Source organism: Phyllobates terribilis, unplaced genomic scaffold (genome assembly GCF_046119375.1).
Source record: "Phyllobates terribilis strain yellow unplaced genomic scaffold, ASM4611937v1 Scaffold_75__1_contigs__length_6962009, whole genome shotgun sequence".
In the NCBI taxonomy this organism is placed as follows: Eukaryota; Metazoa; Chordata; class Amphibia; order Anura; family Dendrobatidae; genus Phyllobates; species Phyllobates terribilis.
In genome coordinates this window covers 5,351,360-5,495,538 of record NW_027362835.1, presented here as the reverse complement: position 1 = coordinate 5,495,538, position 144,179 = coordinate 5,351,360, and positions in this window count along the sequence as shown.

Below are 144,179 nucleotides of genomic sequence, written 5' to 3'. Positions count from 1 at the left end.
ATGACGTCGCCATGACGACCATTATGGCATCACCGTTGCCATGACGACCATTATGGCATCACCGTTGCCATGACGACCATTATGGCATCACCGTTGCCATGACGACCATTATGGCATCACCGTTGCCATGACGACCATTATGGCATCACCGTTGCCATGATGACCATTATGGCATCACCGTTGCCATGACGACCATTATGGCATCACCGTTGCCATGACAACCATTATGACATCATTGTTGCCATGACAACCATTATGACATCACCGTTGCCATGACGACCATTATGACGTTGCCATGACGTCCATTATGACATCATTGTTGCCATGACGACCATTATGGCATCACCGTTGCCATGACGACCATTATGACATCACCGTTGCCATGACTACCATTATGACGTCGCCATGACGACCATTATGGCATCATTGTTGCCATGACGACCATTATGACATCACCGTTGCCATGACGACCATTATGACGTCGCCATGACGACCATTTTGGCATCATCGTTGCCATGACGACCATTATGACATCATTGTTGCCTTGACGACCAATATGACATCACCGTTGCCATGACGACCATTATGACATCACCGTTGCCATGACGACCATTATGGCATCACCGTTGCCATGACGACCATTATGGCATCACCGTTGCCATGACGACCATTATGGCATCACCGTTGCCATGACGACCATTATGGCATCACCGTTGCCATGACGACCATTATGGCATCACCGTTGACATGACGACCATTATGGCATCACCGTTGCCATGACGACCATTATGGCATCACCGTTGCCATGACGACCATTATGGCATCACCGTTGCCATGACGACCATTATGGCATCACCGTTGCCATGACGACCATTATGGCATCACCGTTGCCATGACGACCATTATGGCATCACCGTTGCCATGACGACCATTATGGCATCACCGTTGCCATGACGACCATTATGGCATCACCGTTGCCATGACGACCATTATGACATCACCGTTGCCATGACGACCATTATGACGTCGCCATGACGACCATTATGGCATCATTGTTGCCATGACGACCATTATGACATCACCGTTGCCATGACGACCATTATGACGTCGCCATGACGACCATTATGGCATCACCGTTGCCATGACGACCATTATGGCATCACCGTTGCCATGACGACCATTATGGCATCACCGTTGCCATGACGACCATTATGGCATCACCGTTGCCATGACGACCATTATGGCATCACCGTTGCCATGACGACCATTATGGCATCACCGTTGCCATGACGACCATTATGGCATCACCGTTGCCATGACGACCATTATGGCATCACCGTTGCCATGACGACCATTATGGCATCACCGTTGCCATGACGACCATTATGGCATCACCGTTGCCATGACGACCATTATGGCATCACCGTTGCCATGACAACCATTATGACATCATTGTTGCCATGACAACCATTATGACATCATCGTTGCCATGACGTCCATTATGACGTTGCCATGACGTCCATTATGACATCATTGTTGCCATGACGACCATTATGACATCACCGTTGCCATGACGACCATTATGACGTCGCCATGACGACCATTATGACATCAACATTGCCATGACAACCAATATGACATCACCGTTGCCATGACGACCATTATGACGTTGCCATGACGTCCATTATGACATCATTGTTGCCATGACGACCATTATGACATCACCGTTGCCATGACGACCATTATGACGTCGCCATGACGACCATTATGACATCACCATTGCCATGACGACCAATATGACATCACCGTTGCCATGACGACCATTATGACGTCGCCATGACGACCATTATGGCATCATTGTTGCCATGACGACCATTATGACATCACCGTTGCCATGACGTCCATTATGACATCACCGTTGCCATGACGACCATTATAACATCACCGTTGCCATGACGACCATTATGACATCACCGTTGCCATGACGACCATTATGGCATCATTGTTGCCATGACGACCATTATGACATCACCGTTGACATGACGACCATTATGACATCGCCGTTGCCATGACGACCATTATGACATCACCATTGCCATGACGACCAATATGACATCACCGTTGCCATGACGACCATTATGACGTCGCCATGACGACCATTATGACATCACCATTGCCATGACGACCAATATGACATCACCGTTGCCATGACATCACCGTTGCCATGACGACCATTATGACATCACCGTTGCCATGACGACCATTATGACATCACCGTTGCCATGACGACCATTATGACGTTGCCATGACGACCATTATGGCATCACCGTTGCCATGACGACCATTATGACATCACCGTTGCCATGACGACCATTATGACGTCGCCATGACGACCATTATGGCATCATTGTTGCCATGACGACCATTATGACATCACCGTTGCCATGACGACCATTATGACGTCGCCATGACGACCATTATGGCATCATCGTTGCCATGACGACCATTATGACATCATTGTTGCCTTGACGACCAATATGACATCACCGTTGCCATGACGACCATTATGACATCACCGTTGCCATGACGACCATTATGGCATCACCGTTGCCATGACGACCATTATGGCATCACCGTTGCCATGACGACCATTATGGCATCACCGTTGCCATGACGACCATTATGGCATCACCGTTGCCATGACGACCATTATGGCATCACCGTTGCCATGACGACCATTATGGCATCACCGTTGCCATGACGACCATTATGGCATCACCGTTGCCATGACGACCATTATGGCATCACCGTTGCCATGACGACCATTATGGCATCACCGTTGCCATGACGACCATTATGGCATCACCGTTGCCATGACGACCATTATGGCATCACCGTTGCCATGACGACCATTATGGCATCACCGTTGCCATGACGAACATTATGGCATCACCGTTGCCATGACGACCATTATGGCATCACAGTTGCCATGACGACCATTATGGCATCACAGTTGCCATGACAACCATTATGACATCATTGTTGCCATGACAACCATTATGACATCACCGTTGCCATGACGACCATTATGACGTTGCCATGACGTCCATTATGACATCATTGTTGCCATGACGACCATTATGGCATCACCGTTGCCATGACGACCATTATGACATCACCGTTGCCATGACGACCATTATGACGTCGCCATGACGACCATTATGGCATCATTGTTGCCATGACGACCATTATGACATCACCGTTGCCATGACGACCATTATGACGTCGCCATGACGACCATTATGGCATCACCGTTGCCATGACGACCATTATGGCATCACCGTTGCTATGACGACCATTATGGCATCACCGTTGCCATGACGACCATTATGGCATCACCGTTGCCATGACGACCATTATGGCATCACCGTTGCCATGACGACCATTATGGCATCACCGTTGCCATGACGACCATTATGGCATCACCGTTGCCATGACAACCATTATGACATCATTGTTGCCATGACGACCATTATGACATCACCGTTGCCATGACGTCCATTATGACATCACCGTTGCCATGACGACCATTATGACGTCGCCATGACGACCATTATGGCATCATTGTTGCCATGACGACCATTATGACATCACCGTTGCCATGACGTCCATTATGACATCACCGTTGCCATGACGACCATTATAACATCACCGTTGCCATGACGACCATTATGACATCACCGTTGCCATGACGACCATTATGGCATCATTGTTGCCATGACGACCATTATGACATCGCCGTTGCCATGACGACCATTATGACGTCGCCGTTGCCATGACGACCATTATGACGTCGCCGTTGCCATGACGACCATTATGACGTCGCCGTTGCCATGACGACCATTATGACGTCGCCGTTGCCATGACGACCATTATAACGTCGCCGTTGCCATGACGACCATTATGGCGTAGCCGTTGCCATGACGACCATTATGGCGTCGCCATGACGACCATTATGGCATCACCGTTGCCATGACGACCATTATGGCATCACCGTTGCCATGACGACCATTATGGCATCACCGTTGCCATGACGACCATTATGGCATCACCGTTGCCATGACGACCATTATGGCATCACCGTTGCCATGACGACCATTATGGCATCACCGTTGCCATGACAACCATTATGACATCATTGTTGCCATGACAACCATTATGACATCATCGTTGCCATGACGTCCATTATGACGTTGCCATGACGTCCATTATGACATCATTGTTGCCATGACGACCATTATGACATCACCGTTGCCATGACGACCATTATGACGTCGCCATGACGACCATTATGACATCACCATTGCCATGACAACCAATATGACATCACCGTTGCCATGACGACCATTATGACGTTGCCATGACGTCCATTATGACATCATTGTTGCCATGACGACCATTATGGCATCACCATTGCCATGACGACCATTATGGCATCACCGTTGCCATGACGACCATTATGGCATCACCGTTGCCATGACGACCATTATGGCATCACCGTTGCCATGACGACCATTATGGCATCACCGTTGCCATGACGACCATTATGGCATCACCGTTGCCATGACGACCATTATGGCATCACAGTTGCCATGACGACCATTATGGCATCACAGTTGCCATGACAACCATTATGACATCATTGTTGCCATGACAACCATTATGACATCACCGTTGCCATGACGACCATTATGACGTTGCCATGACGTCCATTATGACATCATTGTTGCCATGACGACCATTATGGCATCACCGTTGCCATGACGACCATTATGACATCACCGTTGCCATGACGACCATTATGACGTCGCCATGACGACCATTATGGCATCATTGTTGCCATGACGACCATTATGACATCACCGTTGCCATGACGACCATTATGACGTCGCCATGACGACCATTATGGCATCACCGTTGCCATGACGACCATTATGGCATCACCGTTGCTATGACGACCATTATGGCATCACCGTTGCCATGACGACCATTATGGCATCACCGTTGCCATGACGACCATTATGGCATCACCGTTGCCATGACGACCATTATGGCATCACCGTTGCCATGACGACCATTATGGCATCACCGTTGCCATGACAACCATTATGACATCATTGTTGCCATGACAACCATTATGACATCACCGTTGCCATGACGACCATTATGACGTTGCCATGACGTCCATTATGACATCATTGTTGCCATGACGACCATTATGACATCACCGTTGCCATGACGTCCATTATGACATCACCGTTGCCATGACGACCATTATGACGTCGCCATGACGACCATTATGGCATCATTGTTGCCATGACGACCATTATGACATCACCGTTGCCATGACGTCCATTATGACATCACCGTTGCCATGACGACCATTATAACATCACCGTTGCCATGACGACCATTATGACATCACCGTTGCCATGACGACCATTATGGCATCATTGTTGCCATGACGACCATTATGACATCACCGTTGACATGACGACCATTATGACATCGCCGTTGCCATGACGACCATTATGATGTCGCCGTTGCCATGACGACCATTATGACGTCGCCGTTGCCATGACGACCATTATGACGTCGCCGTTGCCATGACGACCATTATGACGTCGCCGTTGCCATGACGACCATTATAACGTCGCCGTTGCCATGACGACCATTATGGCGTAGCCGTTGCCATGACGACCATTATGGCGTCGCCATGACGACCATTATGGCATCACCGTTGCCATGACGACCATTATGGCATCACCGTTGCCATGACGACCATTATGGCATCACCGTTGCCATGACGACCATTATGGCATCACCGTTGCCATGACGACCATTATGGCATCACCGTTGCCATGACGACCATTATGGCATCACCGTTGCCATGACGACCATTATGGCATCACCGTTGCCATGACAACCATTATGACATCATTGTTGCCATGACAACCATTATGACATCATCGTTGCCATGACGTCCATTATGACGTTGCCATGACGTCCATTATGACATCATTGTTGCCATGACGACCATTATGACATCACCGTTGCCATGACGACCATTATGACGTCGCCATGACGACCATTATGACATCACCATTGCCATGACAACCAATATGACATCACCGTTGCCATGACGACCATTATGACGTTGCCATGACGTCCATTATGACATCATTGTTGCCATGACGACCATTATGACATCACCGTTGCCATGACGACCATTATGACGTCGCCATGACGACCATTATGACATCACCATTGCCATGACGACCAATATGACATCACCGTTGCCATGACGACCATTATGACGTCGCCATGACGACCATTATGGCATCATTGTTGCCATGACGACCATTATGACATCACCGTTGCCATGACGTCCATTATGACATCACCGTTGCCATGACGACCATTATAACATCACCGTTGCCATGACGACCATTATGACATCACCGTTGCCATGACGACCATTATGGCATCATTGTTGCCATGACGACCATTATGACATCACCGTTGACATGACGACCATTATGACATCACCGTTGACATGACGACCATTATGACATCGCCGTTGCCATGACGACCATTATGACATCACCATTGCCATGACGACCAATATGACATCACCGTTGCCATGACGACCATTATGACGTCGCCATGACGACCATTATGACATCACCATTGCCATGACGACCAATATGACATCACCGTTGCCATGACATCACCGTTGCCATGACGACCATTATGACATCATTGTTCCCATGACGACCATTATGACATCACCGTTGCCATGACGACCATTATGACGTCGCCATGACGACCATTATGGCATCATCGTTGCCATGACGACCATTATGACATCATTGTTGCCTTGACGACCAATATGACATCACCGTTGCCATGACGACCATTATGACATCACCGTTGCCATGACGACCATTATGGCATCACCGTTGCCATGACGACCATTATGGCATCAGCGTTGCCATGACGACCATTATGGCATCACCGTTGCCATGACGACCATTATGGCATCACCGTTGCCATGACGACCATTATGGCATCACCGTTGCCATGACGACTATTATGGCATCACCATTGCCATGACGACCATTATGGCATCACCGTTGCCATGACGACCATTATGGCATCACCGTTGCCATGACGACCATTATGGCATCACCGTTGCCATGACGACCATTATGGCATCACCGTTGCCATGACGACCATTATGGCATCACCGTTGCCATGACGACCATTATGGCATCACCGTTGCCATGACGACCATTATGGCATCACCGTTGCCATGACGACCATTATGGCATCACCGTTGCCATGACGACCATTATGGTATCACCGTTGCCATGACGACCATTATGGCATCACCGTTGCCATGACAACCATTATGACATCATTGTTGCCATGACAACCATTATGACATCACCGTTGCCATGACGACCATTATGACGTTGCCATGACGTCCATTATGACATCATTGTTGCCATGACGACCATTATGACATCACCGTTGCCATGACGACCATTATGACGTCGCCATGACGACCATTATGACATCACCATTGCCATGACAACCAATATGACATCACCGTTGCCATGACGACCATTATGACGTTGCCATGACGTCCATTATGACATCATTGTTGCCATGACGACCATTATGACATCACCGTTGCCATGACGACCATTATGACGTCGCCATGACGAACATTATGACATCACCATTGCCATGACGACCAATATGACATCACCGTTGCCATGACGACCATTATGACGTCGCCATGACGACCATTATGGCATCATTGTTGCCATGACGACCATTATGACATCACCGTTGCCATGACGTCCATTATGACATCACCGTTGCCATGACGACCATTATAACATCACCGTTGCCATGACGACCATTATGACATCACCGTTGCCATGACGACCATTATGGCATCATTGTTGCCATGACGACCATTATGACATCACCATTGACATGACGACCATTATGACATCGCCGTTGCCATGACGACCATTATGACGTCGCCGTTGCCATGACGACCATTATGACGTCGCCGTTGCCATGACGACCATTATGACGTCGCCGTTGCCATGACGACCATTATAACGTCGCCGTTGCCATGACGACCATTATGGCGTAGCCGTTGCCATGACGACCATTATGGCGTCGCCATGACGACCATTATGGCATCACCGTTGCCATGACGACCATTATGGCATCACCGTTGCCATGACGACCATTATGGCATCACCGTTGCCATGACGACCATTATGGCATCACCGTTGCCATGACGACCATTATGGCATCACCGTTGCCATGACGACCATTATGGCATCACCGTTGCCATGACGACCATTATGGCATCACCGTTGCCATGACGACCATTATGGCATCACCGTTGCCATGACGACCATTATGGCATCACCGTTGCCATGACAACCATTATGACATCATTGTTGCCATGACAACCATTATGACATCATCGTTGCCATGACGTCCATTATGACGTTGCCATGACGTCCATTATGACATCATTGTTGCCATGACGACCATTATGACATCACCGTTGCCATGACGACCATTATGACGTCGCCATGACGACCATTATGACATCAACATTGCCATGACAACCAATATGACATCACCGTTGCCATGACGACCATTATGACGTTGCCATGACGTCCATTATGACATCATTGTTGCCATGACGACCATTATGACATCACCGTTGCCATGACGACCATTATGACGTCGCCATGACGACCATTATGACATCACCATTGCCATGACGACCAATATGACATCACCGTTGCCATGACGACCATTATGACGTCGCCATGACGACCATTATGGCATCATTGTTGCCATGACGACCATTATGACATCACCGTTGCCATGACGTCCATTATGACATCACCGTTGCCATGACGACCATTATAACATCACCGTTGCCATGACGACCATTATGACATCACCGTTGCCATGACGACCATTATGGCATCATTGTTGCCATGATGACCATTATGGCATCATTGTTGCCATGACGACCATTATGACATCACCGTTGACATGACGACCATTATGACATCACCGTTGACATGACGACCATTATGACATCGCCGTTGCCATGACGACCATTATGACATCACCATTGCCATGACGACCAATATGACATCACCGTTGCCATGACGACCATTATGACGTCGCCATGACGACCATTATGACATCACCATTGCCATGACGACCAATATGACATCACCGTTGCCATGACATCACCGTTGCCATGACGACCATTATGACATCATTGTTGCCATGACGACCATTATGACATCACCGTTGCCATGACGACCATTATGACGTCGCCATGACGACCATTATGGCATCATCGTTGCCATGACGACCATTATGACATCATTGTTGCCTTGACGACCAATATGACATCACCGTTGCCATGACGACCATTATGACATCACCGTTGCCATGACGACCATTATGGCATCACCGTTGCCATGACGACCATTATGGCATCACCGTTGCCATGACGACCATTATGGCATCACCGTTGCCATGACGACCATTATGGCATCACCGTTGCCATGACGACCATTATGGCATCACCGTTGCCATGACGACCATTATGGCATCACCGTTGCCATGACGACCATTATGGCATCACCGTTGCCATGACGACCATTATGGCATCACCGTTGCCATGACGACCATTATGGCATCACCGTTGCCATGACGACCATTATGGCATCACCGTTGCCATGACGACCATTATGGCATCACCGTTGCCATGACGACCATTATGGCATCACCGTTGCCATGACGACCATTATGGCATCACCGTTGCCATGACGACCATTATGGTATCACCGTTGCCATGACGACCATTATGGCATCACCGTTGCCATGACAACCATTATGACATCATTGTTGCCATGACAACCATTATGACATCACCGTTGCCATGACGACCATTATGACGTTGCCATGACGTCCATTATGACATCATTGTTGCCATGACGACCATTATGACATCACCGTTGCCATGACGACCATTATGACGTCGCCATGACGACCATTATGACATCACCATTGCCATGACAACCAATATGACATCACCGTTGCCATGACGACCATTATGACGTTGCCATGACGTCCATTATGACATCATTGTTGCCATGACGACCATTATGACATCACCGTTGCCATGACGACCATTATGACGTCGCCATGACGAACATTATGACATCACCATTGCCATGACGACCAATATGACATCACCGTTGCCATGACGACCATTATGACGTCGCCATGACGACCATTATGGCATCATTGTTGCCATGACGACCATTATGACATCACCGTTGCCATGACGTCCATTATGACATCACCGTTGCCATGACGACCATTATAACATCACCGTTGCCATGACGACCATTATGACATCACCGTTGCCATGACGACCATTATGGCATCATTGTTGCCATGACGACCATTATGACATCACCGTTGACATGACGACCAGTATGACATCGCCGTTGCCATGACGACCATTATGACGTCGCCGTTGCCATGACGACCATTATGACGTCGCCGTTGCCATGACGACCATTATGACGTCGCCGTTGCCATGACGACCATTATAACGTCGCCGTTGCCATGACGACCATTATGGCGTAGCCGTTGCCATGACGACCATTATGGCGTCGCCATGACGACCATTATGGCATCACCGTTGCCATGACGACCATTATGGCATCACCGTTGCCATGACGACCATTATGGCATCACCGTTGCCATGTCGACCATTATGGCATCACCGTTGCCATGACGACCATTATGGCATCACCGTTGCCATGACGACCATTATGGCATCACCGTTGCCATGACGACCATTATGGCATCACCGTTGCCATGACGACCATTATGGCATCACCGTTGCCATGACGACCATTATGGCATCACCGTTGCCATGACAACCATTATGACATCATTGTTGCCATGACAACCATTATGACATCATCGTTGCCATGACGTCCATTATGACATCATTGTTGCCATGACGACCATTATGACATCACCGTTGCCATGACGACCATTATGACGTCGCCATGACGACCATTATGACATCAACATTGCCTTGACAACCAATATGACATCACCGTTGCCATGACGACCATTATGACGTTGCCATGACGTCCATTATGACATCATTGTTGCCATGACGACCATTATGACATCACCGTTGCCATGACGACCATTATGACGTCGCCATGACGACCATTATGACATCACCATTGCCATGACGACCAATATGACATCACCGTTGCCATGACGACCATTATGACGTCGCCATGACGACCATTATGGCATCATTGTTGCCATGACGACCATTATGACATCACCGTTGCCATGACGTCCATTATGACATCACCGTTGCCATGACGACCATTATAACATCACCGTTGCCATGACGACCATTATGACATCACCGTTGCCATGACGACCATTATGGCATCATTGTTGCCATGACGACCATTATGACATCACCGTTGACATGACGACCATTATGACATCACCGTTGACATGACGACCATTATGACATCGCCGTTGCCATGACGACCATTATGACATCACCATTGCCATGACGACCAATATGACATCACCGTTGCCATGACGACCATTATGACGTCGCCATGACGACCATTATGACATCACCATTGCCATGACGACCAATATGACATCACCGTTGCCATGACATCACCGTTGCCATGACGACCATTATGACATCACCGTTGCCATGACGACCATTATGACATCACCGTTGCCATGACGACCATTATGACGTTGCCATGACGACCATTATGGCATCACCGTTGCCATGACGACCATTATGACATCACCGTTGCCATGACGACCATTATGACGTCGCCATGACGACCATTATGGCATCATTGTTGCCATGACGACCATTATGACATCACCGTTGCCATGACGACCAATATGACGTCGCCATGACGACCATTATGGCATCATCGTTGCCATGACGACCATTATGACATCATTGTTGCCTTGACGACCAATATGACATCACCGTTGCCATGACGACCATTATGGCATCACCGTTGCCATGACGACCATTATGGCATCACCGTTGCCATGACGACCATTATGGCATCACCGTTGCCATGACGACCATTATGGCATCACCGTTGCCATGACGACCATTATGGCATCACCGTTGCCATGACGACCATTATGGCATCACCATTGCCATGACGACCATTATGGCATCACCGTTGCCATGACGACCATTATGGCATCACCGTTGCCATGACGACCATTATGGCATCACCGTTGCCATGACGACCATTATGGCATCACCGTTGCCATGACGACCATTATGGCATCACCGTTGCCATGACGACCATTATGGCATCACCGTTGCCATGACGACCATTATGGCATCACCGTTGCCATGACGACCATTATGGCATCACCGTTGCCATGACGACCATTATGGCATCACCGTTGCCATGACGACCATTATGGCATCACCGTTGCCATGACAACCATTATGACATCATTGTTGCCATGACAACCATTATGACATCACCGTTGCCATGACGACCATTATGACGTTGCCATGACGTCCATTATGACATCATTGTTGCCATGACGACCATTATGGCATCACCGTTGCCATGACGACCATTATGACATCACCGTTGCCATGACGACCATTATGACGTCGCCATGACGACCATTATGGCATCATTGTTGCCATGACGACCATTATGACATCACCGTTGCCATGACGACCATTATGACGTCGCCATGACGACCATTATGGCATCACCGTTGCCATGACGACCATTATGGCATCACCGTTGCCATGACGACCATTATGGCATCACCGTTGCCATGACGACCATTATGGCATCACCGTTGCCATGACGACCATTATGGCATCACCGTTGCCATGACGACCATTATGGCATCACCATTGCCATGACGACCATTATGGCATCACCGTTGCCATGACAACCATTATGACATCATTGTTGCCATGACAACCATTATGACATCACCGTTGCCATGACGACCATTATGACGTTGCCATGACGTCCATTATGACATCATTGTTGCCATGACGACCATTATGGCATCACCGTTGCCATGACGACCATTATGACATCACCGTTGCCATGACGACCATTATGACGTCGCCATGACGACCATTATGGCATCATTGTTGCCATGACGACCATTATGACATCACCGTTGCCATGACGACCATTATGACGTCGCCATGACGACCATTATGGCATCATCGTTGCCATGACGACCATTATGACATCATTGTTGCCTTGACGACCAATATGACATCACCGTTGCCATGACGACCATTATGACATCACCGTTGCCATGACGACCATTATGGCATCACCGTTGCCATGACGACCATTATGGCATCACCGTTGCCATGACGACCATTATGGCATCACCGTTGCCATGACGACCATTATGGCATCACCGTTGCCATGACGACCATTATGGCATCACCGTTGCCATGACGACCATTATGGCATCACCATTGCCATGACGACCATTATGGCATCACCGTTGCCATGACGACCATTATGGCATCACCGTTGCCATGACGACCATTATGGCATCACCGTTGCCATGACGACCATTATGGCATCACCGTTGCCATGACGACCATTATGGCATCACCGTTGCCATGACAACCATTATGACATCATTGTTGCCATGACAACCATTATGACATCACCGTTGCCATGACGACCATTATGACGTTGCCATGACGTCCATTATGACATCATTGTTGCCATGACGACCATTATGGCATCACCGTTGCCATGACGACCATTATGACATCACCGTTGCCATGACGACCATTATGACGTCGCCATGACGACCATTATGGCATCATTGTTGCCATGACGACCATTATGACATCACCGTTGCCATGACGACCATTATGACGTCGCCATGACGACCATTATGGCATCACCGTTGCCATGACGACCATTATGGCATCACCGTTGCCATGACGACCATTATGGCATCACCGTTGCCATGACGACCATTATGGCATCACCGTTGCCATGACGACCATTATGGCATCACCGTTGCCATGACGACCATTATGGCATCACCGTTGCCATGACGACCATTATGGCATCACCGTTGCCATGACAACCATTATGACATCATTGTTGCCATGACAACCATTATGACATCACCGTTGCCATGACGACCATTATGACGTTGCCATGACGTCCATTATGACATCATTGTTGCCATGACGACCATTATGGCATCACCGTTGCCATGACGACCATTATGACATCACCGTTGCCATGACGACCATTATGACGTCGCCATGACGACCATTATGGCATCATTGTTGCCATGACGACCATTATGACATCACCGTTGCCATGACGACCATTATGACGTCGCCATGACGACCATTATGGCATCATCGTTGCCATGACGACCATTATGACATCATTGTTGCCTTGACGACCAATATGACATCACCGTTGCCATGACGACCATTATGACATCACCGTTGCCATGACGACCATTATGGCATCACCGTTGCCATGACGACCATTATGGCATCACCGTTGCCATGACGACCATTATGGCATCACCGTTGCCATGACGACCATTATGGCATCACCGTTGCCATGACGACCATTATGGCATCACCGTTGCCATGACGACCATTATGGCATCACCATTGCCATGACGACCATTATGGCATCACCGTTGCCATGACGACCATTATGGCATCACCGTTGCCATGACGACCATTATGGCATCACCGTTGCCATGACGACCATTATGGCATCACCGTTGCCATGACGACCATTATGGCATCACCGTTGCCATGACGACCATTATGGCATCACCGTTGCCATGACGACCATTATGGCATCACCGTTGCCATGACGACCATTATGGCATCACCGTTGCCATGACGACCATTATGACATCACCGTTGCCATGACGACCATTATGACGTCGCCATGACGACCATTATGGCATCATTGTTGCCATGACGACCATTATGACATCACCGTTGCCATGACGACCATTATGGCGTCGCCATGACGACCATTATGGCATCACCGTTGCCATGACGACCATTATGGCATCACCGTTGCCATGACGACCATTATGGCATCACCGTTGCCATGACGACCATTATGGCATCACCGTTGCCATGACGACCATTATGGCATCACCGTTGCCATGACGACCATTATGGCATCACCGTTGCCATGACGACCATTATGGCATCACCGTTGCCATGACGACCATTATGGCATCACCGTTGCCATGACGACCATTATGGCATCACCGTTGCCATGACGACCATTATGGCATCACCGTTGCCATGACAACCATTATGACATCATTGTTGCCATGACAACCATTATGACATCACCGTTGCCATGACGACCATTATGACGTTGCCATGACGTCCATTATGACATCATTGTTGCCATGACGACCATTATGGCATCACCGTTGCCATGACGACCATTATGACATCACCGTTGCCATGACGACCATTATGACGTCGCCATGACGACCATTATGGCATCATTGTTGCCATGACGACCATTATGACATCACCGTTGCCATGACGACCATTATGACGTCGCCATGACGACCATTATGGCATCACCGTTGCCATGACGACCATTATGGCATCACCGTTGCCATGACGACCATTATGGCATCACCGTTGCCATGACGACCATTATGGCATCACCGTTGCCATGACGACCATTATGGCATCACCGTTGCCATGACGACCATTATGGCATCACCGTTGCCATGACGACCATTATGGCATCACCGTTGCCATGACAACCATTATGACATCATTGTTGCCATGACAACCATTATGACATCACCGTTGCCATGACGACCATTATGACGTTGCCATGACGTCCATTATGACATCATTGTTGCCATGACGACCATTATGGCATCACCGTTGCCATGACGACCATTATGACATCACCGTTGCCATGACGACCATTATGACGTCGCCATGACGACCATTATGGCATCATTGTTGCCATGACGACCATTATGACATCACCGTTGCCATGACGACCATTATGACGTCGCCATGACGACCATTATGGCATCATCGTTGCCATGACGACCATTATGACATCATTGTTGCCTTGACGACCAATATGACATCACCGTTGCCATGACGACCATTATGACATCACCGTTGCCATGACGACCATTATGGCATCACCGTTGCCATGACGACCATTATGGCATCACCGTTGCCATGACGACCATTATGGCATCACCGTTGCCATGACGACCATTATGGCATCACCGTTGCCATGACGACCATTATGGCATCACCGTTGCCATGACGACCATTATGGCATCACCGTTGCCATGACGACCATTATGGCATCACCGTTGCCATGACGACCATTATGGCATCACCGTTGCCATGACGACCATTATGGCATCACCGTTGCCATGACGACCATTATGGCATCACCGTTGCCATGACGACCATTATGGCATCACCGTTGCCATGACAACCATTATGACATCATTGTTGCCATGACAACCATTATGACATCACCGTTGCCATGACGACCATTATGACGTTGCCATGACGTCCATTATGACATCATTGTTGCCATGACGACCATTATGGCATCACCGTTGCCATGACGACCATTATGACATCACCGTTGCCATGACGACCATTATGACGTCGCCATGACGACCATTATGGCATCATTGTTGCCATGACGACCATTATGACATCACCGTTGCCATGACGACCATTATGACGTCGCCATGACGACCATTATGGCATCACCGTTGCCATGACGACCATTATGGCATCACCGTTGCCATGACGACCATTATGGCATCACCGTTGCCATGACGACCATTATGGCATCACCGTTGCCATGACGACCATTATGGCATCACCGTTGCCATGACGACCATTATGGCATCACCGTTGCCATGACGACCATTATGGCATCACCGTTGCCATGACAACCATTATGACATCATTGTTGCCATGACAACCATTATGACATCACCGTTGCCATGACGACCATTATGACGTTGCCATGACGTCCATTATGACATCATTGTTGCCATGACGACCATTATGGCATCACCGTTGCCATGACGACCATTATGACATCACCGTTGCCATGACGACCATTATGACGTCGCCATGACGACCATTATGGCATCATTGTTGCCATGACGACCATTATGACATCACCGTTGCCATGACGACCATTATGACGTCGCCATGACGACCATTATGGCATCATCGTTGCCATGACGACCATTATGACATCATTGTTGCCTTGACGACCAATATGACATCACCGTTGCCATGACGACCATTATGACATCACCGTTGCCATGACGACCATTATGGCATCACCGTTGCCATGACGACCATTATGGCATCACCGTTGCCATGACGACCATTATGGCGTCACCGTTGCCATGACGACCATTATGGCATCACCGTTGCCATGACGACCATTATGGCATCACCGTTGCCATGACGACCATTATGGCATCACCGTTGCCATGACGACCATTATGGCATCACCGTTGCCATGACGACCATTATGGCATCACCGTTGCCATGACGACCATTATGGCATCACCGTTGCCATGACGACCATTATGGCATCACCGTTGCCATGACGACCATTATGGCATCACCGTTGCCATGACGACCATTATGGCATCACCGTTGCCATGACGACCATTATGGCATCACCGTTGCCATGACGACCATTATGACATCACCGTTGCCATGACGACCATTATGACGTCGCCATGACGACCATTATGGCATCATTGTTGCCATGACGACCATTATGACATCACCGTTGCCATGACGACCATTATGGCGTCGCCATGACGACCATTATGGCATCACCGTTGCCATGACGACCATTATGGCATCACCGTTGCCATGACGACCATTATGGCATCACCGTTGCCATGACGACCATTATGGCATCACCGTTGCCATGACGACCATTATGGCATCACCGTTGCCATGACGACCATTATGGCATCACCGTTGCCATGACGACCATTATGGCATCACCGTTGCCATGACGACCATTATGGCATCACCGTTGCCATGACGACCATTATGGCATCACCGTTGCCATGACGACCATTATGGCATCACCGTTGCCATGACGACCATTATGGCATCACCGTTGCCATGACGACCATTATGGCATCACCGTTGCCATGACAACCATTATGACATCATTGTTGCCATGACAACCATTATGACATCATCGTTGCCATGACGTCCATTATGACGTTGCCATGACGTCCATTATGACATCATTGTTGCCATGACGACCATTATGACATCACCGTTGCCATGACGACCATTATGACGTCGCCATGACGACCATTATGACATCAACATTGCCATGACAACCAATATGACATCACCGTTGCCATGACGACCATTATGACGTTGCCATGACGTCCATTATGACATCATTGTTGCCATGACGACCATTATGACATCACCGTTGCCATGACGACCATTATGACGTCGCCATGACGACCATTATGACATCACCATTGCCATGACGACCAATATGACATCACCGTTGCCATGACGACCATTATGACGTCGCCATGACGACCATTATGGCATCATTGTTGCCATGACGACCATTATGGCATCACCGTTGCCATGACGTCCATTATGACATCACCGTTGCCATGACGACCATTATAACATCACCGTTGCAATGACGACCATTATGACATCACCGTTGCCATGACGACCATTATGGCATCATTGTTGCCATGACGACCATTATGACATCACCGTTGACATGACGACCATTATGACATCGCCGTTGCCATGACGACCATTATGACATCACCATTGCCATGACGACCAATATGACATCACCGTTGCCATGACGACCATTATGACGTCGCCATGACGACCATTATGACATCACCATTGCCATGACGACCAATATGACATCACCGTTGCCATGACATCACCGTTGCCATGACGACCATTATGACATCACCGTTGCCATGACGACCATTATGACATCACCGTTGCCATGACGACAATTATGACGTTGCCATGACGACCATTATGGCATCACCGTTGCCATGACGACCATTATGACATCACCGTTGCCATGACGACCATTATGACGTCGCCATGACGACCATTATGGCATCATTGTTGCCATGACGACCATTATGACATCACCGTTGCCATGACGACCATTATGACGTCGCCATGACGACCATTATGGCATCATCGTTGCCATGACGACCATTATGACATCATTGTTGCCTTGACGACCAATATGACATCACCGTTGCCATGACGACCATTATGACATCACCGTTGCCATGACGACCATTATGGCATCACCGTTGCCATGACGACCATTATGGCATCACCGTTGCCATGACGACCATTATGGCATCACCGTTGCCATGACGACCATTATGGCATCACCGTTGCCATGACGACCATTATGGCATCACCGTTGCCATGACGACCATTATGGCATCACCATTGCCATGACGACCATTATGGCATCACCGTTGCCATGACGACCATTATGGCATCACCGTTGCCATGACGAACATTATGGCATCACCGTTGCCATGACGACCATTATGGCATCACAGTTGCCATGACGACCATTATGGCATCACCGTTGCCATGACAACCATTATGACATCATTGTTGCCATGACAACCATTATGACATCACCGTTGCCATGACGACCATTATGACGTTGCCATGACGTCCATTATGACATCATTGTTGCCATGACGACCATTATGGCATCACCGTTGCCATGACGACCATTATGACATCACCGTTGCCATGACGACCATTATGACGTCGCCATGACGACCATTATGGCATCATTGTTGCCATGACGACCATTATGACATCACCGTTGCCATGACGACCATTATGACGTCGCCATGACGACCATTATGGCATCACCGTTGCCATGACGACCATTATGGCATCACCGTTGCCATGACGACCATTATGGCATCACCGTTGCCATGACGACCATTATGGCATCACCGTTGCCATGACGACCATTATGGCATCACCGTTGCCATGACGACCATTATGGCATCACCGTTGCCATGACGACCATTATGGCATCACCGTTGCCATGACAACCATTATGACATCATTGTTGCCATGACAACCATTATGACATCACCGTTGCCATGACGACCATTATGACGTTGCCATGACGTCCATTATGACATCATTGTTGCCATGACGACCATTATGGCATCACCGTTGCCATGACGACCATTATGACATCACCGTTGCCATGACGACCATTATGACGTCGCCATGACGACCATTATGGCATCATTGTTGCCATGACGACCATTATGACATCACCGTTGCCATGACGACCATTATGACGTCGCCATGACGACCATTATGGCATCATCGTTGCCATGACGACCATTATGACATCATTGTTGCCTTGACGACCAATATGACATCACCGTTGCCATGACGACCATTATGGCATCACCGTTGCCATGACGACCATTATGGCATCACCGTTGCCATGACGACCATTATGGCATCACCGTTGCCATGACGACCATTATGGCATCACCGTTGCCATGACGACCATTATGGCATCACCGTTGCCATGACGACCATTATGGCATCACCGTTGCCATGACGACCATTATGGCATCACCATTGCCATGACGACCATTATGGCATCACCGTTGCCATGACGACCATTATGGCATCACCGTTGCCATGACGACCATTATGGCATCACCGTTGCCATGACGACCATTATGGCATCACCGTTGCCATGACGACCATTATGGCATCACCGTTGCCATGACGACCATTATGGCATCACCGTTGCCATGACGACCATTATGGCATCACCGTTGCCATGACGACCATTATGGCATCACCGTTGCCATGACGACCATTATGACATCACCGTTGCCATGACGACCATTATGACGTCGCCATGACGACCATTATGGCATCATTGTTGCCATGACGACCATTATGACATCACCGTTGCCATGACGACCATTATGACGTCGCCATGACGACCATTATGGCATCACCGTTGCCATGACGACCATTATGGCATCACCGTTGCCATGACGACCATTATGGCATCACCGTTGCCATGACGACCATTATGGCATCACCGTTGCCATGACGACCATTATGGCATCACCGTTGCCATGACGACCATTATGGCATCACCGTTGCCATGACGACCATTATGGCATCACCGTTGCCATGACAACCATTATGACATCATTGTTGCCATGACAACCATTATGACATCACCGTTGCCATGACGACCATTATGACGTTGCCATGACGTCCATTATGACATCATTGTTGCCATGACGACCATTATGGCATCACCGTTGCCATGACGACCATTATGACATCACCGTTGCCATGATGACCATTATGACGTCGCCATGATGACCATTATGGCATCATTGTTGCCATGACGACCATTATGACATCACCGTTGCCATGACGACCATTATGACGTCGCCATGACGAACATTATGACATCACCATTGCCATGACGACCAATATGACATCACCGTTGCCATGACGACCATTATGGCATCACCATTGCCATGACGACCATTATGGCATCACCGTTGCCATGACGACCATTATGGCATCACCGTTGCCATGACGAACATTATGGCATCACCGTTGCCATGACGACCATTATGGCATCACAGTTGCCATGACGACCATTATGGCATCACCGTTGCCATGACAACCATTATGACATCATTGTTGCCATGACAACCATTATGACATCACCGTTGCCATGACGACCATTATGACGTTGCCATGACGTCCATTATGACATCATTGTTGCCATGACGACCATTATGGCATCACCGTTGCCATGACGACCATTATGACATCACCGTTGCCATGACGACCATTATGACGTCGCCATGACGACCATTATGGCATCATTGTTGCCATGACGACCATTATGACATCACCGTTGCCATGACGACCATTATGACGTCGCCATGACGACCATTATGGCATCACCGTTGCCATGACGACCATTATGGCATCACCGTTGCCATGACGACCATTATGGCATCACCGTTGCCATGACGACCATTATGGCATCACCGTTGCCATGACGACCATTATGGCATCACCGTTGCCATGACGACCATTATGGCATCACCGTTGCCATGACGACCATTATGGCATCACCGTTGCCATGACAACCATCATGACATCATTGTTGCCATGACAACCATTATGACATCACCGTTGCCATGACGACCATTATGACGTTGCCATGACGTCCATTATGACATCATTGTTGCCATGACGACCATTATGGCATCACCGTTGCCATGACGACCATTATGACATCACCGTTGCCATGACGACCATTATGACGTCGCCATGACGACCATTATGGCATCATTGTTGCCATGACGACCATTATGACATCACCGTTGCCATGACGACCATTATGACGTCGCCATGACGACCATTATGGCATCATCGTTGCCATGACGACCATTATGACATCATTGTTGCCTTGACGACCAATATGACATCACCGTTGCCATGACGACCATTATGGCATCACCGTTGCCATGACGACCATTATGGCATCACCGTTGCCATGACGACCATTATGGCATCACCGTTGCCATGACGACCATTATGGCATCACCGTTGCCATGACGACCATTATGGCATCACCGTTGCCATGACGACCATTATGGCATCACCGTTGCCATGACGACCATTATGGCATCACCGTTGCCATGACGACCATTATGGCATCACCGTTGCCATGACGACCATTATGGCATCACCGTTGCCATGACGACCATTATGGCATCACCGTTGCCATGACGACCATTATGGCATCACCGTTGCCATGACGACCATTATGGCATCACCGTTGCCATGACGACCATTATGGCATCACCGTTGCCATGACGACCATTATGGCATCACCGTTGCCATGACGACCATTATGGCATCACCGTTGCCATGACGACCATTATGACATCACCGTTGCCATGACGACCATTATGACGTCGCCATGACGACCATTATGGCATCATTGTTGCCATGACGACCATTATGACATCACCGTTGCCATGACGACCATTATGACGTCGCCATGACGACCATTATGGCATCACCGTTGCCATGACGACCATTATGGCATCACCGTTGCCATGACGACCATTATGGCATCACCGTTGCCATGACGACCATTATGGCATCACCGTTGCCATGACGACCATTATGGCATCACCGTTGCCATGACGACCATTATGGCATCACCGTTGCCATGACGACCATTATGGCATCACCGTTGCCATGACAACCATTATGACATCATTGTTGCCATGACAACCATTATGACATCACCGTTGCCATGACGACCATTATGACGTTGCCATGACGTCCATTATGACATCATTGTTGCCATGACGACCATTATGGCATCACCGTTGCCATGACGACCATTATGACATCACCGTTGCCATGATGACCATTATGACGTCGCCATGATGACCATTATGGCATCATTGTTGCCATGACGACCATTATGACATCACCGTTGCCATGACGACCATTATGACGTCGCCATGACGAACATTATGACATCACCATTGCCATGACGACCAATATGACATCACCGTTGCCATGACGACCATTATGGCATCACCATTGCCATGACGACCATTATGGCATCACCGTTGCCATGACGACCATTATGGCATCACCGTTGCCATGACGAACATTATGGCATCACCGTTGCCATGACGACCATTATGGCATCACAGTTGCCATGACGACCATTATGGCATCATTGTTGCCATGACAACCATTATGACATCACCGTTGCCATGACGACCATTATGACGTTGCCATGACGTCCATTATGACATCATTGTTGCCATGACGACCATCATGGCATCACCGTTGCCATGACGACCATTATGACATCACCGTTGCCATGACGACCATTATGACGTCGCCATGACGACCATTATGGCATCATTGTTGCCATGACGACCATTATGACATCACCGTTGCCATGACGACCATTATGACGTCGCCATGACGACCATTATGGCATCACCGTTGCCATGACGACCATTATGGCATCACCGTTGCCATGACGACCATTATGGCATCACCGTTGCCATGACGACCATTATGGCATCACCGTTGCCATGACGACCATTATGGCATCACCGTTGCCATGACGACCATTATGGCATCACCGTTGCCATGACGACCATTATGGCATCACCGTTGCCATGACAACCATCATGACATCATTGTTGCCATGACAACCATTATGACATCACCGTTGCCATGACGACCATTATGACGTTGCCATGACGTCCATTATGACATCATTGTTGCCATGACGACCATTATGGCATCACCGTTGCCATGACGACCATTATGACATCACCGTTGCCATGACGACCATTATGACGTCGCCATGACGACCATTATGGCATCATTGTTGCCATGACGACCATTATGACATCACCGTTGCCATGACGACCATTATGACGTCGCCATGACGACCATTATGGCATCATCGTTGCCATGACGACCATTATGACATCATTGTTGCCTTGACGACCAATATGACATCACCGTTGCCATGACGACCATTATGGCATCACCGTTGCCATGACGACCATTATGGCATCACCGTTGCCATGACGACCATTATGGCATCACCGTTGCCATGACGACCATTATGGCATCACCGTTGCCATGACGACCATTATGGCATCACCGTTGCCATGACGACCATTATGGCATCACCGTTGCCATGACGACCATTATGGCATCACCGTTGCCATGACGACCATTATGGCATCACCGTTGCCATGACGACCATTATGGCATCACCGTTGCCATGACGACCATTATGGCATCACCGTTGCCATGACGACCATTATGGCATCACCGTTGCCATGACGACCATTATGGCATCACCGTTGCCATGACGACCATTATGGCATCACCGTTGCCATGACGACCATTATGGCATCACCGTTGCCATGACGACCATTATGGCATCACCGTTGCCATGACGACCATTATGACATCACCGTTGCCATGACGACCATTATGACGTCGCCATGACGACCATTATGGCATCATTGTTGCCATGACGACCATTATGACATCACCGTTGCCATGACGACCATTATGACGTCGCCATGACGACCATTATGGCATCACCGTTGCCATGACGACCATTATGGCATCACCGTTGCCATGACGACCATTATGGCATCACCGTTGCCATGACGACCATTATGGCATCACCGTTGCCATGACGACCATTATGGCATCACCGTTGCCATGACGACCATTATGGCATCACCGTTGCCATGACGACCATTATGGCATCACCGTTGCCATGACAACCATTATGACATCATTGTTGCCATGACAACCATTATGACATCACCGTTGCCATGACGACCATTATGACGTTGCCATGACGTCCATTATGACATCATTGTTGCCATGACGACCATTATGGCATCACCGTTGCCATGACGACCATTATGACATCACCGTTGCCATGACGACCATTATGACGTCGCCATGATGACCATTATGGCATCATTGTTGCCATGACGACCATTATGACATCACCGTTGTCATGACGACCATTATGACGTCGCCATGACGACCATTATGGCATCATCGTTGCCATGACGACCATTATGACATCATTGTTGCCTTGACGACCAATATGACATCACCGTTGCCATGACGACCATTATGACATCACCGTTGCCATGACGACCATTATGGCATCACCGTTGCCATGACGACCATTATGGCATCACCGTTGCCATGACGACCATTATGGCATCACCGTTGCCATGACGACCATTATGGCATCACCGTTGCCATGACGACCATTATGGCATCACCGTTGCCATGACGACCATTATGGCATCACCATTGCCATGACGACCATTATGGCATCACCGTTGCCATGACGACCATTATGGCATCACCGTTGCCATGACGACCATTATGGCATCACCGTTGCCATGACGACCATTATGGCATCACCGTTGCCATGACGACCATTATGGCATCACCGTTGCCATGACGACCATTATGGCATCACCGTTGCCATGACGACCATTATGGCATCACCGTTGCCATGACGACCATTATGGCATCACCGTTGCCATGACGACCATTATGACGTTGCCATGACGTCCATTATGACATCATTGTTGCCATGACGACCATTATGACATCACCGTTGCCATGACGACCATTATGACGTCGCCATGACGACCATTATGACATCACCATTGCCATGACAACCAATATGACATCACCGTTGCCATGACGACCATTATGACGTTGCCATGACGTTCATTATGACATCATTGTTGCCATGACGACCATTATGACATCACCGTTGCCATGACGACCATTATGACGTCGCCATGACGAACATTATGACATCACCATTGCCATGACGACCAATATGACATCACCGTTGCCATGACGACCATTATGACGTCGCCATGACGACCATTATGGCATCATTGTTGCCATGACGACCATTATGACATCACCGTTGCCATGACGTCCATTATGACATCACCGTTGCCATGACGACCATTATAACATCACCGTTGCCATGACGACCATTATGACATCACCGTTGCCATGACGACCATTATGGCATCATTGTTGCCATGACGACCATTATGACATCACCGTTGACATGACGACCATTATGACATCGCCGTTGCCATGACGACCATTATGACATCGCCGTTGCCATGACGACCATTATGACGTCGCCGTTGCCATGACGACCATTATGACGTCGCCGTTGCCATGACGACCATTATGACGTCGCCGTTGCCATGACGACCATTATAACGTCGCCGTTGCCATGACGACCATTATGGCGTAGCCGTTGCCATGACGACCATTATGGCGTCGCCATGACGACCATTATGACATCACCGTTGCCATGACGACCATTATGACATCACCGTTGCCATGACTACCATTATGACATCACCGTTGCCATGACGACCATTATGACATCACCGTTGCCATGACGACCATTATGACATCACCGTTGCCATGACGACCATTATGACATCACCGTTGCTATGACGACCATTATGACATCATTGTTGCCATGACGACCATTATGACATCACCGTTGCCATGACGACCATTATGACGTTGCCATGACGTCCATTATGACATCATTGTTGCCATGACGACCATTATGGCATCACCGTTGCCATGACGACCATTATGGCATCACCGTTGCCATGACGACCATTATGGCATCACCGTTGCCATGACGACCATTATGGCATCACCATTGCCATGACGACCATTATGGCATCACCGTTGCCATGACGACCATTATGGCATCACCGTTGCCATGACGACCATTATGGCATCACCGTTGCCATGACGACCATTATGGCATCACCGTTGCCATGACGACCATTATGGCATCACCGTTGCCATGACGACCATTATGGCATCACCGTTGCCATGACGACCATTATGGCATCACCGTTGCCATGACGACCATTATGGCATCACCGTTGCCATGACGACCATTATGACATCACCGTTGCCATGACGACCATTATGACGTCGCCATGACGACCATTATGGCATCATTGTTGCCATGACGACCATTATGACATCACCGTTGCCATGACGACCATTATGACGTCGCCATGACGACCATTATGGCATCACCGTTGCCATGACGACCATTATGGCATCACCGTTGCCATGACGACCATTATGGCATCACCGTTGCCATGACGACCATTATGGCATCACCGTTGCCATGACGACCATTATGGCATCACCGTTGCCATGACGACCATTATGGCATCACCGTTGCCATGACGACCATTATGGCATCACCGTTGCCATGACAACCATTATGACATCATTGTTGCCATGACAACCATTATGACATCACCGTTGCCATGACGACCATTATGACGTTGCCATGACGTCCATTATGACATCATTGTTGCCATGACGACCATTATGGCATCACCGTTGCCATGACGACCATTATGGCATCACCGTTGCCATGACGACCATTATGGCATCACCGTTGCCATGACGACCATTATGGCATCACCGTTGCCATGACGACCATTATGGCATCACCGTTGCCATGACGACCATTATGGCATCACCATTGACATGACGACCATTATGGCATCACCGTTGCCATGACGACCATTATGGCATCACCGTTGCCATGACGACCATTATGGCATCACCGTTGCCATGACGACCATTATGGCATCACCGTTGCCATGACGACCATTATGGCATCACCGTTGCCATGACGACCATTATGGCATCACCGTTGCCATGACGACCATTATGGCATCACCGTTGCCATGACGACCATTATGGCATCACCGTTGCCATGACGACCATTATGACATCACCGTTGCCATGACGACCATTATGACGTCGCCATGACGACCATTATGGCATCATTGTTGCCATGACGACCATTATGACATCACCGTTGCCATGACGACCATTATGACGTCGCCATGACGACCATTATGGCATCACCGTTGCCATGACGACCATTATGGCATCACCGTTGCCATGACGACCATTATGGCATCACCGTTGCCATGACGACCATTATGGCATCACCGTTGCCATGACGACCATTATGGCATCACCGTTGCCATGACGACCATTATTGCATCACCGTTGCCATGACGACCATTATGGCATCACCGTTGCCATGACAACCATTATGACATCATTGTTGCCATGACAACCATTATGACATCACCGTTGCCATGACGACCATTATGACGTTGCCATGACGTCCATTATGACATCATTGTTGCCATGACGACCATTATGGCATCACCGTTGCCATGACGACCATTATGACATCACCGTTGCCATGACGACCATTATGACGTCGCCATGACGACCATTATGGCATCATTGTTGCCATGACGACCATTATGACATCACCGTTGCCATGACGACCATTATGACGTCGCCATGACGACCATTATGGCATCATCGTTGCCATGACGACCATTATGACATCATTGTTGCCTTGACGACCAATATGACATCACCGTTGCCATGACGACCATTATGGCATCACCGTTGCCATGACGACCATTATGGCATCACCGTTGCCATGACGACCATTATGGCATCACCGTTGCCATGACGACCATTATGGCATCACCGTTGCCATGACGACCATTATGGCATCACCGTTGCCATGACGACCATTATGGCATCACCATTGCCATGACGACCATTATGGCATCACCGTTGCCATGACAACCATTATGGCATCACCGTTGCCATGACGACCATTATGGCATCACCGTTGCCATGACGACCATTATGGCATCACCGTTGCCATGACGACCATTATGGCATCACCGTTGCCATGACGACCATTATGGCATCACCGTTGCCATGACGACCATTATGGCATCACCGTTGCCATGACGACCATTATGGAATCACCGTTGCCATGACGACCATTATGGCATCACCGTTGCCATGACAACCATTATGACATCATTGTTGCCATGACAACCATTATGACATCACCGTTGCCATGACGACCATTATGACGTTGCCATGACGTCCATTATGACATCATTGTTGCCATGACGACCATTATGACATCACCGTTGCCATGACGACCATTATGACGTCGCCATGACGACCATTATGACATCACCATTGCCATGACAACCAATATGACATCACCGTTGCCATGACGACCATTATGACGTTGCCATGACGTCCATTATGACATCATTGTTGCCATGACGACCATTATGACATCACCGTTGCCATGACGACCATTATGACGTCGCCATGACGAACATTATGACATCACCATTGCCATGACGACCAATATGACATCACCGTTGCCATGACGACCATTATGACGTCGCCATGACGACCATTATGGCATCATTGTTGCCATGACGACCATTATGACATCACCGTTGCCATGATGTCCATTATGACATCACCGTTGCCATGACGACCATTATAACATCACCGTTGCCATGACGACCATTATGACATCACCGTTGCCATGACGACCATTATGGCATCATTGTTGCCATGACGACCATTATGACATCACCGTTGACATGACGACCATTATGACATCGCCGTTGCCATGACGACCATTATGACATCGCCGTTGCCATGACGACCATTATGACGTCGCCGTTGCCATGACGACCATTATGACGTCGCCGTTGCCATGACGACCATTATGACGTCGCCGTTGCCATGACGACCATTATAACGTCGCCGTTGCCATGACGACCATTATGGCGTAGCCGTTGCCATGACGACCATTATGGCGTCGCCATGACGACCATTATGACATCACCGTTGCCATGACGACCATTATGACATCACCGTTGCCATGACGACCATTATGACATCACCGTTGCCATGACGACCATTATGACATCACCGTTGCCATGACGACCATTATGACATCACCGTTGCCATGACGACCATTATGACATCACCGTTGCTATGACGACCATTATGACATCATTGTTGCCATGACGACCATTATGACATCACCGTTGCCATGACGACCATTATGACGTTGCCATGACGTCCATTATGACATCATTGTTGCCATGACGACCATTATGACATCACCGTTGCCATGACGACCATTATGACGTCGCCATGACGACCATTATGACATCACGATTGCCATGATGACCAATATGACATCACCGTTGCCATGACGACCATTATGACGTTGCCATGACGACCATTATGACGTCGCCATGACGACCATTATGACGTCGCCATGATGACCATTATGACATCACCATTGCCATGACGACCAATATGACATCACCGTTGCCATGACGACCATTATGACATCACCGTTGCCACGACATCCATTATGACATCACCGTTGCCACGACGACCAATATGACATCACCGTTGCCATGACGACCAATATGACATCACCGTTGCCATGATGACCAATATTACATCACCGTTGCCATGACGACCAATATGACGTCGCCGTTGCCATGACGACCATTATGACGTTGCCATGACGACCATTATGACATCACCGTTGCCATGACGACCATTATGACATCACTGTTGCCATGACGACCATTATGACATCACCGTTGCCATGACGACCATTATGACATCACCGTTGCCATGACGACCAATATGACATCACCGTTGCCATGACGACCATTATGACGTCGCCATGACGACCATTATGACATCACCATTGCCATGACGACCAATATGACATCACCGTTGCCATGACATCACCGTTGCCATGACGACCATTATGACATCACCGTTGCCATGACGACCATTATGACATCACCGTTGCCATGACGACCATTATGACGTTGCCATGACATCCATTATGGCATCATTGTTGCCATGACGACCATTATGACATCACCATTGCCATGACGACCATTATGACGTCGCCATGACGACCATTATGACATCATTGTTGCCATGACGACCAATATGACATCACCGTTGCCATGACGACCATTATGACATCACCGTTGCCATGACGACCATTATGACATCACCGTTGCCATGACGACCATTATGAAGTTGCCATGACGACCATTATGACATCACTATTGCCATGACGACCATTATGACGTCGCCATGATGACCATTATGACGTCGCCATGATGACAATTATGACGTCGCCATGATGACCATTATGACATCATCGTTGCCATGACGACCATAATGGCATCACCGTTGCCATGACGACCATAATGGCATCACCGTTGCCATGACGACCATCATTGTTGCCATGACGACCATTATGACATCACCGTTGCCATGACGACCAATATGACGTCGCCATGACGACCATTATGGCATCATTGTCGCCATGACGACCATTATGCCATCATTGTTGCCATGACGACCATTATGACATCATTGTTGCCATGACGACCATTATGACATCATTGTTGCCATGACGACCATTATGACATCATTGTTGCCATGACGACCATTATGACATCATTGTTGCCATGACGACCATTATGACATCATTGTTTCCATGACGACCATTATGACATCATTGTTTCCATGACGACCATTATGACATCATTGTTGCCATGACGACCATTATGACATCACCGTTGCCATGACGACTATTATGACATCACCGTTGCCATGACGACCATTATGACATCACCGTTGCCATGACGACCATTATGACGTCGCCATGACGACCATTATGACGTCGCCATGACGACCATTATGACTTCGCCATGACGACCATTATGACATCACCGTCGCCATGACGACCATTATGACTTCGCCATGACGACCATTATGACATCACCGTCGCCATGACGACCATTATGACTTCGCCATGACGACCATTATGACATCACCGTTGCCATGACGACCATTATGACACCACCGTTGCCATGACGACCATTATGACACCACCGTTGTCATGACGACCATTATGACACCACCGTTGCCATGACGACCATTATGACACCACCGTTGCCATGACGACCATTATGACACCACCATTGCCATGACGACCATTATGACACCACCGTTGCCATGACGACCATTATGACACCACCGTTGCCATGACGACCATTATGACACCACCGTTGCCATGACGACCATTATGACATCACCGTTGCCATGACGACCATTATGACGTCGCCATGACGACCATTATGGCATCATTGTTGCCATGACGACCATTATGACATCACCGTTGCCATGACAACCATTATGACATCATTGTTGCCATGACGACCATTATGACATCACCGTTGCCATGACGACCATTATGACGTTGCCATGACGTCCATTATGACATCATTGTTGCCATGACGACCATTATGACATCACCGTTGCCATGACGACCATTATGACATCACCGTTGCCATGACGACCATTATGACATCACCGTTGCCATGACGACCAATATGACATCACCGTTGCCATGACGACCATTATGACGTCGCCATGACGACCATTATGACATCACCATTGCCATGACGACCAATATGACATCACCGTTGCCATGACATCACCGTTGCCATGACGACCATTATGACATCAACGTTGCCATGACGACCATTATGACATCACCGTTGCCATGACGACCATTATGACGTTGCCATGACATCCATTATGGCATCATTGTTGCCATGACGACCATTATGACATCACCATTGCCATGACGACCATTATGACATCATTGTTGCCATGACGACCAATATGACATCACCGTTGCCATGACGACCATTATGACATCACCGTTGCCATGACGACCATTATGACATCACCGTTGCCATGACGACCATTATGAAGTTGCCATGACGACCATTATGACATCACCATTGCCATGACGACCATTATGACGTCGCCATGATGACCATTATGACGTCGCCATGATGACAATTATGACGTCGCCATGATGACCATTATGACATCATCGTTGCCATGACGACCATTATGACATCACCGTTGCCATGACGACCATTATGACGTTGCCATGACATCCATTATGGCATCATTGTTGCCATGACGACCATTATGACATCACCATTGCCATGACGACCATTATGACGTCGCCATGACGACCATTATGACATCATTGTTGCCATGACGACCATTATGACGTTGCCATGACATCCATTATGGCATCATTGTTGCCATGACGACCATTATGACATCACCATTGCCATGACGACCATTATGACGTCGCCATGACGACCATTATGACATCATTGTTGCCATGACGACCAATATGACATCACCGTTGCCATGACGACCATTATGACATCACCGTTGCCATGACGACCATTATGACATCACCGTTGCCATGACGACCATTATGAAGTTGCCATGACGACCATTATGACATCACCATTGCCATGACGACCATTATGACGTCGCCATGATGACCATTATGACGTCGCCATGATGACAATTATGACGTCGCCATGATGACCATTATGACATCATCGTTGCCATGACGACCATAATGGCATCACCGTTGCCATGACGACCATAATGGCATCACCGTTGCCATGACGACCATCATTGTTGCCATGACGACCATTATGACATCACCGTTGCCATGACGACCAATATGACGTCGCCATGACCACCATTATGGCATCATTGTCACCATGACGACCATTATGGCATCATTGTTGCCATGACGACCATTATGACATCATTGTTGCCATGACGACCATTATGACATCATTGTTGCCATGACGACCATTATGACATCATTGTTGCCATGACGACCATTATGACATCATTGTTGCCATGACGACCATTATGACATCATTGTTGCCATGACGACCATTATGACATCATTGTTTCCATGACGACCATTATGACATCATTGTTGCCATGACGACCATTATGACATCACCGTTGCCATGACGACTATTATGACATCACCGTTGCCATGACGACCATTATGACATCACCGTTGCCATGACGACCATTATGACGTCGCCATGACGACCATTATGACGTCGCCATGACGACCATTATGACATCACCGTCGCCATGACGACCATTATGACTTCGCCATGACGACCATTATGACATCACCGTCGCCATGACGACCATTATGACTTCGCCATGACGACCATTATGACATCACCGTTGCCATGACGACCATTATGACACCACCGTTGCCATGACGACCATTATGACACCACCGTTGTCATGACGACCATTATGACACCACCGTTGCCATGACGACCATTATGACACCACCGTTGCCATGACGACCATTATGACACCACCATTGCCATGACGACCATTATGACACCACCGTTGCCATGACGACCATTATGACACCACCGTTGCCATGACGACCATTATGACACCACCGTTGCCATGACGACCATTATGACATCACCGTTGCCATGACGACCATTATGACGTCGCCATGACGACCATTATGGCATCATTGTTGCCATGACGACCATTATGACATCACCGTTGCCATGACAACCATTATGACATCATTGTTGCCATGACGACCATTATGACATCACCGTTGCCATGACGACCATTATGACGTTGCCATGACGTCCATTATGACATCATTGTTGCCATGACGACCATTATGACATCACCGTTGCCATGACGACCATTATGACATCACCGTTGCCATGACGACCATTATGACCACGCCATGACGACCATTATGACATCACCATTGCCATGACGACCAATATGACATCACCGTTGCCATGACGACCATTATGACGTCGCCATGACGACCATTATGGCATCATTGTTGCCATGACGACCATTATGACATCACCGTTGCCATGACGTCCATTATGACATCACCGTTGCCATGACGACCATTATGACATCACCGTTGCCATGACGACCATTATGGCATCACCGTTGCCATGACGACCATTATGACATCACCGTTGCCATGATGACCATTATGACATCACCGTTGCCATGACGACCATTATGACGTCGCCGTTGCCATGACGACCATTATGACGTCGCCGTTGCCATGACGACCATTATGACATCGCCGTTGCCATGACGACCATTATGACATCATTGTTGCCATGACGACCATTATGACATCACCGTTGCCATGACGTCCATTATGACGTTGCCATGACGTCCATTATGACATCATTGTTGCCATGACGACCATTATGACATCACCGTTGCCATGACGACCATTATGACGTCGCCATGACGATCATTATGACATCACCATTGCCATGATGACCAATATGACATCACCGTTGCCATGACGACCATTATGACGTCGCCATGACGACCATTATGACATCACCATTGCCATGACGACCAATATGACATCACCGTTGCCATGACGACCATTATGACGTCGCCATGACGTCCATTATGACATCACCGTTGCCATGACGTCCATTATGACATCACCGTTGCCATGACGTCCATTAGGACATCATTGTTGCCATGACGACCAATATGACATCACCGTTGCCATGACGACCAATATGACATCACCGTTGCCATGACGACCAATATGACGTCGCCGTTGCCATGACGACCAATATGACGTCGCCGTTGCCATGACGACCAATATGACGTCGCCGTTGCCATGACGACCAATATGACGTCGCCGTTGCCATGACGACCAATATGACGTCGCCGTTGCCATGACGACCAATATTACATCGCCGTTGCCATGACGACCATTATGACGTCGCCATGACGACCATTATGGCATCATTGTTGCCATGACGACCATTATGACATCACCGTTGCCATGACGTCCATTATGACATCACCGTTGCCATGACGTCCATTTTGACATCACCGTTGCCATGACGTCCATTATGACATCACCGTTGCCATGACTACCAATATGACATCACCATTGCCATGACGACCAATATGACATCACTGTTGCCATGACGTCCATTATGACATCATTGTTGCCATGACGACCATTATGGCATCATTGTTGCCATGACGACCATTATGACATCACCGTTGCCATGACGACCATTATGACGTCACCATGACGACCATTATGACATCACCGTCGCCATGACTACCATTATGACATCACCATGACGACCATTATGACATCACCGTTGCCATGACTACCATTATGACGTCGCCATGACTACCATTATGACATCACCGTTGCCATGACTACCATTATGACGTTACCATGACGTCCATTATGACATCACCGTTGCCATGACTACCATTATGACGTTACCATGACGTCCATTATGACATCACCGTTACCATGACGTCCATTATGACATCACCGTTGCCATGACTACCATTATGACGTCGCCATGACTACCATTATGACATCACCGTTGCCATGACTACCATTATGACGTTACCATGACGTCCATTATGACATCACCGTTGCCATGACTACCATTATGACGTTACCATGACGTCCATTATGACATCACCGTTACCATGACGTCCATTATGACGTTACCATGACGTCCATTATGACATCACCGTTGCTATGACGTCCATTATGACATCACCGTTGCCATGACAACCATTATGACGTCCATTATGACATCACCGTTGCCATGACGACCATTATGACGTCGCCATGACGTCCATTATGACGTCGCCATGACGATCATTATGGCATCACCGTCGCCATGACGACCATTATGGCATCACCGTCGCTATGACGACCATTATGGCATCACCGTTGCCATGACGACCATTATGGCATCACCGTTGCCATGACGACCATTATGGCATCACCGTTGCCATGACGACCATTATGACATCACCGTTGCCATGACGACCATTATTGCATCACCGTTGCCATGACGACCATTATGGCATCACCGTTGCCATGACGACCATTATGGCATCACCGTTGCCATGACGACCATTATGGCATCACCGTTGCCATGACGACCATTATGGCATCACCGTTGCCATGACGACCATTATGGCATCACCGTTGCCATGACGACCATTATGGCATCACCGTTGCCATGACGACCATTATGGCATCACCGTTGCCATGACGACCATTATGGCATCACCGTTGCCATGACGACCATTATGGCATCACCGTTGCCATGACGACCATTATGGCATCACCGTTGCCATGATGACCATTATGACATCACCGTTGCCATGACAACCATTATGACATCACCGTTGCCATGACGACCATTATGACGTTGCCATGACGTCCATTATGACATCATTGTTGCCATGACGACCATTATGACATCACCGTTGCCATGACGACCATTATGACGTCGCCATGACGACCATTATGACATCACCATTGCCATGACAACCAATATGACATCACCGTTGCCATGACGACCATTATGACGTTGCCATGACGTCCATTATGACATCATTGTTGCCATGACGACCATTATGACATCACCGTTGCCATGACGACCATTATGACGTCGCCATGACGACCATTATGACATCACCATTGCCATGACGACCAATATGACATCACCGTTGCCATGACGACCATTATGACGTCGCCATGACGACCATTATGGCATCATTGTTGCCATGACGACCAATATGACATCACCGTTGCTTTGACGTCCATTATGACATCACCGTTGCCATGACGTCCATTATAACATCACCGTTGCCATGACGACCATTATGACATCACCGTTGCCATGACGACCATTATGGCATCATTGTTGTCATGACGACCATTATGGCATCATTGTTGCCATGACGACCATTATGACATCACCGTTGACATGACGACCATTATGACATCACCGTTGCCATGACGACCATTATGACATCGCCGTTGCCATGACGACCATTATGACGTCACCGTTGCCATGACGACCATTATGACGTCGCAGTTGCCATGACGACCATTATGACGTCGCCGTTGCCATGACGACCATTATGACGTCGCCGTTGCCATGACGACCATTATGACGTCGCCGTTGCCATGACGACCATTATGACGTCGCCGTTGCCATGACGACCATTATGACGTCGCCGTTGCCATGACGACCATTATGGCGTCGCCGTTGCCATGACGACCATTATGGCGTCGCCATGACGACCATTATGACATCACCGTTGCCATGACGACCATTATGACATCACCGTTGCCATGACGACCATTATGACATCACCGTTGCCATGACGACCATTATGACATCACCGTTGCCATGACGACCATTATGACATCACCGTTGCTATGACGACCATTATGACATCATTGTTGCCATGACGACCATTATGACATCACCGTTGCCATGACGACCATTATGACGTTGCCATGACGTCCATTATGACATCATTGTTGCCATGACGACCATTATGACATCACCGTTGCCATGACGACCATTATGACGTCGCCATGACGACCATTATGACATCACCATTGCCATGATGACCAATATGACATCACCGTTGCCATGACGACCATAATGACGTCGCCATGACGACCATTATGACGTCGCCATGACGACCATTATGACATCACCATTGCCATGACGACCAATATGACATCACCGTTGCCATGACGACCATTATGACATCACCGTTGCCACGACATCCATTATGACATCACCGTTGCCACGACGACCAATATGACATCACCGTTGCCATGACGACCAATATGACATCACCGTTGCCATGATGGCCAATATGACATCACCGTTGCCATGACGACCAAAATGACGTCGCCGTTGCCATGACGACCATTATGACGTTGCCATGACGACCATTATGACATCACCGTTGCCATGATGACCATTATGACATCACCGTTGCCATGACGACCATTATGACATCACCGTTGCCATGACGACCATTATGACATCACCGTTGCCATGACGACCATTATGACATCACCATTGCCATGACGACCAATATGACATCACCGTTGCATGACGATCATTATGACGTCGCCATGACGACCATTATGACATCACCATTGCCATGACGACCAATATGACATCACCGTTGCCATGACGACCATTATGACATCACCGTTGCCATGACGACCATTATGACGTCGCCATGACGACCATTATGACATCACCGTTGCCATGACGACCATTATGACATCACCGTTGCCATGATGACCATTATGACATCACCGTTGCCATGACGACCATTATGACATCACCGTTGCCATGACGACCATTATGACGTTGCCATGACGACCATTATGACATCACCATTGCCATGACGACCATTATGACGTCGCCATGATGACCATTATGACGTCGCCATGATGACCATTATGACGTCGCCATGATGACCATTATGACGTCGCCATGATGACCATTATGACGTCGCCATGATGACCATTATGACGTCGCCATGATGACCATTTTGACATCATCGTTGCCATGACGACCATAATGGCATCACCGTTGCCATGACGACCATAATGGCATCACCGTTGCCATGACGACCATCATTGTTGCCATGACGTCCATTATGACATCACCGTTGCCATGACGACCAATATGACGTCGCCATGACGACCATTATGGCATCATTGTTGCCATGACGACCATTATGGCATCATTGTTGCCATGACGACCATTATGACATCACTGTTGCCATGACGACCATTATGACATCACCGTTGCCATGACGTCCATTATGGCATCACCGTTGCCATGGCGACCATTATGGCATCACCGTTGCCATGACGACCATTATGACATCACCGTTGCCATGACGACCATTATGACATCACCGTTGCCATGACGACCATTATGGCATCACCGTTGCCATGACGACCATTATGGCATCACCGTTGCCATGACGACCATTATGGCATCACCGTTGCCATGACGACCATTATGGCATCACCGTTGCCATGACGACCATTATGGCATCACCGTTGCCATGACGACCATTATGGCATCACCGTTGCCATGACGACCATTATGGCATCACCGTTGCCATGACGATCATTATGGCATCACCGTTGCCATGACGACCATTATGGCATCACCGTTGCCATGACGACCATTATGGCATCACCGTTGCCATGACGACCATTATGGCATCACCGTTGCCATGACGACCATTATGGCATCACCGTTGCCATGACGACCATTATGGCATCACCGTTGCCATGACGACCATTATGGCATTACCGTTGCCATGACGACCATTATGACATCATTGTTGCCATGACAACCATTATGACATCACCGTTGCCATGACGACCATTATGACGTTGCCATGACGTCCATTATGACATCATTGTTGCCATGACGACCATTATGACATCACCGTTGCCATGACGACCATTATGACGTCGCCATGACGACCATTATGACATCACCATTGCCATGACAACCAATATGACATCACCGTTGCCATGACGACCATTATGACGTTGCCATGACGTCCATTATGACATCATTGTTGCCATGACGACCATTATGACATCACCGTTGCCATGACGACCATTATGACGTCGCCATGACGACCATTATGACATCACCATTGCCATGACGACCAATATGACATCACCGTTGCCATGACGACCATTATGGCATCATTGTTGCCATGACGACCATTATGACATCAACGTTGCCATGACGTCCATTATGACATCACCGTTGCCATGACGACCATTATAACATCACCGTTGCCATGACGACCATTATGACATCACCGTTGCCATGACGACCATTATGGCATCATTGTTGCCATGACGACCATTATGGCATCATTGTTGCCATGACGACCATTATGACATCACCGTTGACATGACGACCATTATGACATCACCGTTGCCATGACGACCATTATGACATCGCCGTTGCCATGACGACCATTATGACGTCGCCGTTGCCATGACGATCATTATGACGTCGCCATGACGACCATTATGACATCACCATTGCCATGACGACCAATATGACATCACCGTTGCCATGACATCACCGTTGCCATGACGACCATTATGACATCACCGTTGCCATGACGACCATTATGACATCACCGTTGCCATGACGACCATTATGACGTCGCCATGACGACCATTATGACATCATTGTTGCCATGACGACCAATATGACATCACCGTTGCCATGACGACCATTATGACATCACCGTTGCCATGACGACCATTATGACATTACCGTTGCCAGGACGACCATTATGACATCACCGTTGCCATGACGACCATTATGACGTTGCCATGACGACCATTATGACATCACCATTGCCATGACGACCATTATGACGTCGCGATGATGACCATTATGACGTCGCCATGATGACCATTATGACGTCGCCATGATGACCATTATGACGTCGCCATGATGACCATTATGACGTCGCCATGATGACCATTATGACATCATCGTTGCCATGACGACCATAATGGCATCACCGTTGCCATGACGACCATAATGGCATCACCGTTGCCATGACGACCATCATTGTTGCCATGATGTCCATTATGACATCACCGTTGCCATGACGACCAATATGACGTCGCCATGACGACCATTATGGCATCATTGTTGCCATGACGACCATTATGGCATCATTGTTGCCATGACGACCATTATGACATCATTGTTGCCATGACGACCATTATGACATCATTGTTGCCATGATGACCATTATGACATCATTGTTGCCATGACGACCATTATGACATCATTGTTGCCATGACGACCATTATGACATCATTGTTGCCATGACGACCATTATGACATCATTGTTGCCATGACGACCATTATGACATCATTGTTGCCATGACGACCATTATGACATCACCGTTGCCATGACGACCATTATGACATCACCGTCGCCATGACGACCATTATGACGTCGCCATGACGACCATTATGACGTCGCCATGACGACCATTATGACGTCGCCATGACGACCATTATGACATCACCGTCGCCATGACGACCATTATGACTTCGCCATGACGACCATTATGACATCACCGTCGCCATGACGACCATTATGACTTCGCCATGACGACCATTATGACATCACCGTTGCCATGACGACCATTATGACGTTGCCATGACGTCCATTATGACATCATTGTTGCCATGACGACCATTATGACATCACCGTTGCCATGACGACCATTATGACGTTGCCATGACGTCCATTATGACATCACCATTGCCATGACGACCATTATGACGTCACCATGACGACCATTATGACATCACCGTTGCCATGACTACCATTATGACATCACCGTTGCCATGACTACCATTATGACGTTGCCATGACTACCATTATGACATCACCGTTGCCATGACTACCATTATGACATCACCGTTGCCATGACTACCATTATGACGTTACCATGACGTCCATTATGACATCACCGTTGCCATGACGTCCATTATGACGTCGCCATGACGTCCATTATGACGTCGCCATGACGTCCATTATGACGTCGCCATGACGTCCATTATGACGTCGCCATGACGTCCATTATGACGTCGCCATGACGACCATTATGACGTTGCCATGACGACCATGATGGCATCACCGATGCCATGACGACCATGATGGCATCACCGATGCCATGACGACCATGATGGCATCACCGTTGCCATGACGACCATGATGGCATCACCGTTGCCATGACGACCATGATGGCATCACCGTTGCCATGACGACCATTATGGCATCACCGTTGCCATGACGACCATTATGGCATCACCGTTGCCATGACGACCATTATGGCATCACCGTTGCCATGACGACCATTATGGCAACACCGTTGCCATGACGACCATTATGGCATCACCGTTGCCATGACGACCATTATGGCATCACCGTTGCCATGACGACCATTATGGCATCACCGTTGCCATGACGACCATTATGGCATCACCGTTGCCATGACGACCATTATGGCATCACCGTTGCCATGACGACCATTATGGCATCACCGTTGCCATGACGACCATTATGGCATCACCGTTGCCATGACGACCATTATGGCATCACCGTTGCCATGACGACCATTATGGCATCACCGTTGCCATGACGACCATTATGACATCACCGTTGCCATGACGACCATTATGGCATCACCGTTGCCATGACGACCATTATGGCATCACCGTTGCCATGACGACCATTATGGCATCACCGTTGCCATGACGACCATTATGACATCATTGTTGCCATGACAACCATTATGACATCACCGTTGCCATGACGACCATTATGACGTTGCCATGACGTCCATTATGACATCATTGTTGCCATGACGACCATTATGACATCACCGTTGCCATGACGACCATTATGACGTCGCCATGACGACCATTATGACATCACCATTGCCATGACAACCAATATGACATCACCGTTGCCATGACGACCATTATGACGTTGCCATGACATCCATTATGACATCATTGTTGCCATGACGACCATTATGACATCATTGTTGCCATGACGACCATTATGACATCATTGTTGCCATGACGACCATTATGACATCATTGTTGCCATGACGACCATTATGACATCATTGTTGCCATGACGACCATTATGACATCACCGTTGCCATGACGACCATTATGACATCACCGTCGCCATGACGACCATTATGACGTCGCCATGACGACCATTATGACGTCGCCATGACGACCATTATGACGTCGCCATGACGACCATTATGACATCACCGTCGCCATGACGACCATTATGACTTCGCCATGACGACCATTATGACATCACCGTCGCCATGACGACCATTATGACTTCGCCATGACGACCATTATGACATCACCGTTGCCATGACGACCATTATGACGTTGCCATGACGTCCATTATGACATCATTGTTGCCATGACGACCATTATGACATCACCGTTGCCATGACGACCATTATGACGTTGCCATGACGTCCATTATGACATCACCATTGCCATGACGACCATTATGACGTCACCATGACGACCATTATGACATCACCGTTGCCATGACTACCATTATGACATCACCGTTGCCATGACTACCATTATGACGTTGCCATGACTACCATTATGACATCACCGTTGCCATGACTACCATTATGACATCACCGTTGCCATGACTACCATTATGACGTTACCATGACGTCCATTATGACATCACCGTTGCCATGACGTCCATTATGACGTCGCCATGACGTCCATTATGACGTCGCCATGACGTCCATTATGACGTCGCCATGACGTCCATTATGACGTCGCCATGACGTCCATTATGACGTCGCCATGACGACCATTATGACGTTGCCATGACGACCATGATGGCATCACCGATGCCATGACGACCATGATGGCATCACCGATGCCATGACGACCATGATGGCATCACCGTTGCCATGACGACCATGATGGCATCACCGTTGCCATGACGACCATGATGGCATCACCGTTGCCATGACGACCATTATGGCATCACCGTTGCCATGACGACCATTATGGCATCACCGTTGCCATGACGACCATTATGGCATCACCGTTGCCATGACGACCATTATGGCAACACCGTTGCCATGACGACCATTATGGCATCACCGTTGCCATGACGACCATTATGGCATCACCGTTGCCATGACGACCATTATGGCATCACCGTTGCCATGACGACCATTATGGCATCACCGTTGCCATGACGACCATTATGGCATCACCGTTGCCATGACGACCATTATGGCATCACCGTTGCCATGACGACCATTATGGCATCACCGTTGCCATGACGACCATTATGGCATCACCGTTGCCATGACGACCATTATGGCATCACCGTTGCCATGACGACCATTATGACATCACCGTTGCCATGACGACCATTATGGCATCACCGTTGCCATGACGACCATTATGGCATCACCGTTGCCATGACGACCATTATGGCATCACCGTTGCCATGACGACCATTATGACATCATTGTTGCCATGACAACCATTATGACATCACCGTTGCCATGACGACCATTATGACGTTGCCATGACGTCCATTATGACATCATTGTTGCCATGACGACCATTATGACATCACCGTTGCCATGACGACCATTATGACGTCGCCATGACGACCATTATGACATCACCATTGCCATGACAACCAATATGACATCACCGTTGCCATGACGACCATTATGACGTTGCCATGACATCCATTATGACATCATTGTTGCCATGACGACCATTATGACATCACCGTTGCCATGACGACCATTATGACGTCGCCATGACGACCATTATGACATCACCATTGCCATGACGACCAATATGACATCACCGTTGCCATGACGTCCATTATGACATCACCGTTGCCATGACGACCATTATGACATCACCGTTGCCATGACGACCATTATGACATCACTGTTGCCATGACGACCATTATGACGTCGCCGTTGCCATGACGACCATTATGACGTCGCCGTTGCCATGACGACCATTATGACGTCGCCGTTGCCATGACGACCATTATGACATCACCATTGCCATGACGACCAATATGACATCACCGTTGCAATGACATCACCGTTGCCATGACGACCATTATGACATCACCGTTGCCATGACGACCATTATGACATCACCGTTGCCATGACGACCATTATGACATCACCGTTGCCATGAGGACCATTATGACGTCGCCGTTGCCATGACGACCATTATGACGTCGCCGTTGCCATGACGACCATTATGACGTCGCCGTTGCCATGACGACCATTATGACGTCGCCGTTGCCATGACGACCATTATGACGTCGCCGTTGCCATGACGACCATTATGGCGTCGCCGTTGCCATGACGACCATTATGGCGTCGCCATGACGACCATTATGACATCACCGTTGCCATGACGGCCATTATGACGTCACCGTTGCCATGACGACCATTATGACATCACCGTTGCCATGACGACCATTATGACATCACCGTTGCCATGACGACCATTATGACATCACCGTTGCCATGACGACCATTATGACATCACCGTTGCTATGACGACCATTATGACATCATTGTTGCCATGACGACCATTATGACATCACCGTTGCCATGACGACCATTATGACGTCGCCATGATGACCATTATGACGTCGCCATGATGACCATTATGACGTTGCCATGACGTCCATTATGACATCATTGTTGCCATGACGACCATTATGACATCACCGTTGCCATGACGACCATTATGACGTCGCCATGACGACCATTATGACATCACCGTTGCCATGACGACCATTATGACGTTGCCACGACGTCCATTATGACATCACCGTTGCCACGACGTCCATTATGACATCACCGTTGCCATGACGACCAATATGACATCACCGTTGCCATGACGACCAATATGACATCACCGTTGCCATGATGACCAATATGACATCACCGTTGCCATGACGACCAATATGACGTCGCCGTTGCCATGACGACCATTATGACGTTGCCATGACGACCATTATGACATCACCGTTGCCATGACGACCATTATGACATCACCATTGCCATGACGACCAATATGACATCACCGTTGCCATGACGACCATTATGACATCACCGTTGCCACGACATCCATTATGACATCACCGTTGCCACGACGACCAATATGACATCACCGTTGCCATGACGACCAATATGACATCACCGTTGCCATGATGGCCAATATGACATCACCGTTGCCATGACGACCAAAATGACGTCGCCGTTGCCATGACGACCATTATGACGTTGCCATGACGACCATTATGACGTTGCCATGACGACCATTATGACATCACCGTTGCCATGATGACCATTATGACATCACCGTTGCCATGACGACCATTATGACATCACCGTTGCCATGACGACCATTATGACATCACCGTTGCCATGACGACCATTATGACATCACCATTGCCATGACGACCAATATGACATCACCGTTGCCATGACGATCATTATGACGTCGCCATGACGACCATTATGACATCACCATTGCCATGACGACCAATATGACATCACCGTTGCCATGACGACCATTATGACATCACCGTTGCCATGACGACCATTATGACGTCGCCATGACGACCATTATGACATCACCGTTGCCATGACGACCATTATGACATCACCGTTGCCATGATGACCATTATGACATCACCGTTGCCATGACGACCATTATGACATCACCGTTGCCATGACGACCATTATGACGTTGCCATGACGACCATTATGACATCACCATTGCCATGACGACCATTATGACGTCGCCATGATGACCATTATGACGTCGCCATGATGACCATTATGACGTCGCCATGATGACCATTATGACGTCGCCATGATGACCATTATGACGTCGCCATGATGACCATTATGACGTCGCCATGATGACCATTTTGACATCATCGTTGCCATGACGACCATAATGGCATCACCGTTGCCATGACGACCATAATGGCATCACCGTTGCCATGACGACCATCATTGTTGCCATGACGTCCATTATGACATCACCGTTGCCATGACGACCAATATGACGTCGCCATGACGACCATTATGGCATCATTGTTGCCATGACGACCATTATGGCATCATTGTTGCCATGACGACCATTATGACATCACTGTTGCCATGACGACCATTATGACATCACCGTTGCCATGACGTCCATTATGGCATCACCGTTGCCATGGCGACCATTATGGCATCACCGTTGCCATGACGACCATTATGACATCACCGTTGCCATGACGACCATTATGGCATCACCGTTGCCATGACGACCATTATGGCATCACCGTTGCCATGACGACCATTATGGCATCACCGTTGCCATGACGACCATTATGGCATCACCGTTGCCATGACGACCATTATGGCATCACCGTTGCCATGACGACCATTATGGCATCACCGTTGCCATGACGACCATTATGGCATCACCGTTGCCATGACGACCATTATGGCATCACCGTTGCCATGACGACCATTATGGCATCACCGTTGCCATGACGACCATTATGGCATCACCGTTGCCATGACGACCATTATGGCATCACCGTTGCCATGACGACCATTATGGCATCACCGTTGCCATGACGACCATTATGGCATCACCGTTGCCATGACGACCATTATGGCATCACCGTTGCCATGACGACCATTATGGCATTACCGTTGCCATGACGACCATTATGACATCATTGTTGCCATGACAACCATTATGACATCACCGTTGCCATGACGACCATTATGACGTTGCCATGACGTCCATTATGACATCATTGTTGCCATGACGACCATTATGACATCACCGTTGCCATGACGACCATTATGACGTCGCCATGACGACCATTATGACATCACCATTGCCATGACAACCAATATGACATCACCGTTGCCATGACGACCATTATGACGTTGCCATGACGTCCATTATGACATCATTGTTGCCATGACGACCATTATGACATCACCGTTGCCATGACGACCATTATGACGTCGCCATGACGACCATTATGACATCACCATTGCCATGACGACCAATATGACATCACCGTTGCCATGACGACCATTATGGCATCATTGTTGCCATGACGACCATTATGACATCAACGTTGCCATGACGTCCATTATGACATCACCGTTGCCATGACGACCATTATAACATCACCGTTGCCATGACGACCATTATGACATCACCGTTGCCATGACGACCATTATGGCATCATTGTTGCCATGACGACCATTATGGCATCATTGTTGCCATGACGACCATTATGACATCACCGTTGACATGACGACCATTATGACATCACCGTTGCCATGACGACCATTATGACATCGCCGTTGCCATGACGACCATTATGACGTCGCCGTTGCCATGACGATCATTATGACGTCGCCATGACGACCATTATGACATCACCATTGCCATGACGACCAATATGACATCACCGTTGCCATGACATCACCGTTGCCATGACGACCATTATGACATCACCGTTGCCATGACGACCATTATGACATCACCGTTGCCATGACGACCATTATGACGTCGCCATGACGACCATTATGACATCATTGTTGCCATGACGACCAATATGACATCACCGTTGCCATGACGACCATTATGACATCACCGTTGCCATGACGACCATTATGACATCACCGTTGCCAGGACGACCATTATGACATCACCGTTGCCAGGACGACCATTATGACGTTGCCATGACGACCATTATGACATCACCATTGCCATGACGACCATTATGACGTCGCCATGATGACCATTATGACGTCGCCATGATGACCATTATGACGTCGCCATGATGACCATTATGACGTCGCCATGATGACCATTATGACGTCGCCATGATGACCATTATGACATCATCGTTGCCATGACGACCATAATGGCATCACCGTTGCCATGACGACCATAATGGCATCACCGTTGCCATGACGACCATCATTGTTGCCATGATGTCCATTATGACATCACCGTTGCCATGACGACCAATATGACGTCGCCATGACGACCATTATGGCATCATTGTTGCCATGACGACCATTATGGCATCATTGTTGCCATGACGACCATTATGACATCATTGTTGCCATGACGACCATTATGACATCATTGTTGCCATGACGACCATTATGACATCATTGTTGCCATGACGACCATTATGACATCATTGTTGCCATGACGACCATTATGACATCATTGTTGCCATGACGACCATTATGACATCATTGTTGCCATGACGACCATTATGACATCATTGTTGCCATGACGACCATTATGACATCACCGTTGCCATGACGACCATTATGACATCACCGTTGCCATGACGACCATTATGACGTCGCCATGACGACCATTATGACGTCGCCATGACGACCATTATGACGTCGCCATGACGACCATTATGACATCACCGTCGCCATGACGACCATTATGACTTCGCCATGACGACCATTATGACATCACCGTCGCCATGACGACCATTATGACTTCGCCATGACGACCATTATGACATCACCGTTGCCATGACGACCATTATGACGTTGCCATGACGTCCATTATGACATCATTGTTGCCATGACGACCATTATGGCATCATTGTTGCCATGACGACCATTATGACATCACCGTTGCCATGACGACCATTATGACGTTGCCATGACGTCCATTATGACATCACCATTGCCATGACGACCATTATGACGTCACCATGACGACCATTATGACATCACCGTTGCCATGACTACCATTATGACATCACCGTTGCCATGACTACCATTATGACGTTGCCATGACTACCATTATGACATCACCGTTGCCATGACTACCATTATGACATCACCGTTGCCATGACTACCATTATGACGTTACCATGACGTCCATTATGACATCACCGTTGCCATGACGTCCATTATGACGTCGCCATGACGTCCATTATGACGTCGCCATGACGTCCATTATGACGTCGCCATGACGTCCATTATGACGTCGCCATGACGTCCATTATGACGTCGCCATGACGACCATTATGACGTCGCCATGACGACCATGATGGCATCACCGATGCCATGACGACCATGATGGCATCACCGATGCCATGACGACCATGATGGCATCACCGTTGCCATGACGACCATGATGGCATCACCGTTGCCATGACGACCATGATGGCATCACCGTTGCCATGACGACCATTATGGCATCACCGTTGCCATGACGACCATTATGGCATCACCGTTGCCATGACGACCATTATGGCATCACCGTTGCCATGACGACCATTATGGCAACACCGTTGCCATGACGACCATTATGGCATCACCGTTGCCATGACGACCATTATGGCATCACCGTTGCCATGACGACCATTATGACATCACCGTTGCCATGACGACCATTATGACATCACCGTTGCCATGACGACCATTATGACATCACCGTTGCCATGACGACCATTATGACGTCGCCATGACGACCATTATGACGTCGCCATGACGACCATTATGACGTCGCCATGACGACCATTATGACATCACCGTCGCCATGACGACCATTATGACTTCGCCATGACGACCATTATGACATCACCGTCGCCATGACGACCATTATGACTTCGCCATGACGACCATTATGACATCACCGTTGCCATGACGACCATTATGACGTTGCCATGACGTCCATTATGACATCATTGTTGCCATGACGACCATTATGACATCACCGTTGCCATGACGACCATTATGACGTTGCCATGACGTCCATTATGACATCACCATTGCCATGACGACCATTATGACGTCACCATGACGACCATTATGACATCACCGTTGCCATGACTACCATTATGACATCACCGTTGCCATGACTACCATTATGACGTTGCCATGACTACCATTATGACATCACCGTTGCCATGACTACCATTATGACATCACCGTTGCCATGACTACCATTATGACGTTACCATGACGTCCATTATGACATCACCGTTGCCATGACGTCCATTATGACGTCGCCATGACGTCCATTATGACGTCGCCATGACGTCCATTATGACGTCGCCATGACGTCCATTATGACGTCGCCATGACGTCCATTATGACGTCGCCATGACGACCATTATGACGTCGCCATGACGACCATGATGGCATCACCGATGCCATGACGACCATGATGGCATCACCGATGCCATGACGACCATGATGGCATCACCGTTGCCATGACGACCATGATGGCATCACCGTTGCCATGACGACCATGATGGCATCACCGTTGCCATGACGACCATGATGGCATCACCGTTGCCATGACGACCATTATGGCATCACCGTTGCCATGACGACCATTATGGCATCACCGTTGCCATGACGACCATTATGGCAACACCGTTGCCATGACGACCATTATGGCATCACCGTTGCCATGACGACCATTATGGCATCACCGTTGCCATGACGACCATTATGGCATCACCGTTGCCATGACGACCATTATGGCATCACCGTTGCCATGACGACCATTATGGCATCACCGTTGCCATGACGACCATTATGGCATCACCGTTGCCATGACGACCATTATGGCATCACCGTTGCCATGACGACCATTATGGCATCACCGTTGCCATGACGACCATTATGGCATCACCGTTGCCATGACGACCATTATGACATCACCGTTGCCATGACGACCATTATGGCATCACCGTTGCCATGACGACCATTATGGCATCACCGTTGCCATGACGACCATTATGGCATCACCGTTGCCATGACGACCATTATGACATCATTGTTGCCATGACAACCATTATGACATCACCGTTGCCATGACGACCATTATGACGTTGCCATGACGTCCATTATGACATCATTGTTGCCATGACGACCATTATGACATCACCGTTGCCATGACGACCATTATGACGTCGCCATGACGACCATTATGACATCACCATTGCCATGACAACCAATATGACATCACCGTTGCCATGACGACCATTATGACGTTGCCATGACATCCATTATGACATCATTGTTGCCATGACGACCATTATGACATCACCGTTGCCATGACGACCATTATGACGTCGCCATGACGACCATTATGACATCACCATTGCCATGACGACCAATATGACATCACCGTTGCCATGACGTCCATTATGACATCACCGTTGCCATGACGACCATTATGACATCACCGTTGCCATGACGACCATTATGACATCACTGTTGCCATGACGACCATTATGACGTCGCCGTTGCCATGACGACCATTATGACGTCGCCGTTGCCATGACGACCATTATGACGTCGCCGTTGCCATGACGACCATTATGACATCACCATTGCCATGACGACCAATATGACATCACCGTTGCAATGACATCACCGTTGCCATGACGACCATTATGACATCACCGTTGCCATGACGACCATTATGACATCACCGTTGCCATGACGACCATTATGACATCACCGTTGCCATGAGGACCATTATGACGTCGCCGTTGCCATGACGACCATTATGACGTCGCCGTTGCCATGACGACCATTATGACGTCGCCGTTGCCATGACGACCATTATGACGTCGCCGTTGCCATGACGACCATTATGACGTCGCCGTTGCCATGACGACCATTATGGCGTCGCCGTTGCCATGACGACCATTATGGCGTCGCCATGACGACCATTATGACATCACCGTTGCCATGACGGCCATTATGACGTCACCGTTGCCATGACGACCATTATGACATCACCGTTGCCATGACGACCATTATGACATCACCGTTGCCATGACGACCATTATGACATCACCGTTGCCATGACGACCATTATGACATCACCGTTGCTATGACGACCATTATGACATCATTGTTGCCATGACGACCATTATGACATCACCGTTGCCATGACGACCATTATGACGTCGCCATGATGACCATTATGACGTCGCCATGATGACCATTATGACGTTGCCATGACGTCCATTATGACATCATTGTTGCCATGACGACCATTATGACATCACCGTTGCCATGACGACCATTATGACGTCGCCATGACGACCATTATGACATCACCGTTGCCATGACGACCATTATGACGTTGCCACGACGTCCATTATGACATCACCGTTGCCACGACGTCCATTATGACATCACCGTTGCCATGACGACCAATATGACATCACCGTTGCCATGACGACCAATATGACATCACCGTTGCCATGATGACCAATATGACATCACCGTTGCCATGACGACCAATATGACGTCGCCGTTGCCATGACGACCATTATGACGTTGCCATGACGACCATTATGACATCACCGTTGCCATGACGACCATTATGACATCACCATTGCCATGACGACCAATATGACATCACCGTTGCCATGACGACCATTATGACATCACCGTTGCCACGACATCCATTATGACATCACCGTTGCCACGACGACCAATATGACATCACCGTTGCCATGACGACCAATATGACATCACCGTTGCCATGATGGCCAATATGACATCACCGTTGCCATGACGACCAAAATGACGTCGCCGTTGCCATGACGACCATTATGACGTTGCCATGACGACCATTATGACATCACCGTTGCCATGATGACCATTATGACATCACCGTTGCCATGACGACCATTATGACATCACCGTTGCCATGACGACCATTATGACATCACCGTTGCCATGACGACCATTATGACATCACCATTGCCATGACGACCAATATGACATCACCGTTGCCATGACGATCATTATGACGTCGCCATGACGACCATTATGACATCACCATTGCCATGACGACCAATATGACATCACCGTTGCCATGACGACCATTATGACATCACCGTTGCCATGACGACCATTATGACGTCGCCATGACGACCATTATGACATCACCGTTGCCATGACGACCATTATGACATCACCGTTGCCATGATGACCATTATGACATCACCGTTGCCATGACGACCATTATGACATCACCGTTGCCATGACGACCATTATGACGTTGCCATGACGACCATTATGACATCACCATTGCCATGACGACCATTATGACGTCGCCATGATGACCATTATGACGTCGCCATGATGACCATTATGACGTCGCCATGATGACCATTATGACGTCGCCATGATGACCATTATGACGTCGCCATGATGACCATTATGACGTCGCCATGATGACCATTTTGACATCATCGTTGCCATGACGACCATAATGGCATCACCGTTGCCATGACGACCATAATGGCATCACCGTTGCCATGACGACCATCATTGTTGCCATGACGTCCATTATGACATCACCGTTGCCATGACGACCAATATGACGTCGCCATGACGACCATTATGGCATCATTGTTGCCATGACGACCATTATGGCATCATTGTTGCCATGACGACCATTATGACATCACTGTTGCCATGACGACCATTATGACATCACCGTTGCCATGACGTCCATTATGGCATCACCGTTGCCATGGCGACCATTATGGCATCACCGTTGCCATGACGACCATTATGACATCACCGTTGCCATGACGACCATTATGGCATCACCGTTGCCATGACGACCATTATGGCATCACCGTTGCCATGACGACCATTATGGCATCACCGTTGCCATGACGACCATTATGGCATCACCGTTGCCATGACGACCATTATGGCATCACCGTTGCCATGACGACCATTATGGCATCACCGTTGCCATGACGACCATTATGGCATCACCGTTGCCATGACGACCATTATGGCATCACCGTTGCCATGACGACCATTATGGCATCACCGTTGCCATGACGACCATTATGGCATCACCGTTGCCATGACGACCATTATGGCATCACCGTTGCCATGACGACCATTATGGCATCACCGTTGCCATGACGACCATTATGGCATCACCGTTGCCATGACGACCATTATGGCATCACCGTTGCCATGACGACCATTATGGCATCACCGTTGCCATGACGACCATTATGGCATCACCGTTGCCATGACGACCATTATGGCATTACCGTTGCCATGACGACCATTATGACATCATTGTTGCCATGACAACCATTATGACATCACCGTTGCCATGACGACCATTATGACGTTGCCATGACGTCCATTATGACATCATTGTTGCCATGACGACCATTATGACATCACCGTTGCCATGACGACCATTATGACGTCGCCATGACGACCATTATGACATCACCATTGCCATGACAACAAATATGACATCACCGTTGCCATGACGACCATTATGACGTTGCCATTACGTCCATTATGACATCATTGTTGCCATGACGACCATTATGACATCACCGTTGCCATGACGACCATTATTACGTCGCCATGACGACCATTATGACATCACCATTGCCATGACGACCAATATGACATCACCGTTGCCATGACGACCATTATGGCATCATTGTTGCCATGACGACCATTATGACATCAACGTTGCCATGACGTCCATTATGACATCACCGTTGCCATGACGACCATTATAACATCACCGTTGCCATGACGACCATTATGACATCACCGTTGCCATGACGACCATTATGGCATCATTGTTGCCATGACGACCATTATGGCATCATTGTTGCCATGACGACCATTATGACATCACCGTTGACATGACGACCATTATGACATCACCGTTGCCATGACGACCATTATGACATCGCCGTTGCCATGACGACCATTATGACGTCGCCGTTGCCATGACGATCATTATGACGTCGCCATGACGACCATTATGACATCACCATTGCCATGACGACCAATATGACATCACCGTTGCCATGACATCACCGTTGCCATGACGACCATTATGACATCACCGTTGCCATGACGACCATTATGACATCACCGTTGCCATGACGACCATTATGACGTCGCCATGACGACCATTATGACATCATTGTTGCCATGACGACCAATATGACATCACCGTTGCCATGACGACCATTATGACATCACCGTTGCCATGACGACCATTATGACATCACCGTTGCCAGGACGACCATTATGACATCACCGTTGCCAGGACGACCATTATGACGTTGCCATGACGACCATTATGACATCACCATTGCCATGACGACCATTATGACGTCGCCATGATGACCATTATGACGTCGCCATGATGACCATTATGACGTCGCCATGATGACCATTATGACGTCGCCATGATGACCATTATGACGTCGCCATGATGACCATTATGACATCATCGTTGCCATGACGACCATAATGGCATCACCGTTGCCATGACGACCATAATGGCATCACCGTTGCCATGACGACCATCATTGTTGCCATGATGTCCATTATGACATCACCGTTGCCATGACGACCAATATGACGTCGCCATGACGACCATTATGGCATCATTGTTGCCATGACGACCATTATGGCATCATTGTTGCCATGACGACCATTATGACATCATTGTTGCCATGACGACCATTATGACATCATTGTTGCCATGACGACCATTATGACATCATTGTTGCCATGACGACCATTATGACATCATTGTTGCCATGACGACCATTATGACATCATTGTTGCCATGACGACCATTATGACATCATTGTTGCCATGACGACCATTATGACATCATTGTTGCCATGACGACCATTATGACATCACCGTTGCCATGACGACCATTATGACATCACCGTTGCCATGACGACCATTATGACGTCGCCATGACGACCATTATGACGTCGCCATGACGACCATTATGACGTCGCCATGACGACCATTATGACATCACCGTCGCCATGACGACCATTATGACTTCGCCATGACGACCATTATGACATCACCGTCGCCATGACGACCATTATGACTTCGCCATGACGACCATTATGACATCACCGTTGCCATGACGACCATTATGACGTTGCCATGACGTCCATTATGACATCATTGTTGCCATGACGACCATTATGGCATCATTGTTGCCATGACGACCATTATGACATCACCGTTGCCATGACGACCATTATGACGTTGCCATGACGTCCATTATGACATCACCATTGCCATGACGACCATTATGACGTCACCATGACGACCATTATGACATCACCGTTGCCATGACTACCATTATGACATCACCGTTGCCATGACTACCATTATGACGTTGCCATGACTACCATTATGACATCACCGTTGCCATGACTACCATTATGACATCACCGTTGCCATGACTACCATTATGACGTTACCATGACGTCCATTATGACATCACCGTTGCCATGACGTCCATTATGACGTCGCCATGACGTCCATTATGACGTCGCCATGACGTCCATTATGACGTCGCCATGACGTCCATTATGACGTCGCCATGACGTCCATTATGACGTCGCCATGACGACCATTATGACGTCGCCATGACGACCATGATGGCATCACCGATGCCATGACGACCATGATGGCATCACCGATGCCATGACGACCATGATGGCATCACCGTTGCCATGACGACCATGATGGCATCACCGTTGCCATGACGACCATGATGGCATCACCGTTGCCATGACGACCATTATGGCATCACCGTTGCCATGACGACCATTATGGCATCACCGTTGCCATGACGACCATTATGGCATCACCGTTGCCATGACGACCATTATGGCAACACCGTTGCCATGACGACCATTATGGCATCACCGTTGCCATGACGACCATTATGGCATCACCGTTGCCATGACGACCATTATGGCATCACCGTTGCCATGACGACCATTATGGCATCACCGTTGCCATGACGACCATTATGGCATCACCGTTGCCATGACGACCATTATGGCATCACCGTTGCCATGACGACCATTATGGCATCACCGTTGCCATGACGACCATTATGGCATCACCGTTGCCATGACGACCATTATGGCATCACCGTTGCCATGACGACCATTATGGCATCACCGTTGCCATGACGACCATTATGGCATCACCGTTGCCATGACGACCATTATGGCATCACCGTTGCCATGACGACCATTATGGCATCACCGTTGCCATGACGACCATTATGACATCATTGTTGCCATGACAACCATTATGACATCACCGTTGCCATGACGACCATTATGACGTTGCCATGACGTCCATTATGACATCATTGTTGCCATGACGACCATTATGACATCACCGTTGCCATGACGACCATTATGACGTCGCCATGACGACCATTATGACATCACCATTGCCATGACAACCAATATGACATCACCGTTGCCATGACGACCATTATGACGTTGCCATGACATCCATTATGACATCATTGTTGCCATGACGACCATTATGACATCACCGTTGCCATGACGACCATTATGACGTCGCCATGACGACCATTATGACATCACCATTGCCATGACGACCAATATGACATCACCGTTGCCATGACGACCATTATGACGTCGCCATGACGACCATTATGACATCACCGTTGCCATGACGACCATTATGACATCACCGTTGCCATGACGTCCATTATGACATCACCGTTGCCATGACGACCATTATGACATCACCGTTGCCATGACGACCATTATGACATCACTGTTGCCATGACGACCATTATGACGTCGCCGTTGCCATGACGACCATTATGACGTCGCCGTTGCCATGACGACCATTATGACGTCGCCGTTGCCATGACGACCATTATGACGTCGCCGTTGCCATGACGACCAATATGACATCACCGTTGCAATGACATCACCGTTGCCATGACGACCATTATGACATCACCGTTGCCATGACGACCATTATGACATCACCGTTGCCATGACGACCATTATGACATCACCGTTGCCATGAGGACCATTATGACGTCGCCGTTGCCATGACGACCATTATGACGTCGCCGTTGCCATGACGACCATTATGACGTCGCCGTTGCCATGACGACCATTATGACGTCGCCGTTGCCATGACGACCATTATGACGTCGCCGTTGCCATGACGACCATTATGGCGTCGCCGTTGCCATGACGACCATTATGGCGTCGCCATGACGACCATTATGACATCACCGTTGCCATGACGGCCATTATGACGTCACCGTTGCCATGACGACCATTATGACATCACCGTTGCCATGACGACCATTATGACATCACCGTTGCCATGACGACCATTATGACATCACCGTTGCCATGACGACCATTATGACATCACCGTTGCTATGACGACCATTATGACATCATTGTTGCCATGACGACCATTATGACATCACCGTTGCCATGACGACCATTATGACGTCGCCATGATGACCATTATGACGTCGCCATGATGACCATTATGACGTTGCCATGACGTCCATTATGACATCATTGTTGCCATGACGACCATTATGACATCACCGTTGCCATGACGACCATTATGACGTCGCCATGACGACCATTATGACATCACCGTTGCCATGACGACCATTATGACGTTGCCACGACGTCCATTATGACATCACCGTTGCCACGACGTCCATTATGACATCACCGTTGCCATGACGACCAATATGACATCACCGTTGCCATGACGACCAATATGACATCACCGTTGCCATGATGACCAATATGACATCACCGTTGCCATGACGACCAATATGACGTCGCCGTTGCCATGACGACCATTATGACGTTGCCATGACGACCATTATGACATCACCGTTGCCATGACGACCATTATGACATCACCATTGCCATGACGACCAATATGACATCACCGTTGCCATGACGACCATTATGACGTCGCCATGACGACCATTATGACATCACCATTGCCATGACGACCAATATGACATCACCGTTGCCATGACGACCATTATGGCATCACCGTTGCCATGACGACCATTATGGCATCACCGTTGCCATGACGACCATTATGGCATCACCGTTGCCATGACGACCATTATGGCATCACCGTTGCCATGACGACCATTATGGCATCACCGTTGCCATGACGACCATTATGGCATCACCGTTGCCTTGACGACCATTATGGCATCACCGTTGCCATGACGACCATTATGGCATCACCGTTGCCATGACGACCATTATGGCATCACCGTTGCCATGACGACCATTATGGCATCACCGTTGCCATGACGACCATTATGGCATCACCGTTGCCATGACGACCATTATGGCATCACCGTTGCCATGACGACCATTATGGCATTACCGTTGCCATGACGATCATTATGACATCATTGTTGCCATGACAACCATTATGACATCACCGTTGCCATGACGACCATTATGACGTTGCCATGACGTCCATTATGACATCATTGTTGCCATGACGACCATTATGACATCACCGTTGCCATGACGACCATTATGACATCGCCATGACGACCATTATGACATCACCATTGCCATGACAACCAATATGACATCACCGTTGCCATGACGACCATTATGACGTTGCCATGACGTCCATTATGACATCATTGTTGCCATGACGACCATTATGACATCACCGTTGCCATGACGACCATTATGACGTCGCCATGACGACCATTATGACATCACCATTGCCATGACGACCAATATGACATCACCGTTGCCATGACGACCATTATGACGTCGCCATGACGACCATTATGGCATCATTGTTGCCATGACGACCATTATGACATCACCGTTGCCATGACGTCCATTATGACATCACCGTTGCCATGACGACCATTATAACATCACCGTTGCCATGACGACCATTATGACATCACCGTTGCCATGACGACCATTATGGCATCATTGTTGCCATGACGACCATTATGGCATCATTGTTGCCATGACGACCATTATGACATCACCGTTGACATGACGACCATTATGACATCACCGTTGCCATGACGACCATTATGACATCACCGTTGCCATGACGACCATTATGACGTCGCCGTTGCCATGACGATCATTATGACGTCGCCATGACGACCATTATGACATCACCATTGCCATGACGACCAATATGACATCACCGTTGCCATGACATCACCGTTGCCATGACGACCATTATGACATCACCGTTGCCATGACGACCATTATGCCATCACCGTTGCCATGACGACCATTATGACGTCGCCATGACGACCATTATGACATCATTGTTGCCATGACGACCAATATGACATCACCGTTGCCATGACGACCATTATGACATCACCGTTGCCATGACGACCATTATGACATCACCGTTGCCATGACGACCATTATGACATCACCGTTGCCATGACGACCATTATGACGTTGCCATGACGACCATTATGACATCACCATTGCCATGACGACCATTATGACGTCGCCATGATGACCATTATGACGTCGCCATGATGACCATTATGACGTCGCCATGATGACCATTATGACGTCGCAATGATGACCATTATGACGTCGCCATGATGACCATTATGACATCATCGTTGCCATGACGACCATAATGGCATCACCGTTGCCATGACGACCATAATGGCATCACCGTTGCCATGACGACCATCATTGTTGCCATGATGTCCATTATGACATCACCGTTGCCATGACGACCAATATGACGTCGCCATGACGACCATTATGGCATCATTGTTGCCATGACGACCATTATGCCATCATTGTTGCCATGACGACCATTATGACATCATTGTTGCCATGACGACCATTATGACATCATTGTTGCCATGACGACCATTATGACATCATTGTTGCCATGACGACCATTATGACATCATTGTTGCCATGACGACCATTATGACATCATTGTTGCCATGACGACCATTATGACATCATTGTTACCATGACGACCATTATGACATCACCGTTGCCATGACGACCATTATGACATCACCGTTGCCATGACGACCATTATGACGTCGCCATGACGACCATTATGACGTCGCCATGACGACCATTATGACGTCGCCATGACGACCATTATGACATCACCGTCGCCATGACGACCATTATGACTTCGCCATGACGACCATTATGACATCACCGTCGCCATGACGACCATTATGACTTCGCCATGACGACCATTATGACATCACCGTTGCCATGACGACCATTATGAAAATGCCATGACGTCCATTATGACATCATTGTTGCCATGACGACCATTATGGCATCATTGTTGCCATGACGACCATTATGACATCACCGTTGCCATGACGACCATTATGACGTTGCCATGACGTCCATTATGACATCACCGTTGCCATGACGACCATTATGACGTCACCATGACGACCATTATGACATCACCGTTGCCATGACTACCATTATGACATCACCGTTGCCATGACTACCATTATGACGTCGCCATGACTACCATTATGACATCACCGTTGCCATGACTACCATTATGACGTTACCATGACGTCCATTATGACATCACCGTTGCCATGACGTCCATTATGACGTCGCCATGACGTCCATTATGACGTCGCCATGACGTCCATTATGACGTCGCCATGACGTCCATTATGACGTCGCCATGACGTCCATTATGACTTCGCCATGACGTCCATTATGACGTCGCCATGACGTCCATTATGACGTCGCCATGACGACCATTATGACGTCGCCATGACGACCATGATGGCATCACCGATGCCATGACGACCATGATGGCATCACCGATGCCATGACGACCATGATGGCATCACCGATGCCATGACGACCATTATGGCATCACCGTTGCCATGACGACCATTATGGCATCACCGTTGCCATGACGACCATTATGGCATCACCGTTGCCATGACGACCATTATGGCATCACCGTTGCCATGACGACCATTATGGCATCACCGTTGCCATGACGACCATTATGGCATCACCGTTGCCATGACGACCATTATGGCATCACCGTTGCCATGACGACCATTATGGCATCACCGTTGCCATGACGACCATTATGGCATCACCGTTGCCATGACGACCATTATGGCATCACCGTTGCCATGAAGACCATTATGGCATCGCCGTTGCCATGACGACCATTATGACATCGCCGTTGCCATGACGACCATTATGACGTCGCCGTTGCCATGACGATCATTATGACGTCGCCATGACGACCATTATGACATCACCATTGCCATGACGACCAATATGACATCACCGTTGCCATGACATCACCGTTGCCATGACGACCATTATGACATCACCGTTGCCATGACGACCATTATGACATCACCGTTGCCATGACGACCATTATGACGTCGCCATGACGACCATTATGACATCATTGTTGCCATGACGACCAATATGACATCACCGTTGCCATGACGACCATTATGACATCACCGTTGCCATGACGACCATTATGACATCACCGTTGCCATGACGACCATTATGACATCACCGTTGCCATGACGACCATTATGACATCACCGTTGCCATGACGACCATTATGACATCACCGTTGCCATGACGACCATTATGACGTTGCCATGACGACCATTATGACATCACCATTGCCATGACGACCATTATGACGTCGCCATGATGACCATTATGACGTCGCCATGATGACCATTATGACGTCGCCATGATGACCATTATGACGTCGCCATGATGACCATTATGACGTCGCCATGATGACCATTATGACATCATCGTTGCCATGACGACCATAATGGCATCACCGTTGCCATGACGACCATCATTGTTGCCATGATGTCCATTATGACATCACCGTTGCCATGACGACCAATATGACGTCGCCATGACGACCATTATGGCATCATTGTTGCCATGACGACCAGTATGGCATCATTGTTGCCATGACGACCATTATGACATCATTGTTGCCATGACGACCATTATGACATCATTGTTGCCATGACGACCATTATGACATCATTGTTGCCATGACGACCATTATGACATCATTGTTGCCATGACGACCATTATGACATCATTGTTGCTATGACGACCATTATGACATCATTGTTGCCATGACGACCATTATGACATCATTGTTGCCATGACGACCATTATGACATCACCGTTGCCATGACGACCATTATGACATCACCGTTGCCATGACGACCATTATGACGTCGCCATGACGACCATTATGACGTCGCCATGACGACCATTATGACGTCGCCATGACGACCATTATGACATCACCGTCGCCATGACGACCATTATGACTTCGCCATGACGACCATTATGACATCACCGTCGCCATGACGACCATTATGACTTCGCCATGACGACCATTATGACATCACCGTTGCCATGACGACCATTATGACGTTGCCATGACGTCCATTATGACATCATTGTTGCCATGACGACCATTATGGCGTCATTGTTGCCATGACGACCATTATGACATCACCGTTGCCATGACGACCATTATGACGTTGCCATGACGTCCATTATGACATCACCGTTGCCATGACGACCATTATGACGTCACCATGACGACCATTATGACATCACCGTTGCCATGACTACCATTATGACGTCGCCATGACTACCATTATGACATCACCGTTGCCATGACTACCATTATGACATCACCGTTGCCATGACTACCATTATGACTTTACCATGACGTCCATTATGACATCACCGTTGCCATGACGTCCATTATGACGTCGCCATGACGTCCATTATGACGTCGCCATGACGTCCATTATGACGTCGCTATGACGTCCATTATGACGTCGCCATGACGACCATTATGACGTCGCCATGACGACCATGATGGCATCACCGATGCCATGACGACCATGATGGCATCACGGATGCCATGACGACCATGATGGCATCACCGTTGCCATGACGACCATGATGGCATCACCGTTGCCATGACGACCATGATGGCATCACCGTTGCCATGACGACCATGATGGCATCACCGTTGCCATGACGACCATGATGGCATCACCGTTGCCATGACGACCATGATGGCATCACCGTTGCCATGACGACCATGATGGCATCACCGTTGCCATGACGACCATGATGGCATCACCGTTGCCATGACGACCATGATGGCATCACCGTTGCCATGACGACCATGATGGCATCACCGTTGCCATGACGACCATTATGGCATCACCGTTGCCATGACGACCATTATGGCATCACCGTTGCCATGACGACCATTATGGCATCACCGTTGCCATGACGACCATTATGGCATCACCGTTGCCATGACGACCATTATGGCATCACCGTTGCCATGACGACCATTATGGCATCACCGTTGCCATGACGACCATTATGGCATCACCGTTGCCATGACGACCATTATGGCATCACCGTTGCCATGACGACCATTATGACATCACCGTTGCCATGACGACCATTATGACATCATTGTTGCCATGACGACCATTATGACATCACCGTTGCCATGACGACCATTATGACGTTGCCATGACGTCCATTATGACATCATTGTTGCCATGACGACCATTATGACATCACCGTTGCCATGACGACCATTATGACGTCGCCATGACGACCATTATGACATCACCATTGCCATGATGACCAATATGACATCACCGTCGCCATGACGACCATTATGACGTCGCCATGACGACCATTATGACGTCGCCATGACGACCATTATGACATCACCGTTGCCACGACGACCATTATGACATCACCGTTGCCACGACGTCCATTATGACATCACCGTTGCCACGACGTCCATTATGACATCACCGTTGCCATGACGACCAATATGACATCACCGTTGCCATGACGACCAATATGACATCACCGTTGCCATGATGACCAATATGACGTCGCCGTTGCCATGACGACCATTATGACGTCGCCGTTGCCATGACGACCATTATGACGTTGCCATGACGACCATTATGACATCACCGTTGCCATGACGACCAATATGACATCACCGTTGCCATGACGACCATTATGACGTCGCCATGACGACCATTATGACATCACCATTGCCATGACGAACAATATGACATCACCGTTGCCATGACATCACCGTTGCCATGACGACCATTATGACATCACCGTTGCCATGACGACCATTATGACATCACCGTTGCCATGACGACCATTATGACGTTGCCATGACGTCCATTATGGCATCATTGTTGCCATGACGACCATTATGACATCACCGTTGCCATGACGACCATTATGACATCACCGTTGCCATGACGACCATTATGACATCACCGTTGCCATGACGACCATTATGACATCACCGTTGCCATGACGTCCATTATGACATCACCGTTGCCATGACGACCATTATGACATCACCGTTGCCATGACGACCATTATGACGTTGCCATGACGACCATTATGACATCACCGTTGCCATGACGACCATTATGACGTCGCCATGACGACCATTATGACATCACCGTTGCCATGACGACCATTATGACGTCGCCATGACGACCATTATGGCATCACCGTTGCCATGACGACCATTATGGCATCACCGTTGCCATGACGACCATTATGGCATCACCGTTGCCATGACGACCATTATGGCATCACCGTTGCCATGACGACCATTATGGCATCACCGTTGCCATGACGACCATTATGGCATCACCGTTGCCATGACGACCATGATGGCATCACCGTTGCCATGACGACCATGATGGCATCACCGTTGCCATGACGACCATGATGGCATCACCGTTGCCATGACGACCATGATGGCATCACCGTTGCCATGACGACCATGATGGCATCACCGTTGCCATGACGACCATGATGGCATCACCGTTGCCATGACGACCATGATGGCATCACCGTTGCCATGACGACCATGATGGCATCACCGATGCCATGACGACCATGATGGCATCACCGTTGCCATGACGACCATGATGGCATCACCGTTGCCATGACGACCATGATGGCATCACCGTTGCCATGACGACCATGATGGCATCACCGTTGCCATGACGACCATGATGGCATCACCGTTGCCATGACGACCATGATGGCATCACCGTTGCCATGACGACCATGATGGCATCACCGTTGCCATGACGACCATGATGGCATCACCGTTGCCATGACGACCATGATGGCATCACCGTTGCCATGACGACCATTATGGCATCACCGTTGCCATGACGACCATTATGGCATCACCGTTGCCATGACGACCATTATGGCATCACCGTTGCCATGACGACCATTATGGCATCACCGTTGCCATGACGACCATTATGGCATCACCGTTGCCATGACGACCATTATGGCATCACCGTTGCCATGACGACCATTTTGGCATCACCGTTGCCATGACGACCATTATGGCATCACCGTTGCCATGACAACCATTATGACATCACCGTTGCCATGACGACCATTATGGCATCACCGTTGCCATGACGACCATTATGACATCACCGTTGCCATGACGACCATTATGACATCACCGTTGCCATGACGACCATTATGACATCACCGTTGCCATGACGACCATTATGACATCACCGTTGCCATGACGACCATTATGACATCACCGTTGCCATGACGACCATTATGACATCACCGTTGCTATGACGACCATTATGACATCATTGTTGCCATGACGACCATTATGACATCACCGTTGCCATGACGACCATTATGACATCACCGTTGCCATGACGTCCATTATGACATCATTGTTGCCATGACGACCATTATGACATCACCGTTGCCATGACGACCATTATGACGTCGCCACGACGACCATTATGACATCACCATTGCCATGATGACCAATATGACATCACCGTTGCCATGACGACCATTATGACGTCGCCATGACGACCATTATGACGTCGCCATGACGACCATTATGACGTCGCCATGACGACCATTATGACATCACCGTTGCCATGACGACCATTATGACATCACCGTTGCCACGACGACCATTATGACATCACAGTTGCCACGACGTCCATTATGACATCACCGTTGCCATGACGACCAATATGACATCACCGTTGCCATGACGACCATTATGACATCACCATTGCCATGACGACCATTATGACATCACCGTTGCCATGACGACCAATATGACATCACCGTTGCTATGACGACCATTATGACATCATTGTTGCCATGACGACCATTATGACATCACCGTTGCCATGACGACCATTATGACGTTGCCATGACGTCCATTATGACATCATTGTTGCCATGACGACCATTATGACATCACCGTTGCCATGACGACCATTATGACGTCACCATGACGACCATTATGACATCACCATTGCCATGATGACCAATATGACATCACCGTTGCCATGACGACCATTATGACGTCGCCATGACGACCATTATGACATCACCATTGCCATGATGACCAATATGACATCACCGTTGCCATGACGACCATTATGACGTCGCCATGACGACCATTATGACGTCGCCATGACGACCATTATGGCATCACCGTTGCCATGACGACCATTATGGCATCACCGTTGCCATGACGACCATTATGGCATCACCGTTGCCATGACAACCATTATGGCATCACCGTTGCCATGACGACCATTATGGCATCACCGTTGCCATGACGACCATGATGGCATCACCGTTGCCATGACGACCATGATGGCATCACCGTTGCCATGACGACCATGATGGCATCACCGTTGCCATGACGACCATGATGGCATCACCGTTGCCATGACGACCATGATGGCATCACCGTTGCCATGACGACCATGATGGCATCACCGTTGCCATGACGACCATGATGGCATCACCGTTGCCATGACGACCATGATGGCATCACCGTTGCCATGACGACCATGATGGCATCACCGTTGCCATGACGACCATGATGGCATCACCGATGCCATGACGACCATGATGGCATCACCGTTGCCATGACGACCATGATGGCATCACCGTTGCCATGACGACCATGATGGCATCACCGTTGCCATGACGACCATGATGGCATCACCGTTGCCATGACGACCATGAAGGCATCACCGTTGCCATGACGACCATGATGGCATCACCGTTGCCATGACGACCATGATGGCATCACCGTTGCCATGACGACCATTATGGCATCACCGTTGCCATGACGACCATGATGGCATCACCGTTGCCATGACGACCATTATGGCATCACCGTTGCCATGACGACCATTATGGCATCACCGTTGCCATGACGACCATTATGGCATCACCGTTGCCATGACGACCATTATGGCATCACCGTTGCCATGACGACCATTATGGCATCACCGTTGCCATGACGACCATTATGGCATCACCGTTGCCATGACGACCATTATGGCATCACCGTTGCCATGACGACCATTATGGCATCACCGTTGCCATGACGACCATTATGGCATCACCGTTGCCATGACGACCATTATGGCATCACCGTTGCCATGACGACCATTATGGCATCACCGTTGCCATGACGACCATTATGGCATCACCGTTGCCATGACGACCATTATGGCATCACCGTTGCCATGACGACAATTATGGCATCACCGTTGCCATGACGACCATTATGGCATCACCGTTGCCATGACGACCATTATGGCATCACCGTTGCCATGACGACCATTATGACATCACCGTTGCCATGACGACCATTATGACATCACCGTTGCCATGACGACCATTATGACGTTGCCATGATGTCCATTATGACATCATTGTTGCCATGACGACCATTATGACATCACCGTTGCCATGACGACCATTATGGCATCACCGTTGCCATGACGACCATTATGGCATCACCGTTGCCATGACGACCATTATGGCATCACCGTTGCCATGACGACCATTATGGCATCACCGTTGCCATGACGACCATTATGGCATCACCGTTGCCATGACGACCATTATGGCATCACCGTTGCCATGACGACCAATATGACATCACCGTTGCCATGACGACCATTATGACGTCGCCATGACGACCATTATGACGTCGCCATGACGACCATTATGACATCACCATTGCCATGATGACCAATATGACATCACCGTTGCCATGACGACCATTATGACGTCGCCATGACGACCATTATGACGTCGCCATGACGACCATTATGACATCACCGTTGCCACGACGACCATTATGACATCACCGTTGCCACGACGTCCATTATGACATCACCGTTGCCACGACGTCCATTATGACATCACCGTTGCCATGACGACCAATATGACATCACCGTTGCCATGACGACCAATATGACATCACCGTTGCCATGATGACCAATATGACGTCGCCGTTGCCATGACGACCATTATGACGTCGCCGTTGCCATGACGACCATTATGACGTTGCCATGACGACCATTATGACATCACCGTTGCCATGACGACCAATATGACATCACCGTTGCCATGACGACCATTATGACGTCGCCATGACGACCATTATGACATCACCATTGCCATGACGAACAATATGACATCACCGTTGCCATGACATCACCGTTGCCATGACGACCATTATGACATCACCGTTGCCATGACGACCATTATGACATCACCGTTGCCATGACGACCATTATGACGTTGCCATGACGTCCATTATGGCATCATTGTTGCCATGACGACCATTATGACATCACCGTTGCCATGACGACCATTATGACATCACCGTTGCCATGACGACCATTATGACGTTGCCATGACGACCATTATGACATCACCGTTGCCATGACGACCATTATGACGTTGCCATGACGACCATTATGACATCACCGTTGCCATGACGACCATTATGACGTCGCCATGACGACCATTATGGCATCACCGTTGCCATGACGACCATTATGGCATCACCGTTGCCATGACGACCATTATGGCATCACCGTTGCCATGACGACCATTATGGCATCACCGTTGCCATGACGACCATTATGGCATCACCGTTGCCATGACGACTATGATGGCATCACCGTTGCCATGACGACCATGATGGCATCACCGTTGCCATGACGACCATGATGGCATCACCGTTGCCATGACGACCATTATGCCATCACCGTTGCCATGATGACCATTATGGCATCACCGTTGCCATGACGACCATTATGGCATCACCGTTGCCATGACGACCATTATGGCATCACCGTTGCCATGAAGACCATTATGACATCACCGTTGCCATGACGACAATTATGACATCACCGTTGCCATGACGACTATTATGACATCACCGTTGCCATGACGACCATTATGACGTTGCCATGACTTCCATTATGACATCATTGTTGCCATGACGACCATTATGACATCACCGTTCCCATGACGACCATTATGGCATCACCGTTGCCATGACGACCATTATGGCATCACCGTTGCCATGACGACCATTATGGCATCACCGTTGCCATGACGACCATTATGGCATCACCGTTGCCATGACGACCATTATGGCATCACCGTTGCCATGACGACCATTATGGCATCACCGTTGCCATGACGACCATTATGGCATCACCGTTGCCATGACGACCATTATGGCATCACCGTTGCCATGACGACCATTATGGCATCACCGTTGCCATGACGACCATTATGACATCACCGTTGCCATGACGACCATTATGGCATCACCGTTGCCATGACGACCATTATGACATCACCGTTGCCATGACGACCATTATGACATCACCGTTGCCATGACGACCATTATGACATCACCGTTGCCATGACGACCATTATGACATCACCGTTGCTATGACGACCATTATGACATCATTGTTGCCATGACGACCATTATGACATCACCGTTGCCATGACGACCATTATGACATCACCGTTGCCATGACGTCCATTATGACATCATTGTTGCCATGACGACCATTATGACATCACCGTTGCCATGACGACCATTATGACGTCGCCATGACGACCATTATGACATCACCATTGCCATGATGACCAATATGACATCACCGTTGCCATGACGACCATTATGACGTCGCCATGACGACCATTATGACGTCGCCATGACGACCATTATGACGTCGCCATGACGACCATTATGACATCACCGTTGCCATGACGACCATTATGACATCACCGTTGCCACGACGACCATTATGACATCACAGTTGCCACGACGTCCATTATGACATCACCGTTGCCATGACGACCAATATGACATCACCGTTGCCATGACGACCATTATGACATCACCGTTGCCATGACGACCATTATGACATCACCGTTGCCATGACGACCATTATGACATCACCGTTGCTATGACGACCATTATGACATCATTGTTGCCATGACGACCATTATGACATCACCGTTGCCATGACGACCATTATGACGTTGCCATGACGTCCATTATGACATCATTGTTGCCATGACGACCATTATGACATCACCGTTGCCATGACGACCATTATGACGTCACCATGACGACCATTATGACATCACCATTGCCATGATGACCAATATGACATCACCGTTGCCATGACGACCATTATGACGTCGCCATGACGACCATTATGACGTCGCCATGACGACCATTATGACATCACCGTTGCCACGACGATCATTATGACATCACCGTTGCCACGACGTCCATTATGACATCACCGTTGCCATGACGACCATTATGACATCACCGTTGCCATGACGACCATTATGACATCACCGTTGCCATGACGACCATTATGACGTTGCCATGACGTCCATTATGACATCATTGTTGCCATGACGACCATTATGGCATCACCGTTGCCATGACGACCATTATGGCATCACCGTTGCCATGACGACCATTATGGCATCACCGTTGCTATGACGACCATTATGACATCACCGTTGCTATGACGACCATTATGACATCATTGTTGCCATGACGACCATTATGACATCACCGTTGCCATGACGACCATTATGACGTTGCCATGACGTCCATTATGACATCATTGTTGCCATGACGACCATTATGGCATCACCGTTGCCATGACGACCATTATGGCATCACCGTTGCCATGACGACCATTATGGCATCACCGTTGCCATGACGACCATTATGGCATCACCGTTGCCATGACGACCATTATGGCATCACCGTTGCCATGACGACCATTATGGCATCACCGTTGCCATGACGACCATTATGGCATCACCGTTGCCATGACGACCATTATGGCATCACCGTTGCCATGACGACCATTATGGCATCACCGTTGCCATGACGACCATTATGGCATCACCGTTGCCATGACGACCATTATGGCATCACCGTTGCCATGACGACCATTATGGCATCACCGTTGCCATGACGACCATTATGACATCACCGTTGCCATGACGACCATTATGACATCATTGTTGCCATGACGACCATTATGACATCACCGTTGCCATGACGACCATTATGACGTTGCCATGACGTCCATTATGACATCATTGTTGCCATGACGACCATTATGACATCACCGTTGCCATGACGACCATTATGACGTCGCCATGACGACCATTATGACATCACCATTGCCATGATGACCAATATGACATCACCGTCGCCATGACGACCATTATGACGTCGCCATGACGACCATTATGACGTCGCCATGACGACCATTATGACATCACCGTTGCCACGACGACCATTATGACATCACCGTTGCCACGACGTCCATTATGACATCACCGTTGCCACGACGACCATTATGACATCACCGTTGCCATGACGACCATTATGACATCACCGTTGCCATGACGACCATTATGACATCACCGTTGCCATGACGACCATTATGACGTTGCCATGACGACCATTATGACATCACCGTTGCCATGACGACCATTATGACGTTGCCATGACGACCATTATGACATCACCGTTGCCATGACGACCATTATGACGTCGCCATGACGACCATTATGGCATCACCGTTGCCATGACGACCATTATAGCATCACCGTTGCCATGACGACCATTATGGCATCACCGTTGCCATGACGACCATTATGGCATCACCGTTGCCATGACGACCATTATGGCATCACCGTTGCCATGACGACCATGATGGCATCACCGTTGCCATGACGACCATGATGGCATCACCGTTGCCATGACGACCATGATGGCATCACCGTTGCCATGACGACCATGATGGCATCACCGTTGCCATGACGACCATGATGGCATCACCGTTGCCATGACGACCATGATGGCATCACCGTTGCCATGACGACCATGATGGCATCACCGTTGCCATGACGACCATGATGGCATCACCGATGCCATGACGACCATGATGGCATCACCGATGCCATGACGACCATGATGGCATCACCGTTGCCATGACGACCATGATGGCATCACCGTTGCCATGACGACCATGATGGCATCACCGTTGCCATGACGACCATGATGGCATCACCGTTGCCATGACGACCATGATGGCATCACCGTTGCCATGACGACCATGATGGCATCACCGTTGCCATGACGACCATTATGGCATCACCGTTGCCATGACGACCATTATGGCATCACCGTTGCCATGACGACCATTATGGCATCACCGTTGCCATGACGACCATTATGGCATCACCGTTGCCATGACGACCATTATGGCATCACCGTTGCCATGACGACCATTATGGCATCACCGTTGCCATGACGACCATTATGGCATCACCGTTGCCATGACGACCATTATGACGTCGCCATGACGACCATTATGACGTCGCCATGACGACCATTATGACATCACCGTTGCCACGACGACCATTATGACATCACCGTTGCCACGACGTCCATTATGACATCACCGTTGCCACGACGTCCATTATGACATCACCGTTGCCACGACGTCCATTATGACATCACCGTTGCCACGACGACCAATATGACATCACCGTTGCCATGACGACCAATATGACATCACCGTTGCCATGATGACCAATATGACGTCGCCGTTGCCATGACGACCATTATGACGTTGCCATGACGACCATTATGACATCACCGTTGCCATGACGACCATTATGACATCACCGTTGCCATGACGACCATTATGACATCACCGTTGCCATGACGACCATTATGACATCACCATTGCCATGACGACCAATATGACATCACCGTTGCAATGACGACCATTATGACGTCGCCATGACGACCATTATGACATCACCATTGCCATGACGAACAATATGACATCACCGTTGCCATGACATCACCGTTGCCATGACGACCATTATGACATCACCGTTGCCATGACGACCATTATGACATCACCGTTGCCATGACGACCATTATGACGTTGCCATGACGTCCATTATGGCATCATTGTTGCCATGACGACCATTATGACATCACCGTTGCCATGACGACCATTATGACGTCGCCATGACGACCATTATGGCATCGCCGTTGCCATGACGACCATTATGACATCACCGTTGCCATGACGACCATTATGACATCACCGTTGCCATGACGACCATTATGACATCACCGTTGCCATGACGACCATTATGACATCACCGTTGCCATGACGACCATTATGACATCACCGTTGCCATGACGACCATTATGACATCACCGTTGCCATGACGACCACTATGACGTTGCCATGACGACCATTATGACGTTGCCATGACGACCATTATGACATCACCGTTGCCATGACGACCATTATGACGTTGCCATGACGACCATTATGACATCACCGTTGCCATGACGACCATTATGACGTCGCCATGACGACCATTATGGCATCACCGTTGCCATGACGACCATTATGGCATCACCGTTGCCATGACGACCATGATGGCATCACCGTTGCCATGACGACCATGATGGCATCACCGTTGCCATGACGACCATGATGGCATCACCGTTGCCATGACGACCATGATGGCATCACCGTTGCCATGACGACCATGATGGCATCACTGTTGCCATGACGACCATGATGGCATCACCGTTGCCATGACGACCATGATGGCATCACCGTTGCCATGACGACCATGATGGCATCACCGTTGCCATGACGACCATGATGGCATCACCGTTGCCATGACGACCATGATGGCATCACCGTTGCCATGACGACCATGATGGCATCACCGATGCCATGACGACCATGATGGCATCACCGATGCCATGACGACCATGATGGCATCACCGATGCCATGACGACCATGATGGCATCACCGTTGCCATGACGACCATGATGGCATCACCGTTGCCATGACGACCATGATGGCATCACCGTTGCCATGACGACCATGATGGCATCACCGTTGCCATGACGACCATGATGGCATCACCGTTGCCATGACGACCATGATGGCATCACCGTTGCCATGACGACCATGATGGCATCACCGTTGCCATGACGACCATGATGGCATCACCGTTGCCATGACGACCATTATGGCATCACCGTTGCCATGACGACCATTATGGCATCACCGTTGCCATGACGACCATTATGGCATCACCGTTGCCATGACGACCATTATGGCATCACCGTTGCCATGACGACCATTATGGCATCACCGTTGCCATGACGACCATTATGGCATCACCGTTGCCATGACGACCATTATGGCATCACCGTTGCCATGACGACCATTATGGCATCACCGTTGCCATGACGACCATTATGGCATCACCGTTGCCATGACGACCATTATGGCATCACCGTTGCCATGACGACCATTATGGCATCACCGTTGCCATGACGACCATTATGACATCACCGTTGCCATGACGACCATTATGACATCATTGTTGCCATGACGACCATTATGACATCACCGTTGCCATGACGACCATTATGACGTTGCCATGACGTCCATTATGACATCACCGTTGCCATGACGACCATTATGACATCACCGTTGCCATGACGACCATTATGACGTCGCTATGACGACCATTATGACATCACCATTGCCATGATGACCAATATGACATCACCGTCGCCATGACGACCATTATGACGTCGCCATGACGACCATTATGACGTCGCCATGACGACCATTATGACATCACCGTTGCCACGACGACCATTATGACATCACCGTTGCCACGACGTCCATTATGACATCACCGTTGCCACGACGTCCATTATGACATCACCGTTGCCATGACGACCAATATGACATCACCGTTGCCATGACGACCAATATGACATCACCGTTGCCATGACGACCAATATGACGTCGCCGTTGCCATGACGACCATTATGACATCACCGTTGCCATGACGACCATTATGACATCACCGTTGCCATGACGACCATTATGACGTTGCCATGACGTCCATTATGGCATCATTGTTGCCATGACGACCATTATGACATCACCGTTGCCATGACGACCATTATGACATCACCGTTGCCATGACGACCATTATGACATCACCGTTGCCATGACGACCATTATGACATCACCGTTGCCATGACGTCCATTATGACATCACCGTTGCCATGACGACCATTATGACATCACCGTTGCCATGACGACCATTATGACGTTGCCATGACGACCACTATGACATCACCGTTGCCATGACGACCATTATGACGTTGCCATGACGACCATTATGACATCACCGTTGCCATGACGACCATTATGACGTCGCCATGACGACCATTATGGCATCACCGTTGCCATGACGACCATTATGGCATCACCGTTGCCATGACGACCATTATGGCATCACCGTTGCCATGACGACCATGATGGCATCACCGTTGCCATGACGACCATGATGGCATCACCGTTGCCATGACGACCATGATGGCATCACCGTTGCCATGACGACCATGATGGCATCACCGTTGCCATGACGACCATGATGGCATCACCGTTGCCATGACGACCATGATGGCATCACCGTTGCCATGACGACCATGATGGCATCACCGTTGCCATGACGACCATGATGGCATCACCGTTGCCATGACGACCATGATGGCATCACCGTTGCCATGACGACCATGATGGCATCACCGTTGCCATGACGACCATGATGGCATCACCGTTGCCATGACGACCATGATGGCATCACCGTTGCCATGACGACCATGATGGCATCACCGTTGCCATGACGACCATGATGGCATCACCGTTGCCATGACGACCATGATGGCATCACCGTTGCCATGACGACCATGATGGCATCACCGTTGCCATGACGACCATGATGGCATCACCGTTGCCATGACGACCATGATGGCATCACCGTTGCCATGACGACCATTATGGCATCACCGTTGCCATGACGACCATTATGGCATCACCGTTGCCATGACGACCATTATGGCATCACCGTTGCCATGACGACCATTATGGCATCACCGTTGCCATGACGACCATTATGGCATCACCGTTGCCATGACGACCATTATGGCATCACCGTTGCCATGACGACCATTATGGCATCACCGTTGCCATGACGACCATTATGGCATCACCGTTGCCATGACGACCATTATGGCATCACCGTTGCCATGACGACCATTATGGCATCACCGTTGCCATGAAGACCATTATGACATCACCGTTGCCATGACGACAATTATGACATCACCGTTGCCATGACGACTATTATGACATCACCGTTGCCATGACGACCATTATGACGTTGCCATGACTTCCATTATGACATCATTGTTGCCATGACGACCATTATGACATCACCGTTCCCATGACGACCATTATGGCATCACCGTTGCCATGACGACCATTATGGCATCACCGTTGCCATGACGACCATTATGGCATCACCGTTGCCATGACGACCATTATGGCATCACCGTTGCCATGACGACCATTATGGCATCACCGTTGCCATGACGACCATTATGGCATCACCGTTGCCATGACGACCATTATGGCATCACCGTTGCCATGACGACCATTATGGCATCACCGTTGCCATGACGACCATTATGGCATCACCGTTGCCATGACGACCATTATGACATCACCGTTGCCATGACGACCATTATGGCATCACCGTTGCCATGACGACCATTATGACATCACCGTTGCCATGACGACCATTATGACATCACCGTTGCCATGACGACCATTATGACATCACCGTTGCCATGACGACCATTATGACATCACCATTGCCATGACGACCATTATGACATCACCGTTGCCATGACGACCATTATGACATCACCGTTGCTATGACGACCATTATGACATCATTGTTGCCATGACGACCATTATGACATCACCGTTGCCATGACGACCATTATGACATCACCGTTGCCATGACGTCCATTATGACATCATTGTTGCCATGACGTCCATTATGACATCACCGTTGCCATGACGACCATTATGACGTCGCCATGACGACCATTATGACATCACCATTGCCATGATGACCAATATGACATCACCGTTGCCATGACGACCATTATGACGTCGCCATGACGACCATTATGACGTCGCCATGACGACCATTATGACATCACCGTTGCCATGACGACCATTATGACATCACCGTTGCCACGACGACCATTATGACATCACAGTTGCCACGACGTCCATTATGACATCACCGTTGCCATGACGACCAATATGACATCACCGTTGCCATGACGACCATTATGACATCACCGTTGCCATGACGACCATTATGACATCACCGTTGCCATGACGACCATTATGACATCACCGTTGCTATGATGACCATTATGACATCATTGTTGCCATGACGACCATTATGACATCACCGTTGCCATGACGACCATTATGACGTTGCCATGACGTCCATTATGACATCATTGTTGCCATGACGACCATTATGACATCACCGTTGCCATGACGACCATTATGACGTCACCATGACGACCATTATGACATCACCATTGCCATGATGACCAATATGACATCACCGTTGCCATGACGACCATTATGACGTCGCCATGACGACCATTATGACATCACCATTGCCATGATGACCAATATGACATCACCGTTGCCATGACGACCATTATGACGTCGCCATGACGACCATTATGACGTCGCCATGACGACCATTATGACATCACCGTTGCCACGACGACCATTATGACATCACCGTTGCCACGACGTCCATTATGACATCACCGTTGCCACGACGTCCATTATGACATCACCGTTGCCATGACGACCAATATGACATCACCGTTGCCATGACGACCAATATGACATCACCGTTGCCATGATGACCAATATGACGTCGCCGTTGCCATGACGACCATTATGACGTCGCCGTTGCCATGACGACCATTATGACGTTGCCATGACGACCATTATGACATCACCGTTGCCATGACGACCAATATGACATCACCGTTGCCATGACGACCATTATGACGTCGCCATGACGACCATTATGACATCACCATTGCCATGACGAACAATATGACATCACCGTTGCCATGACATCACCGTTGCCATGACGACCATTATGACATCACCGTTGCCATGACGACCATTATGACATCACCGTTGCCATGACGACCATTATGACGTTGCCATGACGTCCATTATGGCATCATTGTTGCCATGACGACCATTATGACATCACCGTTGCCATGACGACCATTATGACATCACCGTTGCCATGACGACCATTATGACGTTGCCATGACGACCATTATGACATCACCGTTGCCATGACGACCATTATGACGTTGCCATGACGACCATTATGACATCACCGTTGCCATGACGACCATTATGACGTCGCCATGACGACCATTATGGCATCACCGTTGCCATGACGACCATTATGGCATCACCGTTGCCATGACGACCATTATGGCATCACCGTTGCCATGACGACCATGATGGCATCACCGTTGCCATGACGACCATGATGGCATCACCGTTGCCATGACGACCATGATGGCATCACCGTTGCCATGACGACCATGATGGCATCACCGTTGCCATGACGACCATGATGGCATCACCGTTGCCATGACGACCATGATGGCATCACCGTTGCCATGACGACCATGATGGCATCACCGATGCCATGACGACCATGATGGCATCACCGTTGCCATGACGACCATGATGGCATCACCGTTGCCATGACGACCATGATGGCATCACCGTTGCCATGACGACCATGATGGCATCACCGTTGCCATGACGACCATGATGGCATCACCGTTGCCATGACGACCATGATGGCATCACCGTTGCCATGACGACCATGATGGCATCACCGTTGCCATGACGACCATTATGGCATCACCGTTGCCATGACGACCATGATGGCATCACCGTTGCCATGACGACCATTATGGCATCACCGTTGCCATGACGACCATTATGGCATCACCGTTGCCATGACGACCATTATGGCATCACCGTTGCCATGACGACCATTATGGCATCACCGTTGCCATGACGACCATTATGGCATCACCGTTGCCATGACGACCATTATGGCATCACCGTTGCCATGACGACCATTATGGCATCACCGTTGCCATGACGACCATTATGGCATCACCGTTGCCATGACGACCATTATGGCATCACCGTTGCCATGACGACCATTATGGCATCACCGTTGCCATGACGACCATTATGGCATCACCGTTGCCATGACGACCATTATGGCATCACCGTTGCCATGACGACCATTATGGCATCACCGTTGCCATGACGACCATTATGACATCACCGTTGCCATGACGACCATTATGACATCACCGTTGCCATGACGACCATTATGACGTTGCCATGACGTCCATTATGACATCATTGTTGCCATGACGACCATTATGACATCACCGTTGCCATGACGACCATTATGGCATCACCGTTGCCATGACGACCATTATGGCATCACCGTTGCCATGACGACCATTATGGCATCACCGTTGCCATGACGACCATTATGGCATCACCGTTGCCATGACGACCATTATGGCATCACCGTTGCCATGACGACCAATATGACATCACCGTTGCCATGACGACCATTATGACGTCGCCATGACGACCATTATGACGTCACCATGACGACCATTATGACATCACCATTGCCATGATGACCAATATGACATCACCGTTGCCATGACGACCATTATGACGTCGCCATGACGACCATTATGACGTCGCCATGACGACCATTATGACATCACCGTTGCCACGACGACCATTATGACATCACCGTTGCCACGACGTCCATTATGACATCACCGTTGCCACGACGTCCATTATGACATCACCGTTGCCATGACGACCAATATGACATCACCGTTGCCATGACGACCAATATGACATCACCGTTGCCATGATGACCAATATGACGTCGCCGTTGCCATGACGACCATTATGACGTCGCCGTTGCCATGACGACCATTATGACGTTGCCATGACGACCATTATGACATCACCGTTGCCATGACGACCAATATGACATCACCGTTGCCATGACGACCATTATGACGTCGCCATGACGACCATTATGACATCACCATTGCCATGACGAACAATATGACATCACCGTTGCCATGACATCACCGTTGCCATGACGACCATTATGACATCACCGTTGCCATGACGACCATTATGACATCACCGTTGCCATGACGACCATTATGACGTTGCCATGACGTCCATTATGGCATCATTGTTGTCATGACGACCATTATGACATCACCGTTGCCATGACGACCATTATGACATCACCGTTGCCATGACGACCATTATGACGTTGCCATGACGACCATTATGACATCACCGTTGCCATGACGACCATTATGACGTTGCCATGACGACCATTATGACATCACCGTTGCCATGACGACCATTATGACGTCGCCATGACGACCATTATGGCATCACCGTTGCCATGACAACCATTATGGCATCACCGTTGCCATGACGACCATTATGGCATCACCGTTGCCATGACGACCATTATGGCATCACCGTTGCCATGACGACCATGATGGCATCACCGTTGCCATGACGACCATGATGGCATCACCGTTGCCATGACGACCATGATGGCATCACCGTTGCCATGACGACCATGATGGCATCACCGTTGCCATGACGACCATGATGGCATCACCGTTGCCATGACGACCATGATGGCATCACCGTTGCCATGACGACCATGATGGCATCACCGTTGCCATGACGACCATGATGGCATCACCGTTGCCATGACGACCATGATGGCATCACCGTTGCCATGACGACCATGATGGCATCACCGATGCCATGACGACCATGATGGCATCACCGTTGCCATGACGACCATGATGGCATCACCGTTGCCATGACGACCATGATGGCATCACCGTTGCCATGACGACCATGATGGCATCACCGTTGCCATGACGACCATGATGGCATCACCGTTGCCATGACGACCATGATGGCATCACCGTTGCCATGACGACCATGATGGCATCACCGTTGCCATGACGACCATGATGGCATCACCGTTGCCATGACGACCATGATGGCATCACCGTTGCCATGACGACCATGATGGCATCACCGTTGCCATGACGACCATGATGGCATCACCGTTGCCATGACGACCATGATGGCATCACCGTTGCCATGACGACCATGATGGCATCACCGTTGCCATGACGACCATGATGGCATCACCGTTGCCATGACGACCATGATGGCATCACCGTTGCCATGACGACCATGATGGCATCACCGTTGCCATGACGACCATGATGGCATCACCGTTGCCATGACGACCATGATGGCATCACCGTTGCCATGACGACCATGATGGCATCACCGATGCCATGACGACCATGATGGCATCACCGTTGCCATGACGACCATGATGGCATCACCGTTGCCATGACGACCATGATGGCATCACCGTTGCCATGACGACCATGATGGCATCACCGTTGCCATGACGACCATGATGGCATCACCGTTGCCATGACGACCATTATGGCATCACCGTTGCCATGACGACCATTATGGCATCACCGTTGCCATGACGACCATTATGGCATCACCGTTGCCATGACGACCATTATGGCATCACCGTTGTCATGACGACCATTATGACATCACCGTTGCCATGACGACCATTATGACATCACCGTTGCCATGACGACCATTATGACATCACCGTTGCCATGACGACCATTATGACGTTGCCATGACGTCCATTATGACATCATTGTTGCCATGACGACCATTATGACATCACCGTTGCCATGACGACCATTATGGCATCACCGTTGCCATGACGACCATTATGGCATCACCGTTGCCATGACGACCATTATGGCATCACCGTTGCCATGACGACCATTATGGCATCACCGTTGCCATGACGACCATTATGGCATCACCGTTGCCATGACGACCATTATGGCATCACCGTTGCCATGACGACCATTATGGCATCACCGTTGCCATGACGACCATTATGACGTCGCCGTTGCCATGACGACCATTATGACGTTGCCATGACGACCATTACGACAACACCGTTGCCATGACGACCATTACGACATCACCGTTGCCATGACGACCATTATGACATCACCGTTGCCATGACGACCATTATGACATCACCGTTGCCATGACGACCATTATGACATCACCATTGCCATGACGACCAATATGACATCACCGTTGCCATGACGACCATTATGACGTCGCCATGACGACCATTATGACATCACCATTGCCATGACGACCAATATGACATCACCGTTGCCATGACATCACCGTTGCCATGACGACCATTATGACATCACCGTTGCCATGACGACCATTATGACATCACCGTTGCCATGACGACCATTATGACGTTGCCATGACGTCCATTATGGCATCATTGTTGCCATGACGACCATTATGACATCACCGTTGCCATGACGACCATTATGACGTCGCCATGACGACCATTATGGCATCATCGTTGCCATGACGACCATTATGACATCACCGTTGCCATGACGACCATTATGACATCACCGTTGCCTTGACGACCATTATGACATCACCGTTGCCTTGACGACCAATATGACATCACCGTTGCCATGACGACCATTATGGCATCACCGTTGCCATGACGACCATTATGGCATCACCATTGCCATGACGACCATTATGGCATCACCGTTGCCATGACGACCATTATGGCATCACCGTTGCCATGACGACCATTATGGCATCACCGTTGCCATGACGACCATTATGGCATCACCGTTGCCATGACGACCATTATGGCATCACCGTTGCCATGACGACCATTATGGCATCACCGTTGCCATGACGACCATTATGGCATCACCGTTGCCATGACGACCATTATGGCATCACCGTTGCCATGACGACCATTATGGCATCACCGTTGCCATGACGTCCATTATGGCATCACCGTTGCCATGACGACCATTATGGCATCACCGTTGCCATGGCGACCATTATGGCATCACCGTTGCCATGGCGACCATTATGGCATCACCGTTGCCATGGCGACCATTATGGCATCACCGTTGCCATGACGACCATTATGGCATCACCGTTGCCTTGACGACCATTATGGCATCACCGTTGCCATGACAACCATTATGGCATCACCGTTGCCATGACAACCATTATGACATCATTGTTGCCATGACAACCATTATGACATCACCGTTGCCATGACGACCATTATGACGTTGCCATGACGTCCATTATGACATCATTGTTGCCATGACGACCATTATGACATCACCGTTGCCATGACGACCATTATGACGTCGCCATGACGACCATTATGACATCACCATTGCCATGACAACCAATATGACATCACCGTTGCCATGACGACCATTATGACGTTGCCATGGCGTCCATTATGACATCATTGTTGCCATGACGACCATTATGACATCACCGTTGCCATGACGACCATTATGACGTCGCCATGACGACCATTATGACATCACCATTGCCATGACGACCAATATGACATCACCGTTGCCATGACGACCATTATGACGTCGCCATGACGACCATTATGGCATCATTGTTGCCATGACGACCATTATGACATCACCGTTGCCATGACGTCCATTATGACATCACCGTTGCCATGACGACCATTATAACATCACCGTTGCCATGACGACCATTATGACATCACCGTTGCCATGACGACCATTATGGCATCATTGTTGCCATGACGACCATTATGACATCACCGTTGACATGACGACCATTATGACATCGCCGTTGCCATGACGACCATTATGACATCGCCGTTGCCATGACGACCATTATGACGTCGCCGTTGCCATGACGACCATTGTGACGTCGCCGTTGCCATGACGACCATTGTGACGTCGCCGTTGCCATGACGACCATTATGACGTCGCCGTTGCCATGACGACCATTATGGCGTCACCGTTGCCATGACGACCATTATGGCGTCACCATTGCCATGACGACCATTATGGCGTCGCCATGACGACCATTATGACATCACCGTTGCCATGACGACCATTATGACATCACCGTTGCCATGAGGACCATTATGACATCACCGTTGCCATGACGACCATTATGACATCACCGTTGCCATGACGACCATTATGACATCACCGTTGACATGACGACCATTATGACATCACCGTTGCTATGACGACCATTATGACATCATTGTTGCCATGACGACCATTATGACATCACCGTTGCCATGACGACCATTATGACGTTGCCATGACGTCCATTATGACATCACTGTTGCCATGACGACCATTATGACATCACCGTTGCCATGACGACCATTATGACGTCGCCATGACGACCATTATGACATCACCATTGCCATGATGACCAATATGACATCACCGTTGCCATGACGACCATTATGACGTTGCCATGACATCCATTATGGCATCATTGTTGCCATGACGATCATTATGACATCGCCATGACGACCATTATGACATCATTGTTGCCATGACGACCAATATGACATCACCGTTGCCATGACGACCATTATGACATCACCGTTGCCATGACGACCATTATGACATCACCGTTGCCATGACGACCATTATGACATCACCGTTGCCATGACGACCATTATGAAGTTGCCATGACGACCATTATGACATCACCATTGCCATGACGACCATTATGACGTCGCCATGATGACCATTATGACGTCGCCATGATGACCATTATGACATCATCGTTGCCATGACGACCATAATGGCATCACCGTTGCCATGACGACCATAATGGCATCACCGTTGCCATGACGACCATCATTGTTGCCATGACGACCATTAGGACATCACCGTTGCCATGACGACCAATATGACGTCTCCATGACGACCATTATGGCATCATTGTCGCCATGACGACCATTATGGCATCATTGTTGCCATGACGACCATTATGACATCATTGTTGCCATGACGACCATTATGACATCATTGTTGCCATGACGACCATTATGACATCATTGTTGCCATGACGACCATTATGACATCATTGTTGCCATGACGACCATTATGACATCATTGTTGCCATGACGACCATTATGACATCATTGTTGCCATGACGACCATTATGACATCATTGTTGCCATGACGACCATTATGACATCACCGTTGCCATGACGACCATTATGACGTCGCCATGACGACCATTATGACGTCGCCATGACGACCATTATGACGTCGCCATGACGACCATTATGACGTCGCCATGACGACCATTATGACGTCGCCATGACGACCATTATGACATCACCGTCGCCATGACGACCATTATGACTTCGCCATGACGACCATTATGACATCACCGTTGCCATGACGACCATTATGACTTCGCCATGACGACCATTATGACATCACCGTCGCCATGACGACCATTGTGACACCACCGTTGCCATGACGACCATTATGACACCACCGTTGCCATGACGACCATTATGACATCACCGTTGCCATGACGACCATTATGACACCACCGTTGCCATGACGACGATTATGACACCACCGTTGCCATGACGACCATTATGACACCACCGTTGCCATGACGACCATTATGACACCACCGTTGCCATGACGACCAATATGACACCACCGTTGCCATGACGACCAATATGACACCACCGTTGCCATGACGACCAATATGACACCACCGTTGCCATGACGACCAATATGACACCACCGTTGCCATGACGACCAATATGACACCACCGTTGCCATGACGACCAATATGACACCACCGTTGCCATGACGACCATTATGACGTCGCCATGACGACCATTATGACGTCGCCATGACGACCATTATGGCATCATTGTTGCCATGACGACCATTATGACATCACCGTTGCCATGACGACCATTATGACATCACCGTTGCCATGACAACCATTATGACATCATTGTTGCCATGACGACCATTATGACATCACCGTTGCCATGACGACCATTATGACGTTGCCATGACGTCCATTATGACATCATTGTTGCCATGACGACCATTATGACATCACCGTTGCCATGACGACCATTATGACATCACCGTTGCCATGACGACCATTATGACGACGCCATGACGACCATTATGACATCACCATTGCCATGACGACCAATATGACATCACCGTTGCCATGACGACCATTATGACGTCGCCATGACGACCATTATGGCATCATTGTTGCCATGACGACCATTATGACATCACCGTTGCCATGACGTCCATTATGACATCACCGTTGCCATGACGACCATTATGACATCACCGTTGCCATGACGACCATTATGGCATCATTGTTGCCATGACGACCATTATGACATCACCGTTGCCATGACGACCATTATGACATCACCGTTACCATGACGTCCATTATGACGTTACCATGACGTCCATTATGACATCACCGTTGCCATGACGTCCATTATGACGTTACCATGACGTCCATTATGACATCACCGTTACCATGACGTCCATTATGACGTTGCCATGACGTCCATTATGACATCACCGTTGCCATGACGACCATTATGACGTCCATTATGACATCACCGTTGCCATGACGACCATTATGACGTCGCCATGACGTCCATTATGACGTCGCCATGACGACCATTATGGCATCACCGTCGCCATGACGACCATTATGGCATCACCGTCGCCATGACGACCATTATGACGTCGCCATGACGACCATTATGACATCACCGTTGCCATGACGACCATTATGACGTCGCCATGACGACCATTATGACATCACCATTGCCATGATGACCAATATGACATCACCGTTGCCATGACGACCATTATGACGTTGCCATGACATCCATTATGGCATCATTGTTGCCATGACGACCATTATGACATCGCCATGACGACCATTATGACATCACCGTTGCCATGACGACCATTATGACGTCGCCATGACGACCATTATGACGTCGCCGTTGCCATGACGACCATTATGACGTCGCCGTTGCCATGACGACCATTATGACGTCGCCGTTGCCATGACGACCATTATGACATCACTGTTGCCATGACGACCATTATGCCGTTGCCATGACGACCATTATGACATCACTGTTGCCATGACGACCATTATGACGTTGCCATGACGACCATTATGACGTCGCCGTTGCCATGACGACCATTATGACATCACCGTTGCCATGACGACCATTATGACGTCGCCATGACGACCATTATGACATCACCATTGCCATGATGACCAATATGACATCACCGTTGCCATGACGACCATTATGACGTCGCCATGACGACCATTATGACATCACCATTGCCATGACGACCAATATGACATCACCGTTGCCATGACGACCATTATGACGTCGCCATGACGTCCATTATGACATCACCGTTGCCATGACGTCCATTAGGACATCACCGTTGCCATGACGTCCATTAGGACATCATTGTTGCCATGACGACCAATATGACATCACCGTTGCCATGACGACCAATATGACGTCACCGTTGCCATGACGACCAATATGACGTCGCCGTTGCCATGACGACCAATATGACGTCGCCGTTGCCATGACGACCAATATTACATCGCCGTTGCCATGACGACCATTATGACGTCACCATGACGACCATTATGGCATCATTGTTGCCATGACGACCATTATGACATCACCGTTGCCATGACGTCCATTATGACATCACCGTTGCCATGACGTCCATTATGACATCACCGTTGCCATGACGACCAATATGACATCACCGTTGCCATGACGACCAATATGACATCACCGTTGCCATGACGACCAATATGATATCATTGATGCCATGACGACCATTATGGCATCATTGTTGCCATGACGACCATTATGACATCACCGTTGCCATGACGACCATTATGACGTTGCCATGACGTCCATCATGACATCACCATTGCCATGACGACCATTATGACGTCACCGTCGCCATGACTACCATTATGACATCACCGTTGCCATGACTACCATTATGACATCACCGTTGCCATGACTACCATTATGACGTCGCCATGACTACCATTATGACATCACCGTTGCCATGACTACCATTATGACATCACCGTTGCCATGACTACCATTATGACGTTACCATGACGTCCATTATGACATCACCGTTGCCATGACTACCATTATGACGTTACCATGACGTCCATTATGACATCACCGTTACCATGACGTCCATTATGACATCACCGTTGCCATGACTACCATTATGACGTCGCCATGACTACCATTATGACATCACCGCTGCCATGACTACCATTATGACGTTACCATGACGTCCATTATGACATCACCGTTACCATGACGTCCATTATGACGTTACCATGACGTCCATTATGACATCACCGTTGCCATGACGACCATTATGGCGTCCATTATGACATCACCGTTGCCATGACGACCATTATGACGTCGCCATGACGTCCATTATGACGTCGCCATGACGACCATTATGGCATCACCGTCGCCATGACGACCATTATGGCATCACCGTCGCCATGACGACCATTATGGCATCACCGTCGCCATGACGACCATTATGGCGTTGCCATGACGACCATTATGACGTCGCCATGACGACCATTATGACGTCGCCATGACGACCATTATGGCGTCGCCATGACGACCATTATGGCGTCGCCATGACGACCATTATGGCGTCGCCATGACGACCATTATGGCATCACCGTTGCCATGACGACCATTATGGCATCACCGTTGCCATGACGACCATTATGACGTTACCATGACGTCCATTATGACATCACCGTTGCCATGACGACCATTATGACGTCCATTATGACATCACCGTTGCCAGGACGACCATTATAACGTCGCCATGACGTCCATTATGACGTCGCCATGACGACCATTATGGCATCACCGTCGCCATGACGACCATTATGGCATCACCGTCGCCATGACGACCATTATGGCATCACCGTCGCCATTACGACCATTATGACGTCACCGTCGCCATGACGTCCATTATGACATCACCGTTGCCATGACGTCCATTATGACATCACCGTTGCCATGACGTCCATTATGACATCACCGTTGCCATGACGACCAATATGACATCACCGTTGCCATGACGACCAATATGACATCACCGTTGCCATGACGTCCATTATGACATCATTGTTGCCATGACGACCATTATGGCATCATTGTTGCCATGACGACCATTATGACATCACCGTTGCCATGACGACCATTATGACATCATTGTTGCCATGACGACCATTATGACATCATTGTTGCCATGACGACCATTATGGCATCATTGTTGCCATGACGACCATTATGACATCACCGTTGCCATGACGACCATTATGACGTTGCCATGACGTCCATTATGACATCACCATTGCCATGACGACCATTATAACGTCACCATGACGACCATTATGACATCACCGTCGCCATGACTACCATTATGACATCACCATTGCCATGACTACCATTATGACATCACCGTTGCCATGACTACTATTATGACATCACCGTTGCCATGACTACCATTATGACGTTACCATGACGTCCATTATGACATCACCGTTACCATGACGTCCATTATGACATCACCGTTGCCATGACGACCGTTATGGCATCACCGTCACCATGACGACCATTATGGCATCACCGTCGCCATGACGACCATTATGACATCACCGTTGCCATGACTACCATGATGACGTTACCATGACGTCCATTATGACATCACCGTTACCATGACGTCCATTATGACGTTACCATGACGTCCATTATGACATCACCGTTGCCATGACGTCCATTATGACGTTAGCATGACGTCCATTATGACATCACCGTTACCATGACGTCCATTATGACGTTGCCATGACGTCCATTATGACATCACCGTTGCCATGACGACCATTATGACGTCCATTATGACATCACCGTTGCCATGACGACCATTATGACGTCGCCATGACGTCCATTATGACGTCGCCATGACGACCATTATGGCATCACCGTCGCCATGACGACCATTATGGCATCACCGTCGCCATGACGACCATTATGACGTCGCCATGACGACCATTATGACATCACCGTTGCCATGACGACCATTATGACGTCGCCATGACGACCATTATGACATCACCATTGCCATGATGACCAATATGACATCACCGTTGCCATGACGACCATTATGACGTTGCCATGACATCCATTATGGCATCATTGTTGCCATGACGACCATTATGACATCGCCATGACGACCATTATGACATCATTGTTGCCATGACGACCAATATGACATCACCGTTGCCATGACGACCATTATGACATCACCGTTGCCATGACGACCATTATGACATCACCGTTGCCATGACGACCATTATGACATCACCGTTGCCATGACGACCATTATGAAGTTGCCATGACGACCATTATGACATCACCATTGCCATGACGACCATTATGACGTCGCCATGATGACCATTATGACGTCGCCATGATGACCATTATGACATCATCGTTGCCATGACGACCATAATGGCATCACCGTTGCCATGACGACCATAATGGCATCACCGTTGCCATGACGACCATCATTGTTGCCATGACGACCATTAGGACATCACCGTTGCCATGACGACCAATATGACGTCGCCATGACGACCATTATGGCATCATTGTCGCCATGACGACCATTATGACATCATTGTTGCCATGACGACCATTATGACATCATTGTTGCCATGACGACCATTATGACATCATTGTTGCCATGACGACCATTATGACATCATTGTTGCCATGACGACCATTATGACATCATTGTTGCCATGACGACCATTATGACATCATTGTTGCCATGACGACCATTATGACATCATTGTTGCCATGACGACCATTATGACATCACCGTTGCCATGACGACCATTATGACGTCGCCATGACGACCATTATGACGTCGCCATGACGACCATTATGACGTCGCCATGACGACCATTATGACGTCGCCATGACGACCATTATGACGTCGCCATGACGACCATTATGACATCACCGTCGCCATGACGACCATTATGACTTCGCCATGACGACCATTATGACATCACCGTTGCCATGACGACCATTATGACTTCGCCATGACGACCATTATGACATCACCGTCGCCATGACGACCATTGTGACACCACCGTTGCCATGACGACCATTATGACACCACCGTTGCCATGACGACCATTATGACATCACCGTTGCCATGACGACCATTATGACACCACCGTTGCCATGACGACGATTATGACACCACCGTTGCCATGACGACCATTATGACACCACCGTTGCCATGACGACCATTATGACACCACCGTTGCCATGACGACCAATATGACACCACCGTTGCCATGACGACCAATATGACACCACCGTTGCCATGACGACCAATTTGACACCACCGTTGCCATGACGACCAATATGACACCACCGTTGCCATGACGACCAATATGACACCACCGTTGCCATGACGACCAATATGACACCACCGTTGCCATGACGACCAATATGACACCACCGTTGCCATGACGACCATTATGACGTCGCCATGACGACCATTATGACGTCGCCATGACGACCATTATGGCATCATTGTTGCCATGACGACCATTATGACATCACCATTGCCATGACGACCATTATGACATCACCGTTGCCATGACAACCATTATGACATCATTGTTGCCATGACGACCATTATGACATCACCGTTGCCATGACGACCATTATGACGTTGCCATGACGTCCATTATGACATCATTGTTGCCATGACGACCATTATGACATCACCGTTGCCATGACGACCATTATGACATCACCGTTGCCATGACGACCATTATGACGACGCCATGACGACCATTATGACATCACCATTGCCATGACGACCAATATGACATCACCGTTGCCATGACGACCATTATGACGTCGCCATGACGACCATTATGGCATCATTGTTGCCATGACGACCATTATGACATCACCGTTGCCATGACGTCCATTATGACATCACCGTTGCCATGACGACCATTATGACATCACCGTTGCCATGACGACCATTATGGCATCATTGTTGCCATGACGACCATTATGACATCACCGTTGCCATGACGACCATTATGACATCACCGTTGCAATGACGACCATTATGACGTCGCCGTTGCCATGACGACCATTATGACGTCGCCGTTGCCATGACGACCATTATGACGTCGCCGTTGCCATGACGACCATTATGACGTCGCCGTTGCCATGACGACCATTATGACATCACTGTTGCCATGACGACCATTATGACGTTGCCATGACGTCCATTATGACATCATTGTTGCCATGACGACCATTATGACATCACCGTTGCCATGACGACCATTATGACGTCGCCATGACGACCATTATGACATCACCATTGCCATGATGACCAATATGACATCACCGTTGCCATGACGACCATTATGACGTCGCCATGACGACCATTATGACATCACCATTGCCATGACGACCAATATGACATCACCGTTGCCATGACGACCATTATGACGTCGCCATGACGTCCATTATGACATCACCGTTGCCATGACGTCCATTAGGACATCACCGTTGCCATGACGTCCATTAGGACATCATTGTTGCCATGACGACCAATATGACATCACCGTTGCCATGACGACCAATATGACGTCACCGTTGCCATGACGACCAATATGACGTCGCCGTTGCCATGACGACCAATATGACGTCGCCGTTGCCATGACGACCAATATTACATCGCCGTTGCCATGACGACCATTATGACGTCACCATGACGACCATTATGGCATCATTGTTGCCATGACGACCATTATGACATCACCGTTGCCATGACGTCCATTATGACATCACCGTTGCCATGACGTCCATTATGACATCACCGTTGCCATGACGACCAATATGACATCACCGTTGCCATGACGACCAATATGACATCACCGTTGCCATGACGACCAATATGACATCATTGATGCCATGACGACCATTATGGCATCATTGTTGCCATGACGACCATTATGACATCACCGTTGCCATGACGACCATTATGACGTTGCCATGACGTCCATTATGACATCACCATTGCCATGACGACCATTATGACGTCACCGTCGCCATGACTACCATTATGACATCACCGTTGCCATGACTACCATTATGACATCACCGTTGCCATGACTACCATTATGACGTCGCCATGACTACCATTAGGACATCACCGTTGCCATGACTACCATTATGACATCACCGTTGCCATGACTACCATTATGACGTTACCATGACGTCCATTATGACATCACCGTTGCCATGACTACCATTATGACGTTACCATGACGTCCATTATGACATCACCGTTACCATGACGTCCATTATGACATCACCGTTGCCATGACTACCATTATGACGTCGCCATGACTACCATTATGACATCACCGTTGCCATGACTACCATTATGACGTTACCATGACGTCCATTATGACATCACCGTTACCATGACGTCCATTATGATGTTACCATGACGTCCATTATGACATCACCGTTGCCATGACGACCATTATGGCGTCCATTATGACATCACCGTTGCCATGACGACCATTATGACGTCGCCATGACGTCCATTATGACGTCGCCATGACGACCATTATGGCATCACCGTCGCCATGACGACCATTATGGCATCACCGTCGCCATGACGACCATTATGGCATCACCGTCGCCATGACGACCATTATGGCGTTGCCATGACGACCATTATGGCGTCGCCATGACGACCATTATGGCGTCGCCATGACGACCATTATGGCGTCGCCATGACGACCATTATGGCGTCGCCATGACGACCATTATGGCGTCGCCATGACGACCATTATGGCATCACCGTTGCCATGACGACCATTATGGCATCACCGTTGCCATGACGACCATTATGACGTTACCATGACGTCCATTATGACATCACCGTTGCCATGACGACCATTATGACGTCCATTATGACATCACCGTTGCCATGACGACCATTATGACGTCGCCATGACGTCCATTATGACGTCGCCATGACGACCATTATGGCATCACCGTCGCCATGACGACCATTATGGCATCACCGTCGCCATGACGACCATTATGGCATCACCGTCGCCATTACGACCATTATGACGTCACCGTTGCCATGACGTCCATTATGACATCACCGTTGCCATGACGTCCATTATGACATCACCGTTGCCATGACGTCCATTATGACATCACCGTTGCCATGACGACCAATATGACATCACCGTTGCCATGACGACCAATATGACATCACCGTTGCCATGACGTCCATTATGACATCATTGTTGCCATGACGACCATTATGGCATCATTGTTGCCATGACGACCATTATGACATCACCGTTGCCATGACGACCATTATGACATCATTGTTGCCATGACGACCATTATGACATCATTGTTGCCATGACGACCATTATGGCATCATTGTTGCCATGACGACCATTATGACATCACCGTTGCCATGACGACCATTATGACGTTGCCATGACGTCCATTATGACATCACCATTGCCATGACGACCATTATGACGTCACCATGACGACCATTATGACATCACCGTCGCCATGACTACCATTATGACATCACCGTTGCCATGACTACCATTATGACATCACCGTTGCCATGACTACTATTATGACATCACCGTTGCCATGACTACCATTATGACGTTACCATGACGTCCATTATGACATCACCGTTGCCATGACGTCCATTATGACATCATTGTTGCCATGACGACCATTATGGCATCACCGTCGCCATGACGACCATTATGGCATCACCGTCGCCATGACGACAATTATGGCGTCGCCATGACGACCATTATGACGTCGCCATGACGACCATTATGACGTCGCCATGACGACCATTATGACGTCGCCATGACGACCATTATGGCGTCGCCATGACGACCATTATGGCGTCGCCATGACGACCATTATGGCATCACCGTTGCCATGACGACCATTATGACGTTACCATGACGTCCATTATGACATCACCGTTGCCATGACGACCATTATGACGTCCATTATGACATCACCGTTGCCATGACGACCATTATGACGTCGCCATGACGTCCATTATGACGTCGCCATGACGACCATTATGGCATCACCGTCGCCATGACGACCATTATGGCATCACCGTCGCCATGACGACCATTATGGCATCACCGTCGCCATGACGACCATTATGACGTCACCGTTGCCATGACGTCCATTATGACGTCACCGTTGCCATGACGTCCATTATGACATCACCGTTGCCATGACGTCCATTATGACATCACCGTTGCCATGACGACCAATATGACATCACCGTTGCCATGACGACCAATATGACATCACCGTTGCCATGACGTCCATTATGACATCATTGTTGCCATGACGACCATTATGGCATCATTGTTGCCATGACGACCATTATGACATCACCGTTGCCATGACGACCATTATGACATCATTGTTGCCATGACGACCATTATGACATCATTGTTGCCATGACGACCATTATGGCATCATTGTTGCCATGACGACCATTATGACATCACCGTTGCCATGACGACCATTATGACGTTGCCATGACGTCCATTATGACATCACCATTGCCATGACGACCATTATGACGTCACCATGACGACCATTATGACATCACCGTCGCCATGACTACCATTATGACATCACCGTTGCCATGACTACCATTATGACATCACCGGTGCCATGACTACTATTATGACATCACCGTTGCCATGACTACCATTATGACGTTACCATGACGTCCATTATGACATCACCGTTACCATGACGTCCATTATGACATCACCGTTGCCATGACGACCATTATGGCATCACCGTCGCCATGACGACCATTATGGCATCACCGTCGCCATGACGACCATTATGGCATCACCGTCGCCATGACGACCATTATGACATCACCGTTGCCATGACTACCATTATGACGTTACCATGACGTCCATTATGACATCACCGTTACCATTAAGTCCATTATGACGTTACCATGACGTCCATTATGACATCACCGTTGCCATGACGTCCATTATGACGTTACCATGACGTCCATTATGACATCACCGTTACCATGACGTCCATTATGACGTTGCCATGACGTCCATTATGACATCACCGTTGCCATGACGACCATTATGACGTCCATTATGACATCACCGTTGCCATGACGACCATTATGACGTCGCCATGACGTCCATTATGACGTCGCCATGACGACCATTATGGCATCACCGTCGCCATGACGACCATTATGGCATCGCCATGACGACCATTATGACGTCGCCATGACGACCATTATGACGTCGCCATGACGACCATTATGACGTCGCCATGACGACCATTATGACGTCGCCATGACGACCATTATGACGTCGCCATGACGACCATTATGGCGTCGCCATGACGACCATTATGGCGTCACCGTCGCCATGACGGCCATTATGGCGTCACCGTCGCCATGACGACCATTATGGCGTCACCGTCGCCATGACGACCATTATGGCGTCACCGTCGCCATGACGACCATTATGGCGTCACCGTCGCCATGACGACCATTATGGCATCACCGTCGCCATGACGACCATTATGGCATCACCGTCGCCATGACGACCATTATGGCATCACCGTCGCCATGACGACCATTATGGCATCACCGTCGCCATGACGACCATTATGGCATCACCGTCGCCATGACGACCATTATGGCATCACCGTCGCCATGACGACCATTATGGCATCACCGTTGCCATGACGACCAATATGACATCACCGTTGCCATGACGACCAATATGACATCACCGTTGCCATGATGACCAATATGACATCGCCGTTGCCATGACGACCAATATGACGTCGCCGTTGCCATGACGACCATTATGACGTTGCCATGACGACCATTACGACCATTATGACGTTGCCATGACGACCATTACGACATCACCGTTGCCATGACGACCATTATGACATCACCGTTGTCATGACGACCATTATGACATCACCGTTGCCATGACGACCATTATGACATCACCGTTGCCATGACGACCATTATGACATCACCGTTGCCATGACGACCAATATGACATCACCGTTGCCATGACGACCATTATGACGTCGCCATGACGACCATTATGACATCACCATTGCCACGACGACCATTATGACATCACCGTTGCCACGACGTCCATTATGACATCACCGTTGCCACGACGTCCATTATGACATCACCGTTGCCATGACGACCAATATGACATCACCGTTGCCATGACGACCAATATGACATCGCCGTTGCCATGACGACCAATATGACATCGCCGTTGCCATGACGACCAATATGACGTCGCCGTTGCCATGACATCACCGTTGCCATGACGACCATTATGACATCACCGTTGCCATGACGACCATTATGACATCACCGTTGCCATGACGACCATTATGACGTTGCCATGACGTCCATTATGGCATCATTGTTGCCATGACGACCATTATGACATCACCGTTGCCATGACGACCATTATGACGTCGCCATGACGACGATTATGGCATCATCGTTGCCATGACGACCATTATGACATCACCGTTGCCATGACATCACCGTTGCCATGACGACCATTATGACATCACCGTTGCCATGACGACCATTATGACATCACCGTTGCCATGACGACCATTATGACGTTGCCATAACGTCCATTATGGCATCATTGTTGCCATGACGACCATTATGACATCACCGTTGCCATGACGACCATTATGACGTCGCCATGACGACCATTATGGCATCACCGTTGCCATGACGACCATTATGACATCACCGTTGCCATGACGACCATTATGACATCACCGTTGCCTTGACGACCAATATGACATCACCGTTGCCATGACGACCATTATGGCATCACCGTTGCCATGACGACCATTATGGCATCACCGTTGCCATGACGACCATTATGGCATCACCGTTGCCATGACGACCATTATGGCATCACCGTTGCCATGACGACCACTATGGCATCACCGTTGCCATGACGACCACTATGGCATCACCGTTGCCATGACGACCATTATGGCATCACCGTTGCCATGACGACCATTATGGCATCACCGTTGCCATGACGACCATTATGGCATCACCGTTGCCATGACGACCATTATGGCATCACCGTTGCCATGACGACCATTATGGCATCACCGTTGCCATGACGACCATTATGGCATCACCGTTGCCATGACGACCATTATGGCATCACCGTTGCCATGACGACCATTATGGCATCACCGTTGCCATGACGACCATTATGGCATCACCGTTGCCATGACAACCATTATGGCATCACCGTTGCCATGACAACCATTATGACATCATTGTTGCCATGACAACCATTATGACATCACCGTTGCCATGACGACCATTATGACGTTGCCATGACGTCCATTATGACATCATTGTTGCCATGACGACCATTATGACATCACCGTTGCCATGACGACCATTATGACGTCGCCATGACGACCATTATGACATCACCATTGCCATGACAACCAATATGACATCACCGTTGCCATGACGACCATTATGACGTTGCCATGGCGTCCATTATGACATCATTGTTGCCATGACGACCATTATGACATCACCGTTGCCATGACGACCATTATGACGTCGCCATGACGACCATTATGACATCACCATTGCCATGACGACCAATATGACATCACCGTTGCCATGACGACCATTATGACGTCGCCATGACGACCATTATGGCATCATTGTTGCCATGACGACCATTATGACATCACGTTGCCATGACGTCCATTATGACATCACCGTTGCCATGACGACCATTATAACATCACCGTTGCCATGACGACCATTATGGCATCACTGTTGCCATGACGACCATTATGACATCGCCGTTGACATGACGACCATTATGGCATCACCGTTGCCATGACAACCATTATGACATCATTGTTGCCATGACAACCATTATGACATCACCGTTGCCATGACGACCATTATGACGTTGCCATGACGTCCATTATGACATCATTGTTGCCATGACGACCATTATGACATCACCGTTGCCATGACGACCATTATGACGTCGCCATGACGACCATTATGACATCACCATTGCCATGACAACCAATATGACATCACCGTTGCCATGACGACCATTATGACGTTGCCATGGCGTCCATTATGACATCATTGTTGCCATGACGACCATTATGACATCACCGTTGCCATGACGACCATTATGACGTCGCCATGACGACCATTATGACATCACCATTGCCATGACGACCAATATGACATCACCGTTGCCATGACGACCATTATGACGTCGCCATGACGACCATTATGGCATCATTGTTGCCATGACGACCATTATGACATCACCGTTGCCATGACGTCCATTATGACATCACCGTTGCCATGACGACCATTATAACATCACCGTTGCCATGACGACCATTATGACATCACCGTTGCCATGACGACCATTATGGCATCACTGTTGCCATGACGACCATTATGACATCACCGTTGACATGACGACCATTATGACATCGCCGTTGCCATGACGACCATTATGACATCGCCGTTGCCATGACGACCATTATGACGTCGCCGTTGCCATGACGACCATTGTGACGTCGCCGTTGCCATGACGACCATTGTGACGTCGCCGTTGCCATGACGACCATTATGACGTCGCCGTTGCCATGACGACCATTATGGCGTCGCCGTTGCCATGACGACCATTATGGCGTCACCGTTGCCATGACGACCATTATGGCGTCACCGTTGCCATGACGACCATTATGGCGTCGCCATGACGACCATTATGACATCACCGTTGCCATGACGACCATTATGACATCACCGTTGCCATGACGACCATTATGACATCACCGTTGCCATGACGACCATTATGACATCACCGTTGCCATGACGACCATTATGACATCACCGTTGACATGACGACCATTATGACATCACCGTTGCTATGACGACCATTATGACATCATTGTTGCCATGACGACCATTATGACATCACCGTTGCCATGACGACCATTATGACGTTGCCATGACGTCCATTATGACATCACTGTTGCCATGACGACCATTATGACATCACCGTTGCCATGACGACCATTATGACGTCGCCATGACGACCATTATGACATCACCATTGCCATGATGACCAATATGACATCACCGTTGCCATGACGACCATTATGACGTTGCCATGACATCCATTATGGCATCATTGTTGCCATGACGACCATTATGACATCGCCATGACGACCATTATGACATCATTGTTGCCATGACGACCAATATGACATCACCGTTGCCATGACGACCATTATGACATCACCGTTGCCATGACGACCATTATGACATCACCGTTGCCATGACGACCATTATGACATCACCGTTGCCATGACGACCATTATGAAGTTGCCATGACGACCATTATGACATCACCATTGCCATGACGACCATTATGACGTCGCCATGATGACCATTATGACGTCGCCATGATGACCATTATGACATCATCGTTGCCATGACGACCATAATGGCATCACCGTTGCCATGACGACCATAATGGCATCACCGTTGCCATGACGACCATCATTGTTGCCATGACGACCATTAGGACATCACCGTTGCCATGACGACCAATATGACGTCGCCATGACGACCATTATGGCATCATTGTCGCCATGACGACCATTATGGCATCATTGTTGCCATGACGACCATTATGACATCATTGTTGCCATGACGACCATTATGACATCATTGTTGCCATGACGACCATTATGACATCATTGTTGCCATGACGACCATTATGACATCATTGTTGCCATGACGACCATTATGACATCATTGTTGCCATGACGACCATTATGACATCATTGTTGCCATGACGACCATTATGACATCATTGTTGCCATGACGACCATTATGACATCATTGTTGCCATGACGACCATTATGACATCATTGTTGCCATGACGACCATTATGACATCATTGTTGCCATGACGACCATTATGACATCACCATTGCCATGACGACCATTATGACGTCGCCATGATGACCATTATGACGTCGCCATGATGACCATTATGACGTCGCCATGACGACCATTATGACATCATCGTTGCCATGACGACCATAATGGCATCATCGTTGCCATGACGACCATAATGGCATCACCGTTGCCATGACGACCATAATGGCATCACCGTTGCCATGACGACCATCATTGTTGCCATGACGACCATTATGACATCACCGTTGCCATGACGACCAATATGACGTCGCCATGACGACCATTATGGCATCATTGTCGCCATGACGACCATTATGGCATCATTGTTGCCATGACGACCATTATGACATCATTGTTGCCATGACGACTATTATGACATCATTGTTGCCATGACGACCATTATGACATCATTGTTGCCATGACGACCATTATGACATCATTGTTGCCATGACGACCATTATGACATCATTGTTGCCATGACGACCATTATGACATCACCGTTGCCATGACGACCATTATGACATCACCGTTGCCATGACGACCATTATGACATCACCGTTGCCATGACGACCACTATGACGTCGCCATGACGACCATTCTGACGTCGCCATGACGACCATTATGACGTCGCCATGACGACCATTATGACATCACCGTCGCCATGACGACCATTATGACTTCGCCATGACGACCATTATGACATCACCGTTGCCATGACGACCATTATGACTTTGCCATGACGACCATTATGACACCACCGTTGCCATGACGACCATTATGACACCACCGTTGCCATGACGACCATTATGACACCACCGTTGCCATGACGACCATTATGACACCACCGTTGCCATGACGACCATTATGACACCACCGTTGCCATGACGACCATTATGACACCACCGTTGCCATGACGACCAATATGACACCACCGTTGCCACGACGACCAATATGACACCACCGTTGCCATGACGACCAATATGACATCACCGTTGCCATGACGACCATTATGACGTCGCCATGACGACCATTATGGCATCATTGTTGCCATGACGACCATTATGACATCATTGTTGCCATGACGACCATTATGACATCACCGTTGCCATGACGACCATTATGACATCACCGTTGCCATGACGACCATTATGACGTCGCCATGACGACCATTCTGACGTCGCCATGACGACCATTATGACGTCGCCATGACGACCATTATGACATCACCGTCGCCATGACGACCATTATGACTTCGCCATGACGACCATTATGACATCACCGTTGCCATGACGACCATTATGACTTCGCCATGACGACCATTATGACACCACCGTTGCCATGACGACCATTATGACACCACCGTTGCCATGACGACCATTATGACACCACCGTTGCCATGACGACCATTATGACACCACCGTTGCCATGACGACCATTATGACACCACCGTTGCCATGACGACCATTATGACACCACCGTTGCCATGACGACCAATATGACACCACCGTTGCCATGACGACCAATATGACACCACCGTTGCCATGATGACCAATATGACATCACCGTTGCCATGACGACCATTATGACGTCGCCATGACGACCATTATGGCATCATTGTTGCCATGACGACCATTATGACATCACCGTTGCCATGACGACCATTATGACATCACCGTTGCCATGACGACCATTATGACATCACCGTTGCCTTGACGACCATTATGACGACGCCATGACGACCAATATGACATCACCGTTGCCATGACGACCATTATGACGTCGCCATGACGACCATTATGGCATCATTGTTGCCATGACGACCATTATGACATCACCGTTGCCATGACGTCCATTATGACATCACCGTTGCCATGACGACCATTATGGCATCATTGTTGCCATGACGACCATTATGGCATCACCGTTGCCATGACGACCATTATGACATCACCGTTGCCATGACGACCATTATGACGTCGCCGTTGCCATGACGACCATTATGACGTCGCCGTTGCCATGACGACCATTATGACGTCGCCTTTGCCATGACGACCATTATGACGTCGCCGTTGCCATGACGACCATTATGACATCACCGTTGCCATGACGTCCATTATGACGTTGCCATGACGTCCATTATGACATCATTGTTGCCATGACGACCATTGACATCACCGTTGCCATGACGACCATTATGACGTCGCCATGACGACCATTATGACATCACCATTGCCATGATGACCAATATGACATCACCGTTGCCATGACGACCATTATGACGTCGCCATGACGACCATTATGACATCACCATTGCCATGACGACCATTATGACGTCGCCATGACGTCCATTATGACATCACCGTTGCCATGACGTACATTATGACATCACCGTTGCCATGACGTCCATTATGACATCACCGTTGCCATGACGTCCATTGGGACATCATTGTTGCCATGACGACCAATATGACATCACCGTTGCCATGACGACCAATATGACATCACCGTTGCCATGACGACCAATATGACATCACCGTTGCCATGACGACCAATATGACATCACCGTTGCCATGACGACCAATATTACATCGCCGTTGCCATGACGACCATTATGACGTCGCCATGACGACCATTATGGCATCATTGTTGCCATGACGACCATTATGACATCACCGTTGCCATGACGTCCATTATGACATCACCGTTGCCATGACGTCCATTATGACATCACCGTTGCTATGACGTCCATTATGGCATCACCGTTGCCATGACGACCAATATGACATCACCGTTGCCATGACGACCAATATGACATCACCGTTGCCATGACGTCCATTATGACATCATTGTTGCCATGACGACCATTATGGCATCATTGTTGCCATGACGACCATTATGACATCACCGTTGCCATGACGACCATTATGACGTTGCCATGACGTCCATTATGACATCACCATTGCCATGACGACCATTATGACGTCACCATGACGACCATTATGACATCACCGTCGCCATGACTACCATTATGACATCACCGTTGCCATGACTACCATTATGACATCACCGTTGCCATGACTACTATTATGACATCACCGTTGCCATGACTACCATTATGACGTTACCATGACGTCCATTATGACATCACCGTTGCCATGACTACCATTATGACGTTACCATGACGTCCATTATGACATCACCGTTACCATGACGTCCATTATGACATCACCGTTGCCATGACTACCATTATGACGTCGCCATGACTACCATTATGACATCACCGTTGCCATGACTACCATTATGACGTTACCATGACGTCCATTATGACATCACCGTTGCCATGACGACCATTATGACGTCCATTATGACATCACCGTTGCCATGACGACCATTATGACGTCGCCATGACGTCCATTATGACGTCGCCATGACGACCATTATGGCATCACCGTCGCCATGACGACCATTATGGCATCACCGTCGCCATGACGACCATTATGGCATCACCGTCGCCATTACGACCATTATGACGTCACCGTTGCCATGACGTCCATTATGACATCACCGTTGCCATGACGTCCATTATGACATCACCGTTGCCATGACGACCATTATGACATCACCGTTGCCATGACGACCAATATGACATCACCGTTGCCATGACGACCAATATGACATCACCGTTGCCATGACGTCCATTATGACATCATTGTTGCCATGACGACCATTATGGCATCATTGTTGCCATGACGACCATTATGACATCACCGTTGCCATGACGACCATTATGACATCATTGTTGCCATGACGACCATTATGACATCATTGTTGCCATGACGACCATTATGGCATCATTGTTGCCATGACGACCATTATGACATCACCGTTGCCATGACGACCATTATGACGTTGCCATGACGTCCATTATGACATCACCATTGCCATGACGACCATTATGACGTCACCATGACGACCATTATGACATCACCGTCGCCATGACTACCATTATGACATCACCGTTGCCATGACTACCATTATGACATCACCGTTGCCATGACTACTATTATGACATCACCGTTGCCATGACTACCATTATGACGTTACCATGACGTCCATTATGACATCACCGTTGCCATGACTACCATTATGACGTTACCATGACGTCCATTATGACATCACCGTTACCATGACGTCCATTATGACATCACCGTTGCCATGACGACCATTATGGCATCACCGTCGCCATGACGACCATTATGGCATCACCGTCGCCATGACGACCATTATGACATCACCGTTGCCATGACTACCATTATGACGTTACCATGACGTCCATTATGACATCACCGTTACCATGACGTCCATTATGACGTTACCATGACGTCCATTATGATATCACCGTTGCCATGACGTCCATTATGACGTTACCATGACGTCCATTATGACATCACCGTTACCATGACGTCCATTATGACGTTGCCATGACGTCCATTATGACATCACCGTTGCCATGACGACCATTATGACGTCCATTATGACATCACCGTTGCCATGACGACCATTATGACGTCGCCATGACGTCCATTATGACGTCGCCATGACGACCATTATGGCATCACCGTCGCCATGACGACCATTATGGCATCACCGTCGCCATGACGACCATTATGACGTCGCCATGACGACCATTATGACGTCGCCATGACGACCATTATGACGTCGCCATGACGACCATTATGACGTCGCCATGACGACCATTATGGCGTCGCCATGACGACCATTATGGCGTCGCCGTCGCCATGACGACCATTATGGCGTCACCGTCGCCATGACGACCATTATGGCGTCACCGTCGCCATGACGACCATTATGGCGTCACCGTCGCCATGACGACCATTATAGCGTCACGGTCGCCATGACGACCATTATGGCGTCACCGTCGCCATGACGACCATTATGGCGTCACCGTCGCCATGACGACCATTATGGCATCACCGTCGCCATGACGACCATTATGGCATCACCGTCGCCATGACGACCATTATGGCACCACCGTCGCCATGACGACCATTATGGCACCACCGTCGCCATGACGACCATTATGGCATCACCGTCGCCATGACGACCATTATGGCATCACCGTCGCCATGACGACCATTATGGCATCACCGTCGCCATGACGACCATTATGGCATCACCGTTGCCATGACGACCATTATGGCATCACCGTCGCCATGACGACCATTATGGCATCACCGTCGCCATGACGACCATTATGGCATCACCGTTGCCATGACGACCAATATGACATCACCGTTGCCATGACGACCAATATGACATCACCGTTGCCATGATGACCAATATGACATCGCCGTTGCCATGACGACCAATATGACGTCGCCGTTGCCATGACGACCATTATGACGTTGCCATGACGACCATTACGACCATTATGACGTTGCCATGACGACCATTATGACATCACCGTTGCCATGACGACCATTATGACATCACCGTTGCCATGACGACCATTATGACATCACCGTTGCCATGACGACCATTATGACATCACCGTTGCCATGACGACCATTATGACATCACCATTGCCATGACGACCAATATGACATCACCGTTGCCATGACGACCATTATGACGTCGCCATGACGACCATTATGACATCACCATTGCCACGACGACCATTATGACATCACCGTTGCCACGACGTCCATTATGACATCACCGTTGCCACGACGTCCATTATGACATCACCGTTGCCATGACGACCAATATGACATCACCGTTGCCATGATGACCAATATGACATCGCCGTTGCCATGACGACCAATATGACGTCGCCGTTGCCATGACATCACCGTTGCCATGACGACCATTATGACATCACCGTTGCCATGACGACCATTATGACATCACCGTTGCCTTGACGACCAATATGACATCACCGTTGCCATGACGACCATTATGGCATCACCGTTGCCATGACGACTGTGATGAAAGCCGGCCGGTGGGTGCAGCTCTCTGGCGCCCCCTTACCTCTCAGGTCAGTCAAGGTACTGCACCTAGAGAAAGTAGTGCCAGGAAGCTGCAACCAGCGCAGGGAACACGGTAGTGTGTTATCCCTCCAACGTCACTAAACCGTAACGTCACTACACAGCACAACTCGCTAGCGCCCTCTTAGCCTCAGGTCAGTCAAGGAACTGCACCTAGGATAAGCGGTCGCCAGGGAGACTGTCCTGTAACCTACTGGGTATCGGGGCCCTCTGTAGTGAGGGCGGTATATATATCTTCCTTGGCCGCGCCAGGAATATATATATCTGAACCTCCGACCGTCACTACCAGCCTTCCCCAATCCCCAGTTGGTATGCTGCCACCAGTCCCTATTTTAGATATACGCCCAGTCCGTGAATGGGCCTATATCGGGTCAGGAACCAACCCTGGGTAGCGTTTTGGCTTGAGCCGAGCTCACACGGACGTGCGTTCGTTATGCAGAATAAAAGGCAGGCCCACAATTACTTGAGGTAATTGATTATAATAATACACTAGATACACAATATACAACTAAATATACACAGGTATAAGGTCAGGCTAAACTATACAACAATGGAATACAACACACAGAATCACCACAGCATATCAGTTACCGGTTTCTTGATTTTCTTGTGACGCAGGGAGAGGATTCTGCGGTCGCAGGCACGGTTCTTTGTTACAGGCTGAGGCCTACCACCGCATGGTCAAACTGCTCCTCCCCTTGGTGGCCTCAGCTGGTGCTCAGATGTTCAGCACACCACTCTTGGGTCAAAAACTGACTTGTCTCTCGTCTGTCCTGCTATCTTACCTGCCCCGTCCCGCCCACTGCTGGTGAGGTCAGCTGGCTCAGTCTCCACCCTCAGGTCTAACTTCGATCAGAAGCCCAAATTCTATGGAACCCAATAACTTCTTCTGGGATGGTCTCATGATACCCCCAGGGGTTCCCATGGATTCGGGCCGCCGTAACCGACCTTTTGATATCAATTATGATACCATACGGTCCTCAGGAATGGCTCCGCGCTATATCTTGGCTTCCAGAGCACGTACAAACGTCTACCGCGGAGGCTTGGGTGCGCAATGGCTCCGGGACGCCGTGATATTTTTTATTGGCCCATCCCATGCAACATGCGTGTACTTTTCATGTTTCTATATCTTATGCCTCCATGCTTGTGACAGACAAAGAAACTAGTCCTATGGGACAAATGGTCAGGTACAGATAGACGAAGCACCCCCACCTGCTGGCTGTGTTTCCTCTCGAAGTCTTTGAAGCTCCTAGCATTCAAGTGTTAAGTAGGCTTCTTATCTTACAGGAGCCTGGATGGGGGGAAACTATCTAGTTGACGTTTTAACAGAAGGTCCCAAGGGTGGGGGCTGCTGAAGTGTGGCCATCCCTGGATATGATTTATCATTACCAAGATGGCGGCTACAGGTTCATCACAACGACCATTATGGCATCACCGTTGCCATGACGACCATTATGGCATCACCGTTGCCATGACGACCATTATGGCATCACCGTTGCCATGACGACCACTATGGCATCACCGTTGCCATGACGACCACTATGGCATCACCGTTGCCATGACGACCATTATGGCATCACCGTTGCCATGACGACCATTATGGCATCACCGTTGCCATGACGACCATTATGGCATCACCGTTGCCATGACGACCATTATGGCATCACCGTTGCCATGACGACCATTATGGCATCACCGTTGCCATGACGACCATTATGGCATCACCGTTGCCATGACGACCATTATGGCATCACCGTTGCCATGACGACCATTATGGCATCACCGTTGCCATGACGACCATTATGGCATCACCGTTGCCATGACAACCATTATGGCATCACCGTTGCCATGACAACCATTATGACATCATTGTTGCCATGACAACCATTATGACATCACCGTTGCCATGACGACCATTATGACGTTGCCATGACGTCCATTATGACATCATTGTTGCCATGACGACCATTATGACATCACCGTTGCCATGACGACCATTATGACGTCGCCATGACGACCATTATGACATCACCATTGCCATGACAACCAATATGACATCACCGTTGCCATGACGACCATTATGACGTTGCCATGGCGTCCATTATGACATCATTGTTGCCATGACGACCATTATGACATCACCGTTGCCATGACGACCATTATGACGTCGCCATGACGACCATTATGACATCACCATTGCCATGACGACCAATATGACATCACCGTTGCCATGACGACCATTATGACGTCGCCATGACGACCATTATGGCATCATTGTTGCCATGACGACCATTATGACATCACGTTGCCATGACGTCCATTATGACATCACCGTTGCCATGACGACCATTATAACATCACCGTTGCCATGACGACCATTATGGCATCACTGTTGCCATGACGACCATTATGACATCGCCGTTGACATGACGACCATTATGGCATCACCGTTGCCATGACAACCATTATGACATCATTGTTGCCATGACAACCATTATGACATCACCGTTGCCATGACGACCATTATGACGTTGCCATGACGTCCATTATGACATCATTGTTGCCATGACGACCATTATGACATCACCGTTGCCATGACGACCATTATGACGTCGCCATGACGACCATTATGACATCACCATTGCCATGACAACCAATATGACATCACCGTTGCCATGACGACCATTATGACGCTGCCATGGCGTCCATTATGACATCATTGTTGCCATGACGACCATTATGACATCACCGTTGCCATGACGACCATTATGACGTCGCCATGACGACCATTATGACATCACCATTGCCATGACGACCAATATGACATCACCGTTGCCATGACGACCATTTTGACGTCGCCATGACGACCATTATGGCATCATTGTTGCCATGACGACCATTATGACATCACCGTTGCCATGACGTCCATTATGACATCACCGTTGCCATGACGACCATTATAACATCACCGTTGCCATGACGACCATTATGACATCACCGTTGCCATGACGACCATTATGGCATCATTGTTGCCATGACGACCATTATGACATCACCGTTGACATGACGACCATTATGACATCGCCGTTGCCATGACGACCATTATGACATCGCCGTTGCCATGACAACCATTATGACGTCGCCGTTGCCATGACGACCATTGTGACGTCGCCGTTGCCATGACGACCATTGTGACGTCGCCGTTGCCATGACGACCATTATGACGTCGCCGTTGCCATGACGACCATTATGGCGTCGCCGTTGCCATGACGACCATTATGGCGTCACCGTTGCCATGACGACCATTATGGCGTCGCCATGACGACCATTATGACATCACCGTTGCCATGACGACCATTATGACATCACCGTTGCCATGACGACCATTATGACATCACCGTTGCCATGACGACCATTATGACATCACCGTTGCCATGACGACCATTATGACATCACCGTTGACATGACGACCATTATGACATCACCGTTGCTATGACGACCATTATGACATCATTGTTGCCATGACGACCATTATGACATCACCGTTGCCATGACGACCATTATGACGTTGCCATGACGTCCATTATGACATCACTGTTGCCATGACGACCATTATGACATCACCGTTGCCATGACGACCATTATGACGTCGCCATGACGACCATTATGACATCACCATTGCCATGATGACCAATATGACATCACCGTTGCCATGACGACCATTATGACATTGCCATGACATCCATTATGGCATCATTGTTGCCATGACGACCATTATGACATCGCCATGACGACCATTATGACATCATTGTTGCCATGACGACCAATATGACATCACCGTTGCCATGACGACCATTATGACATCACCGTTGCCATGACGACCATTATGACATCACCGTTGCCATGACGACCATTATGACATCACCGTTGCCATGACGACCATTATGAAGTTGCCATGACGACCATTATGACATCACCATTGCCATGACGACCATTATGACGTCGCCATGATGACCATTATGACGTCGCCATGATGACCATTATGACATCATCGTTGCCATGACGACCATAATGGCATCACCGTTGCCATGACGACCATAATGGCATCACCGTTGCCATGACGACCATCATTGTTGCCATGACGACCATTAGGACATCACCGTTGCCATGACGACCAATATGACGTCGCCATGACGACCATTATGGCATCATTGTCCCCATGACGACCATTATGGCATCATTGTTGCCATGACGACCATTATGACATCATTGTTGCCATGACGACCATTATGACATCATTGTTGCCATGACGATCATTATGACATCATTGTTGCCATGACGACCATTATGACATCATTGTTGCCATGACGACCATTATGACATCATTGTTGCCATGACGACCATTATGACATCATTGTTGCCATGACGACCATTATGACATCATTGTTGCCATGACGACCATTATGACATCATTGTTGCCATGGCGACCATTATGACATCATTGTTGCCATGACGACCATTATGACATCACCGTTGCCATGACGACCATTATGACGTCGCCATGACGACCATTATGACGTCGCCATGACGACCATTATGACATCACCGTCGCCATGACGACCATTATGACTTCGCCATGACGACCATTATGACATCACCGTTGCCATGACGACCATTATGACTTCGCCATGACGACCATTATGACATCACCGTCGCCATGACGACCATTGTGACACCACCGTTGCCATGATGACCATTATGACACCACCGTTGCCATGACGACCATTATGACATCACCGTTGCCATGACGACCATTATGACACCACCGTTGCCATGACGACGATTATGACACCACCGTTGCCATGACGACCATTATGACACCACCGTTGCCATGACGACCATTATGACACCACCGTTGCCATGATGACCATTATGACACCACCGTTGCCATGACGACCAATATGACACCACCGTTGCCATGACGACCAATATGTCACCACCGTTGCCATGACGACCAATATGACACCACCGTTGCCATGACGACCAATATGACACCACCGTTGCCATGACGACCAATATGACACCACCGTTGCCATGACGACCAATATGACACCACCGTTGCCATGACGACCAATATGACACCACCGTTGCCATGACGACCAATATGACACCACCGTTGCCATGACGACCAATATGACACCACCGTTGCCATGACGACCATTATGACGTCGCCATGACGACCATTATGACGTCGCCATGACGACCATTATGGCATCATTGTTGCCATGACGACCATTATGACATCACCGTTGCCATGACGACCATTATGACATCACCGTTGCCATGACGACCATTATGACATCATTGTTGCCATGACGACCATTATGACATCACCGTTGCCATGACGACCATTATGACGTTGCCATGACGTCCATTATGACATCATTGTTGCCATGACGACCATTATGACATCACCGTTGCCATGACGACCATTATGACATCACCGTTGCCATGACGACCATTATGACGATGCCATGACGACCATTATGACATCACCATTGCCATGACGACCAATATGACATCACCGTTGCCATGACGACCATTATGACGTCGGCATGACGACCATTATGGCATCATTGTTGCCATGACGACCATTATGACATCACCGTTGCCATGACGTCCATTATGACATCACCGTTGCCATGACGACCATTATGACATCACCGTTGCCATGACGACCATTATGGCATCATTGTTGCCATGACGACCATTATGACATCACCGTTGCCATGACGACCATTATGACATCACCGTTGCCATGACGTCCATTATGACATCACCGTTGCCATGACGACCATTATGACATCACCGTTGCCATGACGACCATTATGGCATCATTGTTGCCATGACGACCATTATGACATCACCGTTGCCATGACGACCATTATGACATCACCGTTGCCATGACGACCATTATGACGTCGCCATGACGACCATTCTGACGTCGCCATGACGACCATTATGACATCGCCATGACGACCATTATGACATCACCGTCGCCATGACGACCATTATGACTTCGCCATGACGACCATTATGACATCACCGTTGCCATGACGACCATTATGACTTCGCCATGACGACCATTATGACATCACCGTTGCCATGACGACCATTATGACACCACCGTTGCCATGACGACCATTATGACATCACTGTTGCCATGACGACCATTATGACGTTGCCATGACGTCCATTATGACATCATTGTTGCCATGACGACCATTATGACATCACCGTTGCCATGACGACCATTATGACGTCGCCATGACGACCATTATGACATCACCATTGCCATGATGACCAATATGACATCACCGTTGCCATGACGACCATTATGACGTCGCCATGACGACCATTATGACATCACCATTGCCATGACGACCAATATGACATCACCGTTGCCATGACGACCATTATGACGTCGCCATGACGTCCATTATGACATCACCGTTGCCATGACGTCCATTAGGACATCACCGTTGCCATGACGTCCATTAGGACATCATTGTTGCCATGACGACCAATATGACATCACCGTTGCCATGACGACCAATATGACGTCACCGTTGCCATGACGACCAATATGACGTCGCCGTTGCCATGACGACCAATATGACGTCACCGTTGCCATGACGACCAATATTACATCGCCGTTGCCATGACGACCATTATGACGTCACCATGACGACCATTATGGCATCATTGTTGCCATGACGACCATTATGACATCACCGTTGCCATGACGTCCATTATGACATCACCGTTGCCATGACGACCAATATGACATCACCGTTGCCATGACGACCAATATGACATCACCGTTGCCATGACGACCAATATGAAATCACCGTTGCCATGACGACCAATATGACATCATTGATGCCATGACGACCATTATGGCATCATTGTTGCCATGACGACCATTATGACATCACCGTTGCCATGACGACCATTATGACGTTGCCATGACGTCCATTATGACATCACCATTGCCATGACGACCATTATGACGTCACCGTCGCCATGACTACCATTATGACATCACCGTTGCCATGACTACCATTATGACATCACCGTTGCCATGACTACCATTATGACGTCGCCATGACTACCATTATGACATCACCGTTGCCATGACTACCATTATGACATCACCGTTGCCATGACTACCATTATGACGTTACCATGACGTCCATTATGACATCACCGTTGCCATGACTACCATTATGACGTTACCATGACGTCCATTATGACATCACCGTTGCCATGACTACCATTATGACGTTACCATGACGTCCATTATGACATCACCGTTACCATGACGTCCATTATGACGTTACCATGACGTCCATTATGACATCACCGTTGCCATGACGTCCATTATGACATCACCGTTGCCATGACGACCATTATGACGTCGCCATGACGTCCATTATGACGTCGCCATGACGACCATTATGGCATCACCGTCGCCATGACGACCATTATGGCATCACCGTCGCCATGACGACCATTATGGCATCACCGTCGCCATGACGACCATTATGGCGTCGCCATGACGACCATTATGACGTCGCCATGACGACCATTATGACGTCGCCATGACGACCATTATGGCGTCGCCATGACGACCATTATGGCGTCGCCATGACGACCATTATGGCGTCGCCATGACGACCATTATGGCATCACCGTTGTCATGACGACCATTATGGCATCACCGTTGCCATGACGACCATTATGGCATCACCGTTGCCATGACGACCATTATGGCATCACCGTTGCCATGACGACCATTATGGCATCACCGTTGCCATGACAACCATTATGGCATCACCGTTGCCATGACGACCATTATGGCATCACCGTTGCCATGACGACCAATATGGCATCACCGTTGCCATGACGACCAATATGGCATCACCGTTGCCATGACGACCATTATGGCATCACCGTTGCCATGACGACCATTATGGCATCACCGTTGCCATGACGACCATTATGGCATCACCGTTGCCATGACGACCATTATGGCATCACCGTTGCCATGACGACCATTATGGCATCACCGTTGCCATGACTACCATTATGGCATCACCGTTGCCATGACGACCATTATGGCATCACCGTTGCCATGACGACCATTATGGCATCACCGTTGCCATGACGACCATTATGGCATCACCGTTGCCATGACGACCATTATGGCATCACCGTTGCCATGACGACCATTATGACCTCGCCATGACGACCATTATGACGTCGCCATGACGACCATTATGACATCACCATTGCCATGACGACCATTATGACGTCGCCATGATGACCATTATGACGTCGCCATGATGACCATTATGACGTCGCCATGATGACCATTATGACGTCGCCATGATGACCATTATGACGTCGCCATGATGACCATTATGACATCATCGTTGCCATGACGACCATAATGGCATCACCGTTGCCATGACGACCATAATGGCATCACCGTTGCCATGACGACCATAATGGCATCACCGTTGCCATGACGACCATCATTGTTGCCATGACGACCATTATGACATCACCGTTGCCATGACGACCAATATGACGTCGACATGACGACCATTATGGCATCATTGTTGCCATGACGACCATTATGACATCATTGTTGCCATGACGACCATTATGACATCATTGTTGCCATGACGACCATTATGACATCATTGTTGCCATGACGACCATTATGACATCATTGTTGCCATGACGACCATTATGACATCACCGTTGCCATGACGACCATTATGACATCACCGTTGCCATGACGACCATTATGACGTCGCCATGACGACCATTCTGACGTCGCCATGACGACCATTATGACGTCGCCATGACGAGCATTATGACATCACCGTCGCCATGACGACCATTATGACTTCGCCATGACGACCATTATGACATCACCGTTGCCATGACGACCATTATGACTTCGCCATGACGACCATTATGACATCACCGTTGCCATGACGACCATTATGACACCACCGTTGCCATGACGACCATTATGACACCACCGTTGCCATGACGACCATTATGACACCACCGTTGCCATGACGACCATTATGACACCACAGTTGCCATGACGACCATTATGACACCACCGTTGCCATGACGACCATTATGACACCACCGTTGCCATGACGACCATTATGACACCACCGTTGCCATGACGACCATTATGACACCACCGTTGCCATGACGACCAATATGACACCACCGTTGCCATGACGACCAATATGACACCACCGTTGCCATGACGACCAATATGACATCACCGTTGCCATGACGACCATTATTACGTCGCCATGACGACCATTATGGCATCATTGTTGCCATGACGACCATTATGACATCACCGTTGCCATGACGACCATTATAACATCACCGTTGCCATGACGACCATTATGACATCACCGTTGCCTTGACGACCATTATGACGACGCCATGACGACCATTATGACATCACCATTGCCATGACGACCAATATGACATCACCGTTGCCATGACGACCATTATGACGTCGCCATGACGACCATTATGGCATCATTGTTGCCATGACGACCATTATGACATCACCGTTGCCATGACGTCCATTATGACATCACCGTTGCCATGACGACCATTATGGCATCATTGTTGCCATGACGACCATTATGGCATCACCGTTGCCATGACGACCATTATGACATCACCGTTGCCATGACGACCATTATGACGTCGCCGTTGCCATGACGACCATTATGACGTCGCCGTTGCCATGACGACCATTATGACGTCGCCGTTGCCATGTCGACCATTATGACGTCGCCGTTGCCATGACGACCATTATGACATCACCGTTGCCATGACGTCCATTAGGACGTTGCCATGACGTCCATTATGACATCATTGTTGCCATGACGACCATTGACATCACCAATGCCATGACGACCATTATGACGTCGCCATGACGACCATTATGACGTCGCCATGACGACCATTATGACATCACCATTGCCATGATGACCAATATGACATCACCGTTGCCATGACGACCATTATGACGTCGCCATGACGACCATTATGACATCACCATTGCCATGACGACCATTATGACGTCGCCATGACGTCCATTATGACATCACCGTTGCCATGACGACCATTATGGCATCACCGTTGCCATGACGACCATTATGGCATCACCGTTGCCATGACGACCATTATGACCTCGCCATGACGACCATTATGACGTCGCCATGACGACCATTATGACATCACCATTGCCATGACGACCATTATGACGTCGCCATGATGACCATTATGACGTCGCCATGATGACCATTATGACGTCGCCATGATGACCATTATGACGTCGCCATGACGACCATAATGGCATCATCGTTGCCATGACGACCATAATGGCATCACCGTTGCCATGACGACCATAATGGCATCACCGTTGCCATGACGACCATAATGGCATCAACGTTGCCATGACGACCAATATGACGTCGCCATGACGACCATTATGGCATCATTGTTGCCATGACGACCATTATGACATCATTGTTGCCATGACGACCATTATGACATCATTGTTGCCATGACGACCATTATGACATCATTGTTGCCATGACGACCATTATGACATCATTGTTGCCATGACGACCATTATGACATCATTGTTGCCATGACGACCATTATGACATCACCGTTGCCATGACGACCATTATGACATCACCGTTGCCATGACGACCATTATGACGTCGCCATGACGACCATTCTGACGTCGCCATGACGACCATTATGACGTCGCCATGACGACCATTATGACATCACCGTCGCCATGACGACCATTATGACTTCGCCATGACGACCATTATGACATCACCGTTGCCATGACGACCATTATGACTTCGCCATGACGACCATTATGACATCACCGTTGCCATGACGACCATTATGACACCACCGTTGCCATGACGACCATTATGACACCACCGTTGCCATGACGACCATTATGACACCACCGTTGCCATGACGACCATTATGACACCACAGTTGCCATGACGACCATTATGACACCACCGTTGCCATGACGACCATTATGACACCACCGTTGCCATGACGACCATTATGACACCACCGTTGCCATGACGACCATTATGACACCACCGTTGCCATGACGACCAATATGACACCACCGTTGCCATGACGACCAATATGACACCACCGTTGCCATGACGACCAATATGACATCACCGTTGCCATGACGACCATTATTACGTCGCCATGACGACCATTATGGCATCATTGTTGCCATGACGACCATTATGACATCACCGTTGCCATGACGACCATTATAACATCACCGTTGCCATGACGACCATTATGACATCACCGTTGCCTTGACGACCATTATGACGACGCCATGACGACCATTATGACATCACCATTGCCATGACGACCAATATGACATCACCGTTGCCATGACGACCATTATGACGTCGCCATGACGACCATTATGGCATCATTGTTGCCATGACGACCATTATGACATCACCGTTGCCATGACGTCCATTATGACATCACCGTTGCCATGACGACCATTATGGCATCATTGTTGCCATGACGACCATTATGGCATCACCGTTGCCATGACGACCATTATGACATCACCGTTGCCATGACGACCATTATGACGTCGCCGTTGACATGACGACCATTATGACGTCGCCGTTGCCATGACGACCATTATGACGTCGCCGTTGCCATGACGACCATTATGACGTCGCCGTTGCCATGACGACCATTATGACATCACCGTTGCCATGACGTCCATTATGACGTTGCCATGACGTCCATTATGACATCATTGTTGCCATGACGACCATTGACATCACCGTTGCCATGACGACCATTATGACGTCGCCATGACGACCATTATGACGTCGCCATGACGACCATTATGACATCACCGTTGCCATGACGACCATTATGACGTCGCCATGACGACCATTATGACATCACCATTGCCATGACGACCATTATGACGTCGCCATGACGTCCATTATGACATCACCGTTGCCATGACGTCCATTATGACATCACCGTTGCCATGACGTCCATTATGACATCACCGTTGCCATGACGTCCATTGGGACATCATTGTTGCCATGACGACCAATATGACATCACCGTTGCCATGACGACCAATATGACATCACCGTTGCCATGACGACCAATATGACATCACCGTTGCCATGACGACCAATATGACATCACCGTTGCCATGACGACCAATATTACATCGCCGTTGCCATGACGACCATTATGACGTCGCCATGACGACCATTATGGCATCATTGTTGCCATGACGACCATTATGACATCACCGTTGCCATGACGTCCATTATGACATCACCGTTGCCATGACGTCCATTATGACATCACCGTTGCCATGACGACCAATATGACATCACCGTTGCCATGACGACCAATATGACATCACCGTTGCCATGACGTCCATTATGACATCATTGTTGCCATGACGACCATTATGGCATCATTGTTGCCATGACGACCATTATGACATAACCGTTGCCATGACGACCATTATGACGTTGCCATGACGTCCATTATGACATCACCATTGCCATGACGACCATTATGACGTCACCATGACGACCATTATGACATCACCGTCGCCATGACTACCATTATGACATCACCGTTGCCATGACTACCATTATGACATCACCGTTGCCATGACTACTATTATGACATCACCGTTGCCATGACTACCATTATGACGTTACCATGACGTCCATTATGACATCACCGTTGCCATGACTACCATTATGACGTTACCATGACGTCCATTATGACATCACCGTTACCATGACGTCCATTATGACATCACCGTTGCCATGACTACCATTATGACGTCGCCATGACTACCATTATGACATCACCGTTGCCATGACTACCATTATGACGTTACCATGACGTCCATTATGACATCACCGTTGCCATGACTACCATTATGACGTTACCATGACGTCCATTATGACATCACCGTTACCATGACGTCCATTATGACGTTACCATGACGTCCATTATGACATCACCGTTACCATGACGTCCATTATGACATCACCGTTGCCATGACGACCATTATGACGTCCATTATGACATCACCGTTGCCATGACGACCATTATGACGTCGCCATGACGTCCATTATGACGTCGCCATGACGACCATTATGGCATCACCGTCGCCATGACGACCATTATGGCATCACCGTCGCCATGACGACCATTATGGCATCACCGTCGCCATGACGACCATTATGACGTCACCGTTGCCATGACGTCCATTATGACATCACCGTTGCCATGACGTCCATTATGACATCACCGTTGCCATGACGTCCATTATGACATCACCGTTGCCATGACGACCAATATGACATCACCGTTGCCATGACGACCAATATGACATCACCGTTGCCATGACGTCCATTATGACATCATTGTTGCCATGACGACCATTATGGCATCATTGTTGCAATGACGACCATTATGACATCACCGTTGCCATGACGACCATTATGACATCATTGTTGCCATGACGACCATTATGACATCATTGTTGCCATGACGACCATTATGGCATCATTGTTGCCATGACGACCATTATGACATCACCGTTGCCATGACGACCATTATGACGTTGCCATGACGTCCATTATGACATCACCATTGCCATGACGACCATTATGACGTCACCATGACGACCATTATGACATCACCGTCGCCATGACTACCATTATGACATCACCGTTGCCATGACTACCATTATGACATCACCGTTGCCATGACTACTATTATGACATCACCGTTGCCATGACTATCATTATGACGTTACCATGACGTCCATTATGACATCACCGTTGCCATGACTACCATTATGACGTTACCATGACGTCCATTATGACATCACCGTTACCATGACGTCCATTATGACATCACCGTTGCCATGACGACCATTATGGCATCACCGTCGCCATGACGACCATTATGGCATCACCGTCGCCATGACGACCATTATGACATCACCGTTGCCATGACTACCATTATGACGTTACCATGACGTCCATTATGACATCACCGTTACCATGACGTCCATTATGACGTTACCATGACGTCCATTATGACATCACCGTTGCCATGACGTCCATTATGACGTTACCATGACGTCCATTATGACATCACCGTTACCATGACGTCCATTATGACGTTGCCATGACGTCCATTATGACATCACCGTTGCCATGACGACCATTATGACGTCCATTATGACATCACCGTTGCCATGACGACCATTATGACGTCGCCATGACGTCCATTATGACGTCGCCATGACGACCATTATGGCATCACCGTCGCCATGACGACCATTATGACGTCGCCATGACGACCATTATGGCATCACCGTCGCCATGACGACCATTATGACGTCGCCATGACGACCATTATGACGTCGCCATGACGACCATTATGACGTCGCCATGACGACCATTATGACGTCGCCATGACGACCATTATGGCGTCGCCATGACGATCATTATGGCGTCGCCGTCGCCATGACGACCATTATGGCGTCACCGTCGCCATGACGACCATTATGGCGTCACCGTCGCCATGACGACCATTATGGCGTCACCGTCGCCATGACGACCATTATAGCGTCACCGTCGCCATGACGACCATTATGGCGTCACCGTCGCCATGACGACCCTTATGGCGTCACCGTCGCCATGACGACCATTATGGCATCACCGTCGCCATGACGACCATTATGGCATCACCGTCGCCATGACGACCATTATGGCATCACCGTCGCCATGACGACCATTATGGCATCACCGTCGCCATGACGACCATTATGGCATCACCGTCGCCATGACGACCATTATGGCATCACCGTCGCCATGACGACCATTATGGCATCACCGTTGCCATGACGACCAATATGACATCACCGTTGCCATGACGACCAATATGACATCACCGTTGCCATGATGACCAATATGACATCGCCGTTGCCATGACGACCAATATGACGTCGCCGTTGCCATGACGACCAATATGACGTTGCCATGACGACCATTACGACCATTATGACGTTGCCATGACGACCATTACGACATCACCGTTGCCATGACGACCATTATGACATCACCGTTGCCATGACGACCATTATGACATCACCGTTGCCATGACGACCATTATGACATCACCGTTGCCATGACGACCATTATGACATCACCATTGCCATGACGACCAATATGACATCACCGTTGCCATGACGACCATTATGACGTCGCCATGACGACCATTATGACATCACCATTGCCACGACGACCATTATGACATCACCGTTGCCACGACGTCCATTATGACATCACCGTTGCCACGACGTCCATTATGACATCACCGTTGCCATGACGACCAATATGACATCACCGTTGCCATGACGACCAATATGACATCACCGTTGCCATGATGACCAATATGACATCGCCGTTGCCATGACGACCAATATGACGTCGCCGTTGCCATGACATCACCGTTGCCATGACGACCATTATGACATCACCGTTGCCATGACGACCATTATGACATCACCGTTGCCATGACGACCATTATGACGTTGCCATGACGTCCATTATGGCATCATTGTTGCCATGACGACCATTATGACATCACCGTTGCCATGACGACCATTATGACGTCGCCATGACGACGATTATGGCATCATCGTTGCCATGACGACCATTATGACATCACCGTTGCCATGACGACCATTATGACATCACCGTTGCCATGACGACCATTATGACATCACCGTTGCCATGACGACCATTATGACGTTGCCATGACGTCCATTATGGCATCATTGTTGCCATGACGACCATTATGACATCACCGTTGCCATGACGACCATTATGACGTCGCCATGACGACCATTATGGCATCATCGTTGCCATGACGACCATTATGACATCACCGTTGCCATGACGACCATTATGACATCACCGTTGCCTTGACGACCAATATGACATCACCGTTGCCATGACGACCATTATGGCGTCACCGTTGCCATGACGACCATTATGGCATCACCGTTGCCATGACGACCATTATGGCATCACCGTTGCCATGACGACCATTATGGCATCACCGTTGCCATGACGACCACTATGGCATCACCGTTGCCATGACGACCATTATGGCATCACCGTTGCCATGACGACCATTATGGCATCACCGTTGCCATGACGACCATTATGGCATCACCGTTGCCATGACGACCATTATGGCATCACCGTTGCCATGACGACCATTATGGCATCACCGTTGCCATGACGACCATTATGGCATCACCGTTGCCATGACGACCATTATGGCATCACCGTTGCCATGACGACCATTATGGCATCACCGTTGCCATGACAACCATTATGGCATCACCGTTGCCATGACAACCATTATGACATCATTGTTGCCATGACAACCATTATGACATCACCGTTGCCATGACGACCATTATGACGTTGCCATGACGTCCATTATGACATCATTGTTGCCATGACGACCATTATGACATCACCGTTGCCATGACGACCATTATGACGTCGCCATGACGACCATTATGACATCACCATTGCCATGACAACCAATATGACATCACCGTTGCCATGACGACCATTATGACGTTGCCATGGCGTCCATTATGACATCATTGTTGCCATGACGACCATTATGACATCACCGTTGCCATGACGACCATTATGACGTCGCCATGACGACCATTATGACATCACCATTGCCATGACGACCAATATGACATCACCGTTGCCATGACGACCATTATGACGTCGCCATGACGACCATTATGGCATCATTGTTGCCATGACGACCATTATGACATCACGTTGCCATGACGTCCATTATGACATCACCGTTGCCATGACGACCATTATAACATCACCGTTGCCATGACGACCATTATGACATCACCGTTGCCATGACGACCATTATGGCATCACTGTTGCCATGACGACCATTATGACATCGCCGTTGACATGACGACCATTATGACATCGCCGTTGCCATGACGACCATTGTGACGTCGCCGTTGCCATGACGACCATTGTGACGTCGCCGTTGCCATGACGACCATTGTGACGTCGCCGTTGCCATGACGACCATTCTGGCGTCGCCGTTGCCATGACGACCATTATGGCGTCGCCGTTGCCATGACGACCATTATGGCGTCGCCGTTGCCATGACGACCATTATGGCGTCGCCATGACGACCATTATGACATCATCGTTGCCATGACGTCCATTATGACATCACCATTGCCATGACGACCATTATGACATCACCGTTGCCATGACGACCATTATGACATCACCGTTGCCATGACGACCATTATGACATCACCGTTGCCATGACGACCATTATGACATCACCGTTGCTATGACGACCATTATGACATCATTGTTGCCATGACGACCATTATGACATCACCGTTGCCATGACGACCATTATGACGTTGCCATGACGTCCATTATGACATCATTGTTGCCATGACGACCATTATGACATCACCGTTGCCATGACGACCATTATGACGTCGCCATGACGACCATTATGACATCACCATTGCCATGATGACCAATATGACATCACCGTTGCCATGACGACCATTATGACGTTGCCATGACATCCATTATGGCATCATTGTTGCCATGACGACCATTATGACATCGCCATGACGACCATTATGACATCATTGTTGCCATGACGACCAATATGACATCACCGTTGCCATGACGACCAATATGACATCACCGTTGCCATGACGACCATTATGACATCACCGTTGCCATGACGACCATTATGACATCACCGTTGCCATGACGACCATTATGACATCACCGTTGCCATGACGACCATTATGAAGTTGCCATGACGACCATTATGACATCACCATTGCCATGACGACCATTATGACGTCGCCATGATGACCATTATGACGTCGCCATGATGACCATTATGACATCATCGTTGCCATGACGACCATAATGGCATCACCGTTGCCATGACGACCATAATGGCATCACCGTTGCCATGACGACCATCATTGTTGCCATGACGACCATTAGGACATCACCGTTGCCATGACGACCAATATGACGTCGCCATGACGACCATTATGGCATCATTGTCGCCATGACGACCATTATGGCATCACCGTTGACATGACGACCATCATTGTTGCCATGACGACCATTAGGACATCACCGTTGCCATGACGACCAATATGACGTCGCCATGACGACCATTATGGCATCATTGTCGCCATGACGACCATTATGGCATCATTGTTGCCATGACGACCATTATGACATCATTGTTGCCATGACGACCATTATGACATCATTGTTGCCATGACGACCATTATGACATCATTGTTGCCATGACGACCATTATGACATCATTGTTGCCATGACGACCATTATGACATCATTGTTGCCATGACGACCATTATGACATCATTGTTGCCATGACGACCATTATGACATCATTGTTGCCATGACGACCATTATGACATCACCGTTGCCATGACGACCATTATGACGTCGCCATGACGACCATTATGACGTCGCCATGACGACCATTATGACATCGCCATGACGACCATTATGACGTCGCCATGACGACCATTATGACGTCGCCATGACGACCATTATGACGTCGCCATGACGACCATTATGACATCACCGTCGCCATGACGACCATTATGACTTCGCCATGACGACCATTATGACATCACCGTCGCCATGACGACCATTATGACTTCGCCATGACGACCATTATGACATCACCGTCGCCATGACGACCATTGTGACACCACCGTTGCCATGACGACCATTATGACACCACCGTTGCCATGACGACCATTATGACACCACCGTTGCCATGACGACCATTATGACACCACCGTTGCCATGACGACCATTATGACACCACCGTTGCCATGACGACCATTATGACACCACCGTTGCCATGACGACCATTATGACACCACCGTTGCCATGACGACCATTATGACACCACCGTTGCCATGACGACCAATATGACACCACCGTTGCCATGACGACCAATATGACACCACCATTGCCATGACGACCAATATGACACCACCGTTGCCATGACGACCAATATGACACCACCGTTGCCATGACGACCAATATGACACCACCGTTGCCATGACGACCAATATGACACCACCGTTGCCATGACGACCATTATGACGTCGCCATGACGACCATTATGACGTCGCCATGACGACCATTATGGCATCATTGTTGCCATGACGACCATTATGACATCACCGTTGCCATGACAACCATTATGACATCATTGTTGCCATGACGACCATTATGACATCACCGTTGCCATGACGACCATTATGACGTTGCCATGACGTCCATTATGACATCATTGTTGCCATGACGACCATTATGACATCACCGTTGCCATGACGACCATTATGACGACGCCATGACGACCATTATGACATCACCATTGCCATGACGACCAATATGACATCACCGTTGCCATGACGACCATTATGACGTCGCCATGACGACCATTATGGCATCATTGTTGCCATGACGACCATTATGACATCACCGTTGCCATGACGTCCATTATGACATCACCGTTGCCATGACGACCATTATGACATCACCGTTGCCATGACGACCATTATGGCATCATTGTTGCCATGACGACCATTATGACATCACCGTTGCCATGACGACCATTATGACATCACCGTTGCAATGACGACCATTATGACGTCGCCGTTGCCATGACGACCATTATGACATTGCCGTTGCCATGACGACCATTATGACATCATTGTTGCCATGACGACCATTATGACATCACCGTTGCCATGACGACCATTATGACGTCGCCATGACGTCCATTATGACATCATTGTTGCCATGACGACCATTATGACATCACCATTGCCATGACGACCATTATGACGTCGCCATGACGACCATTATGACATCACCATTGCCATGATGACCAATATGACATCACCGTTGTAATGACGACCATTATGACGTCGCCATGACGACCATTATGACATCACCATTGCCATGACGACCAATATGACATCACCGTTGCCATGACGACCATTATGACGTCGCCATGACGTCCATTATGACATCACCGTTGCCATGACGTCCATTAGGACATCACCGTTGCCATGACGTCCATTAGGATATCATTGTTGCCATGACGACCAATATGACGTCACCGTTGCCATGACGACCAATATGACGTCGCCGTTGCCATGACGACCAATATGACGTCGCCGTTGCCATGACGACCAATATGACGTCGCCGTTGCCATGACGACCAATATGACGTCGCCGTTGCCATGACGACCAATATGACGTCGCCGTTGCCATGACGACCAATATGACGTCGCCGTTGCCATGACGACCAATATGACGTCGCCGTTGCCATGACGACCAATATGACGTCGCCGTTGCCATGACGACCAATATGACGTCGCCGTTGCCATGACGACCAATATTACATCGCCGTTGCCATGACGACCATTATGACGTCACCATGACGACCATTATGGCATCATTGTTGCCATGACGACCATTATGACATCACCGTTGCCATGACGTCCATTATGACATCACCGTTGCCATGACGTCCATTATGACATCACCGTTGCCATGACGACCAATATGACATCACCGTTGCCATGACGACCAATATGACATCACCGTTGCCATGACGACCAATATGACATCATTGATGCCATGACGACCATTATGGCATCATTGTTGCCATGACGACCATTATGACATCACCGTTGCCATGACGACCATTATGACGTTGCCATGACGTCCATTATGACATCACCATTGCCATGACGACCATTATGACGTCACCATGACGACCATTATGACATCACCGTCGCCATGACTACCATTATGACATCACCGTTGCCATGACTACCATTATGACATCACCGTTGCCATGACTACCATTATGACATCACCGTTGCCATGACTACCATTATGACGTCGCCATGACTACCATTATTACATCACCGTTGCCATGACTACCATTATGACATCACCGTTGCCATGACTACCATTATGACGTTACCATGACGTCCATTATGACATCACCGTTGCCATGACTACCATTATGACGTTACCATGATGTCCATTATGACATCACCGTTACCATGACGTCCATTATGACATCACCGTTGCCATGACTACCATTATGACGTCGCCATGACTACCATTATGACATCACCGTTGCCATGACTACCATTATGACGTTACCATGACGTCCATTATGACATCACCGTTGCCATGACTACCATTATGACGTTACCATGACGTCCATTATGACATCACCGTTACCATGACGTCCATTATGACGTTACCATGACGTCCATTATGACATCACCGTTGCCATGACGTCCATTATGACATCACCGTTGCCATGACGACCATTATGGCGTCCATTATGACATCACCGTTGCCATGACGACCATTATGACGTCGCCATGACGTCCATTATGACGTCGCCATGACGACCATTATGGCATCACCGTCGCCATGACGACCATTATGGCATCACCGTCGCCATGACGACCATTATGGCATCACCGTCGCCATGACGACCATTATGGCATCACCGTTGCCATGACGACCATTATGACGTCGCCATGACGACCATTATGACGTCGCCATGACGACCATTATGGCGTCGCCATGACGACCATTATGGCGTCGCCATGACGACCATTATGGCGTCGCCATGACGACCATTATGGCGTCGCCATGACGACCATTATGGCATCACCGTTGCCATGACGACCATTATGGCATCACCGTTGCCATGACGACCATTATGGCATCACCGTTGCCATGACGACCAATATGGCATCACCGTTGCCATGATGACCAATATGGCATCACCGTTGCCATGACGACCAATATGGCATCACCGTTGCCATGACGACCATTATGGCATCACCGTTGCCATGACGACCATTATGGCATCACCGTTGCCATGACGACCATTATGGCATCACCGTTGCCATGACGACCATTATGGCATCACCGTTGCCATGACGACCATTATGGCATCACCGTTGCCATGACGACCATTATGGCATCACCGTTGCCATGACGACCATTATGGCATCACCGTTGCCATGACGACCATTATGGCATCACCGTTGCCATGACGACCATTATGGCATCACCGTTGCCATGACGACCATTATGGCATCACCGTGCCATGACGACCATTATGGCATCACCGTTGCCATGACGACCATTATGGCATCACCGTTGCCATGACGACCATTATGGCATCACCGTTGCCATGACGACCATTATGACGTCGCCATGACGACCATTATGACGTCGCCATGACGACCATTATGACATCACCATTGCCATGACGACCATTATGACGTCGCCATGATGACCATTATGACGTCGCCATGATGACCATTATGACGTCGCCATGATGAACATTATGACGTCGCCATGATGACCATTATGACATCATCGTTGCCATGACGACCATAATGGCATCACCGTTGCCATGACGACCATAATGGCATCACCGTTGCCATGACGACCATAATGGCATCACCGTTGCCATGACGACCATCATTGTTGCCATGACGACCATTATGACATCACCGTTGCCATGACGACCAATATGACGTCGCCATGACGACCATTATGGCATCATTGTCGCCATGACGACCATTATGGCATCATTGTTGCCATGACGACCATTATGGCATCATTGTTGCCATGACGACCATTATGACATCATTGTTGCCATGACGACCATTATGACATCATTGTTGCCATGACGACCATTATGACATCATTGTTGACATGACGACCATTATGACATCATTGTTGCCATGACGACCATTATGACATCATTGTTGCCATGACGACCATTATGACATCATTGTTGCCATGACGACCATTATGACATCATTGTTGCCATGACGACCATTATGACATCACCGTTGCCATGACGACCATTATGACATCACCGTTGCCATGACGACCATTATGACGTCGCCATGACGACCATTATGACGTCGCCATGACGACCATTATGACGTCGCCATGACGACCATTATGACATCACCGTCGCCATGACGACCATTATGACTTCGCCATGACGACCATTATGACATCACCGTTGCCATGACGACCATTATGACACCACCGTTGCCATGACGACCATTATGACACCACCGTTGCCATGACGACCATTATGACACCACCGTTGCCATGACGAACATTATGACACCACAGTTGCCATGACGACCATTATGACACCACCGTTGCCATGACGACCATTATGACACCACCGTTGCCATGACGACCATTATGACACCACCGTTGCCATGACGACCAATATGACACCACCGTTGCCATGACGACCAATATGACACCACCGTTGCCATGACGACCAATATGACATCACCGTTGCCATGACGACCATTATGACGTCGCCATGACGACCATTATGGCATCATTGTTGCCATGACGACCATTATGACATCACCGCTGCCATGACGACCATTATAACATCACCGTTGCCATGACGACCATTATGACATCACCGTTGCCTTGACGACCATTATGACGACGCCATGACGACCATTATGACATCACCATTGCCATGACGACCAATATGACATCACCGTTGCCATGACGACCATTATGACGTCACCATGACGACCATTATGGCATCATTGTTGCCATGACGACCATTATGGCATCACCGTTGCCATGACGTCCATTATGACATCACCGTTGCCATGACGACCATTATGGCATCATTGTTGCCATGACGACCATTATGGCATCACCGTTGCCATGACGACCATTATGACATCACCGTTGCCATGACGACCATTATGACGTCGCCGTTGCCATGACGACCATTATGACGTCGCCGTTGCCATGACGACCATTATGACGTCGCCGTTGCCATGACGACCATTATGACATCATTGTTGCCATGACGACCATTATGACATCACCGTTGCCATGACGTCCATTATGACGTTGCCATGACGTCCATTATGACATCATTGTTGCCATGACGACCATTATGACATCACCGTTGCCATGACGACCATTATGACGTCGCCATGACGACCATTATGACATCACCATTGCCATGATGACCAATATGACATCACCGTTGCCATGACGACCATTATGACGTCGCCATGATGACCATTATGACATCACCATTGCCATGACGACCATTATGACGTCGCCATGACGTCCATTATGACATCACCATTGCCATGACGTCCATTGGGACATCATTGTTGCCATGACGACCAATATGACATCACCGTTGCCATGACGACCAATATGACATCACCGTTGCCATGACGACCAATATGACATCACCGTTGCCATGACGACCGATATGACGTCGCCGTTGCCATGACGACCAATATGACGTCGCCGTTGCCATGACGACCAATATGACGTCGCCGTTGCCATGACGACCAATATTACATCGCCGTTGCCATGACGACCATTATGACGTCGCCATGACGACCATTATGGCATCATTGTTGCCATGACGTCCATTATGACATCACCGTTGCCATGACGTCCATTATGACATCACCGTTGCCATGACTTCCATTATGACATCACCGTTGCCATGACGTCCATTATGACATCACCGTTGCCATGACGACCAATATGACATCACCGTTGCCATGACGACCAATATGACATCACCGTTGCCATGACGACCAATATGACATCACCGTTGTCATGACGTCCATTATGACATCATTGTTGCCATGACGACCATTATGGCATCATTGTTGCCTTGACGACCATTATGACATCACCGTTGCCATGACGACCATTATGACGTTGCCATGACGTCCCTTATGACATCACCATTGCCATGACGACCATTATGACGTCACCATGACGACCATTATGACATCACCGTCGCCATGACTACCATTATGACATCACCGTTGCCATGACTACCATTATGACATCACCGTTGCCATGACTACCATTATGACGTCGCCATGACTACTATTATGACATCACCGTTGCCATGACTACCATTATGACGTTACCATGACGTCCATTATGACATCACCGATGCCATGACTACCATTATGACGTTACCATGACGTCCATTATGACATCACCGTTACCATGACGTCCATTATGACATCACCGTTGCCATGACTACCATTATGACGTCGCCATGACTACCATTATGACATCACCGTTGCCATGACTACCATTATGACGTTACCATGACGTCCATTATGACATCACCGTTGCCATGACTACCATTATGACGTCGCCATGACGACCATTATGACGTCGCCATGACGACCATTATGACGTCGCCATGACGACCATTATGACGTCGCCATGACGACCATTATGACATCACCGTTGCCATGACGACCATTATGACGTTGCCATGACGACCATTATGACATCACCGTCGCCATGACGACCATTATGACATCACCGTTGCCATGACGTCCATTATGACGTCATTGCTGCCATGACGTCCATTATGACGTCATTGTTGCCATGACGATCATTATGACGTCATTGTTGCCATGACGACCATTATGACGTCGCCATGACGACCATTATGACGTCGCCATGACGACCATTATGACGTCGCCATGACGACCATTATGACGTCGCCATGACGACCATTATGACAGCACCGCCGCCATGACGACCATTATGGCATCATTGTTGCCATGACGACCATTATGACATCACCGTTGCCATGACGACCATTATGACATCACCGTTGCCATGACGACCATTATGACATCACCGTTGCCATGACGACCATTATGACATCACCGTTGCCATGACGACCATTATGACGTCGCCGTTGCCATGACGACCATTATGACGTCGCCGTTGCCATGACGACCATTATGACGTCGCCGTTGCCATGACGACCATTATGACATCATTGTTGCCATGACGACCATTATGACATCATTGTTGCCATGACGACCATTATGACATCACCGTTGCCATGACGTCCATTATGACGTTGCCATGACGTCCATTATGACATCATTGTTGCCATGACGACCATTATGACATCACCGTTGCCATGACGACCATTATGATGTCGCCATGACGACCATTATGACATCACCATTGCCATGATGACCAATATGACATCACCGTTGCCGTGACGACCATTATGACGTCGCCATGACGACCATTATGACATCAACATTGCCATGACGACCAATATGACATCACCGTTGCCATGACGACCATTATGACGTCGCCATGACGTCCATTATGACATCACCGTTGCCATGACGACCAATATGACGTCGCCGTTGCCATGACGACCAATATGACGTCGCCGTTGCCATGACGACCAATATGACGTCGCCGTTGCCATGACGACCAATATGACGTCGCCGTTGCCATGACGACCAATATGACGTCGCCGTTGCCATGACGACCAATATGACGTCGCCGTTGCCATGACGACCAATATGACATCGCCGTTGCCATGACGACCACTATTACATCGCCGTTGCCATGACGACCATTATGACGTCGCCATGACGACCATTATGGCATCATTGTTGCCATGACGACCATTATGACATCACCGTTGCCATGACGTCCATTATGACATCACCATTGCCATGACGTCCATTATGACATCACCGTTGCCATGACGTCCATTATGACATCACCGTTGCCATGACGACCAATATGACATCACCGTTGCCATGACGACCAATATGACATCACCGTTGCCATGACGTCCATTATGACATCATTGTTGCCATGACGACCATTATGGCATCATTGTTGCCATGACGACCATTATGACATCACCGTTGCCATGACGACCATTATGACGTTGCCATGACGTCCATTATGACATCACCATTGCCATGACGACCATTATGACGTCACCATGACGACCATTATGACATCACCGTCGCCATGACTACCATTATGACATCACCGTTGCCATGACTACCATTATGACGTCGCCATGACTACCATTATGACATCACCGTTGCCATGACTACCATTATGACGTTACCATGACGTCCATTATGACATCACCGTTGCCATGACTACCATTATGACGTTACCATGACGTCCATTATGACATCACCGTTACCATGACGTCCATTATGACATCACCGTTACCATGACGTCCATTATGACGTTACCATGACGTCCATTATGACATCACCGTTGCCATGACGTCCATTATGACGTTACCATGACGTCCATTATGACATCACCGTTACCATGACGTCCATTATGACGTTACCATGACGTCCATTATGACATCACCGTTGCCATGACGTCCATTATGACATCACCGTTGCCATGACGACCATTATGACGTCGCCATGACGTCCATTATGACGTCGCCATGACGACCATTATGGCATCACCGTCGCCATGACGACCATTATGGCATCACCGTCGCCATGACGACCATTATGGCATCACCGTCGCCATAACGACCATTATGGCATCACCGTCGCCATGACGACCATTATGACGTCGCCATGACGACCATTATGACGTCGCCATGACGACCATTATGGCGTCACCGTTGCCATGACGACCATTATGGCATCACCGTTGCCATGACGACCATTATGGCATCACCGTTGCCATGACGACCATTATGGCATCACCGTTGCCATGACGACCATTATGGCATCACCGTTGCCATGACGACCATTATGGCATCACCGTCGCCATGACGACCATTATGGCATCACCGTGGCCATGACGACCATTATGGCATCACCGTCGCCATGACGACCATTATGGCATCACCGTCGCCATGACGACCATTATGGCATCACCGTCGCCATGACGACCATTATGGCATCACCGTCGCCATGACGACCATTATGGCATCACCGTCGCCATGACGACCATTATGGCATCACCGTCGCCATGACGACCATTATGGCATCACCGTCGCCATGACGACCATTATGACGTCGCCATGACGACCATTATGACGTCGCCATGACGACCATTATGACGTCGCCATGACGACCATTATGACGTCGCCATGACGACCATTATGACGTCGCCATGACGACCATTATGACGTCGCCATGACGACCATTATGACGTCGCCATGACGACCATTATGACATCACCGTTGCCATGACGACCATTATGACGTTGCCATGACGACCATTATGACATCACCGTTGCCATGACGTCCATTATGACATCACCGTTGCCATGACGTCCATTAGGACATCATTGTTGCCATGACGACCAATATGACATCACCGTTGCCATGACGACCAATATGACATCACCGTTGCCATGACGACCAATATGACATCACCGTTGCCATGACGACCAATATGACATCACCGTTGCCATGACGACCAATATGACGTCGCCATTGCCATGACTACCAATATGACATCACCGTTGCCATGACGACCAATATGACGTCGCCGTTGCCATGACGACCAATATTACATCGCCGTTGCCATGACGACCAATATTACATCGCCGTTGCCATGACGACCATTATGACGTCGCCATGACGACCATTATGGCATCATTGTTGCCATGACGACCATTATGACATCACCGTTGCCATGACGTCCATTATGACATCACCATTGCCATGACGTCCATTATGACATCACCGTTGCCATGACGTCCATTATGACATCACCGTTGCCATGACGACCAATATGACATCACCGTTGCCATGACGACCAATATGACATCACCGTTGCCATGACGTCCATTATGACATCATTGTTGCCATGACGACCATTATGGCATCATTGTTGCCATGACGACCATTATGACATCACCGTTGCCATGACGACCATTATGACGTTGCCATGACGTCCATTATGACATCACCATTGCCATGACGACCATTATGACGTCACCATGACGACCATTATGACATCACCGTCGCCATGACTACCATTATGACATCACCGTTGCCATGACTACCATTATGACGTCGCCATGACTACCATTATGACATCACCGTTGCCATGACTACCATTATGACGTTACCATGACGTCCATTATGACATCACCGTTGCCATGACTACCATTATGACGTTACCATGACGTCCATTATGACATCACCGTTACCATGACGTCCATTATGACATCACCGTTACCATGACGTCCATTATGACGTTACCATGACGTCCATTATGACATCACCGTTGCCATGACGTCCATTATGACGTTACCATGACGTCCATTATGACATCACCGTTACCATGACGTCCATTATGACGTTACCATGACGTCCATTATGACATCACCGTTGCCATGACGTCCATTATGACATCACCGTTGCCATGACGACCATTATGACGTCGCCATGACGTCCATTATGACGTCGCCATGACGACCATTATGGCATCACCGTCGCCATGACGACCATTATGGCATCACCGTCGCCATGACGACCATTATGGCATCACCGTCGCCATAACGACCATTATGGCATCACCGTCGCCATGACGACCATTATGACGTCGCCATGACGACCATTATGACGTCGCCATGACGACCATTATGACGTCGCCATGACGACCATTATGGCGTCGCCATGACGACCATTATGGCGTCACCGTTGCCATGACGACCATTATGGCATCACCGTCGCCATGACGACCATTATGGCATCACCGTCGCCATGACGACCATTATGGCGTCGCCATGACGACCATTATGACGTCGCCATGACGACCTTTATGACGTCGCCATGACGACCATTATGACGTCGCCATGACGACCATTATGACGTCGCCATGACGACCATTATGACGTCGCCATGACGACCATTATGACATCACCGTTGCCATGACGACCATTATGACGTTGCCATGACGACCATTATGACATCACCGTTGCCATGACGTCCATTATGACATCACCGTTGCCATGACGTCCATTAGGACATCACCGTTGCCATGACGACCAATATGACATCACCGTTGCCATGACGACCAATATGACATCACCGTTGCCATGACGACCAATATGACATCACCGTTGCCATGACGACCAATATGACATCACCGTTGCCATGACGACCAATATGACGTCGCCATTGCCATGACGACCAATATGACGTCGCCGTTGCCATGACGACCAATATGACGTCACCGTTGCCATGACGACCAATATGACGTCGCCGTTGCCATGACGACCAATATTACATCGCCGTTGCCATGACGACCATTATGACGTTGCCATGACGACCATTATGACATCACCGTTGCCATGACGACCATTATGACGTCGCCATGACGTCCATTATGACATCACCGTCGCCATGACGACCATTATGGCATCACCGTCGCCATGACGACCATTATGGCATCACCGTCGCCATGACGACCATTATGGCATCACCATCGCCATGACGACCATTATGGCATCACCGTTGCCATGACGACCATTATGGCATCACCGTTGCCATGACGACCATTATGGCATCACCATGACGACCATTATGACGTCGCCATGACGACCATTATGACGTCGCCATGACGACCATTATGACGTCGCCATGACGACCATTATGACGTCGCCATGACGACCATTATGACGTCGCCATGACGACCATTATGACGTCGCCATGACGACCATTATGACATCACCGTTGCCATGACGACCATTATGACGTTGCCATGACGACCATTATGACATCACCGTTGCCATGACGTCCATTATGACATCACCGTTGCCATGACGTCCATTAGGACATCACCGTTGCCATGACGTCCATTAGGACATCATTGTTGCCATGACGACCAATATGACATCACCGTTGCCATGACGACCAATATGACATCACCGTTGCCATGACGACCAATATGACATCACCGTTGCCATGACGACCAATATGACATCACCGTTGCCATGACGACCAATATGACGTCGCCGTTGCCATGACGACCAATATGACATCGCCGTTGCCATGACGACCATTATGACGTTGCCATGACGACCATTATGACATCACCGTTGCCATGACGACCATTATGACGTCGCCATGACGTCCATTATGACATCACCGTTGCCATGACGTCCATTATGACATCACCGTTGCCATGACGTCCATTAGGACATCATTGTTGCCATGACGACCAATATGACATCACCGTTGCCATGACGACCAATATGACATCACCGTTGCCATGACGACCAATATGACATCACCGTTGCCATGACGACCAATATGACATCACCGTTGCCATGACGACCAATATGACGTCGCCGTTGCCATGACGACCAATATTACATCGCCGTTGCCATGACGACCATTATGACGTCGCCATGACGACCATTATGGCATCATTGTTGCCATGACGACCATTATGACATCACCGTTGCCATGACGTCCATTATGACATCACCATTGCCATGACGTCCATTATGACATCACCGTTGCCATGACGTCCATTATGACATCACCGTTGCCATGACGACCAATATGACATCACCGTTGCCATGACGACCAATATGACATCACCGTTGCCATGACGTCCATTATGACATCATTGTTGCCATGACGTCCATTATGACATCATTGTTGCCATGACGACCATTATGGCATCATTGTTGCCATGACGACCATTATGACATCACCGTTGCCATGACGACCATTATGACGTTGCCATGACGTCCATTATGACATCACCATTGCCATGACGACCATTATGACGTCACCATGACGACCATTATGACATCACCGTCGCCATGACTACCATTATGACGTTACCATGACGTCCATTATGACATCACCGTTACCATGACGTTCATTATGACATCACCGTTACCATGACGTCCATTATGACGTTACCATGACGTCCATTATGACATCACCGTTGCCATGACGTCCATTATGACGTTACCATGACGTCCATTATGACATCACCGTTACCATGACGTCCATTATGACGTTACCATGACGTCCATTATGACATCACCGTTGCCATGACGTCCATTATGACATCACCGTTGCCATGACGACCATTATGACGTCGCCATGACGTGCATTATGACGTCGCCATGACGACCATTATGGCATCACCGTCGCCATGACGACCATTATGGCATCACCGTCGCCATGACGACCATTATGGCATCACCGTCGCCATAACGACCATTATGGCATCACCGTCGCCATGACGACCATTATGACGTCGCCATGACGACCATTATGACGTCGCCATGACGACCATTATGACGTCGCCATGACGACCATTATGGCGTCGCCATGACGACCATTATGGCGTCACCGTTGCCATGACGACCATTATGGCATCACCGTCGCCATGACGACCATTATGGCATCACCGTCGCCATGACGACCATTATGACGTCGCCATGACGACCATTATGACGTCGCCATGACGACCTTTATGACGTCGCCATGACGACCATTATGACGTCGCCATGACGACCATTATGACGTCGCCATGACGACCATTATGACATCACCGTTG